A 131,924-nucleotide genomic window follows, 5' to 3' on the forward strand; every position below is an offset into this window, starting at 1 on the left:
ACCTTGAGCAAAATAAAAACAAGTAGATATTGTGTGTGAACCACGGATATGCATTTAAACCTCTTTGTTCACAGTATTGCTAAATAAAAAATGAGAAATCAGATTCTTGGTGCATATTGTTTGTAACTTTGTACCATGTAGGCGTGACAAAAGAAAAAAAAAACAAAAAAACAAAAGTTATCTTAAAGTGTAATTTTCAATAAAATTCTTCAATGTTTTTGATGCATTATGTTAGTGGTATATCCATTTTTTTTTCCTTTTAGGTTTGTCAAATTTTATTTTATCAAAGATTCATGATGAACTAAATATATATGATCGGACTCGGTGCATTTAGTCTAGCCTTAATCGGCAATTAAACCAATAATCTTGAATTCAATTTTATAGGAACCAACATTGACATCAATGGTGTCAATTAACCAAACCCACACAAACCAACTATATCGGGCTAGATTTGACAAAATCTAGCCAGTTTCATGCATCGTTGGTGTTATCAATTCTCATTAATTTAACGATGAATGACCTGAACGATTTTTAATTTTTTACTATCGGACCGTCTTTATTTATTATAATTCCTAAAGTTATAATTTTCATTAGCTATGATTGAAAATAATTTCCATTAGTCATGATTGAAAACAGCAAAGAGCCGTAAGCACGGTTCCATCATAAGATTCTTGTGATGATAATGTCACTATTGAGATGACTAAATTCAACCTAACTATTTCTTTGCTCATTTTGAACGAACTCCTCGCCTACACCTGCAACGTGGAGACATGAGAAGAAGAACAATCTCAACCTCCGATGACATGAGGCTAATGCAGAACTCATGATTCGGCAGCTCCATCATCATCAACCATCCGTTAATTTATATTAATATTCTCATGGTCAACCCATTTTTCATCCCTTCTATTTGTTTTCACGACTGGGTTTGTTCATAACTCCTTACGGCGCGTCGTGTTCTACTGATGAAAGTAGTAGTGCCGGCGTCGGACGACTCAAAGCATGAGCTCCTTTAAATAGTGTTTATAGTCACGAAATTAAACAAAACCAATAATTATCAAGGGTATGATTAGGAGAAAATTATAGAATTTTCTGAAGGGACGTGCTTGCTGCTTGCTGGTTTTTTTTTTTTGGGCAATTGCTGCTTGCTGCTTAGAGACAACTAAACAACACAAGGACTAGTGGATAAAGATCTGAGCTGAGGACGTCCCAAGAGTGGCAGATCAATGATTCTCTCTTTTTTGGAATGTAGAAGAGGGTTTACGTCTGCTTGCTTTTCTCAAGACCTAACAATTCAAATTGACTGATTACATGACATAAATACACAATCGATCCTAACCAGCATGGTTGTTAGTGACATATTCGTACTTTTTTTTTTTTTTTGATACAAAACGAGCACGCCAATTTATTCTTGTTACCTATGTGCTCCATATCATAGGATCGATTAGGGATGGCAATGGGGAGGGTAGGGTAAGGGGATTAAATTATCATCCCCATACCTGACTTCATTTACCATCTCCTTACCTGTCTCAATCCCCGTAATAAGATACTGGAGATTCCTCGTCCTCATTGGGGATTAGGTCCATGTACCCGCCCAAATCTCCGTTAACAATATTACTAATTTACTATATAAAAATGCATACAAGTAATACCTCGTAATCAACCGCCAAGAAGACTGCGTCCTCTTCAACACTGTGTCCAAAAGTACCAGACCACGTGTAAAGGATCGCTCGTCAGCGACTAGACACAAAAAGTAAACCAGAATTGAACCAAATAGTTCTCGTCCTTGGGGATGACACCATTTACATGGCATGGCACGTAGACCCAATCCTAACTCAAAAGAGTAGGAACCCAACCCTATCTCAAAAGAGTAGGGACTTATTGACACTAACCTAACCAAAAAAGAAACCCTACTAAAAACCAACATACCACCGTCACAAACCCTGTCCCGTCGCCGAAGAAACGATCCCGACCATTTGGAAATCCCCGTTGCCGGAATAGTGAGGTCGGTGACTACCTTCTCCCTCCCAAATCTAAACCTCAATGGGCCCTGAATAGCAAAACCACCGCATGGAGCCTCCCCCAACCCGAACTCGCCTCTACATATCCACCCTTGCTGGACGGAGACCCGCCCCCACCCATGAACATCTCTCCACCCCAAAACGCCAAACCACCCCCAGGCTCCCATGAAACCCACCGCAATCCCTCATAATCCACCATAGCCTAGATCTGGCACACAAAGACCACCCCATCGGGGCAAGTCACAAAACCAACTATCCGACCACCGAGAGCCCCTCCACCATTGATCAAAACCCGGCACAACCCAACTAGAGAAAGCTAGCCATGACTGCCGACCTAGCCGTAACAAGGCATGAAGCCAATCCAAAGAATCATCACTGCCACCCAGACGAAAGAGACACCGAATGCAACCACCCAAACTCCATACCACCGGGAAACAAACATAGCCCGTCTGGCAGCAACCACACCACACCAGCGCGGCCAAAGACCAGCGCTAGAATGAGGGCGCAGTCAGACGAGGACCGCCGAAAACCAGAAACTCAAGTTTTTTCCAAAGCGCGTGGGGCGCGTACCAACCCTAACCCTTTCTCCCCCTGTAAAATATGAAGTTAAAATCAAACATCAAAATAAAATAAATTTTTTATTTCAATCAAGGAAAATTGACATGTTGATAAAGATCTTTTATTAAAAGAATCTTCTTTTTTTTGAACATATTTATTAACAGAATTTAAATATTGACAAAAAGATGAAGTTTACAAAACTATTTATTTATAAATAATATCAACAAAATATATAATAAATAATATATATATATATATATATATATATATATATATATATATATACAGATCTTATCCAGAGCGGAGCTCCGCTTTGAAAATTTACGTGTGAAGTTCGAGTTTTTGGTCACTTTTCGGTCGCATATCCACATCTCGACCGTTCAGTTTTTAGGTACTAGTGTATAGATCGTCTCTACAAATTTTCAGCCAAAATGATGATCGTTAAGGCATTGATAACTGCCTTAAAGCCAGTACGGTTCAGGTTGACAGATTTAGTTCGTCCATTGGTTTACAAGAGTTAGATACCTTAACGATCATCATTTTGGCTGAAAATTTGCAGAGATAATCTATACACTAGTACCTAAAAACTGAACGGTCGAGATGTGGATATGCAACCGAAAAGCGACCCAAAACTCGAACTTCACACGTTAATTTCAAAGCGGAGCTCCGCTCTGGATAGGATCTGTATATATATATATATATATATATATATATATTTCAGATAATTCTTATTGGGCGGGTATGGAGATAGGGATTAAAATATCATCCCCACCTTGTACCCGATTTCAAAATTCGAATACTGAGAATCCCCATCCCCATTACCCGATTTCCCTTGAATTTCTCCCCGTTAGGGTCGAATACTCGATGGATACCCTACCTGATGGAGATTTTTGCCATTCCTAGGATCGATTTGGCTGGGACCAAAGCAGTTCGGCTTCTCGAGTTATGGATAAATAAAATGTGAGATAGGGACGTCCCATATATTATCTAGTGGCAAATCAATGGTTTTTTTTTTTCTTCTTAATACATGTAAGCTTATAACTAGAGATAACGGTGTGATCATTTGTGAACCAGACCACAATTTTCTCTTAGAATGTGAAACAGTGCACGTTAACTTATCATCCTCGTTAGTTAACTAGCTCCATGTCATAGGATGTTAGGAACGATTTGGGAGTTGCTAATTGACTCAGCTTCTCAACATTTGGAGCCTACGACCTACCTAGCTCACCAGCTTAACATCCAACTTGAATATTTTATTAAATATGTCATTGTTGAATTTGCATGTAGTTTCATTAAAATTATTTCCCCGATACATCATCCACACACACATATATATAATAAATATAGTATCACTTTAATTGTGATGACGATTTTGTTAAGCATGTCGTGGATTATCAAATCCTATCCTATCATAAACATACTTTAAACTATGATATATAAATCCACTTTAGCTTCCTTTTGATTTATCTTTCAAATCTTTATATGACCGACTAAGCATGCTTACCACATCTTTCTGTCCGATCGAGTATCGCACCATTGCTTCCAGTGTAAAAGCAAAACCTTTGCTTCTTCTTATTGCCGGGAATTTTGAACTTTCCCGCCGAAAGAGAGAGCACATAAAACTAATCAACAGGATCATTTTCACACCCTTGACTAATATGTCCTTATCATTGTTCTCTAGGTAGGGCTGAAAGCTTGAAACTTCCTTAGTCCATTAATTTGGACCAACCACCATAACCATGTGCATATGATCGAGCTTCAGACGTAGGCAGCCATGTGAGAAAACACGTACATCACCGATAAGAAAAGCACAGCTAACTAAGTACACCTAAATTAGGTAATTAAGTCTTGACTAGGAAGAAATGTTAGAAATAATCACATGCTCGCGCCGTTGTTCCATTTGGCTCTTAGCTTAAAACCGAAACCCTAAACTGTACTTGAATGCAATTAGCCAGTATTAGCCATAGCTGAAACCAAATAGTCATAGCCTTTTCAATGTCCAAAGAATTAAAAAAAAAAAAACGAAGGGTTTATATCGAATTGAAGGCGTGTGACAAATTAAGAATACAATATATGTATGAACAAGCATAAGAACAAAAATTACCGCTCACTTTTTTATATTCAAATGAGGACATGTCTCAGTACATGTTTAGTAGGGTTCATGTTCTTGCTTAGCAAATTGCGAGGAACGTGTCTATAAATTGTCTCGTGCTTTGTAATATACTTTGACTAAATAATTGGCATCTTCTCTAGTGGAATAGTGCCCAACTAGCCATATATCATTTTTGGATCATATTGTCTAGTTCATATTGCGTATGCATGTCTAATTGTCTATGTTTGTGTGCTTATATCTATCTTTTTTCTAAAGGTATGGGAGTGAATGATATCCTTAATTTCATGAAAATTCATATCTGAAATGGGTTTTATTCTAAAGTACTTTTTGCTATATGTATAGTGCGATGCCCCAAAACTAAATGATATATGGTACCATTAGTATCATAGTTTTATCGAATACAATCAATATCATCTTACACTACATTTTCCTTGTAACACGTAATGGGGACATTCCGTTTGCTTTCGACATGTGATGGCCCCATAGCTTTGAGGGTGTCCTAAGTTGAATTTAGGTTTTATTTTGGTGGTGCGGACCAAGTTGAAGAACAAAGATCACCATGGAACAATAATGTAGTAAACATGTTCACCACGCTTTGGTGGCGCCTGAAATTATTATGTTTGTGTTATTTATTCTTCTATTCTTTTTAAGAAAACTACAGAAAGTTTGTTTCATACTAACTGTGTGATCGGCTATTCAAATTAAACAGTAATAAAACATGGAGTATGTCATACCTGCTGTATATAATAGAAACTCTTATTTTGCTAATACATGAAAGAGACTTACTACTATTCTTTGGATTATGATATATTTTGAATATTTTTATTGACATTTTACAATATCCTATTTTTTTTTTTTTAAATAAAGAACCAGTAGAGATTAGAGATCTACATGTCATAACAAGCAAAAAAAAAAAAAAACGTAAGTAGTGTGGACTGTGATTGAAGCAGTGAGTGGAGTGTAGGTGGTGCATGTGTGGGTCTTAAGCTAAGGATGTAATCTTGAGAACGAAGGGATCCAAGTGTGAATATGTTACTCCAATCATATAGTTAGAGTTTGAGTGATCCTTAAGCATACTAGCACTGTACTATCATGTTCTCTTTCGCCATGCCAATAGCATTTTTCCATTTTATTTGCTTTTTGCCCTTACGTTTTCATCAACTCTTTCCCCCCATTCCTTATCCTTGTATTTTCCGACGGTGCATGGTCATGTAACAGTAGGTCAGGGATGAAGCTTCCATATCTAAATATCTTCATGCTCATAGCCTCCCAATTACTTGAAGTCCTCATTTCTTTTTTCTTGGTGTGGATCTTTCTCTCGTATCTCCTTTCACTTGGTGAAAAAATGCTCAAGTTCGAATTTTTTTTATCTCTGAAACTACCTCATTTGGTAAGAGTCGTCTATAAAATTTTAAGTTTAACTCTTCACATATTCATATGTTTGATGCTAATATAATGATGCATGTACGCACAAGAATCTATTTATCTCAAAAGTATATACATGCTGAAACAAAAGGCTAACAACTAAGTGAAGATATATACAAATTAAGTGTGCAAATTTCTGTTTTGATCAAACTTTGGTCAAAACGGTGGGTGTCTGTGGCTCATACTTCATTAATGTTCATCAACTGTACTTCATATAAATTGGACTATTGGAGTAGAGTTCGATCCAAGCATGAATAAGGCACCTCCCAATTACTTGTAAATTAAAATTGACTACTTTTTTTCTTTTGGTGAATCTTTCACCATTGTCTCTTGTCCTCTCTCTTTCCACTTTATGAAAGGAAAATGCTCTAGTTCGGACCTCTCATCTCTCTGTATCATTTGATAAACCGTCCAAGACATTTTAGGGTTTGACTCTTCAAGTGTTCATTTATTTGATGCTAATAAAATGATGCATGTACAAGAATATATTTATCTCAAAAAGACAAGCATGCTTAAACAAAGGGTAATAACTAAATGGAGGAACAAATTAAGCTCATCAAGTGAGCTAGTTTCTGTTTTGATCAACTTTGGTCAAAACGGTGGGTGGCTGTGGTTCATACGTACTTCATTAATGTTCATCGATCGACTGTACTTCAAACATGGGCAGTAGTAGACTAGTAGTTCGATCCAAGCATGGATACGCATCCTCCATCATCAATCTCATAATGAACAAAGATTGGATTTGGTAGGAAGCAATTAAAGAGAGGTCGAGAATCATCACAGAGATTGTTGCTACGTATATGCAAAAAGAATGACGTAGACTGCTTATTGCAGAATAACTATTACTACCACTCGATCGAGGAGAGTATTAAATCACACACATGATCGACCAATAAGTACAATGAATTCTTTTTGGTAAAGCGTAAAGCTATATCATTTCATAAATATATAAACCGATAGATCGAACTACCTCTATTTCAATTTTCACTATAAGTTTATCCTGATCGATCCGTACTAAATTGCCAGATTAGTATTCCTGAGAATCTGAGAGCTAGCTGTTCATCATGTGCAATATTGCTTAGGTTGACTAGTGTCGTATAGCAATGGCATGAAGAATGCTGAGCGAGTACCCACAAAGACATGGAGATGGGGGCGTCCTTAATTCAATATTAAACTCTCATTAATTAACTACTTATTAACACAGATTAAGGACTAATTGCTTCGTGTGGAAGTCCAGCTGTGTTTACGAAAGCATGCATGTAAAGTGTCAAGAATGTGCAAAAGTCTCGAAGAAGATGGAGGCGGGTGAGAGTGAGAGAGAATATCGAGGAACATGTCACCTTGATTAGCGCTCAAGGATGGGGTTTCTGTCTTAAACTTGTCGTTAGCCTTTTTGATTTGCATATTGTGTTTGTATGCGATCTGTGTCTCACTCTCTCTTAGCTCACTCAGTGAGTATAGAAGAGTTTGTGAGATTCTTCTTCCAATCAGTTTGACCATCTGTCTGTCTTCTGTCCTAGCAGCTATATATGTATCCATACCAGTTTGACCAATTAATAAACCCTAGATTATTTAAACCCCACCATTCCCTGCAGATCTGCATGCCATTGTCTCTCAGTGGAAACCAGACCACAACAATCTCAATCCTTAACTATAGTAAAAGCTAAATCTCATTCTAATTATCCCTTAACAAAATCATTCATGGTGGGTCGCATCCGGGGCTGTAGCAGTGTAGCTTGCTTTGTTACCAAACCTCAGTACAATCATTAGAATTCTTTTTGTTGGAAGCTAATAATTAGAAAATTGTAATAGGATTATGGCAAGCAGTTCATCGAGCTCCTTCCTCCTGTGAACAGTTTGGCTTTTAGAAATTACTATTTGCAATGCTTAAAAGTTGGATAGATTTATATTTGTATATATATTCCATTGTGTTTCTTTGACAATGGGGCTATATTTACGTTATATTTCAATATCACAAGTGACATTCACTTATCGGTTAATAGTAACTTGAAAGAAATATATAAACTTTTATCAAGTTTACAGTTTACACGACTATATTGGTTATCAATGATAATTTCGTATATTTTTAATTAGTTTCTTCAATTATCTTAAGCAAGAAAAATTCATTATACTTTAAGATACTTCATTCTTTTTTTTTTTTTAATAGAAGATACTTCATTCTTTTTTTTCATAATTTATGTGTGCTAATGGTCATCCTTTTTTTTTTTTTTTCTTTATAGAAGTACTCATGTAAATGCTATGACCACAACAATACATACAACATTATGAAAAAAAATAAAATAATTAAGTAGACAAATGAGACTGCATGTAACCGATAATCACAACTACCACAATCGTCTAAGCAACATGCTCAACACCACCATAGGTCTATTGAGGCACTCAAGAAGCAAGTAGAGAACATGCAGAAGGGAAAGCACAGCTCGCGGAGGCAGATGGGCTCAATCCCTCGTAGCAAGCGCACAGAATTCAAGTACAACCAAAATATCGATTAGCAGTATTGTTGACATGAACTGTATCAATTAACTTTATTATAATTTATTTTGTGTATCAATTAGCATTAGTGCTATAGTTGACTTAGGTTAGGATTGATTACTTTCATTTGTGTACATGGATGTAATACTATATAAACCTGTTTGAGAGATGAATAGAATTATCTCATATACTCTTTGATATGGTATCAAAGCAATACGCTCCTGAGACCTAAGTTTCTCATACCCAATTCCACTACCGAAATACCAATTCTTGTTTTTTGAAGTTCTTCATTTTACCCATACCAATACTAGTATCAATATCAATACTACACTCATTCCCGTACTTCATACCAGACCCATACGAATACCATACCATATAACCGTATCCTAATGCCCAGGATTGACTTGACTTTCAGAGAAAAGTCCTCGACACAGCCTTCTCTCTGAACCCAGACCCCATTTCCGGTAGAGATCGGACGTCACTTCGAAATTTGAACCAATCCAATCACCGGCTGCTCAGATCACCAGCGATCTCCGACCTCAGCTCATTCCCAGACCACTCCGACGTCGCAAGTCTGCAACCCAGCGCTCGCCGTCGACAACCGAGCCCAGAAGCAGCACTCTTTGCCGCCAACGAGCCTGACCAGAAGACCCGAATCAGAATAGCGAGTCCTCTGACGCCAACCTCTGGCACAGAGCAGACCCTCCGACGACGACCTACGACGAACATCGCCGGACCTCGAACCATTGCTTACCAGAGGCCCAGAGCCACTGTAGTGCAGCAGCATGTTTTTGACCTTGCAGCTCCTAATTGCGCAACAGAAGATCGACCCAGTGAGTTCGATCAAAGGCTGGCCTCGTCGACGATCCAGAAGGCCAGAATTTCAGCGATCTGAACGTGAAATTCCGGCTCTGACCCAACTGTTTCAGTTTGACCCGACCCGTACCACTCCGGCCCGACCAGGATCAATCTGACCCGACTCAAATCAGGCCAGCCCGACCCGGCTCTACCTGTTGCCAAAAAAAAAGAGTCCGTTGAGTTGAAAACCCGAAGGGCGGCTCAAGCAAAATTTAGGACACGGAAGAAAAGGGTTGGTTGAGTTGAAAACCCGAAAGGGCAGCTCAATTTAAAAAAAAAAAAAAAAAAGAAGAGAAGAGAAGATTTGTAAGAGATTATATTTTATCAATAATATGTCTCTCTCCAAGATGTCATCGATGATGAATGAGGTAAATCCAAGGACTAAAATATCAAAGATCGAGGATATATCGACAGTCTGGAAAATAGAAATTTCAATGGAAATATTGAGGAAATATCGATATCGGTAAATATTTGAGAAAAATTATGGAAATTTAAAGAAAAACTTGGAAATTTTGAATGAAACTTTTACATATGTTTATTTGATCAATTATCTACTTTATTTCAAACGAAAATGTTGAATAAACATTGTTATATATTGAGTTGTAATAATTTACGGTGAAGTAGTATATGCTGAGTCGTCTAACATTTGTGGATATTTAACTTAATACTCTCAATGTTTTTCAACTTTTATAGTAGATGAAATGGTGAATTATATTAATTAGACCAATACAATATTACAATACATTATATAAACCAAAACTTAGTAATTGTAAATAATTGTATACCTAGTAATATTAGTAATTTTTTATTACCGAAATAACAACATGAGAAAGGTATGAAGCATGAAGCTACGAAACTTGAATTGTGTAATAAATTAGATGACAATGTTTTTTTTTTTTTTTTTTTCAAAAGTAAAATATTTGAAATATTGGTACTTCAAATTGAGAATTGGTGGTAAAAAAAAATTAATCGTAAATTGGTTATTCATTACATATTTACTATAACCTTGTTCACTACTTATATTAAAAGATGTAACAAATACTTAAGTTGAAGTGTTGCAAGAATGGTTGAGTCACAAATGTTCTTCACGAGTGACCGAGGTTTGACTCTTGGTCTGGGCATCATTTTTATTTGCAGTTTCAAGTCTCATTGGGCACCTGGGCTTTCAGGTTGGTGGGGCCGCGTGATAAATGAAAAGTGGATCAGAATTTCGCGAGATATTCCCTAAATTTCGAATATTTCGCGAAAATTTCGAATATATCGCGAAATTCCCAAAATTTCGACCGAAATTCATTTGGTAACTAAAGAAAGTATTGGGGTCTCCCAAAAATGAAAATTTCGCCGAAAATTTCGATTTTTTAGTCCTTGGGTAAATCAATACTTCTGTCATGATCCTACATTTGCTTCCGCCTTCCAGGCTAACTCAGGTACACATGGCCACTCTTTAGAAAGTTCAAACTTTAAATGGAAAGATATGTGGATAATTGACTCAGGTGCAACTGATCATATGACTCATGATCCGAGTGTCATCCAAGACCCTACATTTGCTTCCGCCTTCCAGGCTAACTCAAGTACACATGGCCACTCTTTAGAAAGTTCAAACTTTAAATGGAAAGATATGTGGATAATTGACTTAGGTGCAACTAATCATATGACTCATGATCCGAGTGTCATCCAAGACCTAACCCCTGCGCGTATGTCAGTTGTCACTAATGCCAATGGTGACAAATATCCTATCACTAGTGCTGGATCTGTAGCTTTGACACCCTTTATAACCCTGGATACAGTTTTAGTTGTCCCCTTCTTGGCATATAATTTATTGTCTGTCCGTCAAATTACTAAACAATTATATTGTTGTGTAATTATTTACCCTTGGTGTTGTGTATTTCAGGACATCCTCACAGGAGAAATTATTAGCTGTGGTGTTGAGAAGGGGGGGGGGGGTTGTACTACATGGAAATGACACATGCTGGCTACCTCCGTGCTCGTGAAGTATACCATGTTCATAATGGTACTTCAACAGAAAAAGAGAGAGAAAAAATATGGCTGTGGCACCAGAGATTGGGGCATCCATCATTTAGCTACATGAGGAGTTTACTTCCTACCTTGTTCAAAACTTGCAAGGAGTCTGATTTTCAATGTGAGACATGCATCCAAGGAAAAAGCCGCTGTGCTAGCTATCCCCTCAGCAATTCTCGCAGTGTTATGCCATTTGACTTGATCCACTCAGATGTATGGGGGCCATGTCCAGCTACTCCTTCTGGTATGCAGTATTTTTTGTTATTTGCGGATGATTGTACAAGAATGTGTTGGGTTTACTTGTTGAAGCATAAAAGTGAAGTTTGTTCTGTGTTTCAGATCTTCCATACCATGATCCAAACCCAATTCCGAACTCCCATCAAAGTCTTCCGCTCAGATAATGGTGGTGAATATGTGAACCATGCCCTCCATCAATACCTAAACAGCCATGACATTATCCACCAGACCACATGCCCCCAGACTCCTCAACAAAATGGTGTGTCAGAACAAAAAAAATCAACATATTCTTCAAGTTGCCCCCTCCATGCTATTAGGAGCCCACATGCTCGAATACTTATAGGGTGATGCCATTCTTACAACCGTTTATCTCCTAAATCGCCTGCCCACAGTAGCCCTTAAAGCACCAAATGAGGATGCTCACATACGTCCAAAAACACCGCTTGAAGCTCTTGGCCAGTTCTTTTCCCTACCACCACTACATACCCTTCTACCCAAGATCTTTAGTTGTGTAGCTTATCGCCACATTCCTCGTAATCAGAGAACAAAGTTGGATGCTTGTGTTGAGAAGTGTGTTTTTGTGGGATATGGTTCTACCCAGAAAGGATATAAGCGTTACAATCCTTCTACCAGAAAGTTGTATGTTACCATGGATGTAACATTCTGTGAGCACCAACTCTTCTTTGCCCAGAAGACTTCTCTTCAGGGGGAGAGCACATCTAGAGAAGAGCAGTCTTCTTCTACATTGGAAGTACTTGAAACTGTTGTGGAGGAAAGAATTGTTGTACAAGAAAGAAATCAAATTGATCCAGAAGAACTAGCAATAGGAATTGATGATCAAACTCAATCAATCTTGCCACATTCAACTGAAGACCCCCCTACTCCTACCACGTCGGTCCCTATTTCTCATGAGGATGCTCCTGAGGTAAGTCTCAATCCTAAACTTGAGTAAGATATTGTTACAAATGATGTGCCTGTTCCTGGTCATGAGTCTAATGATATCATAGATAATGAGGCTAACCTTGAAGCAGGATCCAACACTGAAACAAATGTGTGCCCCAAATATCAGTTGCTAGATCGTACAACGAAAGGGAAGCCCAAAGTCCAGTATGAGCCAAATCCTAAAGCCAAAACCAAATACCCCATAAGTAATTATGTGTCAACTCATAGGTTGTCCGAGTCATATGCATCATTTGTGTTTCAATTATCTACTATTGTCATTCCAAATAAAGTGCAAGAAGCATTAGCAGATCCCAAATGGACTGAGGCAATGAAAGTTGAAATGGACGCTTTGGAGAAAAATTATACATGGGAGCTAGTACCAAAACCTCAAGGAAAGAAAACAGTGGGGTGTAGGTGGATCTATACCTTGAAGTATGCTGCTGCTGGGACATTGGATAGGTACAAAGCAAGGTTAGTTGCTAAAGGCTACACACAGACATATGGTATTGATTATCAGGAAACATTTGCACCAGTAGCCAAGATTATTACTATCCGGGTACTATTGTCTCTAGCTGCGAATTTAGATTGGCCCCTGAAGCAGTTCGATGTGAAGAATGCATTCTTGCATGAAGATTTGAAGGAGGAAGTATACATGGATCTACCCCCAGGGTTCATTGCATCTTCACATGAAGGAATGGTGTGTATGTTGAAGAAATCTCTATACGGACTCAAGCAATCTCGTAGAGCATGGTTTGGAAGGTTCAGACAGTCTATGAAGGCATTTGGCTACAAGCAGAGTAACTCAGATCACACTCTCTTCTTGAAGCGCAGAAAGGATAGGATGACTGCCTTAATTATATATGTGGATGATATGATTGTGACAAGAGATGATCAAGAAGAAGTGAAAAAGTTGGAAGCTTAGCTATCATCTGAATTTAAGATGAAAGATCGTGGTGGATTGAAGTACTTCCTAGGAATTGAGGTGGCCAGATCAGAGGAAGGCATTTTCCTATCTCAAAGGAAATATGTCTTAGACCTACTCACTGAAACAGGCATGCTTGCTTGAAAACCTACAGATACACCTATGGAGCAAAATCACAAGTTAGTAGAAGGATTAAATACTGCTTACTCCCTATACTTGTAGGATTTCGTCGTTTCAGTCCCTGACCTTCGAATTTCACCTAAAAAGTCCCTGAACTCTCAATTTCCTCCCATTTCGTCCTTGCCGTCAAGCTCCGTCCAAATTGTCCGTTAAATTGCTGACGTGACATTCCTCACGCGCTGAAATGTCTAATTTACCCTCACTTATTATTATTATTTTTTAAATTTATTTATTTTCTTCTCTCTCTCATTTTTGTTTTTCTTTTTTTCTTTTTACCTCTTCTTCTTCCATTTCTCTCCTCCTCTGTTTATTCGGGTCGCGTAGGTCTTTGAGGGGGAGGTGCAGAGGGCCGACTAAGGGTTTGGGAGTGTCAGAGGGTTTGGAGTGGAAGATTTCAAGGGTAAGGAAGGAGTCGTGGAGGGAGAAGGAGAGGGGGAGAGTGAAGCGCTCATTCCAGACGGGTCGAGTGGAGCCAGAGTCGTCGGATTTAGTGGCGAGGCGGAGGTCGGGGTCGACCCAAAAGACGGCGTAGGGCTTGAGGTCGTCGTTCTTCAAGTTGACGTTCTTCAGCTGCTTGGCGGAGACGATCATGAGGTCGAGATCGGGAGGCTTTGGCGGTAGAGGGCGAGAGGAGGCCATGGTAGTGGTGGTGGTTGTGGCGCTAACTTTCATGGGTGAAGCGCGTGAAGAGGATGGTGATGCCCGGTTTTAGAGAGCTGGAAGAAATGATATTTCAGATTCTCTCCTCCCCTTAATAGCTAAAATTTCAGTTGAAGAAGGAAGAGAACGAGCGAGAGAGAGCGAGTCAGAGAGGGAGAGATGACTCACTGAGTCAACTCGGAAGGAGAAGAAGAAAGATGTTCCAACCCAACAACAACAACAACAACCAGGTGAGTCGTCGCTCTCAAATTTCTCTTCACTCTGAGAAAATGCGAGAACATATTGATTAGGTTTATGTAATTCTCACTGTTTCTGTTCTTGAAGAATTTGAAAGAATCGTAGCATTGGGAACTTGATAATTCAAATGCATGTTGTTAATCTTGTCGCCATTGGTTTTTGGCGCGTTGAAATTCGTAGAAGATGAACTTGAATTGTTGTAATCGTTGCTGTAATCTGTAATTTTGTGAATTCTGAGTGGTTTTTTGTGACTGGGTTTTCGTGAATTTCTTCTTTTTGAGCTCTGGAATTTGATTTTTGAGTCGGTTTTTGTTTCGAAGGAAATTGTAGAAAGTTTGATTATTGAAAGATTGACATGCTGATTTTTATGTATTTGTCAGAATGTAAGGTTTGGAAATTGGACTAGGGTTTTGGGATGATGAAGTTATGCATTTTCACTCTTGGAAGATGTATTACGAATTTGGTGCAGTGAAATTTTTTGTCGAAGTTGTAATTGCCAGATTTAGGTTGTGCTTGGTTGACTCTGAATTTTTCGGTAGACACCGGCACACCGCCACTGTGATAGGAAAAAAACGGTTATAGATGAGTTGATACTTGACAGTTGATTGCTTTTGCGGTGAGTGGAGATTGTTTAGAACTTTGCTTGCTTTTCTGTTTGGTTTGAAACCACTTGTTACCCGCGACTCCGCGAGCAAAGATTTTTGAAAGTCCTTTTCTTTTGGAAACTTATCTGTACTTTTAGGGGCTTGTTAAACGATATATATAGTAGAATAGTCAAGAAGAAAAGCAAAGTTTATGTACATGCATCTGGGTTTTTATTTGTGTCATTTGGTCATCCTTTTGCAGCTTCCAATTGAGTCATTACTTATTCAAGATCCATCAGCACTGATGCAAGTGGATAAAAAAGAAAATAAATAAATTAAAAAAACCCAGAGGAGGATAGAGAGCTGGAAGAAGAAGAGGTAAAAAAAATAAAATAAAATAAAAAAGAAGAAAAAAACAAGAGAGAGAGAGAAGAAAATAAATAAATTAAAAAAAAACTAAGTGAGGGTAAATTAGACATTTCAGCGCGTGAGAAATGCCACGTCAGCAATTTAATGGACAATTTGGATGGAGCTTGACGGCAGGGACGAAATGGGAGGAAATTGAGAGTTCAGAGACCTTTTAGGTGAAATTCGAATGTCAGGGACTGAAACGATGAAACCCTATAAGTATAGGGAGTAAACAGTAATTAACTCTTAGTAGAATTTACTAATCAAGTGCCTACTAACTGAGGGAGATATCAAAGACTAGTTGGCAGACTCATTTGTCTCTCTCACACTCGTCCTGACATTGCGTATACTGTGAGTGTGGTCAGCTAGTTCATGCATGCTCCAAGCGAAGACCACATGAATGCAGTATATCATATTCTTAGTTATTTGAAGTCAGCTCCAGGCAAAGGGATCATGTTCTCTAAAAATAATCATTTGGAGGTGGCTGGATATACTGATGCAGATTGGGTTAGATGTATCACTGATAGAAGATCAACCTCAGGATACTTCACATTTGTGGGAGGTAACCTTGTTACTTGGAGGAGCAAGAAACATAAAGTAGTTGCGAGATCTAGTGCGGAGGCAGAGTACAGAGGACTGGCCCAAGGTGTTTGTGAAATGTTATGGCTACGTAACTTACTGAAGGACTTAGGGTTCAAGCCCAAACAGGCTATGAATCTGTTTTATGACAACAAGGCAGCCATAGACATTGTACATAATCCAGTTCAACATGACAGAACAAAACATGTTGAAGTGGATAGACACTTTATTAAGGAAAAGGTAGAATCAGAGATTATTGATGTACCCCATGTAAAGACTGGAGATCAACTTGCAGATATTCTGACAAAAGCTGTTTCTGTTAAGGTATTTCACAACTCACTTGACAAGTTGGGCATTCGAGATATCTATGCACCAACTTGAGGGGGAATGTTGACATGAGTTGTATCAATTAACTTTATTATGATTTATTTTGTGTATCAATTAGCATTAGTGTTATAGTTGACTTAGGTTATGATTGATTACTTTCCTTTGTGTACATGGATGTAATACTATATAAACCTCCTTGAGAGATGAATAGAATTATCAGATTATTCCCGCATACTCTTTGATAAGTATATGATTAGAAAGTTGTGCCACAGTCAATTTGGATAAATGTATTTGGCCACAAATAATACTTATGGGGATTCAATTGTGGTGAATATGATTTATGAGAATAACGAACACTTTGTTCTTCTAATTTGTGAATTGCATCTGGTATCGTTTTTGGATTAATTTATTGAAATGCTTGATTTTTGTAATCTCATTTGACTTCCCTTATATGTAGTATTTGAACTTTCACTGTATTTATATACTAAATAAGTGAACACAATTATCGTGTCTATGTCAAGGCTGCATGAATTTCGTGTTCTGCAAGGGAAGATTGGGAATAGTGGAGCTGGTGCTATTAGTATGACTCGGTGGGTAGCTCCCTCTGTGGGCTGTTTTAAAGTCAATGTAGATGGTTCTTTCTTTCAAGCTTCTGAAAAAGGGAGCACTGGTTTTGTTGTCAGGGATTGGCAGGGCTCATTTATAGCAGGAGGAGGTAAATCTCTTTCGGGTTTACTATCACCTGAACATGTGGAAGTTGTAGCCTACAAACAAGCCATTGAGTTTGTAGTTACAAATCATTATTTGCCAGCTATTGTGGAGACTGATTCGCAATTGGTGTATCGACAATTGCTTAGCCGAGAGGGGAGCAACTTGTCCATCTTGGGACGTGTTTATGATGATATGGAGTATATTTTGGATGCTTATGCAAATCTGTGCGTAGTCCATACAAAGAGAAGTGCAAATAGGGTGGCACATCTGATGGCTGCTCATACTAGGACTCTCCCTATGGAGACTTTTTATTTTTCTTCCCCTTCTTTTTTACAAGCTGCATTAGTAGCTGAAGTTGTGTAATTTTTAGACATCTTTCTTCAATAAAACCTGACCTCCTTTCCCTCAAAAAAAAAAAAAAAAAGTGAACACAATTGAGTTAGTTATTAGTTTCTTCCAATATCTTAAATGTAGTTGCAAGTATTAAGTGCTCAAAGAGTTGGTACTTTAAAATACTTCATTCAAATTTTCGTAATTTACGTGTGCTAATAGTCATTATACGTTCACCTATGTCATCCTCATATAGACGTGATGACCACAAGAATACAACATTAATTAGAAATGATCCGAATACAATGATAAAAAATAACTAGTCAAATATTTTTCAGACCACTAACCTAACTAAGCAATACGTCACGAGTACTATCACTTATGGATCTATCAATCTAATATTAACCAGATTATATAAATTTGGTTAAGCCAATCCCCTCCCATGTTGATCAATACGTTAAATCGATCATTTCATTTATTTGGTCAATTTGAGCATAGTATTTAGGAACTAAAGCATGAACATATTGGAGATGCCCAATAAATCAAACACTAATCATTAACTTGATCTGCTTCCTTCATAATTCAATCCTCTTCCTTTATCTTTCGTTTCATTGTCTTCCCAAAAGCTGTAGGCATACCCTCCAAAACGAAGTCTTCCAGAAGTAGCGGAGGCATCTCTACATTGGCCTCTTCCACCTTATGAGTTTTGGCTTTGGTGATTACCGGCTCGACTCCATAAACTCGTAGCGGCCTAGTCAACATTTCTTTTTCATGATCTGCAGAAGCATCACCATACTTCTGTAGAATCTTAGACATTCGATCATCATTCCCAAGTTGCTTAGTGTTCTCCAAGTCGGTTTCCGCAAGGTTCGGCAACTGAGGTCCAATAAAACGGTTGGTTGGTTTTCCCTCAGATGCAATACTTCGGCTTTCTCCTTGAGAAGCAACGCTGGTCTCTCCTTGAGATGCTGCAATGATTTCTCCTCGAGGAGAAGACTGATCAGTCTTCTTCTTCTTGTTTGATCTTCTCCCACGATGCTTGTTGTTGCCCATCCCAAAATGATTACTAAAACGTAATCCGTACCTTGTTTGAGAAGGTTTATAATCGACCAAAGATTGGAATAAGATATAAAGCCTATGCCAGTGGTTTTTTACAGAGCCTAAATCCTGAACCTATTAGCACTAGGAAATCTTAAACACGAAAGAAAAGCCAATACCAAGTGGACTCTGAAAGGCTTAAACTCTGACTCATGGGGTTGATGAGCAAAAGAGAAAATGAATTATGGGTTTGTTTTGGGCCTTTCGGGCCCTGGGGAATTATCTATTATCTAAAGGGCGTGGACTGTTCATTCGCGTCTCAACTGTTCATTCGAGCTCCAATTGAATGACGCTTTTGCCCTTCTCTTCTTCTTCTAATTACGGGTTGCCATTCTTCTATACGTTTCCAGACGTCTCTATATGAGGCCGGTTTCCAGAAGTCTCTATCTTGAGGCAATATAGAGAACCACAGTTGATCCTTATTAAACCAAGCGTTGCAACCGACCTCATACTTTTCCGGAAATCTCTATCAAAATCGAAATCCAATCTGATAATCCACCGACATCAGCGATTAAATATGATTCATCCTTTTCGGGCAGCCTCTATCCAAATCGAGCTTCATATTCAACCGACCTTGGCCGGGGAATTGAAATCAAGAACAGTAAGAATTGGGTAATATTTCATATACGATTTGCCATCTTGCCATCTTGAATTGTGGGTTTGATGTAGTATTTCGAATTTTGATCGCAAGTCGCTGGGATAGGAAGAAGAAGAAGAAGAGACGTCCAAGATTTTGGTCGACTTTCGGAGCAAAGTTTGGGTTTGTTTCAGAAAAGGTTGCTGCTAGAATTTTGATCGAGTTTGGGAGGAAGCTTTCAATAGGTATGTGTTTGATTTGGGTTCTTTTTCAGTTATCCAGAATTGTGGTCTTAAGTGAGTTTTTTGTAGTTGAATTTTGTGTATTTCTTCTGTTTTTCTACAGCCGTGTTCTTCGGGAAGCATCTGTTTACACCGACCTCCACTGTTACACCCAAATACCCAAATCGTTGATCCCAATCGTGACACTACCAATTCTTCGGTGTCGTCTACAGCCGTGTAAGCGATACTGACAGAGTTCAGTTCGTTGCTTTTGATCTATGAATTTGGATTTGATTTCTTTCTTTCTTTCTTTCTGCTCATTATCTCCTCTATTTTCAGGTGAGATGGTTGGATTCTATTCAATCTTGAGCATCAGAGCGCAAATCATCTATTCCATAAAAGGTAATCATGAATCATTTGTTCCTCCCTTTTCGCTGGGCAACTGTTTTATTTTTATTTTTGAGCATGGTGGTTGATCAAGAGCGTGAAAAATGTTATTTGGTGTGAGCTTGAGAAATTTGTGACTCTCTCTTTCTGTGTTATTAGAACCAGTGAGAGCTTAATTGTTTTTTGTAGCTTAATTGTTTTGTGTTATTAGAACCAGTGAGGCTAGAGATGTGATGCTTAGGAAGACAAAGGTGGATCAGCATTTTGATTCATTTGATAATCCTTCAGATTGTGAGTGGGTGTGCTCAAGCTCAATGGTAGAATAATACCCCCTTTATTAACGTTCACATAAAGCAAGCAATGGTCACCCATAAGTTAAAGATATTGAGAAATAGCGTTCCACCAGTCAATGTGCTGTAGGTTCAAATTTTGTTAAAAGCCAGATAGAGCATTTTTATATTGAAGTGTATGATATTGGACGCCCAAAAGGGTTGAAAGAAGGCTATTTGTGTTATGAGATTTTTGTACTTGCAATTCAATTTGAAAACATTTTCATATCAGAGAAAAGAAAAAAAAAAGATCGAAGCTTTCACATGACTGATGATTTGCCATTTTTTCATATATTTCATCTCCTATATTGACTGCACAAAAAGATTAAAGATAATGGATATAATATTAGAAACTGTTACAGATTCTATAAATTTGAAATAAATATACTAAGAATATACAAATGATAATTGTTATAACATCTCCTTATGGTCTTGATGCTGCTCTTATTTGTATGCAGGTCTGCTGTAGGAAATCATATTGTCAAGAAAAATTGTTTTTGTAGCCTGAAGTATGTTGTGGTGGTATTAGGAAGACTGAGGTGAAGATTGCGGATTCTGCAGATATTGAATCAAATTCACTGTTCACTGCAGGTAAAATTTTTCAGCAGTTCATTTTTCTATTTATGGGGCTGTGATGGTTCATGGTTGCTACATATTCCTTTACTTCTCGATCATTTGACTTTGGACTTGGTTTGGTTTATCGTTCTCTTTACAATGTTTGTTTTATTCATTGGCTTATATGTTTGTTCGTTTCTACATTTCCAATCTGTAACCCGAACTTCTGTCGGCTTTGAACAAAGATTACATATACAATGCATCTTAACCATGGTCCAACAATTAGCACTCATTCAAAGCTTAAGATTTTTTAAGTAATTGGTCGATAAAGTGAGAATTTTGAAATTACTTTTATATTGCAGATTTTTCAACATATGATAGTGTTTATAAAGCAGATTTCTATATGCAGCTGTACCGGTACATTCAAGAATCGGCAAGAATCATCAAGTTTTTCATCAAGATGAGGTGAACATTGTGCCTAATCAGATTCAAGTTTTAATGTAAGGGTAGATATGGTGTATGATGCCTGTCTAAATATACCCTAGATTGCTTATTAATCTTTTATAGTTACAAGTTGATCATGGAAATTCTTATGTACAGTTCTTATAGCAAATTAGTTTTGCAGTACATAGATATGATCACTGAACACTGTAATTTTATTAACATAATACAGGTTCTCTAGCTTGACGTCAAATGCATCTGTATGCTGAGAGTTGGAATGTTTTTGCAAGGTCTGATGGCTGAATTTGTTGGTTGTTAGAAATCAGAACAAGCTTCAGGTTTGTATAACATTAAATCCATAGGAGTTTCAATACGACCATAGTTTGAAAACACATTATCTAGATTGATTTGGCTTATCTTTCAATATAGTTAAACAGTAAATGAAGCTACTTCTTCATTTAGTAATTTGGTGTCCATATACATACGTAACTGTTAATGAGTATTTGACATGACCTTTGAAAACACATTGTTTAGATTTTTTCAACTTATTTTTCAAGAATCATCTATAGATATCTAGGTAAAAGAATTTAATAAATTCTGCTAGAGATCGAGGTGTTGCATTTTACTATAGTAAACTTATGCCAAACACTACAGGTAATGGATGTGAATGACATGTCATTGCCTCTATTTCACTTGCTTATTTTCTGGATGGAAATTGCTGGCATGCTGGTCTTTTTTTTAAGTATTGAAGAAAGTAGAAGAAAAATATAGAATGAATGCACTCATCCTCCAATTCCCAATTTTTCACAAATACTGAACTGGATCCATGAAGTGCAATAATCAATTTATTAATTGCTCACCAGGAAACAAAGGACCATTGACACTGACATTCTGTCAAAACACTGATCCAAATATTTGTATTCAAAACCCAACTGAGATCAGAAACTCTATTTTCAAATCATGCAATATGCGACGTCTCCAACTTTTTAAATCTTTAAAGTTACTTTAGATTTCTTAAAAGAAGAAGATAATAGATGCATAACTTTCCAAGCAAACTTAATTTCTTTATTTACTGGCACAGTGTTGGTAATACCATCACAAATCATAAAACTCTCTTCCATTGATTTTGCACATCTGCTTGAGAGAAGATAATTTTTAACAGTGTATTGCCAGTAAAATAAAGAAAGAAACGTACTGACTTCTCATGTTACTATTGCAGATCTGAATGTTGGTGACCCATCTACTGTGGAGGTGGCTACGAGTTGACCATAGTACGAGTGGTAAGGTATGAAATTTCAATATGTTCTAATCCTATAACTGAAAAGGTGAAAAATTTTAACAGACCCGTTTTCAATCTGCATCTCCTCTTTTAATTTGAATCTAATGTGATGCTTATTGGTCTAAAGTTTTGTCATCTAGGCAACAACCAAGGTAGAACTGAAAAATTGAGGGTTAAAGAAGCTGGTGAGTTGCAATGACCTGCGCCAAATGAGACAAAGCTCAGAAGTCAACAAGTAAGTACTGTTGTATTTAAAACTCAATGTCATTTAAATGAGTTAAGGTGATGAATGAGTGACTTAATTTGATTTAATGTTGTAGGGGCCAGGTAATGTGAAAGCTAATGCAGCGGATTATGAGAGTGTTGAAGCTGATCAACGGAACATGCTATATAAAGCTAATGAATTAAATCAACAAAATGTGCAATCTAAAACTGCAGTAGTTTTTTTTTTTTTGAAGTGCCCGCGAGCAAGAAATATATTCATAAGCCAGAATAGGCTGTTACATACCCTTCCGCTGCCATTTAGACAGACAAGAAGATAGTGGTAGTACCCACAGTGGTACATAGAAATAAACCTACTCATTGTACAATTAGATACGTAGAACATACTGGGAGCCCCCTTTGGTACTACGCCGGAGGCGCTAGAAGGATCCGGCCCTCCCAACCTAACTATTACCCAGTAATCTAGTCGCCTAGAGACCTCAATTGGTGTACAACTAGAGACACTGAGAATTAAGTCGACAAGACCAAAACCAATAGCTAAAACTAGATGCACATAAGTGCCTAGACTGTCCCTGAAAATAGGGAATTATTGACACAAACAAAGACTAAAGAAAACTAGATAAAAGGCAGGGCCCACCGACCCCAACCCAAACTTCAGCCCATAATAGGCCCACAGCCACTGCCAAAGCCCAGAGAAAGCAAAACCAGAAGATGGCCGTCCCCAACCCTTCCCGGCCCTAGACCAGCCTCGCCGCGCCGCCCCCCGTTGCCACCACTGATGTCGGACAGAAAGACGTCGTCACCGCCGGACCACCAGCGAGAAACACCACCAATCATCATCCCAATCCCACACCAGGCCGCACCCTGAACTCTGCGCCATAACCAAGCCGGCAACCCGATCACCGTCGACAACCAGTCGAGCCAAACACCCGATCCAATCCGTCGAAGTGGCCCTCCGAATTCCGACCGTCACCCGAAGCCGCTACTCCCCAGCAGAGCCCCGAGTCCACTCCGATCCAATCTGCAACCACAGCTCGACTACGCCATCCACCGAGAAAGAGAGGGTAGGACATCCCCGGATCTCCTCCTCCAAGCCTGAAGCACAACCTTAATTACCCGTCCGGCCGCACCCAACGTGCGTTGGCTAGGCCAGAGGCCGTCGCCATTGCAGGGGCGTAGCCGGACAGGCGCTAGCACAGTGTCGACGGCTAGGGTTTCTAGAGAGAGTTTTTTCGCTCTTTAAAAAAACCCGCTTAGTTTCTAAAACTGCAGTAGTTGAACACAAACAATAGGTAATTAGTTAGGGTTGCTTGATTTAAGGGGTTACTTGGTTTTGTTTTAATAGGAGGTCAATGAAGGGATTTAATGGTTATATGTCTACTTTTCTTTTAGTATTTGCTGGATTGAAAGTATGATTTCTTAGGGTTGCTTCGTTTGGCTCTTGATAAAGCTCATTTCAGTTGTTTAATGCTTATATATGGATGACCTTTAAAATGGTTCATTCATTATTTGATTAATTATTTGTTAGGTCTGCTTGGTTGTTTCTGAGATTAAGTATATAGTTTCAGCTGATGGATTTGGTCCCTTACTTGATTTTTCGTTGCAAGATGGAATATGAAATGCTAATACTACATATAGAATGACCTAAAAATATCCTCTGTTTCTCTTTCACATGGTTGACAAAATTGATTAGACTCCGGACTTTTCTATTTGATTCCCAATTAGAAATGGACTTTTTCTTGAGTTTTTTGCAGACATGAATTTTCTGTTACTATAGCTTATTGGATTTTGGTAATGAAAATAAAATCTTTGGGCAATTCCAATGGACATTGTATCTTTTCTGGATTCTTATATAAATATTAGCTCATGATTCAGGGAATGAAGTTATTTTTGAAAGAAGTTGAGGGAATACACAAACAAAAGAATTTCAAGAAGAGACTTTCTGGCTAATTATATTGTTTCATCTATCATACAGGGTGGAGTGGAGAAACTTGGCCAATGCTGCCTTGAAGATATCCGAGATTACAAGCATGGTGGAAAAAACAACTGAAATTAGGAGAATGAAGGAGGAATTGCAAAGATACACTTTAATTCAGTTTAGAAAAACCAAACCCCCGCAGCATGGAAGGATTTTCTAGTAAAGACATAAACTTTTTATGCTAGATTTTCCATACATGACATATGTGAGTTATATGTCTTCAAATTGTATTACTTTTACACACATGCTGATCACATGGATCGCACTCATACACAATTTAAGTAATACAAGTTTATTATTTATTTTCTTTTTCTTCATAATAATAAATATTATTTAATTGATTTAAGGGACCCAAAATTATTGGACGCACCAAAATATTGAACTGGCAATGCAGCAAACTTATCAAGGAAGAATTATATGAGTCATATGACAAGGACAAAGGAAAGTTCAAAGCAGATTCCTTTAATATCTCATCCGCTCAATTCTCCATCATTTATTTCCTTATGGGGTTTTGATTATCTCAATTTAATGGTTTTGGATTTCTAACTTGAAAAGGTAAATTTGGTTCACAGTTCAAACAAATCAAGCTCTCTTGTTCCTTCCTAGAAGTATCCGTCAACTTCTCAAAAGTTCCTCCTCCTAGAATCATAAAATAACCGACATTAGTTTGAATAGTTTAAACCTTAGTCTACTTTTGCACTCTAATCTGAGAGAAGAAGTGTATTAATGTTTTTTTTTTTTGACAATTTTTTTTTCTTGGGGACAAAATTAAAGAGTGGCTTCTCTTTCACATAGTGCAACTCAATTGATGTAGTTATTTTAAGGTATACAAAATTAAGCAAATTTGAAATCGTAATTGAAAGTTTCAAATACTAATTTTATCGTAACCCTAATCAATATTCTTCAATATGTAAATTAAATCTAATAAAAAATTACATACAACACAATTATAATTTTTTTTCGAAAACAAAATTATAAATTCTCTTTAAACAAAATGGTTTCTTTGGATGACCAATTGTAAGGTTTAGTCTATATTTCGGTTAAGGTGCTAGCGTTATTTAAGTAATTTCAATCACAAATTGCCACAATAAATCATAATATACCTATTTGGAATTGAAAAAAAAAAAAAACCAAATCCCACCGAAATATAAATAAGAAAATATCTAGTTGAACACATCTTTTCTGTTTTTGTTTTTTAGTTGAACACCCTAAACACCTAAACACCTTGCGTGGAAGAATGATTCAAGCACAATTTCTTTTACCGTTCATATTTTTGAAGGTGACCATCGAATGGTCTATGCTCTGTAACGGAAAAGTAAACCAGCACAGAAGCCCTTCTATCTATCTTCTTTATATTCTGCTTTTAACGTTCACAACCCCACACGCTCCACTTGTTTCTCTTTCTCTGACTAGCAACACCTTGTGTACCAGTTGAGCAAGAACAAGGACGCTGAGCAAACAGAGAGAGATCAAGATCAGAAACATGGTGAAGGATAGGAGGATTGGTGTGGCCATGGACTTCTCAAAGAGCAGCAAAAACGCTCTTCAATGGGCCGTAGACAACTTGGTCGACAAAGGTGACACCCTCTGCATCATCCACATCAACAGCAACAAACTCGACGAGTCTCGCAACGTCCTCTGGGCCAAATCTGGTTCTCGTAAGTTCTAAAGCCTAAAGCTTTTATTCTTTGTGTTATTAGGATGCTAATATCGCCTAATCCTCAATTTTATAGACCTCGAGGCTTGAAGGTTGTGTCTGATCTGGGTTTTATTGCAGCTCTTATTCCATTGTCCGAGTTTAGAGAGCCTGAGGTTATGAAAAAGTATGGGGTACAAACTGATATGGAAGTGCTTGATACACTCGACACTGCTTCTAGGCAGAAAGAGGTTTATTTTGTTTGATTCATCCTCTGTTTTCTCTTGTACCCTATCCAATCCAATCCGATCCGCCATCTGGGTTTTAATTACGAATTTCTTTTTATTTGGTTGTGATAGGTGAGCATTATTACAAAGCTGTACTGGGGAGATGCAAGGGAGAAGCTTCTTCAAGCAGTTGAGGATCTCAAATTAGACTCTTTGGTGATGGGAAGCAGAGGACTTGGTACCCTTAAAAGGTATGCAATGTTCTTTTACTATTTTGTGCTTTTAATTTTTCTGATTTAAGTTTCTTGTGATTGATCTAAGATTTATCTTTCATGTGATTGTTCAATATAGGGTTATACTTGGAAGTGTGAGCGACTATGTGATGACGAATGCTTCAATCCCTGTGACCATTGTCAAGGACCAAACTTAGATTTTGGGTTCTCATTGATCTAGCTATCATCAACAGACATGGGGGCATTGCTGAGCTTTTATGTTTTACTTGATCTTGGTTTCATGAAATCGCTCAAATTATGTTTTACCCAGACACTGTAGTCTGTTTTGAAGAATAATGCATTTATGACTTTTCAATTTTCATTACATTTCTTTATGACCCATGCCTCATTTTATTCTCTTACATAACAAGATCCATTTAAAAGTAGACCAAAGTTATTGGTAAATGAAATCAGGTTCATATGATCATATCAAAATCCGACATAAACCCACTATTTATCACAATATATACTTGTAGATTTTTCATGAAACATGAAAGCAAAGTAAGTTATCTATGACTGTGAACCGATCTACTTGGAAGTAGTAGTAATGCGTAGTAGTAATGCTCTCAAAGCAAGCACGGAAGGTAGCTACTAGTTCATGGAGGAAAAAACCTTTAAAGAAACAAACTACTTTGCCCTTCTTCTTTACTCTTTCAGCAAAATTCTAATCTATTTATTGGCCATGCATCTTGCCCGTATTTCGATCAATTTTCGTGTTTTTCTTCTTCAAAAGCAATTTATGACCGAGTATTTCCTGTCATTGATTTTTGAGAGTTAGATTTTCTTTTTGCTTCGAAGAACTATTTAGAGTTTGTCATTTTACATATCTGTTTAATCTATTTTTGGGCATTGATACTGAGCAATACCAATGACAATACTTAATCACAAATAATCCCTGGACTTTGACAAACTGCTGTGAGCTTCTCTGAACTTATTTGGCTCCTATGACTTGTGTCACCATCAACACGATAGATAGTGCTCTAATTAAGGTTGTGACAAAAACTGCCGGGGAGATGCAAGGGAAGAGTTTCTCCAAGCAGTATATATGTTCATTTTATATATGATTGTGCAAGACAGGATTCAGCTGGGGACTGTGAGCACCGATGATCACGAAATTTTAACACGATCTTTAATTTCAGCTGAAAACATATATTACATAGACATACATAAGAACCGAACTTATTATGATCGACAATCTAGATTTATTATTATCGACAATCTAGATTTATTTTTGTATATCACGAGACAAAAGATGCTTGTAAGTTATCTATGACTTTGAACCAAAGCGGGTGCGGAAGAAAGCAAATAGCTTATCTCTAGGAGGCAGACATTCCTTAATAACAGCGTGGTTGACAAACTCATCGCTCCATTCACATAGCTTGGGAAATTTCTCTTTTGTTAAGAGCTCCAATCCGACAATCTCTTGAATATCTCTAAGCCAGTAGCCTCCTATGAAGTCAGCAACAATGTCCACAAATCCAATGTCCTCTCCCCCAAAGAACTTCTTATCCTTGAGCTCATTTTCAAGTAGTTTCAGAGTCTCATGAGCTTCCTCCACAGCCTTTTTACGATCCTCCGCGACAGTGCAGTTGAATAGCGCAGGCATGCACTAAACACCAACAAACAAGTTGACAATTTGCAAAGTTAAGGTATTCGACAAATTGTCTCAAAAAAGTTTAGGCAAAAACAACTAGACATGATAGAAATTTTTTTTACATCCGACACTATATGCTTTTCTAATTAATGAAATATATATAAACCGACAATATATTGTTACCTTTTCCTCAACGAACCTAGCCCAAAACCGAGCTGTGGCTCTTTGATAAGGGTCTTTAGGCAATAGGGGAAAGCCCTTCCATGTCTCATCGATGTATTCAAGAATAACAGCAGACTCTGCTATTGGTTTTCCTTTGTGTAGGAGCACAGGGATCTTCTTGTGAACTGGGTTGTATTTGAGAAGCAGATCGCTCTTGTTTTGCAGGTCCTCTTCAAAGTATTCGTATTCGACACCTTTCAGCTTCAGAGCCATTTCCACTCTCCGACTGAAAGGGCTTCCCCAAACACCAAAAAGCTTCACTTCCTCACCCATGACGATACCAACTCCAGTCCTAGTCTTGATATGAGTGACTTTTCCTTCTAGGGGTTCTTATAGAGGTACCAAAGGCAGAGTTTACTTAGCCCCTACGAAGCCTCTCCACTTCGTTCAATAGTCAAGAATACTTAAATAGTTAAATGAAGATTTGTTGGAGGAAAGATCTAGACACAAAGCTTGTTTGACAATTTGTTCACTAGCCCCTCTTTCTTAAACCATTTTGTCACTGCTTTCGTCATCGAGGATTTTTTTTTAATTATTTTAGGATTTATCTTTTATTGCTACACGTGGTCTTAGCGGAGGAAGCCACAAAATAGTGTAGACGTGGAGGTGGAACTTCGCCCAAAAGAAAAAAAAAAAAAAAAAAGAAGACCTGGAGGTGGAAAGCTGGGAGAAGAAAACAGAGAGAACAAGATTTAGATTTTAGACGGTGATGAGGAACATGATGTTGCGACTAGTAACATGAATACTGGCCCGTGCAATCTCATAGTTGCTGGGATGGATAATTTGAAAGACGTCGTTTATCTAGCACACTAGTGCTATTGTAAGGATTTTTCTTTCAGCGGTTTTGCTCCATTCACCCTGACCATGCGTGAAGGAGAATTTTTGTGTTTGATTTTCTTGCTCAAGTTCATTTACATTGCTTAAAGATCCGGCCCAAGAGCTCAAGAATGAAATCCTTTAGCATTTTAAAGTGTATATAGGAAGATTTTTAAACGAGGATTTTTATTATTGTTATTTTTAGTTTATGAAAATGAATTTCATTAAATCAATTACTGATTACAATCACTTAGAATGACATATCTTATAAGTTTAGGAGCAACAACAAACCAAGCTTGACTCTCACTCGAGATCATGCCTTGGATTTGTAGGTACTTTATTCTATTTGCCTCACATGGAGTATGAAGCAATTTAAACTCTACATTTCTGCTCATAATTTCTTTCACTTCCTCTAAAAGTAGACCCCATATGGATTTTTTTTTTTGAGTAAAAGAGGTAATCCCATTATGTAATTCAGCAAGCAGTACAAAAACGATCCACCCCTATGGGGTCGACAGAAAGAACCGTTCCGTAGAAACTACTACAAATCCACCCTAACTAAAACTAAAAGAGCAAACAAACTAATAATCTCCTAGCACACCCACTTTTTAGGATTAAGCCCAAAACAAAGAAAAACAGAACCTCAAAGAAGATTAAAATATAGGGCTGGGTTCGGATCGGTCCGGTCCGAAAAAGTTGAAAACCGAGACCGAAACCGGCACTATCGGTTCGGTCCGGATCGGTCTTTTGAGCATGTTAAAACCGATGAGAAACCGACCCGAAAACAATCGGGCCGGTCTTTCGGTTTTTCGGGCCAAGAAACTTATTTTTCCAGATTTCACTCATTTCAGTCTTTAGGTAACTTGCTTCCAATTTTCATAATCCCAAATAAAAGCTATAAGCTAATGGAGCTGCACAAAACATCAGAAACTCTGCAAAACTGTGGTTACTGCAGAATTGCAGATTCACACAGACACACACTGCGTAGTGCAGATTGAAGCAATTTTGAATCTTCCATGAGTTGCAAATTTAATGCAAAATATGAAGTAGCAGTAGCAGACTATCCAAAGTTGCAAATAAAGCAGTAAAGCCATCCAATCCAAGTATGCAAACTTAGCCAGTTAAGTCATCCAAATATGCACTGAAACTAAAGCCAATAACTCAATAAGCCATAAACAGATAGACAGTCATAAACTCAAGTAACTAAACACGCTCAACTGAAACCATAAATAATACTACAACACAGTTCATTATTTCAATCAAAACCCCTTAAACAATCACTAGAATGCAGTTCAATAGTTCAATCAAAAACAACACTTATTAAAAGTTTAAAACTTCAAGGCTTCAAGCCATGTCTTGCTTGACTCTTGAACCCTTAACGACAAGGGCAGAAACCAGGAAGGCAGGAACTTCATGAATCATGAGAGTGATGACACCATTGATTCAACTCATAGGGCTCCACCCTGCATAAAAAAGGGGCAGTTCAACGCAAATAAAAAATATGCAGAAAAAATATTTGCATATCATCAGCTAACAGCTATATTCAAATGATGGTTCAAAACTTCAAATGTTCAATACTCGAAATCTCGAATGACTGAAATCCAATAATGCATAAATTCTTGGAAATTGACCAGCTATATATTCCACTTCATATAGTTCTTTATTTTTTTGGCCTCTTGGAAACTGTCTTTTTTGATGCTGCCGAAGCTCCTTGCTTGTTCATTGCTGGAACAACTTCTTGTTTTTTTGTTGATGGAGCTGCTCCTTTGATTCCTTTCCCTTTGGCAGCTTTGACTTGTGCACTATCTGCTGTGTCTTTAAGCACATGGTCTACGAAAGAACAATTCATATTATCACGAAAGTGCAAACTGTAAAGTCATTAAACACAAAACTGAAATATTCAAATTGTACCTCTCTCAACTTCTTCATAGAAGTACATATCCTCAACTGTTGGAACATATTCGATGCTTTGAATGCTTTCTGACCTCAACCAATTTTGGAAGCATATCAATGCTTCAACTGTTTTTGCAGATAGTGAACTTCTGAATGGATCGATTACTCTCCTCCTCGTGCTAAAACAGCTTTCACTAGCAACTGTGCTTACTTGAATTGCAAGCACATCCTTGGTGACTAATGCAAGATTGGGGTACTTAGAAACATTAAGCTTCCACCATTGCAGAAGCTTCCAATCTTCATGTTCTAGAGGGTCTTCAATAGGGTCCAGAAAGTATCTATCCACCTCGTGTGACACCACAGTCTGATCTGAGAATTCAAACTCTTGTTTCCAATAAGCTTGCATGGCAGCCATCTTCCCACTCATTTGGGTTCTTGAACTTTTTGTGCTAGAGTTGCCGGTACCACTTGTTGTAGCTTTCTCAGCCTCATTGCCACTTGGTCTCGTCTTTTTGGTGCCCAAAGATGATGAATACAAGTCTGTGAGGTTCACCAGCAATTCCTTCAGCTCGGCAGACCTATGCTTGATTGTTGCAGGATCAAGTTTAAGCCATATTCTACATACCCTCTCAAAATTGCGATGCTTGTATCGAGGATCTAAAACCAAAGCCACCAAAAGCAAGTGATTCATGTCATCGAGGCTTGCAAAATATTTTTAAAACTTGCTCCTCATCTTCACTGCCATCTCAAACAAGATCTGTTCTGTATTGCTTCCATTACACATCTCAGGCCGGTCGAAGAGGTCGTCAATCTCAGCTTTAATTGCCATGATATCATGGAATGCTTTCTGAGCTGTGGGACTGTTTGTGGCCGATATCCTCATTGTCACATCATAGAATACCTGCAAATGTACCATTATAAAAAACAGATTTATTAAAGTAGCATGAAACTGCAAAAAATAAAATAGAAATACAGAACTAAAAAGAGAAAACTGTAAAGCGTAAACTGTACACTGAAACAGAAAAGCAGCCACCATAAAACTGAAAACTGTAAACTGAAATGCAGAAAATGTAAACTGTAAATGCATGCAGAACTGTAAACTAAAAATCAGAAAATGCAGAACTCAAATTTATTAAAGAAACTGTAAAGTGTAAACTTAAATGCATAAACTTAAATGCAGAATTGAAAAGTGGCTGATTACCTTGAGGAAATTGACAAAAACAGTAGCTCTTTCCCAATCAGTTTCGACGGGTGGCCCTACCCTTTTCATCTTCTCTTTTGTTATGTTTGCAGCTTCTGTTTCTGCCCCTTCTAACCACTCATCATCCTCAACCTCTTCCTCATCAAAATAACCCTTGTATTTCGTGTCTTCCTCTTTTGCCATGCGATCAAACTCTTTCCGAAGCTCAAGGGCTACATCCAACATTAAGAAGGTGGAATTCCACCGAGTTGGCACATCCAATATGCACACCTTCTTGCAATCCAATTGTTCTATGGCAACACATCGCTTAAAAACATAAAGCCTTGCAGATGAACTCCTAACATAACGAACTGCATTTCTAATCGAAGCCACAGATTTATCCATCATTCTTAACCCTGATTTCACAATCAAGTTGAGAATGTGAGCTAAACACCTCACATGAAGCCACTTGCCTCCTAAAACAGGCTGTTTTTTCCAAGCCAACATCTTTTTCCTAATGTAATCGATAGCAACTGTGTTTGCGGATGCGTTATCCACCGAAATAGTCAACACTCTCTCGATGCCCCATTCAAGTAGGCATGTTTCCAGCAGCCTTCCTATGGTGTTCCCTTGATGATTAGGAATTACACAAAAGTTAAGAAATTTTTTGTGTAAATTCCAGCCACCATCTATGAAATGAGCCGTAACCACCATGTAATTTATGTTTTGCACTGATGTCCACGTATCGGTGGTTAAATTAACACAGTGGCTAGCTAGCTCCTGCCTAAGTTTCTTCTTCTCAACATCATACAACATCCAAAATGTGGTTACAACTAATCTCCTAGAAGGAGTCTTAAACCTAGGACATGCAACTTTACAAAACCTTTGAAACCCTTCCTTCTCCGATTGACTAAATGGCAGCTTGTCTATTACTATCATCTCAACACAAGCTCTTACGCAAGCATCTTGACTAAATGCGCTCATAGTTAAAGAAGATTCATTCAAGTTCCCACCAGCTACAAACACTTGTTGAAACTCTTCCAGATCTATCCTACCAGGGTATTTTTTACACACAACCTCTATATGCCTCTTTAAGCTGCTGGTGCCATTATCATATGGATTACAAGCAAGGTCTGTAGAACAATACCTGCATTTGGCCCGCTTGGTAGTCCCAACATGGACCTTCTTTCCATCTTTGAACTCATACAATGGCTTGTCAATCTTCTCATAGTGCTCCCATACCATCGAACTCTCCCTCGACCCTGTGGATGTACTCTTCCTCGGTCTCTTTTTGGGTTTTGGTGGTCGTGACGATGTCATCGTAGATGGAGTTCCAGCAGAAGATGGAGTACCAGTACTTGCAGTTGCAGCAACGACAGCATTCTCAGCAATTTCTGTGTCAGGATCAGACTTGGAATTGGAGTTTGCATTACTCGATTTCGAATTTGAATTGGGTTCGGAATGGCTTAAGGATTGGGATTGGGTTTGTGGTATGTTTGCAGTGGATAAATCCATGGGTGATTGATCGACACTCGAGAGTCGAGAGTGAAGAAGAACTGAAGAAGTAAAGAACAGAAGAAATGAAATTGGGTGATCGTTTTCTCGAACTGAAGAGGACGGCTTGGAATGGGGTCTTTAGGTCGAAGACTGGAAATGAAATTGGGTGATTGCCTGCAAGTGAGTTTAGGGTATCCTCTATAGACTCGGCTGATAACCAATTAAAATTGGACATGTAGACAAGTACGAAGAATCGGTCATAATCGGTCCCCCGAATATGGAAACCAAGCCCGACCCGAAGAACCCTTTAATCGGTTCGGTTTAGCCCGAACCGAGAAATTCAGCTATCAAACCCGACCCGAATGGTAGGTTTCTGACAGGACCCGCCCCAGATTTCACCCTGAAATCCGAAGTGGCCCTGCGGGGCCCATTTTAGAAGAGATTCTACCAAAAATTTGGCAGAACTTCCCCTAAAAGTAGACTACCCAAAACCTGTAGGAAAACATTTACACTTCTAAATCATCCATCCTTAATCTTCTAGAGCCATCTGCTCCCCAAATCACAACTCCAATTTCACAAATATCAGTCTCAACCCAAAAACAATATTAATCCCATAGGTTATCAGAGCAATACTAATCCACTAGGTAACAAAGAAAACAGAAATAGAATGAGTACGCGGAAGCAATGCTGTTGGCTATGCCTCGACTCCATGTACGCCCGACCTCAACTAATTTCGCCTGCAAACTGGGCATTTGAAACCGAAGGGCCCAGGGGAAAAGTATTGAAAAACACGTTAGCGTGAGTGGACAAAAATAAACAAATTAAAACCAAATGTATTTCATACTTTCCCACATTTATTTCTTTAAAAATCCCGATGCATGCAACAATTTAAAGAAACACAACTTTAGTTCAGCTCAAGAAAACCGACTAGCCCCGCTAGCCACAACCAAGCAAATAGGAAAGAACTCTGATACTCAAGAAAATAAGACCAGCCCCGCTGGTTAAGGGAATCGGACTAGACCCCGCTAGCCCAGCAATAATATAATGAGTAGGGGAAGATGATAGCCATAGGAATAAACCACTCAGGCTTGGGTGATAGCCTCCCAGGCTAAAGAACTCCCATAACTCCCGTAATATACCCTTACGCCACTAAGTGTAGCGATAGGATACTGGGCTACAGAATTACTGTCACAGAGACAGTAACCTGCGCCACAAAGGCGGAAGGGCTACGGTGATCCCATCACCGCGCCACAAAGGCGGAAAATCAATGCTAGCATGATAAAATCACCCCTCAGTATGGCACAGGGAAACATAACCGAAAATCCAGTAAATCCAAAAATACATAAGGCTTCCCCATCTCTCGCAAATGCATTTCCAACGACGTGTCCCACACGCCAAGAGTATCATCATGATTCGAAACAAAACCAATTCCAAAATCATCATCGAGGCATTCCCAATGCCAAAACCGAAAGTCGATAAACAAACAAGAAATAATTCCATCGAAATCCCATTTCGAAAATCTTTCGGAGATCTCAAATCGGTGAATGAAAAATAAATATGAAATTCCGGAAATCACCTCGGAAAAGAATTCATTGAAAATCACAATATCAGAATTTCAAATAATAATTATAATCAATTTCTGAAAATCAATTCATATTCTCAAAAACAACTCATAAATCCAAATCCGAGCATAATAAGTTCATATCCGAAACTCATGAAATATCAATGTCAAATTATAATCCAAGACAAAATATCATGTTCGATAAATAAAACGATAATTAAATAAACCAATAATTTCAAAATAAATGCATGCATCATTTACTTAAAAACAAAAGTCCACTCACAGTACTATTGGGCGACCACGCAAACGAATTCCTTCATTTAACCGTAGCTCGCGGCATTGCCCTGCACACAATTATATTTCCGTAAACGACAATCCGATAAAATAATTACGAACCTAAACGAAACCCGAAAATCCCTATCTCCATTACTTCTCAAATTCAACCCAAATCTCTTCCACAACGCCAATTCCTCAATTTATATATCCCACAACGAAAACGAAGGAAATCCGACGGCCGGATTTCCCACAATTCAATCACAAAACTTCAAACTTCGGAAATTCACAAATAATTCCAAACCCCTCCAAAATTCACCAAACTTCACATACAAGCTCTACAACAATTCTACAATTTAATGGGCTAAAAACTGAAATTAAAACACTGCCCTACACGCCTCCACGCGCCACCAACAGTGGAAGCGCGTGGGCCCCACGCGCCGGCAGCAACCACCTCCGATGGCCACCAAAATTTGGCAGCACCATCTACTCAACAAACCCAACCTCTTTCTCAACTACAACAAGTTCCAATTTTACCTGGAAGAGCTCCAATTTGGCCGGTGAAAATTTTCCAGAAATTCCAAGAACCCTAGAAATTGAAATTGTTAATTCGACCTCTACACTACAAATTGAAATGAAAGATGTTAGGGGAAATGATCTATGTCAAAAACCGAACCTTCGACGCCAATTTGGTGGGCGGAGACTGCCGGAATCGGAAAATATCGGCGTTGACTCAAAACTGCTACAGTGACCGTCCTCTTCTTCTCGTTGCTGCACCTTCCACAGTTCATATTAAGCTACGAAACGAACCCAGAAATGAAGAGAAGGAAGAGAGCTTTCCAACGACATCTTACACGTCAAAATCCGTCGCCGGATGGAGGAGTTATGGCCGGAAGAAGGTGAAGAGGTCGGAGAGGAAGAGAGAATCGGGGAGAGGCTCGGTAAGTTTCCGAAAATGGAAACTTACCACAGTAACTCGGCTACTTATAGAAACTTACTATGAACAGTAACTTTAGTATTTTGGCCATAACTTTCGTATACGAACTCCGATTTTTACATACCACATATGCACGCGCTCGGTTTAACGTCCTCTACAACTTCCATGAAGAACATTTTCTCAAATTTTGACCCAAACAAAAAGTCATATTTTATGGCCCCCTAAAAGTACTGAAACGACAGTAAAAGTGATAGTAAATGTCGTTTACCGTCCGAATGATTAGTAAACCGGTAAATTAAGATACGGGATGTTACAGTTTCGGTCCAGATCAAACTGGTTTCTCGGTCTCTCGGGTGAAAACGCCCAACCCTATTAAAATATCCCAATGAGGACAACGAGGTCTCTCTTTTCTTTGAGATTTCTCTCGCTCAATGCAAGAAAATAATAGGTCCATCATCTTTTTGAACAAAAAGAGAAAGGTCCAAAATTAAATTAAAAAATTAAACCCTAGAGCCCATATGGACCCAATTCATCCCAGGCCAAACTAAGCCCAAAACATGAGCCCAACAACCCAAATCCTCTGAAACTCTAGCAAACAGCTGCTCCACAACATAGCCGCTACCAAGCTGCATGTCGCCGTCGCCGGAAAAGAGGTCACCGCCCTTACTAACTTCCTTCAAGCCATCACCAGCATAGCCTAAATAGCCACCACGTTGAGCATCACCATCCCCAGATTGATCACCAGCCCAAGTAGTAGAGTCGTCGCCCTGGAAACCTTCATCCCCATTGTCGACAAGCGAGGAGAAACACCCAGTACGTGGCTGCACAAGATCTGAAACCAAACACCGCACCGCCACTGCCACCGAATCTCCACTACCGTCAGAGGGCCAGAAGCATAGCCCCTGTGCAACACCATCGACGCCATCAACAGAAGAATTAAGAAGGGGAGGTCGGCAACACCACCCAACCTTCACTGCAATCCTCTTATCGAATAAAAACCAAGTCAGATCCAGTTTCCTCCACTGAGAAACAGGAACCGTACACGGCACCAACCTGCCGCTCCCTTCCCCTATAGCCATCACCGGGATCGATCCTCCAAAGAACCTGTATAGATCCAAAACCAAATCTTTCACACCGCAGCCATCGCTGAAAACGGCACACACACAAATGATTAACAAACGAAAGTCTGCCATGGTCTCCATTGACAAACGGAGAAGGTACAAGAGATTCACACAGTAATGGAGAGCCTCTCTCAAACCCTAGCAGAGCGCTAGGTCAGAGCAAATCCCAACCATTACCGAAGACTTGTTTGTTGGCAATAGTCTCCAGAGTTTATGTAGACCCAAGATAGATAAATCAGCAACGTCTTGAGCCAAAACTTGGACCAACAATAAATAGTCTCTTTCAAAAACAACCTTAGTGCCTTAGCCAATTTCATACGTACCCTCCATCAAAGCAATTAGTTATGCATAAAAAGGAGGGGTTAATTGCCTAAAGGGCTTACCTAGCTACTCCAGCCTAAAACTGCCCGTGATCCTCTGGTATCACAGCACCACTATCAGCCTTTTTGTGGCAGCAACAAAGGCACCGTTGCAATTACACTTGAGCCAACTCGTCTCCGGCTTCTGCCAGCGCTGCACCTGCCGCGTTGCCCTACTACTTTCGATCCCATTAGCCTTCTTAAACCTAAACTGAGTATAGCTACCTCAACCAATCTCAGTTGCATGTTGTGAATTATGATTTTTCCAAATGGACCAAATCACCATATAAGTGCTTGCGCAAACTGTTATTTAGACATGCTGTCAGCCAAGGATAGCAAGACATCCTTGAAACTAAGTATACAGGTGAGAGAGAAGCCGCATTCCAGACCCCCTGAGCATAAGAGCAATGTACAAACAAGTGCATAGCATCTTCATAATTATGGTTACACATCAAGCAACTCATATCACCTAATAGCCTTTTCTACTCAAAACCATCCCTTGTGGGTAAAATATATGCACAAGTAAAATATTTGCACAACATCTCCAAGCATGAAGAGCCACATTTTCAGGTACTTAGCTCCCTAAAGTGTTTTCCATGGAGCCCGGTATGGATCACACAGGTGGTGGAGGTGCAAGAACCACTCCAAGAGCAATATTTTAGCAACAAAATAAGCACTATTTGTAGTAAAAGTATCTTTTTTGGTAAAATGCCAAACAAGACGATCAACAGACTCTCTTCTACCCCCTAAGGGAATAGAGAGTATTAGCTCCAGATCTGCAGGTGAAAATAACTCCTCCAATCTAGCTAGCTTTATCCCAACACCTGAGTATCAGATCGATTAACTTTGTAACATATTTAGGGACCCCAAAATTCGGGGGAGAAGAAAGGCAGCGAGGGTAACTATCCGGCAATGGCGGATCCAGGATTGAAATCTTGGGCGGGCTTGGATTTCTTAAACAAAAAAAATAAAATTATATATATATATATATATATATATATATATATATATATATATATATAATATGATGTTAGCTATCTATGAATCTCCACCAAAACTTAAACCTCCAAAAATACACATAACAAAGAGACAAAGATAAAAACAGGTTTGTACTGCAGAAAGATTATCCCACAGGCAAGCATCTTAGATGCCAAGATGCTAGTACCATCCATGAAAACAAACACTAAAGCTCAACAGAAGCCCCATAAAAAAAAAAGAGTGAATCAAATTGCAATTTCTGGTGCATCTATGAAATGGGCGCACATCAATTAAACCCACTTACCCACATCAATTAAACATTTAAACCCACATCAGTGCATCACATTTAACCCACATCAAGTCATCAATTAAACAATAAATTGCAGATTTGCAGAACAAGGAGACGGAGAGAATGCTGCAATCTGCATACCAGATTTCCAGAGCAAGAGAATTTGAGATTTGACTGCAACCTTCAGTCTTCAATCCATGAAATCTTCAATCCAATACAACCTACGAAATTGAATTTCACATCAATCCTTAATCCTATAAATTGCCCCAAATTGGATTGATTCAATTAAACAAAATTGAACTTACATTGAATTCATTGCCCCAAATTGAAGAGGGAGAGTAAGAGAAGTAGATACGACTTGATCTCTGAGAGAAGTGGAGAAGGGAGAGCCGCAGGCGGCGAGAGGAGGAGGAGGAGAGAGTGAGACTGTGAGAGACGATTCTCCAGTTCGAAACTCCGAATAGGCCGTAGTCGATGAGTGGAGTTACTTCCGAAGGGCTACTGGGCTTCTGGAGTCTGGAGTCTGGACAATACCCAATTAAAAAAATATATATATACATCTAATTTTTTTTTAAAGTCCAAAAATCTCGGACGGGTTTGAGCCCGCCCCAGTCTGTACATAGATCCGCCAGTGCTATCCGGTATCCATTTATTCTTCCAAATCTCAATTTTCTCACCATTCCCTACTCTCCACCGTGAACCCTGCAACAAAACATTTTTGGCCTCCATTATACCGCGCTAGGAAAAGGAAGGGGCCGTACCCAACTGAGCATTAGTAATTTCAGAGATGTCGTCTATCTAGCACTAAGGATCTTTTCACCCTGTTTGCTCCGTCCACCCAAACCATGTGTGAAAGTGAGTTTTTACATTCAATTTTCATGTTTCAAGAAATTCCTTTGCTATTTCAAAAATTAAAAAATAGAAATCTATGGGGCTGGGAAATCTTGACCAATAATCGTTGCTAAAGTTATTTCCACAAAAATTTTACTTTTAATTCAACTTTACAAATTAGAAAAAACAAATTATCCTGGTGCTCCAATAAGATTGTAATATCAGCATCATATTCAAAAATTAATTGACAATGAATGTAGATAGAAGCTCGATCAATTTCTTGTAAACTCTAAGCCAAGGATGTCTTATTTTTCCAATGTAAATGTGGGGTTCACACTTTTAACCGAAACATGAGAACATCTGGTCACGATCAAAATAATCTGTTTTTGATTTTACCAACTTTTTTTGAAATTAATGTAGAGAACCTTGAGGTGATTTTAAATCACGTACAAAGTTACTTGGATGCAACAATTTCAAAGTGAGCACGGAGTGAAGCAAGTAGCTTATCACTTGGAGGTAGACATCCCTTAATAACAGCATGGCTGACAAACTCATCACTCCATTCACAAAGCTTGGGAAGTTTCTCTTTGGTTAACAGCTCTACTCCCGCAACTTGTTGAAAAGCTTTGAGCCAGCAGCTCATGACACTAGCGACAATATCCACCAGTCCAATAGTCTCTCCCCTAAAGAACTTGTTGTCTTTGAGCTCATTTTCGAGTATTTTTAGAAGCTCGCATGCTTCGTCCACAGCCTTCTCACGGTCTACACTCCTCAAGCAAGCTTCCTCTATCGCAGGCAGGCACTAAATACACAAAATTCACAGACAGTTTGAGAATTAATTAACTAAGTTATGATCGACAGTTATCATTTAAGGAGAGAGTATATACATAACAATCCTTAAAGGCTTGTTTGGCATAGGGAGCGCTTTTGTTAGAAGCTAGCATATAAAAATTTCGACAAACTACAGAATTACACTCGAAAGTGGTTCCTTGTGAAGCATCCAGGAACTACGTGACATGTACTTTTTCATGAAGCACTTTTAACTATTTCTACTAAACAAGTTAACATTTCTAAAAACACTGTCGAACAAACGAGCCCCCCAAATGCAAAACATTGTATTTTTTTACCTTTTCATCAAGGAACCTAGCCCAGAAGCATGCATGTGATCTTTGACAAGGGTCTTTAGGCAATATGGGGAATCCTTCCTTCCAGGTCTCGTCAATGTATTCAAGAATGACAAGGGACTCTACAATCGGGTTTTTCGTTGTGGACGAGCACATGAATCTTCTTGTGAACTGGGTTATATTTGAGAAGCAGATGGCTCTTGTTGATCAAATCCTCTTCATAGTATTTGAAGTCGACACCTTTGAGCTTCAGAGCTATTTCCACTCTGCGGCTAAAAGGGCTTCTCCAAGTGCCAAACAGCTTCACTGCTTCTTCCTCAGCCATACTGCTAATTAGTATTCCCAGAGCTAATACTAATTTGTGTTGTATATATAGTTGTTCCCTTCTAAATTTCTCACTAATGTGAGGGAACAAATTTGCTGCCCACCCTTGCGAATTTCTTTCTTTAGTACTACAGAATCACCTACTGCACCACAACCGACACAAACAAACACAGAATAATTAACGAATATCGATCATACGTAGATGTATTTTAATGAGGGTGGTCGGTTGTGTACGTCTACTAGGTAAGACAATAAATACTACAAAACTCAGTTGCTAATTGTTAATCTTTAAGTACTCATCGATCCGTTAATTCATGAAAGCTAGAGAGCAAGTGCCACTAGCCTTGGCAGTTGAGTCGTTCACATTTAATTTCTATAATATCACTAGTCAAGACCAAATATATCACATATTATATAATCACTCGTAATAAGATAGCAACGTTTATTAAAATGACATCTTAACAAAGATGCGTAGATAAGTACATTGAGAAGGAGTTTTTGGTGACTGTTCTTAGTGCGTTTCTCAGCATCTTGTTGTGTAGATTGGTAAATTTTGCCCGATTTGAGGTTTTGGGTGACCGTTGAGCAGCATATCAACCTTGGTTCTTGTCGACTACCTTGGTGGTGGGCAAAGGCTGAGCCCAGCGGTGATGGGTTGGAAGTATTGGCCGCCGGAGACTGCGGCGGGGGCTCGTCGGCAAGAGGTGCAGAGTCATCGTCCTCTTGGGCCTTTGGGCTTGATCTCAGGTTTGGGCTGTTAGGGTCTATAGTTTTTTTATTTGCTATTTAGTTTCGGTCTATGCTAGTTTAAAGTGTTTTTAGGAGCCTTTGTAGAAGTACTTGATTTCATCTTATCATAATGGTGTGCTCGGTGTATGAAGTTAGGTAGAATAGATTGACTACGAGGCGAGGTATTTTGTTGGCATAGATTACTCTGAGCTGCCATTGTCTAAATAGAGTAGTTTTCTTTGTACTATTCTTTGCCCATGATTCAGAGTCATATAATTGATATGTACTCTTTTATTAAAAAAAAAAGTGTAGATAAGTACATTACATACATACCACATAAAGATATAATATTGCAGAGACTCACTTAACAATGCTAATGTAGAGATTTAAATTTAAGTTCTCTTCATCAAGTATCTCTGTGAAAGAATCACTCAAAACTACAACCCTTTTGACAATTTAATCATCAATTCATCATTATAGCTAGAAAGCTATTATTCTCTAATGACAATTAAACGATCAATGAATTGAGATCGTACTGAAACTATACAAAGATAATTTGAAGGAAACTAAACACAATAAGCGTTTAATTTTTATTTTTAAAATACCAATGCATATGGAGCTGTTCTCCAATGTGATGCCATTTTTTTTCTTAATTAAAAGAAGCATAGCATAACCTTGACTTTAATTTATTTATATACAATCCATATTCATTCGATCTGATAATACTTCATGATCCATGAGATGCTTATGAGGGGCATCTATGAACCATTTACTTAGAAGTAGTAGCGCTTCCATAGTGAGAATGGAACGAAGCGAGAAGCTTGTCTTTAGGAGGCAGACATTCCTTAACAGCATGGTGGCAGACAAAGTTCTCACTCCATTCGCATAGCTTGGGAAATTTCTTTATGGTTAACAGCTCCACTCCCACAACGTCTTGAAGAACTTTAAGCCAATGGCTTATGAAGTTGGCAACAATGTCCACCAGTCCAATACAATCTCCTCCAAAGTACTTCTTATGCTTGAGCTCATTTTCAAGTAGTTGTAGAAGCTCACATGCTTCTTCCACGGCCTTGTCACGCTCCTCAGCCATACTCGCGAGAGCTTTCTTTAGCGCAGGAAGACACTAAATACACAAACAATATAGCAATTGTCAAACAATCTAGTATATCATGTCATCGAAATATTTATCGATCTTTACGTTAAATTCACTATCTTCCAATGTAAAAATCAGATATAGGGCAAGGCAACATTATGTTTAGGAAAGAAAATGGATCGAGAATTAATACTAATACCTTTTCATCGATGTAGCCCAGAAGCGTGCCTTGGCCTTTTCACAAGGATCTTTAGGCAGTATGTCATAGCCCTTCCACGTCTCGTCAATGTACTCGAGAATGACATGGGACTCTGAAATTACTTTCTCACCATGAACTAGCACAGGGATCTTCTTGTGAACCGGGTTGTACTTGAGGAGCGAAGGGCTCTTGTTGGTCAGGTCTTCTTCATAGTACTTGTGTTGGACACCTTTGAGTTTCAGAGCTATTTCAACCCTGCGACTATATGGGCTCCTCCAAGTTCCATACAGCTTCACGTCCTCCCCAGCCATATTTGATAACAGTAGTAATTAGTCTCGAACTACTCTTTGCTTATGTGGTTAATTGGCTTTGTCCTTCATGCATGGGTTGTTTGAGCTCTATATATAGAGGTGAGAGGACGGAGTTTCCTTGGGCTGTAAGCTTGCTCAATAGTCAACAATCATTCTATAATGTGCAGTTGGTGGAGTTTGAGTAACTTCTCTTACAATCGTATCCATAGTTTACAATATCCATTACAAGTTCTGAATTCATATATAGTTGCGTAACCCTGAACAGAAAATTTGAGGAACACTGAAGGTTTTATCTGTGGAACAATCAGCTTCCAACTTGTACATACTTTGCATATATTCTATATATACCCTGAGGTAACATGTATGAGATATTTAACTAAAATGAGAGAGGCCGGCCAAGTGGGAATACGAAACAAGTTTGGAATGAGTCGTTAACTTTTTAGTGGGATAATCCCTCTGTTTAAAAGAAAAGAAAACAAGAGACCGCGTAAAACCCCATCAAAACTTATCTGTAGTTCTTGTTCAATCGAGAAGCAAGTTCTGTTAAGAGTATAGGTCAAAGTCAAGGTCAACATCAAGTTAGTATAAATAGGGACTTATCCTTTACTGTTAGTGAGTCATCTTTGTAAACAAATTACCACCACAAGTCAATCAATATCAGTTTTCCCTTTCTCTCTCTCTGTTCTTCTTCTTCTTCCTTTGTTCTTTAGCTTAGGGCTTAATTTTCACCATGATCAGAATTTCCAACAAGTTCCACTAGCTAGTAGCTAGCTAGACTTTTGCCATTGAGTCGACCTTGACATGTTACTTGGATTCTATATTTGGATTTTGCATATTACGAGAATCATGATCCTAGCTGTGTTTATGTATTTAATTTTGGATTGTGACCAAAGAACAAATTAAATTTTAGCATAATATGTATGTATGAGATCACAATTCTGAATTTATAATCTTTAAATTTGTAATACACAAACATGATTGATTCAAGTTAATCCTAATTCAAAAATACACATATTCAAATGGAGAATTCAAGACTAAGTAGTGCACACTTGCTATTCTTTTTATCATCTATATTAGGAGAGCATAGCTCATCAATCATGAAATGTCAACTGTATCTAGATTCTAGACTTTCATTTTCCTCGTTATGATTCATGAATGTTCCATGTGTTTGATTAAGGCCTAGCAACTAGGTCCTGAATTAAAATGAAAGGTTGGTACGTGGTCTAATTGGGCCTGGAAACTTGGTTTATATGTGCGTATCAACATGGTAGACTGGGCCTCACGATGAAGAGTTTGCCAGGAAACCCAAAATTGGATGTATAGAGTATAGACATGGCAAGCTCCGGTTTGCCATTACCATCCCGGCACCTCCAATTAAATGTAGGACGCCTTCATCTTCACGTACACCGACCCTCAATAATTTTGAAAATTAAGAATAATAACTCTGATATAAATCTAAATTTCATAACTTCATACTCTAAAAAGTTGTAATTCTCTTTGCATGATGTTTCGAATGGTGGTAGAATAATTCACTAATTATATTTTATTTGGACTAAATTCAGTTTAATCTCTCAAATTTTGAGGTAAATATCAGTCTGGTTTCTGATATTTTTTTTAATCACGATGATCCCTGCATTTTCAATTTGCATCACTCGCGTTTAAATTTTAAAATTGGCTCCTATCATAACGTCACAAGCTGATTTGGCACCGACAACATGACCCCACAAGAATGGCAAAACAGACATTTTCACAATAAAAAGATTTAAATTAAAAAAAAAAAAAAAAAAAAACTCGACAACGTCCAGATCATCTCCCAGATTAGACCCAATCCAACCCCCATCCTTTGAATTCGAATTAAACCCTCCACCTCTGACCGGACCACCACCACCACCACCACCGTCGCCGCCTCCCTTAACCAAATTCGACCCCGGCCTGCCAGAATCACAATCCCGTCACCCAGGTTGCCGGAAAGCGACACCTCCCTTAACTACTACGTACTGTTCAATGTCTGCCCCCAACTCCTCTAACTACTACTCCGGCCATCTCTCTGGCCACCCATGTTGCCGGAAAACGACATCGGCTTGAATGCAGTGAAGTAGTAGGGAGTGTTGACGAACAAGTCGTCGCCTTCGGTGTGGTGAGAATTGGCGACGACGCGACCCGTGTGCATGACTGCATGTAATTGAAGTAGTTGAATTGGGAGACGGTAGACGACATGGTGTCGCGGCAGGGTTTGGACCTGAGCGCCGCAGCGGCCATTGTTGGGTTTCCCGGCGGAGAAAAAACAAAGGTTATCGGAGATTTATGGGTTCCTACAAAAGGTCCGACCCCACTGCCAGATCATGCACCTAGCATTCCCGCTTCGAATGAATTCAGCTTCAATTTCTTCATATTCTGATAGCGGCGTAGTCCATCTCGGTGAACTTGAAAGGCAATCCGTAAGCACCCGAATAGCGGCGAGACGAGAGAGCAGGCTTGAAAGAACGACATCACCTCCACTTGGGCAATCTGCTAATTCACAGCCGCCTCCAGCTCCTTGAACGCTTCTGCAATTTTCCCCACCGGCTTCTCATTCGCCATATCGCTGCGATAACATGGAGGAGGTTTTGGAAGAAGTAGAATTCTCCGAACCTGTATATGATGAGGCGGATGAAAAGTCAATTGGGACAGAGGCGAGATTGGGGAGGAGTGTTGGAATTTTGAGTGCTGAAAATTGGCTGTAGTTCTGGGATTGAGCCACCACAGATACATATTTTGTTGAGACGTCAGATTTTGCCGGTAGGGGTTTTGTTGTCGATGGAATTGAAATTCGGCCAGAGTCTTTTTTCCGATGATTGAACATTGATTAATGGATCTGTAGCCCGAAACGGAGAGGATCTCGGTGAAGAGGGGAGAGGATCAGGCGTTGTCGAGTTTTTTTTTTTTTTTTTTAATGTTTTTATTATAAAAATGTCTGTTTTGCCCTTCTTGTAGGCCATGCTGTCGGTGCCAAGTCAGCTTGTGACGTTATGATTGGAGCTAATTTTGAAATTTAGACGCAGGTGATGGAAATTTAAAGTACATGGACCATCATGATTAAAAAAAAAAAAAGATCAGAGATCGAACTGATGTTTACCCAAAGTTTGATAGGGCAAACTAAATTTAGTCATTTTTATTTTTTGTTTGATCAAAGTGATCAGAGATAGTCAAACTTAGTACTAAGACTTTGTTTGAGAGATATGTCTTGTCACCAGACAAAATGCTAGTTGGTGTTTTATTATTTGCAACCATTGAATCTGCCAATTGAAATATGGTAGATCAAATTTAGAACCTATGTACATTCGAGTTCTTTTTGGAACAAACTGAGAAGGAAGCAGAGAGCTGAGGCACAGAAATACTAACACAAACTTTAACCCGGAGTCATACATCAACATTTTAAAAAGCTAAAAAGTTTTGCTTCACAGATTTCATTCACTCCATCACACTTCTTTACGGTCATTTCTCTTCAGTCCATCTAATGAAGCAACTTCATACTCAAGTTTTAGTCTTTCCCTCTTCGTTTATTCAAATTAGGAGTCAGTCGCAAGCAATATAGGAGTGATGACCTTCACTATAACTTTATAATTCTTAGGAATCAAGTCAACAACAAAGATATAGCTAGATTACCCTTTGTTTTGATTATTCTCATCTACAGAACCAACACCATTAATTGGAGGCAACCATGTGCTTCGACCGTATCCTCTCTATTCAACTTCAATATATATGAGCTTATAATTTAATGAGCTTATAAAATTTAAAACTTGTATAATGAGCTTATAATTTAATGAGCTTATAAAATTTAAAACTTGCATCACTATAAAATTTAATGAGCTTATAATTTAAAACTTGTATGGTATAACAACAACTAATTAAGAAAATTAATTGGATTGTACCCATAGTTAGCTGAAACTTGCATGAAGATATTAAACTAAAATTGGAGTAGCCAAGTGGGTGTGTCGTTGGAAAATCAAAACCCATCAAATCTGGAATGAGTCGCCAGCTACTTGATTTCCAATATAGGATAATCTCTTTGTTTAACATTGAGAACCTAATTAGATGCAAGCCGGCCTGCAATCAATTCATATTTCCTTTTGGCGCCATTAGCCAATTTCCCTTCGAGTAGTTGATGTATGCTTCTATTAGTTTTGTTCTTATTATATTTGTTAGGTTTTTATCATTAATTATTATTAGTGCAACTCCGGCCAATTAACTTATATTATATGTACGTATACTTAACTCCAAACTATATGTTCCATATGATCATAGCTAGTTAATTAGCAATTCACAAAGCTATTGGTGCATGCATGGATATATCTACAAGCCTAGAAACTGGTTTTCATCTACACTCGTCTAGAAGTACTAGTTCTCTCCACAACTTCGATGACGTGAGTCCCCTCATACAAAAACAGTACTAGCTAAAGTTGACGTTTACATTCTAGGCCTCGCTCGAAAACCTTAAATCTTTCCAGTGTATTACAGATGTTTGATTCGGGGTATTACTTATGCCATTGGTGCCAATTAGTATCTCTCCTTGTGCCACTTCGATTATGAATTTTGAAAGCGGGAACTTGGGGCTACTTTGCATGCTTCATTCCCATTATTCACACTCGTAGAAATAGAATCTTTTAAGTAGGAATCACAAGCTAAGCTTTAATAGGAACACAAGCTTTAACAAGGATCCATAAATCAATTCAACAATTTAAAGCAGAAAAAAGCGATGCATCATAGGCTTGTAGATCTATTCTCTTCTTTCAGATATCTTTTGAGTCTATAGGAAGAAGCTTGTAATTGAAGCTTTAGTCTTTCCCTCTACGTTTTTTCAAATTATCTGTCAATATCAAACAAGGTGCAAAATGCAAGGTGGTTGAGAGGAGCCTTTCTTTGTAAACATTTCCGATCAGTTTGAACAACAGGCACCACCATCATAATGAGTTCATATATAGGATGTTGGTCATTAGAATTATTGCGTAATTATGGATCCCAACTCTTTGCAAACAAATTTGGTCATTTTCATGAAAATGCTTTAAATTCTTGTTCTGTATAGATGGCTACACACAAATATAAGTTAATGCTCTAAGATCTGTCATCATTATAATGAAAGGCACGTACTGTAATAAAAGTTCCTTGTTTAAGTACATTTTGGAGTTCCCAAAGTAAAGAAGGAAATAGTAAAAAGGATTAAGTAGAAATGACACTCAAATCCCTAATCAGTTCACAAATATGTGAGTTTTTTAAAATTAAAATAACATAATCGACACTTTCGTAACACTTTGGCAATTACATGCAATTTACAATTTGATTACAAAAGTATAAAAGAAATGTCACTTCTTTTATTTTATTAGATGGACTTGTGATTTAGTACTACTAGTTTTAGTAAATATCATTCTTAACTATCATAGCACTCATAACTTCAACTCACTTCAACTCTAGAATTAGTTTGCATAAAATAATACCATATGAAAAACCTTGTCTACCATATGACCATATGTTTGTTTTGTATTTCCAAAGTGTTTAACCCCTAATCTGAATTCTTTATTGATTTGTCTGCTTCCAAACTCTAAACTAGGCTGATTTTACTAGAATGCCCCGGACCACATCTCAATGTTAAAAAGACAAATTAACATATAAACTCTTCATACCATGCTTCTATTTTACTTTTTCTAATAATTAACAGTGACATTCTTTGCTCTATATGAGCATTGGATCCTGAAATTAATTAAGCAAAAAAAATTAAAGGTCCTTTAATGGTGATCAATGAACAGGATCAGTAAATTTAGGAAGAGAAGGGTAAAGCAGTCACTTAACACCAAAACCAACACTGTCCTCAAAACTTAGAACCCAAAAACAACATAATCAAGGATAAACTGGTAGAGACATCATTGAGTTAGATCCGTTGATTACACGACTCCCATAACTTTTTTTTTTTAATCATATAATTCAAACCCAACTTAGAATTATTAATCCCATCATCATTTTTGAAATCTTGTTTAAGCAAAGCAGACTAACAGAGAGAGAGAGAGAGACAGAGTCACTCAAAGTTTACTGTTTGATTAAATACTTTGGAAAGGACAAAAATACGCTCTTCAAAGTTCAAATATGGGTCTCTCTCTCGCTGTTCATGTGTTTGAGCAAGTTTGAGTAATCATGACCAGCTCCTAGCTTCACATTTTTGGTTCATATAAATAAAGCAACGATCTTTTCCAGATTTTCTTCATATATCCACCAGCTACATTTCACTATCAGAAATGGTTGAGGCCTCATGGAAGGACCTTTCACTCACCAAGAGGAAAGAGAAGGAGCCCATCTACAAAACCAGTACCAACAGCTCAAGCTTTGTCTGCCATTGGTGAGGTTCAGAGGACCCAATATCCAGAACCCAGTTTCCATATTTGGGTTTTGCCTGTCCAAGTACATAAGAAGCCTCTATTCCAGAGCTCGAATCTCTAACTCTTGTTGCTTGGGGAGGCTGACTTACAATGGTATGGTAGTGATGAACAACTCTGCATTTTGTGATTCAACTGAAGAAGGAATAGCTGCAATGGAAAGTGAGGGGCTTGATGAAATTGTGGGTAAAGGTGAGACCTTTGGGGAGTTGATTGAGATTGAGGAGAAGGGTCGTGAGAGCTGTTCAAGTTCAGATTTTTTGACATCTGAGACTACAGTGCATGAGGAGCAGAGTCACAGTAGCTCTGAGGAGTCATCTTCTCCACCCTCATTGGGTTGGCCTGTTAAGAAATCTGAGGCACCAGATTGTACCAGTGAGAATGGGGCTAAAGCTCATTTGGATGATAGGAAATTACAGAAACAAGGGTCTACAATCTCAGGTATTGTCTCTATTTCTGAAGGCACTGAAATTACATGTTGTTTGGTTGGTTTTGATGTTGAGCTTGATTTTGGTTTATGGGATTGTAGAGACTGAGTTGATGAAGGAGAGGTTTTCGAAATTGCTGCTTGGAGAAGATATGTCAGGTTGTGGAAATGGGGTTTGTACAGCATTGGCTATATCGAATGCGATTACTAATCTTTGTGGTATGGAGTTTTAATGTACTATCTCAATGTCTCGAAAAGCTAGCTTGTATTAGTGTTGATTTAGTTTTCATATTGTTTGTTCAATTCTATAGCAACCCTATTTGGGCAACTTTGGAGGCTAGAACCTCTACCGCGGGAGAAGAAATTGATGTGGCGAAGAGAGATGGAATGGCTTCTTTGTGTGAGTGATCACATTGTTGAGTTGAAACCTTCTTGGCAGACATTTCCAGACGGAAGCAAATTGGAGGTACAACCTGATTCCAGCATGAATTATTAGAACAGTTTAATTTCTCAGCTTCTGCATCCCATCTTCTAATATGCATAAAATGTAGGCACGAAATGTATATAATCTTTAATTTTGCTACATAGTAACTGGTAGTTTTGGAATGATAATGCATGCGTATACTCTGGTCTTTATGCTCATAACTGATGTGATAATACTATGATTTGCAACTATTAAAGTGTCCAACAACAAATATATTGGTTAAGGGCTACTAAATTCCTTGGAGTTTTTTTGACGTGTTTACAACTCAATTCAGGTCATGAGTTGCAGACCCCGCTCGGATCTTTATGTTAATCTCCCAGCCCTTCGCAAATTGGATAACATGCTTCTCGTAAGCTTCTCAAATACTTGTCTTTTTCTGTAAAGATCCAGTTTCATGTGATCCATTCTGAATTTAGCCAATCCTTGCAGGAAATATTAGATGGTTTTGACGAGACAGAGTTCTGGTATGTTGACCAAGGAATTCTGGCTCCAGATGCTGATGGGTCAACCTCCTTCCGAAGAGCATTTCAGCGCCAAGAAGAGAAGTGGTGGCTTCCTGTGCCCCGAGTTCCTCCTGGTGGACTCCATGAAAGTACAAGAAAGCAAGTGCAGCACAAGCGTGATTGCACAAATCAAATACTTAAAGCTGCAATGGCAATCAATAGTATCACTTTAGCTGATATCGAAGTCCCTGAATTATATCTGGAAGCTCTTCCAAAGGTTCAAAAATTCTCAAGATTCCAGTTACATGTGCTTAATTTTTTTTTTTTTTGGCAAATATATGAGCTTACTTAGACATGGTTTTCATGTTTTTGCTTTAACTTGGTTTCAGAATGGAAGAGCAAGCTTAGGGGATGTTATTTATCGATATATTTCATCAGATCAATTCTCCCCTGAATGTCTGCTTGATTGCCTCGATCTGTCCTCTGAACATCAAGCTATAGAGATCGCCAACAGAGTTGAGTCCTCAATCTACTTGTGGCGCCAAAAGACAAACTCAAAACCTAAAAATAACAATACCAGAAATAGTTCAAAGTCATCATGGGAAATGGTCAAGGACATGATGGTGGTTGATGCAGATAAAAGGGAATTACTTGCAGAAAGAGCAGAAAGTCTCTTAATTTGTTTGAAGCAACGCTTCCCCGGTCTTCCACAGACATCTCTCGATATGAGCAAGATTCAGTACAATAAGGTTCCCCACTTTGTCCCAATCAAAATTTTCTTCTGATTTAGTCCTTCAATTATTCTTTTCTTCTTAATTAATTGATCAACTTTAATCTGTGTAGGATGTTGGGAAATCCATCTTGGAGAGCTATTCAAGGGTTCTTGAGAGCCTGGCATTCAACATTGTGGCACGCATTGATGATCTGCTTTATGTAGATGACTTGACCAGGCATTCAGATCAGTTCCCATCAAGGCACTCCGATCAGTTCCCATCAATCTCCAAAGTTAGTGTGATTTCACACAAGGCAACTCCTATTCCGTATTCATCAGTGCCCATCTCAAGCACTCCATATAAAACAGCTTATGCCACACCAAGCTTTTCACCCGCACAGCGAGCTAGCCCTCTCCGGGTAGAACGATCACCATTCACGACCAATGCCAAGATTTCTCCTCAGCGCGGATTGGGCGTAAAGAAAGTTCTGACCGATTATCTTAGCATTGATGCAAAAGGAAAGAATTACAGCAACTCGACTGAGACACCAGATTCAGTCTCAGACACAATGCAAACAACTCTTGCATCTCAAATGGGACTAGGTTATTTTGAGTCTTCAAATGCATCAAGCAGCCCAGCAACTCAGGACTCAGACACACAAGAAAGCACCCACGTTTGAGAGAGTGAAACGTTTCATTTAGGCTGTCTGAGTCTTGTTAGAAGGAGATGTTTGTAATGGTGATGAGTTGAGAGGTTCATGTTTGTAATGTGCATCCTGTGTTTACCAGTTTTCAGTTTGTTCCCGAGTCACTGTTTGGCATGGGTCGAGCAGTGATTGTAAAGAGAGAACTAATTCCTACACTACTACTTTGGATAGAATATATGAAGTTTTGTTGATTTCTCGTGTAGCAATAAATATAATAAAATTCAATGCATATTACCAGACAGACAAAGTATTTCAACTTTCAATAGGGGGGGTGGGGGGACGCATAACAGACACAATCACTTTCAAAGTACATTAAAGATAAATAAAGTCTTGTTATATTCAAAATGCCTAGGTTACTCTCTCTCAGAGAGAGGTGTTGGCTGTTGCCTTCTGGCAGGGGTTCTGCAAATTCGGTTTGAGGGAATGTTTTCCCTTTTCCTCTGGCCAAAAGGAGGGTGGTGGTGGTGGCTCTTTGTCTCGGCGGAACCTTATTGTTCTTTTTTCTCTATCTGCTTGGCTTAATAAATCCCATTTTCCAACATTTCTTGTACAATTTTTTCCAATCTCAGATTTTTTGAAAATGAGAATACATGTAAGGCCTGACATTGATGGCTGTTGTGTTTGGCAGTAACTCAAATACTCAATCCTGTGATCTTGGTCTCTTGCTGGAGGTAAAGTTGTTGGTGGTTAAAAGACCTCAGCATATTGTTGCAGCAATTTTTGAATATCAGGGTCCCTTTTCACTTAATGCGGAAACTGGACTTAATTGAACCATCGATCACTGTTTCTTTCTCTTTCTTCAGCAACCTAGTCATGGACTTACAACTGATCACAGAAGCTTGAAATTCAGTCTAACCTTACAATATAATATGTACTTAACTTACCACTGTGAAATTGCATCTTCATAGTTTCAAAATTTCAAGTTATGTCACCTAAGGTCCCGAGCCAAGAAGCTCCTAGTACCACCGCACAACCTGAAACTCGTAGAATGTAAATGTCAACTGAAAATATGAACTGTTGCAATTGCATTTCCACTCTTACATGTCCTTTGGTTTGCATTAGGGCCTCACTGGCTAGTATGACCTTCAAAGGCTTGATGTCTATGACTTTGGCTTTGAGGTTTTTAAGTAATGATGGATGTATAAAATTGTGTGAAGCTCCCGGGTCAATTAAAACATGTACCCTCTTTTTGTTGAACACCCCTTTTAACTGAATGGTATCTGTATTGTTCTGCTCTCCCATCACCTGCAATTTTATTTTACCTTCCTGACCTTCTTCCTCATTTTGAACTTCGTCTACAACCACATTGATTAATGATTATATGTCCAGGCCACTCCACCTCCTCTTGAACGTACAACCTCATCAAATAACCATGAGTTATCCTTTTCTGCAGATGTGGCCAGGCATGAATATTTCATCACAAAAGAAACACTGGTAAGTCTCCTACTACCATTTCCTGTATTGTTCAGGTTGGCTGCTGGAGGATTGGCAACATTTGTAGTCCTGGCTTGAATTGTTTGAATCCTCAAAGGCTCATCACCATTGTCCATTGATTGGATAATATGGCTAGTAAGGATGTTAATATTAGCAGATCTGAGGCATGGAATTACTAGATTGACATCCTTACTAGCCATATTATCCAAAACATGCAGTAGAACCACAAATCATAGCACTAGTAGTTTGCACAACATCAGAAGCATATATCCATCATTTCAGAATAAGCTTCACTAGCAAAACCTAATATCACATCACTGTCACCAAGATTTAGAGGGAAACCATAGGAATTAGGTTTAGAAATGCTACCCCTCCCATACAGATTGAAACGACGCAGATGTAGCCATAGTAGGTGAGGCAGATGACACCGTAGGACCTAAAATTGAAGAACCAGCTGGGATTCACGGTGACCCAAAATTAAGCTGAGGTGATCCATGTTGTATATGTAGGTTTTTGGCCTCCGATCTTATCAGACGCATCTCCTCTAAGATCTCTGAGCGTAAAACAGCTACAAAATCTTGCACAGCACCGATCTTAGCCGTTGTTTCATCTTTGTGGACTAGAAGATCAAATTCCAAGCTAGTGAGCTCACCGGAAGTGTGTGACTGAGCTCCGGAGCCCCCACCCCCCTTAAGCTTCATCAGAATCAAGGGCTCTGATACCAAATTGTTGGGGTCTTAACCCCAACTACTGGAATTCTCAGAGAAAGAGCAGAAAATTAGTGGAAAAATATCTATTTCAAGCTTGAAGGAAAAACATTACAAGGGAGTTAGATCATGGTCATGGAGAACACGTGTCAAACTGACACTGGCTACAACTATCACGTAAAACAGCTGCAATATTCCTTAACGAGGCAGCCCAAAACGATGCGTTTAAACTAAATGAAACGGTGCGTCTAAACCAATACGAGAATTAAAATAGGACCTGAAATATTCCTAGTTAACACAGGACACTAAAGTATGACTTTCATAACAGGCGTCGGGTCGATGGCGGGTTGCAGGTGTCGGTTGAGGCTGGCGGTTGGCCGTCGACTATTGGAATGGCACTTGATCTCGCCCTGGGTGGCTTGGCTACATGATCAAGCGTCGCGATTTTGTTCGAACTTGGCTTTTACATCGATGACAGCGTGGCTGTGGACGCCTGGTGCTGCCGGGGTGCCGATGCTGACAACATGAGAGGGGGTGATACGCGGCTGTTGGAACTGCTGGTGATAGCTTTGGAGCGGTGGCGTCCTGGTGCTGTGTTGCAATCTAGGGTTTCTGCTGCTTCATTGGGTTGGATTTTCCTATTGTTGGGCTTGGGCTAATTTGTTTGGGCCTGGGAGAAATTAGTTTGAGGATATGACGCCGGGTGTTCAATTTAGACCTGTAAATGGATCGGATTTAAAACGGCTCGACCAAAATCTGAAGCAACAGAGTAATAAAAATTTTCAACTCGACCCAATCCGATAACCCAGTGAATCGTTGATAGCTTAATCCAAACCTGTATCAAGCTGATTAACGGATACTTGATCCGCTAATCCGATCCGTTTTATAATAACAAATAATTTTAAATTTTTATCATGATACTTCATGAAACACTAATAAAATATTAAAACAAAGAGTATCGCCAAAAATTGAATTACATAACCAAAAAATTCCTTAGAACGGTAAACTAAGATAACTAAAATACTAAATTTCCAAAGCAATACTTCATTGATGTTTTTAAATAAGAGAACAAAATGAACATGGGCATCAATAAGCTTCATCTTCATATTCCCATATTCTGAGGGAGATTGAGGGGAGAGAGAAAGAGAAAGGTGCGAGCGACTAGCACTCTGGTGGCGACTGATTCTAAAGGAGAGACTGAGAGAGAGCGATAACAGAGATTGATATATATATATATATATATATATATATATATATATATATATATATATATATATATATGTTTCTGGTGGCTTTCCCGGGGTACCTCACACAGAATGCTATATCTCGAGAGATACCGATTCAGCTCCTCGATCCTGTATCAAGAGCACAATGTTAGAGGGATAAACCGTACCGGACGGTTTATGCCCCTCCGATGCCTGAGTAAGATACCAATATACACAATGAACTATATAAATAGTGGGTGAAGGAGTTATTACCCGTAAAAGGTGGTTGTGCTAATGCCTTTATACTCGAGCATAGGAAAGTAGCCTCCCCTATCTTCGATGTGGGACACAGGTTGTTCTTTTGATGCCACATCAGCCCTCTTGTTGTGCACTTAGATGGGCTGTGCTGGCCTTGCCCCGGGCCCTGGGTGCCTGGGGTGGCATCCCATATGAGCCCCGCCATGGTGGGTCGTGAACCCGGCCCATGGCATAGTACCTGGGAGTACCGATGGGCCCCAGCCGATAGTGCCAAACCTAGTGAAGACTCCCATAGTATGTACAAGTCCCCTAAGTTCCCGTTCAAGATGTTTCTTGGGTGGGGACTTATATTTTAGTCACAGGGTTTGGCACTGGTGTGCCTGTAGGGAGTCCCCCAAGTTCCAGTGCAAGAGATGTCTTGAGCAGGTTACGCTGTAGGTAGCTAATCTATAATGCCCCCAATTTAATCCATAAGGTTAAAGAAAAACCTCTGGGTACCGCTGGAGGTCATGAGCCTCCGGTACCCGGAAGGGTAGAGTGAGGACTTGAGCCTCTGGTACCCGATGGGGTAGAATGAGGACTAAAGCCTCTAGTACCCGGAAGGGTAGAGTGAGGACTTGAGCCTCTGGTACCCGATGGGGTAGAATGAGGACTAGAGCCTCTGGTACCCGATGGGGTAGAATGAGGACTGGAGCCTCTGGTACCCGGAAGGGTAGAGTGAGGACTTGAGCCTTGTGTACCCAATGGGGTAGAACGAGGGCGTGGCCTCCGGTACCCGGAAGGGTAGAGTGAGGACTTGAGCCTCTGGTACCCGATGGGTTGGTGGTGCATGTCAGCCACGTGGGGCAAAGTGGGTTGTGCAATAAATGCCCGTCCCCTCAACTGCCGGTTTCGAGGCGTGGGGAGATGTGTGGGACACTTGTAGTGATCCTACGGTTGAAGGCCTTTCGTCTTCAACGGCTGTGATGCTTTGAAGATTGAATTTAAGAGGGAAACAGACTGTTTCCCTTCACTTTCGCGAAAACCCTCAGAGAGAAAAGAGAGAGAGAAAGACTGTGGATTTGCAGCGGCGAGGCGAGGAAGAGGGAGCTAGCGAGGAAGTGGTGTTCTTGCCTCTTGGTCGATCGATTGCTTGCTGAAGAAAAGGTCAGAGCCCCCTCACCTTATTTGAGCGATTTTTGTTCTTCTTCTTCCTCTGGTTCTGCCATTAATGTGTTCAGTTGTGGATTTGTGTGTAATGAAGAAGGAATAGGAATAATGCTAGTGTAGTTTGCATGTAGGTAGCATCTGGAGACAACATTGGGTTTCTCCTAGGATTTCGAGTATGATGGGTTTCGCATATTTCTGTGGTTTTCTGGGTTTTGCTTGATTTTCTGGGTTTTGCTTGAAGTGGGGAGTGATCCGCGCTTTAACCTAGTTTTAGATCTGGTTAGGCTAACCCTTGTGTTTCTGATTCCAGATAGCGAATTGAGACTCAGGTTGACATTAGGATGGAATCAGAAACTAAGGCTGGGGATGCAGGATCGTCTTATCAATCTTCCGCGAGACAAGCGGAAGAAAATATTGACAGGGACCTGGCTCGAAGTAGTACTCGATCGGAGTTAGCAGAGAACACCGGATCATCAACTGGGGTGTTCTCAGAAAGTAGCGAGGATACCGATGAGGTTGAGAGCGAGGGCGTTCCCGGGGAGGAGCAAGTAGTCAAGGTGGCTATTCCCGGGGGCATCCCAAAACCTAGGTATACGTTAGTGGACGGGACCATGTGCGACGAACCCGGGAGAAGTATGACAGTGAAGGAAATCATTGCCATGAGGCTGAAGTGGGGAATACCGGACGAGGTAGAACTAAGGCCTCTTAAGGATGGGGAGCTGGCAGCGAATCCTCTCCCGGGATGGGTGGCTCTGCATGAGAATCAGTTCAACCAAGGACTATCGTTACCCCTGCCCCGGTGCCTATAAATGAATTCTGAGCGGTGTACAGGGTTCTCCACTCGAGGAAACATGCTTGTCAGGGTACCGTGACGTTTGCTTCTCGGGACTACGAGCCCCTGGTGACCGATATGCCCACTTCTCAAAGCAAAAGGTGGAGGAATAAAGTATTTCTTGCTGTAGGGCGGTGGCAGATTAAAAATAAGAAGTGGCACCTGACGGGTACCTTTCAAGCTATCGGGGACCAGTCCTATTCATTGTCTGAGGTGGAAAGAAAAAGAATAGCCAGGGTATACGCTGTATGGAGTGAAGAGGAGAGGAGCTCCTATAGGTTCATCCGATACTCGATACTAGATAGGCTAGGCCTAGGGAGACTTCCTGGTGAGGGTGACCTTTCTGTTGATACCCGCATATAAATATATTGTGCTTGATGATTAACTTGTCAAATTGTTTGCAATGAAAGCGCCGAAGAGGAAACCCTGGAAAGGTAAGGAGGACGACCGGATGGATGACAACCAGTTGATGGAAATGCTGATGAGCCAGGGAGAAGACGCCCTTCACATTGACGTTGACTTGGCGTCGAAGGTTACGAGCCACTCCGTTGAAGAAGCTCTACTGGAGATTGCTGATGGAGGGTACGGGGAGCCTGACCTTGAAGCTCCCGTAACCCAGGTCAAGCAGCCTGTTGCCGGCAACGTGGTCACCATTGCTGATACAGGAAGAGGGAAGGCGCCGGTAACTGGCTCTATCTCTTCCCGGTCCATCGGGTCAGCTGGAAGCGAGGATGTCTTGCTTCCCGGTGAGAAGAAAAGGTCCCACAGGCACTACCATCGAAGCGGGGATAAACATGAAGTTACCTATACCGGCCGGGATGTTAAAGGGTCGGAATCGAAGAGGCATAAGCATAGCCATCCGGGACAGGAACTGTCGCAGTCTCTTGGGCTCTTGTCTCCAGCAATACCGATACTCCCCAAGAAGCCCATTAAGCAACTGTTGAACGAGTACGGGGTTGCGGGCGAGAAGTTCGTGCGTTCAATGCTCGGCGACCTGAAAGACATTGATCTTGACCGGGTTCGGGCAATGGACAATTCTCCCCAGTAAAATCGGCGTCTCGCCCGGGAATCCATGATGCGGGTACTGGACTTTTTATTTAAGTCATTCGATTACTTGGCCGCACTAGTAATGTGTTCTAACGGTTTGTTTTTTTTTTTTGTCTAGGCCTTGTTCAATGTGTACGCGATCGACGCTAGTGAGGAAGATACTCACTTGAAGGAAGAGGTTTGCAATCTCTCCAGGCAAGTGACCTATCTTCATGGGGAGAAGGCGAAGCTGGAGAAGGAACGGGATTCTTTGAAAAAGAAGATAGAATCCCTAACTCCCAAGGTAGCCAAGCTGGAAGTGGCTGAGAAGAGGATCGCGGAGCTTGAGGGTGAACTTGCTGGGGCCAGGGACGAGCTAGGGAGTGCCCGGGACTCCGAGAAAGAAGCTGCAGAATCTGCCACATCGTGGAAGGCGAGGGCAGATCATTTGGATGAGCGCCTTCCTGTGGAAAGGCATGAGGCTGTGGCTGAGTACAAAGGCTCCCAAGAGCTCCTTGATATGCTGGTTTCCGCCCAAGATAAAGCCGTGATCCTGAAGTTTAAAGAGTGGGTGGCAGCCGGGTACCTGGATGAAGCAGAATTCAAGCGGGGACTTCTTGAGAAGAAAAGGAAAGAGCAGGAGGCTGCAGCCAAAGCGGGTGCCGGTGGATCCCAGAGTACCGCTCGTGAGCAGTAGTGTTTAGGGAATAGATATTTATATAATCATCACTTTTTTTTTAGTAGAAATTATCCTTGCCTTGAACAATGGCTTAATTCCTTTGCCTGGTAGTCCAGGTTTTTTGTGAATGGAAATTTTTTGAACTTGAATGGGAATTGGAAAGGAATTAAAATTTCTAGGATTTTATACCTCGTTTTAAGCGTTTACTTGCATCACTTATTACCAGAATAGAGTAACTGACAATAGCTATGTCCGGGAATGCCCGGTGTAGGTAAAAAAAAATGCTAGAAATGGTCTGAATAATTCATTTTTCCATTCAAGTACCACACGGTGGTTGATACAGAATGAGTACCCGATGGGTAGCTTGCCATAACTGTATGGTCAAAAAGCAAAAGCGCCCGCTCTTTTTTTCATATAGCCAATTTTTTCCCTTAAATACATTTTTTCCCCACCAAAACTTGCAATGATGAAATAATTAGATCATCGCTAAATGTATAAAGGGTGAGGAAATCATTCGTCACTGGAATGAGACTTTTAGCGAGGAATGCTCACATTTGTCGCTATTAAATTTGGCGGGTCTTATACAATTTTGCGCCAAACTAATAATGACAAAATCGTTATTTTCTCGCTAATTTTTTTATTTTTTACAAGAAAATGGTTTCTCGCAGAACAAGAACTCTTAACGAGGAAACTGTAGTTTTGTCGCCATTGAATTTGGCGGGTCTGACACAATTTTCCGCCAAACTAATAATGAGGAAAGTGTAATTTCCTCGCTAATGGCTTCTTTTAACGAGAAAATTATTCCTCGCAAAACACTGACTTTTAGCGAGGAAACCATAGTTTCATCGTCGTTGGATTTGGCGCGTTTTACATAATTTTCCGCCAAACAAATAATGACGAAATCTTTATTTTCTCGTTAATTGCTTCTTTTGATGAGGAAATAATTCATCGTAAAACATGGACTTTTAGCGAGGAAACCATAGTTTCATCATTGTTGAATTTGGCGGGTTTTACATAATTTTCCGCCAAACAAATAATGACGAAATCTTTATTTTCTCGCTAATTGCTTCTTTTGACGAGGAAATAGTTCATCGTAAAAAACATGGACTTTTAGCGAAGAAACCATAATTTCGTCATCGTTGAATTTGGCGGGTTTTACATAATTTTCTGCCAAACAAATAACGATGAAAGTGTATTTCCCTCGCTAAATGCTTCTTTTGACGAGGAAATAGTTCCTCGCAAAACATGGACTGTTAGCGAGGAAATCATAGTTTTGTCGTTGTTGAATTTGGCGGGTTTTACATAATTTTCCGCCAAACTAATAACGACAAAATTGTTAATTTCTCGTTGAATGTCTTTTTCGCAATGAAAAAATTCCTCATTGAAGTCTCTTATTTCCTCGGTAATAACATGATGATTTAGGAGACCAATTTATGGTCACCTTTAGTGATGAACTGAAATATTCGTTGTAAAAAGAGGTGTATAGTGAGGAAAATATGTTTCCCGCAGAAAACCTAATGACATTTAGTGAGGAATCAACATATTCCTCGTAAAAAGTGACATTTACTGAGGAAAATAAATTCCTCGCAAAAAACTTGGTCGCTAAAAAGACTTTCTGTTGTAGTGAGCTAGGACAAGATGCTCCGGGAGCTACTCGTAATAGTACCGTAGGCGCTGGGTATTCCATGGATGCCGGGAAACTACTCCGTCCATGTCCCGGATCTAAAAGGTTGCGAGGCCTACCTCTTCGATGATCTCGTAAGGGCCTGTCCAGGATGGATCCAGCCCACGGGGCTCTGGGTAGACCTGCTTCATGACCCAGTCCCCCAACTTCAGTGTCCGGGATTGTACCTTGGCATCGTAATAACGAGCTATCCTCCGCTTGTTTGCCAAGTTATGCATGTGTGCCACATCCCTTCGTTCCTCGAGTAAATCAGCATCGAGTTGTAGGCCTTCTGAGTTTGTACCCGCGTCGAAGTATTCGATCCTGGGGCTCTGGATTTGTGTTTCAATGGGGAGAACCGCCTCATATCCAAAAGCCATGCAGAAAGGGGTCTCTCCGGTAGCCTCAGTCGCGGTGGTCCTGATAGCCCACAGAACCTCCGGGAGCTTAGAAGCCCAAAGACCCTTGGTTTTATCAAGCTTCTTCTTCAGTATCTTCTTGATTATCTTGTTGATAGCCTCGACTTGACCGTTGGTCTGGGGGTGAGCCGGGGATGCATAGAGGATTCTAGTGCCTAGGTTCTCGGTGTAAGCCCTTAGTTCATCATTGTCAAACTGGGTGCCATTGTCCGTGACTATGGTGTCCGGGACTCCAAACCTGCAGTAGATGTTTTTCCATAGGAAGTTTTTGACTTTCTCCGTGGTGATAGAGACAAGAGGTTCTGCTTCTACCCATTTTGTTTGGTAGTCAACGGCTACAATGGCGTACTTGAATTGTCCTACTGCTGTGGGAAGCTTACCAATTAGGTCCAGGCCCCATTGGCAAAATGGCCAAGGTGCCAGGAGTATGGAGAGAGCGATGGGCGGTGCCCTTGGGATGTTGGCATACATTTGGCATTTGTGGCAAGAACTCGATATTGTTTGGGCTAGGGCTGACATGGTTGGCCAGAAGTATCCTGCCCTTAGGGTCTTGTGTGCAAGAGACCGGGCCCCTGCATGGTTACCGCATACACCCGTGTGTATGTCCTTCATTATTTTATGGTCGTCCTCTGGTGTCACACACTTCAGATTAGGGAAGCAGTGACCTCTCCTGTATAACTTTCCATTCATGATCGTGTATCGAGCTGACCTTAGTTGGAGTCGCCTGGCTTCGACCTTATCGTCCAGGGCTAGACCGTCGACCATGTATTTCAGGATTGGGTCCATCCAGGAGGCGATGTGGTCCACCGTGAAGATTTCTGATACCGTTTTAGAAGTCCTTGGCTTTTCTAGTATTTCGACTTTGGTAGCCTCGTAGGTAGGACTTGGAGAAGTTGCCGCGATCTTAGCAAGGACGTCTGCCTTGTCATTCTCTGCTCTCGGTATTTGGGTGAAAATGTAAGAGGTAAATCTCTGAACCAGTGCCCGAGCTAGGGCCTGGTAAGAAGACATGTGGGGCTCCTTCGCCTCGAAGTTACCGCTGACCTGGTTCACAACTAACTGAGAATCGCTAAAGATACTAAGGTGCTGGACGCCTAGTTCCCGGGCGATCTGTAGACCTGCTATGAGTGCCTCGTATTCTGCGGCATTGTTCGATGCCTTGAAGGCGAACTTGAGGGCGTACTTGTAGACTTGGTCGTCCGGGCTAATTAGCAGGATACCGGTGCCACTTGTCTTTTTGTTAGATGCGCCATCAACATACAAACGCCAAGTGCTTGGTTGGGGTGGGTCCGGGGCTGGCGGTTCAGGTGATCCCGGGGATGGATCCTTATAGGGGATCAACTCAGATATAAAATATGCCGATGCTTGGCCCTTAATAGTTGTCCGGGGTTGGTACTTGATGTCGAACTCCCCCAATTCGATGGCCCATTTAATTAATCTCCCCGATGTCTCTGGCTTCTGCAAAACCTGCCACAATTGGTGATTAGTGAAAACAGTAATTGAGTGTGCCTGAAAGTAGTGCCTTAGCTTCCGGGCCGACACTAGGAGGGCCAATGCTATCCTTTCAATGTCCGGGTACCTGGATTCAGCACCAGTGTAACCTTTTCCTGCGTAGTACACCGGGTACTCACACTCGGAGTCCCGCCTGACCAGAGCGGAGCTTACGGCGGTCGAGGATGCCGCTAGGTATATGTATAGCATTTCTCCGAGTATGGGTTTGTATAGCAGAGGTACCGCTGCCAAGTATGCCTTGAGGCTGAGAAAAGCAGCCTCGTGCTCTGCGGACTAAGCTATTACCTCAACGTGTTGGGTATTCAGTAACTTGAAGAAATGAGTGCACTTGTCCGTGAGTCTTGAAATGAATCTTTACAGGGCGGCCACCTTACCTGTAAGGGACTGGACATCGTTCCGGTAAGTGGGAGATACCATGTCTAATATGGCCTGCACCTTTTCCGGGTTCGCCTCAATTCCTCTGTGGCTGATGATGTACCTAGGGAACTTCCCGACTTCGACACCGAAAATGCACTTCTGTGGGTTAAGCCGCATACCGTTGCGTAATATGATTGCGAAAACAATTGATAAGTTGGTTACGTGGTCCTCTGAGGTTAAGCTTTTAACCAACATATCGTCCACGTATACCTCCATGATGGTCCCAATGACATCTACAAACATGGAGTTGACAAGTCGCTGATAAGTAGCACCTGCATTCTTTAATCTGAAGGGCATGACCTGGTAGCAATAAAGACCCTTGTCTGTGGTAAAAGCGGTGTGCTTCTCATCGTCCGGGTTCATTCGGATTTGGTTGTACCCACTGAACGCATCCATGAAACTGAGTAACCGGTACCTAGCAGTAGAATCGATTAGTTGGTCAATTCGTGGGAGCGGGAAGCTATCCTTGGGACATGCCCGGTTGAGATTTGTATAGTCATACGGGATCGTGGTGCATGTGCCGAGTAAGGAACAATGCTCAAGTTGTGCATGGCTATGTCAGTTGGTATACCGGGCATGTCTTTGTATGACCAGGCGAAAGCAGATGCATTGGAGCGGAGGAACGAGATTAGGTCTTCTCTGATAGCCGGAGCCAACTTGGTGCCTATCTTGACAATTCTGTCCGGGAACTCCTCAGATAGTACAATCTCTTTGATTTCCTCCACGGCACCGGGCCTTTCGTCGTCCGAGTCTGTATCATCTCTGGGATCTTCGTACCGGTCTGTGAGAGGGTTGGTGACCACGGGCAACATTTCTGACTTGCCCTTGCCCCGAGATACCGTCAAAGAATAACACTGCCTTGCCGCAGTCTGATCACCCAGAATGGTCGCTATTCCCACCGGAGTTGGCACTTTCATCATGAGCATGTGTCCTGCGATGAATGTCTTCAAACGCCAGAGTGCCGGTCGCCCCAAGATAGCGTTATAGGACGAGGCGCAGTCGACGACAATGAACTCTGCTTTGATGGTTGAACAGTTTGGACATTCTCCTATCGTGATCGATAGGTAATCTGACCCGAGTGGCTGGACGATATCTCCTGAAAAGCTAATGAGGGGCTCATTATCTTGTGACAGCTTGGCCCTTCCTCTGTTCAAAGCTTTGTATGCATCGCGGAATAATACGCTAACCGAGGCTCCGGTGTCCACAAGTACCCGGGACATTATGTAGTGGTCCATTTGGAGCGTGATCAGGAACGGATCATCATGAGGCATCTTCAGATCGGCTTCTTCCTCCTGCAGGAACGTGATGGATCTCCACCTAGTGTCGCCGTCTTGTTGTGGGGCCTTGTGAAAATTGAAATTGAACACTTCCAGGTGGCCGAAACTGGAATTTCGCTTCTTCCTCCGGGGAGGTAAATCCTTTGGGCCTCCACCGTGGATCGTGAATATCTGGCCGTATACGTCGATAGCTCCTATTTCTTTAGCGGGTAGGTACCGCTGAAGTTTGCCCCTCTGAATTAGTGATTCGATCGTATTCTTTAAAGCCATGCAGAGGTTAGTATTATGCCCGGCGTCTTCATGGTACGTACAGAACCTTCCGGTATCCTGCTGGGTAAGTTTACTCTTCGGGAACTTCCTTGGTTGTGGTCCAGGTATCTCATCTCTGTTCTCGTTCCATATAGTTTCGTACGAAGCGTTGAGGACAGTAAATACCTCATACCGGGGTGGTGGTGGTGTTCGCTGATTTTGCTGTGATCTTTCTTCCCGGCGAGGCTGTGGGGTCATATAACTGCTAGACCTGGATGATGACTCCTTGCTTATCTTGTTGAGTTGTGGGGTGATCGGTCCTGATTATGTACCCACTCCCTTTTTCGTGGCTCATCCCTGACCACCGGGGCCGGGGTGGAGACCCTTAGCTCTGGTCTGACGTTATCCCCGTACGTTTCTAATTCGGCTTGAGCGTGCTTGATGGCCGTAGCCATCAGCTCATCATAGCTAGCCGGGGGGGTGATGGTTAATTCCGTAGAGAAACTCTCCGCGCCTTAGGCCCCTCCTGAAAGCCAGCTCAGCCAGTTCCTTGTTAAGGTCCCGGCACTTAGCGGTAGCCGCCTGCCATCGGTTAATGAAGGACTTCAAAGTTTCATTCTCCTCCTGTTGAATCTTTAGCAGCCCCTTTGGGGTATGCATCCTATCGGTACGTAAGATAAATCGGGCTACGAACTTGTCCGTGAGCTCCTTGAAGTTCCCTACAGAACCGGCCGGCAGTTCGTAGAACCAACTCAAATCTTCCCCTGACAATGTTTCCTGGAACATATTACAACACACCTCATCCGTGTATCCCTTGGCGCTGGTTTGTGAGCGGAAAGCCTGTAGGTGCTGGTACGGATCCCCAACTCCCGTATAGTCAATCTTTAGTGGCTTTGATATGTTTGCTCGAATGGCGCCTCTGACCTGTTGAGTGAAAGGGCCTGGACGGTCCTCGTAAGTGGTCAGGGGCCGCCAGGTGTCCCTATTCTTTGCTGCCTCTACCCTTGCATGCCCTGCATGCAAGGAGTTGCTCACTTGTTAGAGTAACGCCGTGTTTGGATCGGTTACCGGTGGCTCACTTTGAACTGGCTGTGGTAATGGTAGTGGTGGCAGATGCATCAGGTTTTCCGAGAACAAGTCTACCGGTACTCGGATCACTCGGCGACCGCTTCCCGTAGGAGGGGATGAAGCAAGGCTGGTGCCTCCCATTACTGGGGTAGCGTTTACATCTGTTGCTACCTGGGATGCCCTAGCTAGGGCCTGGGTGAGTGCCTCATTATGCTGGTGCCTTCGGTCCAGTGCTCGGGCCAGTGCGGTGTTTTCATCTTCCAACTCCTGCAATCTCTGCTGCGAAAGGAGGTTCGTTTCCCTATCGGTTCTTTGTTTTTCCCGATCGATCCTGGCTTGTTCCCGGAAGGCTGCGATCTCTGCTCGCATAGACTCCAGCTCTGATACCGGGGTCACTTGGTCTTCGATGACCGGTGGGTCCTCTGTGTTCTGCGGGTCCAAGGATCCAAGACCATGCACATCTCCGATACCCGGTGTCACTGCTGATGATGTACCAGGAGAGAATATTAGTGCTCGGGTGACACTTCTACCATCACCTGCCGCTTCTTCCGGCTTGGTCATGATTCTAGACCCCTATCTGGCGCGCCAATGTTTCTGGTGGTTTTCCCGGGGTACCTCACACATAATGCTACATCTCGAGAGATACCGATTCAGCTCCTCGATCCTGTATCAAGAGCACAGCGTTAGAGGGATAAACCGTACCGGACGGTTTATGCCCTTCTGATGCCTGAGTAAGATACCAATATACACAATGAACTATATAAATAGTGGGTGAATGAGTTATTACCCGTAAAAGGTGGTTGTGCTAATGCCTTTATACTCGAGCATAGGAAAGTAGTCTCCCCTATCTTCGATGTGGGACACAGGTTGTTCTTCTGATGCCACATCAGCCCTCTTGTTGTGCACTTAGATGAGCTGTGCTGGCCTTGCCCCGGGCCCTGGGTGCCCGGGGTGGCATCCCATATGAGCCCCGCCATGGTGGGTCGTGAACCCGGCCCATGACATAGTACCTGGGAGTACCGATGGGTCCCAGCCGATAGTGCCAAATCTAGTGAAGACTCCCATAGTATGTACAATATATATAGAGGGCCTTTCCACTAAGGGATCCCTTTTTTTGGTCTTTTCTAGGGATAGAGCATTAGACCAACTTTTCGATCACATTTCGGCATCTCAACCGTTTAGTTTTTAGGTCCTAATGTGCTGATCATTTCTGCAAATTTTCAGCCAAATTGGTGATCGTTAAGGTATCAAACTAGATTAAATCAATGGACAAACCAAATCTATCAAACTTGAACCGTTCATACTTATAATCTTAAATCGTCATTTTGAATGCCTTAACGATAATCAATTTAGCTGAAAATTTGCAGAAGTGATCTACACATTAGGACCTAAAAACTGAACAGTTGAGATGCCAAAATATGATCGAAAAGTTGGTCTAATACCCTATCCCTAGAAAACATTAAAAAATGGATCCCTTACTAGAAGGGCCCTGTATATATATATACAGATCCTATCCAGAGCGGAGCTCCGCTTTGAAAATTTACGTGTGAAGTTCGAGTTTTGGGTCACTTTTCGGTCTCATATCCACATCTTGACCATTCAGTTTTTAGGTACTAGTGTATAGATCGTCTCTACAAATTTTCAGCAAAAATAATGATCGTTAAGGCATTGATAATTGCCTTAAAGCTAGTACGGTTCAGGTTGACAGATTCAGTCCGTCCATTGGTTTAAGCGAGTTAGATACCTTAACGATCATCAATTTGGCTGAAAATTTGCAGAGAGAATCTATACACTAGTACCTAAAAACTGAACGGTCGAGATGTGGATATGCAACCGAAAAGTGACCCAAAACTCAAACTTCACACGTTAATTTCAAAGCGGAGCTCCGCTCTGGATAGGATATGTATGTATATATATATATAAGGATTAAATTAAGTTTAGTCCCTCGAACTTTAGGCCTAAAATCACTTTGGTCCCTGACTTTTTTTTTTAATCAAGATGGTCCCTGCGCTTCCAATTTCCATCAGCCTAGTCCAAAATTTGACTTTGACTCTAATCGTGACGTCATACGCTGAGTTGTCACCGACAAGCATGGCCCACTATTCAGTTTTTGACTCTCAATTTGGACGAAATGTCCAAACTACCCCTTAATACTCTTTTGTTCATCTCTCTTCCTGAAACCCGAGAGCTCCTCCTCCTCTCTCTCTCTCTCTCTCCCCCTTTCCCTCCCTCCTCCACCACGTCCTCTTCAGCCTTAGATCACAACACAATAACTCCAACCCATGTCCTCTTCCAGAAGCATGTCTCCGTCGACTACGATAGCGGCACTCACCACCTCTCCACTCATATCAGCGGCTTCAGGAAGCGAGACATCCCCAAACACCACCGCTTGTCTTCAAGTAGGTAGGCGCAGCATCGACGACGCCCAGAAGATGCACCGGGAAGCGGGAGAATGCTCAGAAGAGAACAGATTGTGAAGCAAATTTTGCTGGGTTTCTGTATGAGAGAGAGTTCGAGGAAAGAGAAAGTAAATCTAGAATTCTCTCTCCTCCACCGCTGGTCTCTAAGCACCACAATGCTCACCTCCACCACAACCATGCTCCGCGGTCTCCGACGAGTCAAACCCAGCCTCCACGTCGTCTGGCGATGCCTAGAAGCCTCTATCTCTCTCTCTCTCCCCCTCACCCTTTGCGATCCCAAAACCCTTTTTTTTTTTTCGATTTTCGGCAAAACAAGCTCCAATTTGGTGCTAATTCTCACTGCATCTTGTGATTTGAGCTGGGTTGCTTTTGATTATAGAGGTTCACTCATTCATGATTTGATTTGATTTTGAATTTTATTAGTATGGTTGGTGAGTTTTGTGATTTTTTTTTTTTTGCTCATAAAATTCAGGTATGGTTTTTTGTTTTCTTATTTCATGTGATAATCTTGATGGGTTTTTGATAATCTGAGTTGGGTCTGTTGAAAGCTTGGAAATTTTTGATGGGTTTTTGGTAATCTGAGATGGATGTGTGTTTGATTTGTGAATTGACGGGTTTAAGAAGTGACAAGGGGGAGGGTGTTTGTGATGAGGCGGAGATGCCTGCAGAGGTTGCTGTCGTGGCCGTCCACCGTTTCGAAGAACTGCAGAAATTTCAATCACAGGGTCGTCGGATTTGATGTGAATTTCTGGTTTTTTTTTTTTTTTCTTCTGGTGTGGATTTCTGGTTTCTGCTGCTGGATTTTGCAGTGATTTGAAGCTGGCTCATCTGGGTTTTATCACAAGGTCGGGTTGGATTGGATGCTTTTTATGATTTTGATTTTGGGTGACGAAGATGAAGTGAAATATGGTTTTGATGGTTTGGGTGGTGGTGGGAATGCCTCTGGAGAGTACAGAGATGGTGGGTTTGGGGAGATTGGAAGATGAGGGAGAACAGAGAGAAAGAGAGAGTGTAGTCGGAGACTGGTTTTGATGGTGAAGAGGATTGAGAGCAGGAAGTGAGGTAGGAGAGGAGGATTGGGTTGCGCTCATGGTGGCGGTTGAGCGGAGCTGCAAAGAGATCTGGGTTTTTAGGATTAGAGAGAGGGTTGTGGGATTTAGGAGAAGAGGGTAGTTTGGACATTTCGTCCAAACTAAGAGTCAAAAACTGAACAGTGGGCCATGCTTGTCGGTGCCAACTCAGCGTATGACGTCACGATTAGAGTCAAAGTCAAATTTTGGACTAGGCTGATGGAAATTGGCAGTGCAGGGACCATCTTGATTAAAAAAAAAAGTCAGGGACCAAAGTGATTTTAGGCCTAAAGTTCGAGGGACTAAACTGAATTTAATCCTATATATAACCGAACCCGCCGAGCACCGCCCAAGCTCCTAATCGTCCGCCTAGGCCGCTGCCTAAATCCCCACCGCCCACCTCCACCGATTTGGTATTAATCGCGGCGGAGACCCGCCGCCCAGTGCCTAGGCGGTCTGGGCGGCCGCGTATTAGAACACTGCTTTTGGATGAGGTTTAGTGTTTCTTAAAAAGGTAGAGTTGTTTAAGTAACGATTTTTTTGTCGGCCCTATTGGGGTAAATCATTATGTATGATTTTATTGATCAATAAAAGAGTTGTTGTATTTCCTAAAAATAAAAAATAAAATAAAAACATTCCATATTACCAGACACTATCTTCTTCTGAAAAGTGAAAACCAACTTGATATTAGAACTCAGTGCTCAAGATCCAAAAGAAAGAATAGACATTGCTATGAAAAATATTTATATAATAGTACAATTTTTTTTTTTGGAAAAATAAACAAAAAGTATACTAAAACAAAACATTGGAAGATTTTTTTTTTTTTTTGCAATATTTTGTTTTAGCATACTTTCTAGTTTCTACAACATTTTTGGAGGAAATAACGTTCACGACTTTGCATGATGTATAGGAGCCAAGCAATGCCCTATACCAAATGATTGTCACAGATCTGAAAGTTTGACATGTTTTACTCGTTGTGATTAACATATTTTCACTTCCTATTGTCCTGTTTTTTTTTTTAGAATAGAAGATACTTTTATTAATCAATCACTAGATAGTAATACAATAACCAGAATGACCGGTTGTGGTACTAATGCCACGACACACATTCCTGACATCATTACTAGTTACGGATTTATCATCATCGATGATATGCATGAGCCAAAGAGGCCCAACCCCCAACCAAACTAAACACCCATTTTTCAGGGCTACAAATTGAGCAATAGCATGAGCAACCGAATTTTGCTCTCTGGGGACATAACAGATGCCTGGAACTTGCAGCAAGGCCGTCAGCCCCTGTATCGCTGCAACCAAATGACCCTCTGCTGCATAACAATCTGACACCTCCCTGCTTAACATATGAACCGCAAGCAAGCAGTCTGTCTCTACCATTACCCCCTCCATCCCTTCTCTTGCATCAATTCAAGGCCTAATTTAATAGCTGACAACTCCGTAGCTAGAGGAGAAAGTCGCTGAGTAATTCTTTGACCACATGCTCCCACTAGATCACCTCTTTCATTCCTTATAATAGCTCCAGCCCCCACATTCAATCTATCCCCACTGACAGCTCTATCACAATTTAATTTCCAAATACCATATGGAGGAGGTTGGCATCGTAATGCTCTTCTACCTTGAGCTAACCCACCCTCCACTCTATTTGATCTCTGGACCGCCAACAACCCTTCCCATATAGAGCAGCAATTATAAAAAATAGCCTCGGGTGTCTTCTCTAACTCACCATGCACAACAGCATTACGTTCCTTCCAATTGCCCCATAATAAAATTACCAACAACTTCATTTCATCAACAGTCAAACTATTAAGAGCAAATTCAATAAACGACGAAAAAGATGTAAAATGTCCAGCCATCAATTTTGAATAAAAACCCACCCTCTCCATCACCACAACCGATTTTGCACAACCCCAGGTTGCGTGCAAGGGTGTTTCTGCATGTACTTGACATCTTGGAAAAATTGATGTATCCGCAATTCGTCGTCTGAATAAACTAGCCATGCATGGAATAAACTCCGAAGCATCTCCACAGAGAGTGAAGAAACTTCCTATTCTAAAACGGGGAAAGTTAGGAAAATGAGGCACATTCAACCGTCAAAGTGGAGACTTGGAAGTCAGGGTAAACCCATATTTAAGAGGTGAAGCATGTCGTGATGAACAGAAAAGTATAATGTTCCTCTTTTCATACGTAGTGATCTTGAACTTGTTCACAGGGTTTTACTGTCAATCAAGCACCTATAATGGTTATATATAGAGGGCCTCTAGTGTCTTGGTCACCAAGACAAGATTCCTTCTAAAACCAGGCTCCCTGAAACCATAATGGCACACCAAACTGTTGTTTCATCTTCAAAATTGACTTGTTTTTTTATGTTTGTATTTTCCCTCTGTTTTGCAACCGCAAATACCCTGAACAGAGGCTCTTCGCTTTTGGTGAAAAATGCTCATTCAGACTTGCTAACTTCCCCAGACAAATCATTTACGTGTGGATTCTATGGGGTACCGGGTAGAAATGCCTATTGGTTCTCCATATGGTTCACAAATTCCAAAGATAAAACCGTTGTTTGGATGGCTATCAGAGACAGACCCGTTGGCCTGGAATCCAGAGTTTCGTTGCGTCGAGATGGCTCCATGGTCTTGATTAATCATGTGGATTTCAGTCATTTCACAACCATAATCTGGGAGACCAGCACCGGCTCCACTGGTGTTGACAGAGCGGAGCTTCTGAATTCTGGCAGCCTTGTTCTGAAAGACCCAAATGGTACAATTCTGTGGCAAAGCTTTGATTTTCCCACTGATACTCTCCTCCCAAACCAACCATTTACAAAAAGCAGCACTCTGGTATCGAATTTAGGAAGAGGGAATTTTGGTGCTGGATATTTCAATTTCTATTTTGATAATGATAATGTTTTGAAGTTGATGTATGATGGTCCTGACATTTCAAGCTTGTATTGGCCCGACCCTGGTTATAGTGTGTCTGAGAATGGTAGATATTCTGTCAATAGTAGTAGAATTGCTGTTTTAGATGAACTTGGTAGTTTTTCTTCTAGTGATGAACTGCAGTTCAGTGCTATCGACATGGGTTCGAGAGTGAAAAGGCGGTTGACAATGGATTATGATGGAAATCTAAGACTTTATAGTCTTAATAGCTCAACGGGATTGTGGGTGATCACATGGCAAGCTATGGCGAAGCCTTGTAAGGTTCATGGAATTTGTGGGAGAAATGGGATTTGCATTTATACTCCAGCACCCAAGTGTTCATGTCCTCCTGGCTATGAAGCAGTCGATGCAAGTAACTTGAACTTGGGCTGCAAGCCTAAATTCAAGCGTACATGCTCGAAGTCCCAAGAGGAGAAATTCGTGCAGATTCCGCAAGTAAATTTCTATGGATCTGATCTCAATTTTAGTGAAGCAGTTTCAATTGATGATTGCAGACAGCTCTGCTTGGGGGATTGCCGGTGTGAGGCATTTAGCTATTGGCTAAATGGGGAAGGGAGGTGTTACACCAAAAGTGTTCTTTTCAATGGCTACAAGTCTCCGGATTTTTGGGACACTATATACTTGAGAATGCCTGTGAGTTTCAGTGTGAATACATCAAAACCCCAATATTCCAATGCCTCTATTCCATGCAAGACCAATGGTCCTGCAATGTATGGCACTACCGGTAAAAGGGTGAGATGGGTATATCTGTATAGTTTTGCTTTTGCAGTTGGTGCTGTTGAGTTTCTTTTTATAGTATCAGGTAGGTGGCTACTTTTCAGAAGACATGGTAGTGCTGTAACTCCTGTGGAAGTCGGATATCGTGTGATTTCAAGTCAATTTAGAAGGTTTCGCTTCAATGAGCTCAAGAATGCAACCAAAAACTTCCAGGAAGAGCTGGGAAGAGGGGCTTCAGGGTCTGTCTATAAGGGTGTTCTGGAGGATGAAAGAGTAGTGGCTGTCAAGAAATTGGCAGATATTCATCAAGGGGAAGATGTGTTTTGGGCAGAAGTAAGCACAATTGGCAAAATCAATCACATGAATCTAGTGAGAATTTGGGGATTTTGCTCGGAAGATAAGCAGAGACTACTGGTTTCTGAGTTTGTTGAAAATGGGTCTTTGGACAAGCACTTGTTCACCTCAAATTTACTTGGATGGAAAGAGAGGTATAAAGTTGCACTAGGGATAGCAAAGGGTTTAGCCTATCTTCACCATGAATGTCTGGAATGGGTTATACATTGTGACGTGAAGCCTGAAAATATACTCCTAGACAGTGATTTTGAGCCAAAGATTGCAGATTTTGGGCTAGCAAAGCTAACTCAGAGAGATAGGCTCATTTCAATGTTCTCTCAGATCCGAGGAACAAAAGGTTATATGGCCCCGGAGTGGGCTATGAACCTTCGAATTACTGCAAAGGTTGATGTTTACAGTTATGGGGTGGTCATCCTGGAGATAGTGAAGGGCATTCGACTTACAAGTTGGGTGCTGGAGGATATTGAAGAGGAGCAAGAAGCAGAGCTTACTAAGTTTGTGAGGGAAGCCAAAAGGAAAATTCAACAAGGGGAAGAGTTGTTGATAGAGGATGTTGCTGATCCAAGACTAGAAGGGCAGTTCAGCAGGAACCAAGCAGCAAAGATGGTTGAAATTGGCATTGCCTGTGTGGAGGAAGATAGGAGCAAAAGACCAACAATGGATTCAGTGGTAAAAAGTTTGCTAGAATGTGAAGATGAATCTTACATTCATTCTTCACATTAGAAGTCATTATCATTTACGCTACATGTTCTTTCTTTGTTTGTTTTAGCTATATTGTGTGAAGAATAAATCTCGTATGTGTTTTTACATAACTCATGCTAAAATTATTTATGCTCCGCAGTTCGTGATACATGCAAGTATGCAACATGGTTCATAAAATGCACATTCAAATGTGTTTTACTTTGAAAAGAAGTGAAAAAAAAAAAAAATTGTGTTCACCTTTATGGGGCATTGGGAGTAGGACAGCTTCTAGTTATCAAGTTAGTGAACAAAAATTTAAGTCGAAGCTTGGTCTTCTGCAAAATCAGCCTGTCCTGCATCCTGGTCCTTATTGGTTCTACGGGATCATAGTTAAATGGTTGGGGCATGTGAAACACTAGCAATGTGATAAACTGATAACCATCTCCTGAGACATCCAAAGAAGTAACTTTCGCTTCATGTCTGGAGACAGCATCAGAAACTCCAGCCTTAGAGAAAGCTATCTCAGCAATTAGCCTTTTAGCGGACGAGTGTCCTCACAGCCTTAAATTCTCGGGCTGACCATATCTTTGCTGTAGTAACATACGAACCAGTTACCAAGAAGTGTCCATCTTGAGGCTCAAACTTGACCTGTGATATGGGCTTGAAGTGTCCAACAATGTATATGGAATTCCTTATTCTTAAATCCCATATCTTACGAGTGTTGCCTTCGCCTCCGGTGGCCAAGTCACCCAAGTGATAAGCATTGCTGAAAATCAAAGTGCCAGAACTTTTTGTGATCGCCACTGTTGAGATGCTGAATATTATGTGGTCTATTGGGCCTGACCTAAGCCCATTACTAATGTTGGATATTTCTCTCTTCCTATCTGATAAGGTTGTAGGTGGACACTAGTGTGTGTTTCAAAATGGTAGAAATACTTGTCAAAGCTATAGTAGTACCCAAGTCTTTCTCCGAGGGATGGAAGGCATTATGGGCAAGGCGGAAGCGGTTGCTAAGAGGTTGTTAATCTGTTATACATAGGAGAAAATGTATCGTCGGTTAAGCGGTCTGTGCATGTGTCCCTCTAAGGTGGCAACCTTGGTTACTTGAGGCACACTTCACAACTTGGCAACTAGACTTAAAACACAAGTGGCAAGCAAATTCCTATAAACTAGAAAGTGACCTATGATCCCCAATCTCACTGCATTCAAGTGTCAAATTTGATGTATGCTCTAAACATTTCATCTCTGTATCTATATCCTTATTTGGATCATCCTCCTCACTTCCACATTTTCATGACGCGTGACTCACACATAATGGAGTAGTTTAAGATATGATTTTATCTAGCATACAAGAAAGCTCTAGATCCTTTAGTGTAATGAACTAATGATATTGGAATGTTTATCATACATTTATTTTGTAATTAAATTAAAAAAATAATTATTTTGAACCACAGCATTGTCATTAGTAGGGACAGCCGGACGGCTATGGTAGAAGCGTGGCGTTTCGACAACAGTTGTTGCATTGCTCTCTCCCGGCTCTGGTAGATATCTCATATTCTTGTAGTCTCTTCATAATTATCAAGTGCAAAAAAATACACAATAACTTGAGGAAAATACTTGCATCCGAACCAGTATGTATGTGAGCATCCAAACTCTCTCTTATTTACATACAGTCTACAATCTAAATCCATATTTTAACCGTTCAAAAGTTGCATCAATCATTAAAGATCATCTCTGCAAAAATTCATTCTAAACAAAAATCGTTTACTCATTCGACTGTTAACTTTCACCGTAATTGTTCATTTGTTTGATGCAATCAAATAAGTAAATGATTTTTGTTAACAATGTATTTTTGCAAAGATGATATTTAAATGTTGATTTAACTTTTGAACAGTTAAAGTAGGGGAGTGAAATTTACACTCCCTATTTTACAATCTACACTCCATTTTTCTCTTTTTAGTAACTTAAATTTTGTCTTTAATAACTTAAATTTTGTATCTTTATAGAATTACAACAAAAAATTGAAAGAAATAGTGTGAACGGTAAAATGGTGAGTGGATTTCTGCGGTTTGTGTAAGAACTGCAACTTTGATTTGCAGATTATTGTAGCTGGGTCGAGGATATTTGGGACGAGCAAGTTTCATAGTATTGAAATTACAAGCAACTTATATATTTCTTACTACTTTCTGTTCCTGTAGTAATTAAATGAAGCTAATTTCTTTGGTTTTGTAAATGTTGCTCTTTTAATGCTGATCACCACAATCTCTTTGGAAAGCACCGGCATCAGTTGACCGCCTCACAAGGACTTTGCATAATCTGGGTGGATAAAACTAAAAGGAAAAAAAAATTGAAATGGGGCATTCCGAGAATTGAACTCGGGACCTCTCGCACCCTAAGCGAGAATCATACCACTAGACCAAATGCCCGTATTTGCCATCTGTGTCAAAAAATATAGTGAAATATAGAAGTTACGGAGTTTCATAAGATCTTACTTTGTTACTTCTTTCTCCTGCATATTACTACATAGCAAGAGGCTTCAATATCAATAGAAACCACATGACTATCTACAACTAATCGTTTCCAGTTAATGGAAGTTGTACTGCAGGAAGCACCTCTTGCAAATTGTATCGTCTTGAGATTAATTACAAGAACAGAGTTTTCTGGTTTAGTGGATCAAAGATGGTTTTGTCTAGAAGATCATTCTAGTGTGCAAGTTGGTTACACGTTTTAACAAGGAAGAGGTCCTCCCATGGTTGGTAAAAGATTTTTGGGCAATTGGGGTGAGGTGTCTCAATAATATAAGAGTTTCCAGGTTCTTCACTGTCACTAATGGCTACACCTCAATGATGTCTATATAGAAGATGCCAACCCAAATTTGAGTATAGTGAAACACATAACCCTCGCACCAATTTCTGCACCCAAAAGTGCTAATTAAAAACAAGCTGCTTGCTTCTAGTGCTAGCTCCATTAGTACTCAGTGGGTGATTGGAGAAGCCACATTCTGTGCTCCTATTCAACTATAAAAACCCAGTCTCATTGAAACATAACAACATTGTGAGATCATACAGAGTATTAGAAATTGAGCATTCTGAAAAATGGAGACTCCAATGAAGTTCATTTGCATTCTGGGATTGCTTGCAGTGGCTATCAGCTTCAATGGGGTTGATGGGGCGAGCCCATGTGGAAAATCGACTCCAGATGAGGAGGCAATGAACCTTGCCCCTTGTGCAACTGCTGCACAAGATGCAAAAGCTGCTGTATCTGATGGTTGTTGCAAGCAAGTGAAGAGAATAGGGGCAAACCCTAGCTGTCTCTGCTCTGTTCTGCTCTCCGACACTGCCAAGAGCTCCGGCGTCAAGCCTGAAATCGCCATTACCATTCCTAAACGCTGCAACTTTGCCAACCGCCCAGTCGGTTACAAGTGTGGAGGTAACTACCTCATCCTTATGATATCGTGACATGTGATGTTATCATACTGTCTATTTCAAACTCAAAATTACTGAACCCTACTAACACAATGCTAATGTTGCAGGTTATACACTTCCATGATGGGATCTAAAGAAAGGTTGTGTAGGAGGCCATGTATTGGAGCTGTTGGCTACTAGTGTAAACAAGTAGAGAGTACTGCTTGTAATTTGGCAAATAAAGCTAGCAGCTTGTATCATATGAAAGATATAACAAAATATGGAGTTTCGGTATGAGAACTCTCAATGTGCTTGAATAACTTTTTTTTTTGGTCAATGCTTGAATAATGGTTTTCTCCTATTTTTGATACCTACCTCATTTGCTCTTGATCTTGTACTCTAAAACCCAAAATTAAAAGGTGTTCTCTACTCTAATGCTTTGGAGTATTGAGACATTGGTAACATAAGGTAGATTAATCGAATAATTTATAACAGTTTACATTGGTGATGCACACCGCAAACAGTGACTAATCGAATAATTTACAACAGTTTACATTTTGATGCTACAGTAAAAGAAAAACCCTAGGAGAGATTTTCTCTCTCACCCTAGCTCTCTACGGCGCCCTTGCCTCCTCTTCTCCTAGCTTTCTTCTCTACGTCTCTCACCCTCAACCCTCACTCAGCCACATGCTCTCCATTGATGCTATCACCGCTAGTTGTGCTGCCTCCCTTGTGCTTGCAGAGGGAGGTAGTGCTCCTGATCTTGGGAGAATTGGTGGCGGCCCTGTTCGTCGGTCTTCCAAATCTTTTCTGATTAGGAAGCCTCTGACTTGTCGACCGGTCATCCCTACGGCCTTCAAGGCTCACCTCCTTTGTACTTGGATGGATGTCACTCTGGTGATGTTGAAGAAGAAGTCGGGCAAGCTACTTGGGAGTAGGAACAAGAATCATCGCCCTAGCAAGAAGCCGAATGTCGCTGTTTTACGACTCTCTTACCCTGCAGTTACTGGCATGGTATTGATCCCAGCCCTAGCGACAAGGGCAAGGGAAAGCTTTAGGCTTTTCCAGGTTTCCTTGCCTAATACTAGAAGTTGAGTCTTCTACTACTTTCATCTTAGTTTCTCTAGTTGTACACCAATTGAGGTCTCTAGGCGGCTAGGTTATTACTTCATGGGAAGTTGGTAGGGTGGGTTTTCTTTCTTGTGGTTAGGCTCAATAAGTGAGCGAATGTGTTAACAGTGAGGTCACATGTCCTTTGTCTGGTAGCTTATACCATTTATGATTTTGGTGTAAGACAACATTTGATGTACGTGCCTTCTGGCCATGAATAAATGAATGAAGTTATCTATTTTCTCAAAAAACAGTTTACATTTTGAACGCTTTAATACTCTGGAGAATATTAGCTTGGAATTGCAAAGCCATAGATTGACAACAAGAACCATTACAGACAAAGATTCATAGCAACATCAGAATCAGACCCACCTTTGAATCTTATGCTCCTCAAATGACACACCTACATTGCTTCTTTTAACGACCAAACTAAACTACCACAGAAAGCAATATCCCACCAGACATGGGATAAGGACTGGTTTCAACCATAGGTCATATTTGGATAGGGGAATAACCTCAACTGACAATCTTAAGCTCGGATAAGAAAATTGAAAGGACAGTTTGGAGGTCATGCACCTTGACAGGTTGCCAAGATAATTTTAGATTCTGGGCCACACCGACTTTGAAGAGTGATTTGGTAGTTAGTAGTGCGTGGCACTTCAAAATTTGGGATGTCAGGATTGAGGTCAAGAAGAAGAAACTGTAGGGATAAGCAGTAGTGCCACTGTGCCAGACTAACGTCCTACAGGACCTCTCAATTAGGAAAATTAAGCTTAGATGCGGCGGCTGTGCCGAGAGTTTCTCGTTGCGCATCAGAACTGGAAAAACTGAAATGGAAGTGTGCAATGGAAGAGAGCCGAAAAACCATTCATCCAAGCCTTGACATTAAAAGTTCAACCATACAGAGATGAGCATAACTGTAGTGACTACATATCCAAATCTCCAACTACATTACATGATAGCAGTTGATGAGAAATGGAGGATACTAAACGGAACATTTTACATGTAGAGAGAGAAGGAGATAGAGAGAGGAGAGAGAGTACTACATCTTTCTTTACAGTGAACCTAAAGAAGATGCATACACATTTAACTGTGGTTTCATATGGATCGCTGTTTGACCGGAGGAAAAGAAAAGAAACCAGCTTCCACAACGATCTGCTACTGCTACTACTCGATCTATTTCCTATTATGCCTGCAAGGAATATTTGCAAACAAGAAAACTATTTCGTTACATCAACTTCAAACTACGAAAGACACCAAAACATGGAATAATATTCTATTAGCAGGAGTAAATGAATTTATTCAAGACAGAATCCATTATGCTACTTAAGCATCTTTCCTTCAAATCAAAATTCATGTGTTTAGGTAAAGGAGTGCATCACGGAGTTTAACCACCAAAGGTAATCAATAATTTTTTGTAAAGCAATTCGTTCAGCAGGAAAGATAGAATTTAACTTTATACTTCAAAGAACGACAGAATTAGAACTAATAACTTTTCAGTTGATTAAGAAATAAGCATGCCAAACCAGAGACTGAGATTCTATAAAGAATGACCAAACTTGTAGTTCAGGAAGTAAATGCCAAAGAAGAGGAAATCTCCATCTAGTGTTCCTAGTAAATGTTGAAAATTTACCTGGATGAGGATGGCAAGAGACTCAATAATAGAGAGACCCTACAAATGTAGAAAGTTGGCAGAAAAAGCAATGTCAGAATAATACAGCTTGATTCCGAAAAGCCCTATCAATGAACCTCTACAATAAACAATTTCAGTTTCTTACCTTGCCACCAGTTTCCTCTGCAAGCAGTGCCATCGTCGTCAGTCCCATCTTTCTTGAACTGAAACAAATATGAAATAAATCATCATCTTAAATGCAATGGAATTTCCGTAGTATTAATGAATGAGAATTTTCTTTATTTGCATTACACTATAGTCGAGTACTGTTTCCGGGGGGGGGGTGGAAAAAAAAACTCACCGTAGAGTTAATTCCAGTGCTCTGGCTATTCTGGGGATAATTATAGATGTCTTGCCCACCATAATAGATTGATGAACTGAGATGACATGGTGATTGCACTCTCTGATCCTCATAGTAGGAACTCATGTCCTCTTTCCGTGTGCTCTGACCCTCACCTTCTTTGCCACTATAGTAAGTACCTGCACAAACAGAAAGTTACAGTTTTCAGAGACAAATAAAGCCGAGAATTACTGAATCTACATCTGAACAAACAGGACCGGGTAGCTATTTGACAAAAACCAGAACTAAATGGATACTCTTCTATAATCAAAACAATGGAAGCGAGACAGGCCTAGGAAAAAAATTATATTTCCGAATTCTGATTTGTAACAATAAGCTAGAAAAGCCATGCAAACCTGGCTCTGCCGAGTGGAAGTTCAACGGCTGATCAGTGATCTTTTTCCTAGTGAGTTCAGAACGCAGAGATTCCCTGCTTAGCACCTAAATCAACGCCAAAACAAGCCTTTCTCAGAATCTAGTACAACATAAAATAAACAAATGTATACGATTCACACAAAAATGGTAAAAACAACATACATGCACCCCCATTGCATTAAATAATTCAAAACCCTCCGCTAATAAAACCCGATGTAAGCCCTCATTGCAAATCTTGTGTTAATCATTAAAACCCAATTCAGATAAAAAGTAAAAAGGGAAAAATGACTCGTATATCATGATTGAGAACCTCGACCAGATTTGGGAGAAAACATTGATAAACCCCATGAAGATTTTAGAATAACAAAACAAATACGATTCAACAGAGGCGATGGCTTTCAGCTATATTCAATCCGAAACAGGCATAATATTCAAACCCCATTAACAAAACAGAACAGAAAATACCTACAATCCTCAAATGCAGGGGATAACAATCACACGACCAAATTGAATTAGAATCAAACATTACAATCAAATATGCACCAAAAATATAAAACCAATTCCGGAATATAAAGCAATACCTTTGGGGAGTTCAAGGGAGGCGCGAAAATGGCCCCGAAAATCCCAGATGAAGAGGACGATGAGTCTTTGGACCCAAGCAGCTCAGAAGTGGAGGAAGAAGACGACGACCCGGCTGGCTTTCTTCCCTCCATTTTTGTCTCTCTGATAATTCTCACAATCCCAAAAACCTCTCTCTCTCTCTCTCTCTCTCTCTCTCTCTCTCTCTGTGTTTTGTGCCCTGAACAGAGTTTTTTGGTGGGTTTATATAGAGGCACAGATTCCAGAAGCACCGTCACGAGAAGAAGCTTAATAAATAAGAAACGGACCCTGGAAATGGTTTCGCTGAAAAACAAAAACAAAACGAAACGGCGACACACAGAAACACAGAGAGAGAGAGAGCAAATAGAAAAACAAAGAAAAGGGGGAAGGACACGTGAAAAATCAAAGGGTATCGAGTAAAAACGAAACCGTCGCTCCCACCCAATTTATAAGCCAAAAACGACGCCTACCCAATTCAAAATTTTCCACCTTATTATTTTCTCTTATTTTTTGTTATTTTTTATTTCTCATCAAACTTGAAAATCTCGTACTGTGATTCTCTTTTCTCTCGTGTCAGACTCACTCTATTTTATGATTTATAAGGGCCTCTGCTTTCTTCCTTTTACGTCTCTGTTTCTGGTTCTTCAACCTGTCGACTGTCGAGAGTGTTACAGAATGCCGCCACGTGGAGACGTGGGTCCTCTGTACACGCTCCAATATATTACTGCCACGAGTAACCAAGTGGATAATAACCACCCTACCCTACTTGACCTTATTTTTCTGACTTTTCCCTTTGGTACTAGTCTATTGGGACACCCCATTGAAGTACATGGTCATAGGGGGAGGGAGTAGAGAGAGCCAAGCCTTTGTAAACCTTATCTTTTTATCCTGTCGGACCAAAATAGAGATGGGTCTTCTCCCACCCCCTTTACTTCCTATAATTTCGCATTTGAAAGTATTTTTATCAAATGAGGTGATTCATACAAAAGATGTTATAAGCGGCATGAACAATATAAATAGGATAGCGCAATGAAATGTTAAGATAGACTAGTTTCATATATTATTGTATTTGATTTGATTTGATTTAATTTTTTTGTATAATATATTGTTATCGTTTTGTTAATTAGGATAATTATTAAATGAGATGACTTTTATCCCGTAAAGTTGTATGATTAGATTGACACGTTACGCTGTCTGCCAACTGATTTCTTGACCGATGAAGTTTGTTATACGCTGACAAGTAATGTTTTGACATGCATGTTATGTTAACCGACAAGTCACACGTGTTATTTTGTTTTATTCGTTTGTCATTTCATATGACAAATCAAGGTAACCATTTAATAAAAAGCAATTTTATTCTGTTAAACCGTTAGATAATACAGTTTACCATATAAATTTAATGCATTGTGTTGTGTTGTCTAGTTAATGATTTCGTGTCAGATGCTTTAATTTAGTAAGTTGACATGTGTTCATATACGTTATCGACTTAATCAAAAAAGTTTCAGTTGTTACTATGTTTGATCAGTTGACATAGTAACATTGTGTCAGAAAATAATTATGAATTACGAGAATCATTGATAAATGCTAGTTTGACCTTGTACACAATCTAATTCACACCACGTGCTACCTAGATGATCAGCTTATGCGGTGTGACGGTGAGACGGTGTGTCGTCTAATAATTATTTATTCTCTTACGGTTTAGATTGTATTTTACTGGAATCACACGTCATACTATGTCGTGACAAAATCATATTACATATCGATGCAATCATTCAATAAAGAGGTAAATATTTGATAAAGTAAATTTTTTACGTTAATCACCTACATTCAGTAAAGTTGATATTTTGTAAATGATTTCTCATTGGATGCTTCAAATTAGTTGAGAAGTTATATATGTTCTTACATAGTTACATACGTGTTGTATTACCTAAAGTAGTTTTACTTGTTCTTTGTCAGATTCGGTTAACACGTTAAACATTGTGTCGGCCTCTACAGTTTGATAACAAACCAAGACAAATTACCTAAAAAAATGGAAGTTTGACATTGTTAAAAATTCTTATAAATCATTTCATAGATTGATTTGATGCGTTATATTTTCAACAAATTATGTTCAATACTTTCACGTGTCCGAACTTTCTATCCGAAATTTTCACCCAAAATATCAAAACTAAATGCTTTAATCATGACTTCTCTAATCCAGAAAACTTTTATGCTCGAAATATCATCTTAACAAACAACATCGTTGAAACAATATTCCATTATGATTCAATCAATGTTTTGGATAAGAGAGTTTGAAGCTCAAATACAGTGAGTCAATTTTCTTTGAATCCAAATTTGTTTGTTGGTGTAAAGGACAAGGTTTTCAATGGTTTGAATTTCTAATCAAACTAGATGATGATGAAATCAAGGGGCCACCGAGTCATTCATGGGAGATGGGACAATAGACATAGCAGGTATTTAGTACCACTGAGGATCGCCGCATGGTGTAGATGGTTCAATTTTATGCCACGTGGGATGATCCACACCCTACAGATCTTTTCGCCTGTAATTATTTTTGTTTTTATGATAGAATAAAGAATTAAGTGATTTTAATTTTTAACAAAAACTTACTGATTTTTTTTTTAATAGGGTTGATTTTATTAATAATCAACCATGAAACATGCCAGAGTCTAATAGAACTTACATTAGGTTCCGGGACAAACCGAATAAACCTATCTAAGCCACGGCTAAACTTATTAAGGTTTAAAGGGACGCTCACTGAACAAACAAGCCTAAGACTACGCAAGAATAATCTCGCCCTCTAAGGAAAAAACATATTCATCTAGTCTAAGAGCATATTTAGCAGACTCTCTATTTTGGCTTCTTAGCTATTTTGGAGAGCATGTTTAGCTTTTTATCTATTTTAGCAGCTGCACCAGACTCCTAAGTGGCTCTCTATTATAACTTTTAGCTATCTCGCTCCTAAATATAGAGAGCGGGATGAGGCTCTCTATAATAAAGTTATTTTATGTAATTTATAAATACATTTAAACTATTTAAGCTTCATTTAAAAAATAATATAAATTCAAAACTAGCTAAAATAAAGAGCATTGATGCAGATGTAATTCTAAAGTGGCTAGCTAAAATAACTTTTTAGCTACTTTAGCTCAAATTTGACTCAAAAATGGCTAGCATTGCTAAAGATGCTCTAATTTACCAAACACGCAATTGTGGTACAAATATCAACTAGAAACGTCTTAGAAAAACATATAGAAATTACCCCTACTGCAAAAGCTTGAGTCCAGAATGTCTTGTTTTGATTGAACCCTAAACAAGTACTTCCTCTGTCCCCTTAGGGTCGGAAATAGTACCTGCATTAGAGTCTATAGCATCTAACAACCTCGGCCTCAGGTTGGTATTCCTACTATCCAATTCTCCATCATGACCCTTGGGCTTGTTCTTGCGACCCTTCTTCTTCGGAGTCTTCCCAATAGTAACTGTGACATCCACAAGTTCACCAAGATGAAATTCAGGAGGTATCACCGCCAAGCTAGGCTTTAGCCGCTTCTCCAAGCTCCACTCACCTTGGCGCCATTTGCGCACACCCAAAGCAGTGCTTGCTGCTGCAGCAGGCCCAATAGCAAGAAAACTTACTGATTCTGGTCACTAACCAAGAAAAATAAATACGACTGATCGAAACAAGAGAGATAGATATGGGTAACAATAAAAAACTAGTCATCAAGCTTATAAATTAAGAAAATGTTGAAATGTTTTGTTTCAAAAGTAGATCTATAAATCAAACTAGATTTAGATGCAGGACATCAAGTTCAGTTCATGCTAGAAGGGAGGCTAATAAAGCTGCACATACGTTGGCAGCGTTTGCTGCTGAGTTTGACCAAGTGTTCTTTTGGTCTAATACTCCATCCTTTATTCAAGATGTAATTGATTCTGAAAAATGTACTCCTTAATTTTTTTATCAGTTATCAATAAAGTCTAAAACCATTCAACTCCAAAAAAAAAAAAAAAATTGAATAAACAAATCATCGTAGTAATATTTAACAAATATTGTTCAGAGTTCTATTTTGTTTACTTGGATTTTCAGTCCAATGTGATGCTAGTAGGAAGTAGGAATTATCCCGTAAGAATGAGTGCTCTGATTTGATCATTTGAAAGAGTTTATGAATTTTATTTGACCATGCATTATGAAAACATAAATAATTATTTAGGATTAAAAAGTAAAGACTATAATACTATACATAAACTTCCAGTGTCACTCTGCATTTCCATAAGGAAATCAATCTAGACGAATAAGGTAATATGATAAAATCTAATCAAATATGGAATTATTATTAACCCCTGATATTACTTGTTCTAGGTCTCACCCACTTCCCATAAACAAAAATTCTCACCCGAACTTACGAGATAATGAGATATCGACATCCCCTACATCTCATCATCTCACGAGATAATGAGGTGGTGACCAAAACCACATACTAAAATAAATAAATTCTTCTCAAATACGTTTTTAATGAAAAAAACATAATATATTTATTCATCGAATCCTCGTGTTGGAATTGATAATTAAAGTTCATAGATTTCCAGTCTTCTGGTTAGGCAGGTTTTATGAAATGCCTATTTGTGGCTTAAATGTGCCAAGGAGGTAAAAAAAGTCACATCTTAGTTCATGTTTGCACTTAAGTCTATTCTTAAAAACACAATTTTACTGGAAATTCAGTTTTATTTTATTTTCTTCCGTTTTTGCCTTTTGGTTTCTTACTTGTCCAAGTAGAACACTCTCTGTGGATACAACCATTTCCACTTATTCGTCATTGAGCTCGGATTTTCTTTTTTTAACTCGATGAAATTGGAAAAAGGAAAAAAAAAAAAAAAAAAAACTCTTAAATTACCATTTTCTCGTGCTGCCTGTTGCATCTTAAAAATCTTTCTAGCTACTCAGAGGCATTGTATTACAGACAGATTTTCTCTATTTTTCTAAGGAACAAAAGCAACAATCAAGAGAACAATGATGAAATTTCTATAAAAAAACAAATGAGATTTGTAGGAAAATTTATTAATGTATCGACTTAATATAATTTTGTAAATATCTCATCTCATGTTTAAATTATGAAAACACAAAACCATTATCAACACATATGTACATTATCAAGTAAACTCAAGTGCTTGTAGATTCTATAAAAGTATAAATTAAACATTTGAGTTTACCACTCCTCTATTAAAAAAGTTCTTACACCTATTCATATAAATTATAGCCCTAACATATATTCCATTTATCCATATAGGTGATAGCCTTAACATATATTTCATACCGGCCGATCGACTATAACCCATAGAGGAATTCTTTTCCTACCATGTGGCTTTAGGCAAGCCAATCAGAAAAAAGAAACTTTTCTTCATTTTCTAAAACGGTCCCTACTTTTTAAAAGTGCAATACTCAAAATACACTCATGTTAATGTCTGATTGGTTATCTAACGTACGTAAGACTCTCTCTAACCCATATATAATAGACGGATAGTACTTAAGCTGGTTTATCATAAACGTGAGGGCATTTAAAATCACAAGTCTCGCTTATTTCCATCGCAAAATATTGAAAATAGAACTGCCCTGTGCATTTCGATTAAAATCTAATCAAGAAAGGGTCCCTCAGTCCTCGAATTTAGTCAAAAAGGCAGAAAGGCTCAGTGCTTTTCATAAACTAATTAGGGATAAGAGATGTGGATCAGATCTTAACAACACCCAACTTATGATTAATATACTGACCAGAAATAAGAAGAAGAAGAAGAACAACTCTGAGGAGGAGAACAATCGCAAAACGCATGCCCTTTCTCTGAACCTATCAGTTTTGGATGCCAAGGATAAGAACAGAAGGGCAGAGAAAAAGTGCAAGAGTCCAAAAGACCCACGTTAACAACATGAAGACGATCGATGCATGATATCACCTTGCGCGAAGCCCTAGCGAGGCTCGCGTGTGCTTTTTCGGTAACCTCCAATTTTGGGATTTGGCTCCACTATGTAATTAGTTTCAGTGCATTGGTTTTGCGTTAAATTTTGTTCCTTTGGAAAGTGTGTTGTTTCAAGAGAAGATGGAAAAAACGTGAACTTCCTAGCAGAGCAGAGAGGCTGTGGAGTTTGGGAACTCGGATGCTCTATTATGGACATAAATCGTGAAGCAAAGATATATGGTAACAAGCTTAGTGATAGACCTGACGCAATTCAGTATGGCTTAACTATTTCTCTAGACAAGTTCATTGTTTATTTGTTTTGATACTTACGGTTACTAAACCCAAAAGGTAATGCTTTATAATTTTTTTTTTCAAAAATACTATTAAAAAGAAAAATTTAACACATACATAGATGCTTGTCTTCTAGGCTGAAAAGTCTCTACTGATAGGATAGGAGCGGCCTCCCTAACACCACAATAACAAATAAAGAAGAAGAACAGTGTTAGTGCACATGATTGATGATCCTTGCGTTTATTAACATTCTGGAGTGCGTACTAACTCATTTATCAGTTATCACACTCCTTGACAGTGTTGATATTGATTTTCATTTTGTCACAAGTCTTTCCAATTCTGCAGGTACCCTGTATGGCTGTATATGTCTCTCATGCACCTCCAATTTCTTGTATAAATCGTTTTTTACAATAATTTGTCTACTAGTCCAAAATAAGAGTGAAAAGATGGCTCTACCAATTTCATTACAACTAATCTTTTTGTTTGTTAAATTTTTATAGTAGGAGTCATCTTATTCCAAGGGATCATTGTGTTTCATTTCAAACAGTAAACAATGTATTTTTAACATCATGAAGTGCATACTAAATTCAGCTACCACACTCTTTGGCGGTGACGACATGAAATTTTAATTTATCAGAATAACTCATTTTTCACATACCGCAAAATCTGTCTTGTTCATTTGCCTTGATACTTATGGTTACTAGACCAAAGAGTGCTAGTTTATAATTTTTTTTTTCAAATTAAAAAAAGACGTACTATAGAAAATAAAAAGCTTAATACATACCTAGATGCTTTTATTCTTTGCTGAAAAGTCGACTTTTAGCTGAGGAGCAACCTCCCATACACCACAATAACAAACAAAGAAGAAGAAGAACGTTAGTCCGCATGATTCTTGCGTTAATTAACATTCTTGAGTGCATACTAAACTCAATCATCACACTCTTGACAGTATTGATATTGATTTCCAATTTGTAACAAGTCTCTTCTCTTCCGCGTACTATGTAGTTGTTCTCCTCCAATTTCTTCTGTGAAGGTTTATAAGTCGTTTTTTTACAATCACTTGTTTACTAGTCCAATAAGAGTGAAAACATGGCTGTATTTGTTCAATTTCATTACTAGTCCAATAAGAGTGGAAAGATGGCTAAAAAAATCATAATATGAGTCATCTTATTCCAAGTGATCACTCTGTTTCAGTTCAAAAAGTAACCAATGTATTTTTTTTTAACATATTCAAGTACATACCAAAATCAGCAATCACACTTCTTGATGGTGCGGACACAAATTTTTAATTTATCAAACACTCATTTTTCACGTATTGCAAATCAGTCTCCTCTCAAATTTATTTTCTTTCCAATCCCATCCCTCCGCTCATGCTTAAGTACATTTAATTGATCTATTGCTAATTTTCAATATAGCATCAATGCATCATGACAAGCTATTCAAAACTAGATTTCTATCTTTTATACTTTAACCCGTAATTTCTAAAGCAAAACTTTCATAGAATAACACAATCACATTTTTAAAGCACAGACGACTAAATTTCATAAGAAAAGCAAGAGCTACTCTCAAACGTCTTGCTCATCATCACATTGTACAGGTTCATAGAACTTGAAGCATGTCACCCTTCAATTATGAGCATTTGTATCAAAACATATTTATCATCAGTCATAACTTTGTGAACTCATGACTCAATTCCAAGTCATTCTGTTTCCTACCTAGATAATGACAGGCCATGCTTTTGGTATTCTTTTGTTTTTTGTACACAGAGACAGGGAATGGTTTGATATTGTGCTTTTCATTATGTTGTGCTAGTTTGCTACGAACAGAAAGGAAGAGGGAAAAAAGAAAGAAAATAGAGAGGGGAATGGGGGAAAAGGAAAGAAAAAAAGAGAGCAAATTCTCAAACTTCATAGTTGGGCCTAGTTTTGATTTCAGCATGTTTCTTAAGGCTTTATTGTTATACTCCAAAAAAAAAAAAAAAGGAAAAAAATTGAGCTTCAAATTATTATTATTTTTGTGTCGCAAATGATCTTTTCCAAACATTTCTTAGAGTTGTGGTCGATTCGTCGAAACTCTTCAAAGCGTCTTATGCAAGTTGATGATGGATTTGTCTAAAGTTAGATATCAATCAGCATAAAGTAAGAATGATTTTAGCTCGATCGTTTATTTCTCACGACTCTAAATCTTCTTTTAACCGTCAATTTTTCCTTTTATTATGGAAACATGGATCCTATATTTTTTTTTTTTTCGCTTGGAAGTATCCAAAGCGAAACATCGGTAGAATAACATCAAATCTAGAAAAGCAACGGTGCCTCTGAAATGTCTTGCTTATCACACTGTACAAGTTCATAGCACTTGAAGGTGTCACACTTATGAACATTCGCATCAACGGTTTAGTCATCAGTCATCAGTTTGTGCATTCATGACTCAACTCCAGGTCACTTTGTTTCCTACCAAAGCCACTGTTTTCAATTTTAGCACAAATTAAGATAGGCAGTGATCGAGATTGTTTTCATTATGTTTTGCTAAGAATAGAAAAGATAGATTACTCGAAATACTGGAGGTCGAACAGCCCCTCAAACATTACTTTGAACTTGGGCCTAGTTCAGACCAAAAAACTTAAATGCTTCGGCCTAGTTAGTAGTGGGGTATTTGAAATGGCTCCCAGTCATTACAGATTGTATTATTCTCTTTTGCAATGAACTCACGGTGCCTGAAGCCATCAAGGGATCAAGGGGTCTAGTCTATTACAAAAACATGGCCCGGTTGCGATGGCCCCCTTTCTTTCGAGATTGTGGGTGGGTGCCGGTCACCCCATATCGGCTGTCGCAGAGGAACTAATATCGCCTAATCCTCTATTTAATTGATAAAAAAAAAAAAAAAAAGTCTATTACAAAAACATTTTGGGCGTCTAAGGTCTAAAACTTGGAGTGCATTTGAAACTTTGTTCTAGACCATAAGTAGAGTGGAGAAAGGGTTAATGTGAGGAATCAATAAACAAGCTCGATGAATAATATTATTTGGATGGGCAAGCCTATAATTTAGATCCGAAATATTGGAGACGAGTAAATTATAAACCTTAATGTTAGAATTCATATTACTTTGTAAAGGTTTAAAGTTTATTGCATAGGATATTTTAGACCATCACGATTCACAAACCAAGAGTCTAGTTTTATGAACCTCCTCGTTTCAAAAATGTTTTGATTCATGTGTAAAAGAAAAAATGAAGGGCCTATTTAGCACCATGTGTAGAGCTCTCTACACTGACCAAGAAAGTGCTTATGAACAAAGCCTTCTAAAATTATCTTTTTTTGTTTGGGCTATGGAAAATGAACTCTTTAACAGATATTTGTTCAGTGAAACATTACCAAGTATATATGAGTCTGAATAAAGTTCAGTTTAGCAAAGTTTATACTTTGTAAAAAATATTTGATAAAATTTAGTTTTTACATACAGTTTATTTTATGATTGAAATCAAGTTATATCAAACTTGACCTAACTGGTATGAAGTCTATCGAAATATCAGAATTGTAATCAGAATTCTTAGGACAATTATTTGTTCAATTGAGTGGAGGTCCTGCTTTTATGTGTGTGGTAAGTGTTAACCCACTCTATGCGTTCATAGAATTATAGCACATGGCAACTTATGATAAGGAGTCTGTAAGGTCAAGTTTCATTCAAAGAGGAGGAGACCAACTACCAAGTCATCCCACTTAAGAAACTTTAGCCTCGACATTTTCAGTTTTGCATTCTCTCTCAATGTGAAAACCCATATATTCAATCTTGGCTTCTGTAGATGGATTCAACACTGGGAACAAGGCTTGATGATAAGAGAACATATTAGCTCATCTTTTCATCCTGACCAGTATCAATTTATCTAGGAATCTAGGATATAGTTCAGAAAAGCTTGAAGCTTAAATAACTCAACCAGACAATCATGAAACATTCCTGTTCCATCAGCATCAGAATTTCAACTTATTATAGTTACTCAACCTTCATTAATAATAACCAATAACACAGGATATGTAAACCCCAGGAAGGGAAAAAACATTAAGAAGGCAAAAACTCTATATAACATATATCTGCATATAGGTATTTACAAAGTTAAGAGAAGAAGAGAAAGCAAAAGACCAAAGAAAATGACTTGTGCTTAATTCAGTTTCAAATTATGTTGCTTCCAAGGAAGACATTTGAGGCTACTGCAAGAACCAGTCCACCTACTTTTGCATTCACCTCCAACTCCATCACAACACTCACAAGCTATCCCAAGGGTTCCAAATACCTTTGAATATCCTACAACACAGAACATAGTCTTAATTAGTTCTACAAATCAATTTTGGGTTGCTTAATTTTGTGCCGTAGTTCTTACCTTGTTGTGAAAAGAGGGAAAGTGGCCTAGCTTCAACAGCTAAAGACTTCTCTGATGCACAAGCAACTAGAAGAATCACCAAAGCTAGCAAAGAGCTACTGGAATTGGAGACACCCATATCTGATCTCTATCTGGGTTACTTAGGTAGTAGTGGTTGATTTAGAACTATATAAATATCAGACCATACTCACCATAGAAATATATATACAAGATAAACAATGATGGTTTTCCTTTATTATATAAGCAATAGTTACAGGTCTTTGTCAATCTAGAAGGAGGGTTGGCATTCTTCTGTTTATATTGGTTAAGCTGGATTAAATTGATTAAAAAGTATGGTGGAAATGATGGGCTTCTAGAGTAGAGGCTGGGCACTCATGATGTAGTCATGTATACACCACACGCTTCTCAAGTTTCTTACGTCTCCACGGGGTGAGATTATCTGGAATTGCATAGAAGCTTCTCTCTCAATAAGTCTTCGAGGCGGTGAGTCAAATTGGGACCCTCCTATTTTAACCCTCTAGAATACAAGTCCATGACAATTTTTGGATCTTTGTGTGTTTCATTACTGTTCATATTTGCATTATTATCATGTCCTTGTTTAGAAAGTGAAAGGAAGTGGCATTATTGTGTGAGTTGTTGCACCCTTCGCAATGAAAGTTTCCAGGAAATTGCACAAGGATTTAACTATACAGAATGAAACTAACAGAGCTTATAGCTTTTAAGTGTTGAGAGACTACAATATTAATTTACTAGAAAGAAATTGAGACAACCTTTGCCAAAAGAGTGTGCTTTTTATAAATCAACTAGGTATTGGCAATCATTTTCCGGTATGCTTTGCGTGATAGAAAGGGTTGAACATGAAAAATGTGAGCAATTGCTACTTAATAGTCAAGGAAACTAAACTATAATAATTTATGAAATAGAGCCCAGATAGAAAGTACTGATCATAACTTGAAAACTGAAATCCTACAGATCAAATGAAGCGCCTGATGAGCCAAAAAGCTTTACATGAGTTGAACACACCATTTACATCACGAACCAGAACCCATATGTTTGTTGAAATCTAACTGATTCTTACGTCAACAACAAAAGAGCTCACACAAAAAGAGATTAAGCTAAACATATTACTACACTTCTTAAGTTCTCTCAGATAGCGTCAGGCCGTCAGTAGCTTCTAGATATAGTCCGAACCACTCCCGGGTTGCTCCAAGTCAGGGTGGATCCTGCTTCCTGGCCCCTGTGGGCGCCTGTAACAAATAGATACGGTAAAAATATTATTATATGCTTGGTCAAGTCTGAAACCTGATATATATTTTGGCGTGGAAACCAGAAAAGGTTGAACCCATTTACAACTCCATCAGTTTTGCTAAAAAAGGTGAAATGGGATTCAATGAACTACCAAACGGATTGACTAGTGATGTCCGTAAAGAAATTTTCTATTTTATATACCTTGCAAAATCTGGATCAAAATCAGGAAGCCCAGGCGGCCCATATGGATCAAAGCGAGCACCTGGAGGAACACCACTGTTCCAAAATAGATTCAACCAAACTTAGAACAGTATTACAAGTATAACACATGCACGATATGAGAAGAGAGTATAAAACTACTCACTCTGGTCTTTCAGCACCAAACCGAGGATCACGAATACCCCTGTTCCAAAAACACCCAAAGTTAGAACAGTAAAATCAACTATACATATCATGTGTGAGAGATAGGGGTCCAAAAAACTCACGGTAGTCCTCCAGGAAACCCCGGAAACCCAGGTTGTCCAACGTCCCCAAATCTACGATCATTGGGTCCTATTTTCACATGACAATAAACTTAGTCCCAACAACTTAACAAAATTGTTTTCCATCACATTGAAAGTTAAGAAGATCACATACCAACAAACATGCTTCCATCGTCAAAAGCACCCCTGAAAGATAAACATAACAAATATGTATTCAATATGGAACAGTTCAAATGGGAATAAATTTTAAGGACCAGCCACACAATGATTTTGCAAGTAAAATACCTAGAAGGCATTCCAGCACCAGGTCCAGGATAAAGATCGCTACCACCCACTGGATACCTAGGATACATTCCAGCGCCAGCCCCAGGATAAAGATCATCACCACCACCTGGATACCTTCCAGCACCAGGCCCAGGTCGATATCCAACTCTGCAAAGCAAGCCAGGATCTAGAGTAAACCACATTATGGAATTTTTGCGCATGATACATAAAGCAAGTTATTCCAAAACAAAATCGTGAACAGAAACTTTTTTATGAGTACACAACAAACAAAAATCTTAAGCATCATGCTACTACACCTCATACAAACAAACATCTCAGAGCAGAATTAAACTATTTATGAAAATACTTTAACAACTGCAGTTCCTCATAATTTTCACATGATTGATGGGGTGGCATTTTTTAATACTATACTATAGTACAATACCAAATTAGTGTGTGAATGTGCATGTGGATGTGTGGGAGAGAGAGCAAGAGAGATACCCTGGAGATCCAGCACCATGCCCAGGCTCATTTGCTGATATATTAGTCAAGTCTGAACTGCCAGTTTCCCTAACAAAAACAATTAAACAGATAAAAAGCAGCACGTTCAGCGCATTCAGCAATCAAAAACTTTGGTATGCAAATTTGTGTATCTCAAGATAACTGTTCTAACTCAGTCTTACTAGCAGTCTAGCTCATCAAATCCATATTGAAACCAACATGTTTAGCATTCCATGATTTAAAACGCAACAACTCCATAACAGAACCAAAATAAGATACAAGATGGGCCCGAATTTACCTTGTTGGCTTGGGTGTGGAAGACCCCTCCAATTTCGACAAAACTTGAGCGTTGAGATTCTTCACTAGGGTGTCCAAGTTCTTAAACTGTGATGAGTAATTACTGCCCTCATTTTCTTGCACATAATCACCAACACTGCAAAATTTATTCCCAAAACCCAATTAACAACCAAGAATTCAAAGACTACCCAATTCCAAAACAAACACAGAATCAAAGCAAAAACCTACTTAAATTCACAGTGAACGTTCTGAGAAGCCCCATCAGCCAGAGCATCTACACTCAATGTTCCATCAATCACAAGACACTTCACCAGAACCTTCTTCGAACCCTTTTCCGGGTTCAAATACACGAACGCGTACTCGTTCTCCAGCTCGTTCCATTTCTCAATACCCACTTCCTCTACAAAAAAAAAAACCCCAAATACACAAAATTTATTTAGGGTTTAGGGTTTTTAGGACAGAGCAGGGTTTAGTACAATTCAAAAGGGTGAGTGACGTACCAGTTGCGGAAGAGGAGAGGGCGTTTTCGGAAAAAGCAGGGCGGCCGGCGGCGATTAACTCGTAGCCGGAGGCGGCGAAGGAAGCGTGAACGGCAAAGGCGACCTTGTCGTTTTGGTTGCGGAAAGATGGGCGCGCGGCTCGGATGACGGCCATGACCGACTTGTCGTTCGCCATTGCTTCTGCTTGGGATTGATAAATTGATTGATTGATCTCGGTGGGTTTTGTATCTTTCTTGCGAGGGAGGAAATTAGAGACTTCGGGAATTTCGCAATTCAGATATATATAGTTACTGATAGGCGATGCTGGCCCACTAACCGACCCAAATGGGACTTCTTTTCGGACCAGGATCCGAATTGAATAGTACAAAGCTACCGACTAGGCCCAATCTGTGAAGTCAAGATAAAAACGTAGGATGAGAAAACTAAACAAGTAATAAAATAAAAAAGTAGGGTGAGATGAACAATTGGTAAAGTGGTGGTAATCTCACCCGTATTTATCAGGGTTTGTGATGATGCTACGTACACTTTGTAGTGGAAGGTTCTAAGTTTGCATTTTTTTTTTCTTTTTCTTAACATCGTTTTGAGACGTATTATAGAGATGATTTGGTTTTGAGACGATAATCTGGAAATGTATTCCGAAAGTTTGTTTTGGATTACAATTTACACGTCCATTATTTTTGTTCATTGCATTGCTTAATTAATGCAAAGAAACATGTTCTGAAATCTATTACCATGTTTTCAAAACTTACTTTTCCTCCTTCGTAGTTATAAATTTTTGAATGGTTCTAAGCGCTCTCATATTTTAGAGTTTGTATATATATTTACGAGAATATTGAGTTAAGATAATAAGTCTCTTGTAAGCAAAGGTTTAATTTAGAAACTCGGTACTTTGAGGTGTTGCAAAATGATTAAAGGAAATTGCAACAAGAAACAACCACTTATTATGATAAAAAATGAAATTACCACTATAGTGAAGAGAAAAGATACTTTTTTTTTGTGTGGTTCTTTGCCCCAAAACGTACTTTATTATTATCAGAAACAAAGTTCTTTCATTTTCTGCAAGACTGCAACTGTGGTAATTGGTATCAATCTCATAGATCCATAAGATTATATCTTTTTTGTTTCATTTTTCTTTAAATTCGAATCATCAAAGGCACTAATAATGTACGTGGCTTCAGAATCATATTCTACGATTTATCATTCTCTTTACAGTAACATTACCTCAAATCGATCAACACCCATTTACATACAAGTAACAAAACTAGCTAATAACTTGGGGACTACCAATCTCTGGCTTTTTATGTCTTGCAGCAGTGGCTCTTATGTAACAGAAAACTGCCACCAAGAAAGTGGTGGCAAGCCCTCCGAGAATCACACCGCCTCCGGCGACTGACCTGTCCGCATGGTGGTGCTTCTTGAGGTGGATCTGCTGCTCTAGTATACTCACACTGTCTCCGCTCTCTGGTGCTTCTGCTTCTTTTGGAGATTGCTCATTGCTTGGGCTTAAAGCTGGTGCATTCTGGTGCTTGCCCATTTTCCTAATCATAGGTGCTTGTGCACTGTACGGACTTGGAGCCGAAGCCATTGTTAAACTCACACAAGCACTTGCTAAGATGAAGCAAAGGAGAAGAAACTGAGCCATTTTGAGGAGATGGGATTGTTGAGGGATGAAGATGAGCTTGTGTTTCTGAAGCAATGGGGTTATGAGGATGATGAAGATGGTGCCTTTGGGAACTATATATATAAGGGCTTGAAATTTTGAACAGGAAGATGGTGCTGTAGATCCTATATTTGTGTGCCTCGATCAGAAATTTCCCTAGTGTCGGATTCTAGGAATAATATAATCACTCTGCGTACTTTGAATTAACGGGGTTGTCTGTGAACGGGGGAGATGAAGGGAGATTACACGTGTAAGCATTAGAATATTAGGAATACAACTAAGAAGGGAACAAGATCACCAACATGTTTATATGTCAAGTTGTAATATGAGATTAAGTTGGATTAGTATAAGTAATGTCAGATTAAAATTAACTATGGCCAGCTCCAGTTCCTATAAATCTCAGGAATAGAAGATGGTCAGAAGGTGCTCCCAATTTTTTGTTGGGGATTACAATATTAATCCTCATTGCTTGGGGTGGCAAAATCATTAATCTTCAATCCCCAATTCCCCATTATCACAAGGGGAGTGATCAAACATTGTTTTAGTAGGTCTAGCCTTCTAGGTAGCTATACCATCTAGGTGACTTCATCATTGTCTCCTAGATGTTTCTTTGAAAGCAAGAGTTATAAGAAAATTATAGAAATTAATTGGTAAAACAAAATTAAGAAAACAACCTAGACTCTTTCTTCAGTAACCATTTTTCTTTTCTTTGTTAGATATGTAATATATTCTCTTGTTGTTGACTAACTAGCTCCTATATGGATTTAGTGTCAACCTAAAGATTAACAGAAGGTGCATGATGTCTTCTGTGAACATTTTAAGAACATCATAAGTACTCTTACTAGACATTATGTTGAGAATGCTTGCACAGAACATGCTAGCTAAAGATATATGCTTGCTATTTCCTGAAATCATACATTCATGTATTGGCTTTGCATACTGATCGAAATTGTCAACGTATCATATTGATCATGGGATATGTATATAGATCGACCACTAATTCTGAAAAAATGTTGTATGACATCTTGATTTGTAAATGAATATTCCCCATGTGTTTGCAAATCTACTAAATACGTCAAGTGGTGTCACTCGGTCCCATGAATTTCTAGCAATTTCATATGTACAAAGTAGCTTGACGGTGTTAAATTAGTGTCATCTCAGGCGAGTGAGATGCAACCTGCGTACATGCTTGATAAAATATTAGCTATTTTTGTGACATCGCGACATGAAGTGAAATTTAGTTATTCATAGTTTCCTTCTAACCTTAACATCCTACTTGCTTTTCTTTTGATCGTCTTGCCATTGCTTTGATAGTTGGATCTATATAGAACTTCCTTTTTCTTGTGTTTCTGTGATATGGAATGTACGCATTTCCAAGTTGTTCAGGTCTCGAACTTCGAACACTGAAATTATGAACGCAACAAAAGGGCAAGTTTTATATCAGTTTTGAATCAATCAATGAACCAATTGTCTAGTGGAGTGCATATGTGGGGGTGGATGAGGACTTAACCAAACTACCAAAGACATATAATTGTTGTACAAGCTTTAAGCTTGACAACATTTTCGCTCATGCATACAAATATATATACGATGAGCATAGATATCATATAAGATCATCATTCTTGCTATAAAACCCAAATATATACAAATATCTCAGTTAAATCATAAAAATGCAAAAGACGTATGTGAGATTTTGGAGAAAATCAAACTCATACAACACCATTAGGTTTATGAAGAAGTTCCAACCGTAAAGTATGTTATTTGATTGATGAGGTAACAATGTAACAATCTAATTTTAGTATTTTAACAGAAGAAAATAATATTTCAATTGTGGATATACAGCTATAGTTTCACACTAAATGTGTTTATGAAGAAGTTCCAAGCGTAAAGTATGTTATTTGATTGATGAGGTAACAATGTAACAATCTAGTTTTAGTATTTTAACAGAAGAAAATAATACTTCGATTGTGGATATACAGCTATAGTTTCACTCTAAATGCCTACATGAATTTAATTTGTCTAGTCTGTAATGATAAAAACCCCATGTAGTTTTGTCATACACGAACATTAATCAAACACTTCAAACTAAATTACAAGACTATGGTTGTACAGGTATAACATAAACCTTGAGTCATCAAAGTCGGCAATCAAAGTCGCAATGACCGCTAACGAGGGACATATATCGCATAATCCTCTGTTAATTGAAATTAAAAAAAAAAAAAAGTCGGCAATCAAGAACACAGTTACATGATGAATTCAAATCCATTTTTTTCTCGGGTGCAAGAGTTGCGTCAGTTTAAGAATAAATGATCCCTCGGTCCTAAAATTCCCGTCCGCAATCATGGTCTAAATATGTATTCATCGGCCTTAATAAATGTTGAGCTTGAATGAAATCTGAAATTATGAATGTAACAAAAGAGGAGATTAGAACATAATGGAGCTATTTTCATAGAGCTAAAGCATACTTTTAATTTAAGTTTTGGATCTATCAATGACTTATCAAATGAGATATAATTATTGTACAGACAGACAGACTTCATACCATTGTTGCTCATGCACTTTGATCCATATAGAGCAAGTTTCGTATGCATATATCACTACAAGAAAAAACATGTTTAACAACATGCAATTAGCGTTGTCAATCACTTTTGACAACGTTTGGCGCATGTTGTAGATGCCAGAGTCATTAAAAGTCCTCGAGTCCTTAACATCGCGCTTTGCATGTTGTCAAAAAGAGGTGAAGCACGTTGTTGTAATTATTCAACAATGAGCTCTGCACGTTGTCATAAATTTTCAACAACGTTTCAAGTGCATGTTGTAAGTTTTAACAACACTCTCAGCATGTTGTCTTTAGTTTTCGACAGCATACATGGTATGTTGTCATATTACATACGTTGTTACAACGTTTCAGCATATACTATTGCACCCAATTTGTTGGGCTATGCTTTCCTGTACCTCTATAAACATTCACCATTACTTAAACACATTCACATGCCAATATTAGTACACGTACACTAACCATGTATGAAAAATATACATTTCATTAGGAGTGCCACATTCTCTTATACATATGTTCTTTACAAAACATGCATGACAAAGTACTGGATTCTTTGTTCACCAGCATTGACAAAACATGCATGGTACTTCCTGACCTACATAAATTCTCTAGTAAAGCAAAATGTACCTGCTACTTCAACTACTAAGGAAGCATTTCAATGGAGCTTTTGGGCCATGCAAGAGTGCTTCCTATAGCTTCACCAAGTTGTTTGGCATCCATGGTTAATCTGTACACTTCCATAGTCTGATACTCATCAAACACCACATCAACCCAAACCTTCCAACAATTTCGTCCAAGAGGCACACAATGAACTTTTGTACTTGGATTTGTTGAAGAGATCATTCCTTCAGCTACCACTTCATCTTCTTCATAATTGTTCCAATTCAAAAGTGCACATCTGCTATTTTCAAGATCATTGCTTGGAGCATTGATTGGTCCACTTCCTCCTCTTCTTTTTCCCCTTCTTTTTCTGTTCTTCATCACCTCTTTTCCTCTTCTTTGTCTGTTCCTTTTCTCTATCAAATTGCAGCCATTGTTTCTCCATCTTGACAGAAACTGTACCTCAAACTAGAAGGCACGAAATCATATATAGCATAGGCACATTAGTCCTTCTGAACTTAGAACTTAGAACTTAGAACCACTACTACAGTACCACTCAATTGCTATTCCTTCTAATCTAATTAACACTTTGACAAGGACAAGTATTAACTACACAGATACAGAAGCACAAGTTACAGTCATCACAAATAATAATACATGCATTCTAATTGAAATAATCTGTAGAATAAGTTTCAGTGCAACAACCAAGATACATGAATCGATGGTAGTTTTTCTGTAAAACAAGGTACAAGAAGACTAATGAAAAGGAAATTATGTGGACATTATATGAATGATAAGAACTTTCTAAAGATTATCAAGGAAAAGGAAATTCAATAAATAGTTGTAAATTTCATTATGCAACATGATACCAGTGACTGAGAATGGCTGACTTATTGCATTCCTGTTCTGTAGAGTCTCTTAATGAAAAACTACACACAGCAGGAAAGCCAGAATAATGAAACATCATATATTTTTGAGGAGTAATAAAGATTTTGACAGCAATAAAAGACTTTATAAGCTGAGGAGTAGTCAAGAAGTAGCTATTTGTTTGTCTCATGGGGTTGGAATTTGGCCCAGAAAGGAAACCCCCCAATCCCTTTTAGACAAAAAGCATATAACTCAAGGATCAATATGTACAGAAGAATCCATTCAAGTAGTTTAATATCTACTTGGTTTTTAAAATGATAACTCAAGGAGATTAAATAAAAATTTATTTGATCACAAGGTTAAGGGTGTATAGATTCAGAGTATGCTTGCCCAAACACATAGAGATAAGAAGTTGGAAACAATGTGATCCAAACAAAGAACCAGGAGGGAAATGGTGAACAGAAAAAGACTTGGAAAAGAAACAATGAATTTACAGCAAGGGTTCTGAATCAATGCAATAGATGACAGACACATAGACACACAGTGCACGTTATAGGTTTGATAGCTTAAATCCTAGTTTGTTTTAGGAATCAGGAAACTAGCCTTGGTTTAGGGTATGAATTTTCCCTCGGTTATATTAGCGGATCAATCATACAAATTTGAGTCTTGGATGCTATCACTTTGGCAGTTTAGTAGGTGCCACTGATTTGAAGTTGTGACATTGCTGAAAACTATAATTAATTCCTTCTCTGGCAATGACCTCAGAAGCAATAAAACCAACTACTTTGTCTTTGTGGTGGCATAATCTGTTTTGATAATATAATTAATGTAGGGTTTGGTGTGTCTATGGCTTTCAGATCACATCCCCTGCTGCATTCTTTTCTCATGTCAATATTTAAAAAAAGTATGAAAATAGCACTTGCTAACCACCAAGGCTTTATGTTTCTGTTAACACTCAAACAACATTATAGTAATGTATATAGTGCCATCACTTTTTCAGACCAAAAAATTGGTAAAGAGGTCTATGGTTAGGTATAACGAATTAACTATTTCTGAAATCTACTAACCAAATAGCAGTGGAACATGTATGAGATACCCAGGTTCTCATCTTCTTTTTCTGAGATACCCACAAAATCCTACTAAGTACCTTATTTAGGATATGTTTTACAAATTCTCACAACTAATTCAAATATAAACCACTTTTGATCGACCTTAAGACATCATATAAGTGTTGTTCATACTAATTCTAAAATCAACACCACATTTGCTGAAAACAGTAGTGAGTAGTGACACAATTGTAGATCCCTATTTAGCAATGCTCTTACAACATATTTTACTTGGTGACCTTCCATGCTAGACATATTGTTCTCTTTTCTCACCATTTCTCAACAACCAAGAAACCAATAAACCCTTATACATTATGCAAATCTAATCCTCCCAAGAAGAAACACAAAACATATTTTATCACTGAGAAAGTCGCAATATTGGCTATAAATCATTACAATTTAGTGATACTATCGAATTTTTACATAAAACTCACTATCTAGCATGAATCATCTTTATTTTCAATGCACACCAAGTGTTCGACAAAATGCCAAATCAGGAAGAACAAGCAAAACATGAACAAGCGAATGAATAACAGTGTTTTGCATCTGCGAGACTAAAACCTGAGTTCATCAAACAATTTTCAAACAAGAACATGATGATTAGAATGAAATAGGAACCTAGCTAGATGATGAAATTAAAGGTGCGAAACGGTGGAACAGGTAATATGAAGAAAGAAAGAAGTACCTTCGTAGCCGTAACGCCGGAAATGCATTAGAGATTGACAACCGAGGTCGGCGGAGTCAGTGGCGCGGTCGACGGAGCCGAGGCAGAGGATGAACTAGTAAGGACGTAGCCGACGCTGGGCGGCGCTTGGGAGGTATGGGACTACGGGAGGGATTGGAGGAGCTCAGCCAAAGGCAAACTCGACCCTGCCGTCGGCTAAGCAGGACGTGCTCGACGGCGGCGACGCCGGACAAGCAGTCTTGCTCCATAGTGAAGTCGTCGATCCAATTGAGAGTGACGACGGAGGGAAGCGATCGTTTCGGGCGGTTTAGGGTTTGAGAAGTGAGAGCTTCAGAGCTCAATTCTTCAAGCCCAGGATTTTATATGTTTTGGGTCTATGATGGATTTAGAGAGCTGATGCTTCTTTTTTTTACTGACTTTAGTCAACAGGCCCTTTTGTTTTTTTTTTTTTTAATCTTTTATCTCAAAGTTTCGACCGCGTTAGCTGCACGTTGTTGTTTTGAAAATATTTAACAACATGCACTCCTACTTGTTGATACATTAATTGACAACAAGTAGACAACAACGTGCAAACTGAGTTATCGATAACGAAATTAACAACATGCAAATGACGCATGTAGTGGTAAATAATTTAATACAACACTCTTTCTGCGCATGTTGTAGAATATTAGAGATGACAACGAGCATTTACAGCATGTTGTAAATATGATGTTGTCATAGACTATTTTTCTTGTAGTGTATCTATCGCATGACCCTATTATTATTCTTGCCATAAAAATCATAGAGGTCGTAGTTCTATAATATAAAATTGTGTTCAAGAGGAAATTAGTTGTATGTAAGATATTGAACGAAACTAATCACACACAAAAAAAACACTAAATTTCATCTGAGAATGAATGTGACGCGACGTACGTGATATTACCTCATAATTATATGTTACAGTAAAATTGTTATAACATATAAATATAGTATCGAAAATCAAGATGAGGATATCAATGTTTCTATATATTAGGCCTTAATCATTTCATTAGTTGATCGATTTGCTCATGAACTTCGAATTGTTTTGATCATTTCTGTTAGTTTTCTCCTAATGTTAACATATTAATTATTGTAATTTCCTTCGTGTTAATTCGATGCCTTGCACCATGCATATGAAACACAAGTCCAAGTACGTATTCATATATCAATTAATTTACTCACATCACTTATGGAATGTATTCTCAATTAAATTGTTGACAATCTAAATCAAATCATGACCCATCTTAATTACATCTCGATCTATCAACATGGCCGTTGTTGTCCACCTACAAATTAAGCAGAAGATACCTCATGTCTATGAATATGTGACAAAACATCTCAAAAATTTTGAGAGACACTGCATGTGTTGTGAGTGGTTGCATAGAACATAACCACATGCTAAAAATGTGGTTGCTGTGTTTAAACATTCGCCTATGGAGCTCCGAAATCTGAATACTGAAACTACGAAGGTAACAAAATGACAAGGTTAGATCATATATATGCGAGTTTGCATATATATCATGATCCTCGAATATATATATATATAGTTGACATATCATCTTATATGGGATCTTTCCAGGGAGTTGGTCATGACCATTGACAACAACCTAGAATCTATAACCTATGCATTAGGGGAGTGTTTGGGAAATCAGAGACATGGGCCACATGGCACAGGTTCACCATATTTTAAGGGCAATTGTTTAGTGAAATAGAATAGAGGGAGATATAGGGAGAGATGCCGATCATGCAGGAAACAATAATAGGTAGTTTTGGACACTTCGAGAGAGAAGAGACCAGAGCATTAGCACGGTGTACGTCAATTACTGTCTTTATATGCATATCATGTATGTATGGGTTTGTGATTGCATTCAATGGGTTGCTGCTTTAATTTTTTTATAAGCAGGAATTGTTTTCAAGAATTGGCTGGAGATACTGTGCCAGCAAACCGATCGATAGTTAAACCCAGTAGGGAAGAATAGATTAGCAGATTGCACATGCGCAGAGGCTCTTTCCTCACTGTCAAGAACACCCTCCCAACCTCCCAGCAGTGAACCGGTCTAAAATTTCTTAGTCTCACGATTATATCTCCGGAGATATCTCCTGACCCTAAGCCAGACACTGTTGTTTGTCTTAGTTAGCTGCTGCTTCTTCTGCCACAAGCTACTTCTGGTTCAACTTTCTGTTTGAATCTGCAGCCTCTTGGTTTCTATATATAAAGCACTGAACTTTTACTGTAGATACTAGATGTCTATAAATATACAATTCCTAGCTTTTACTTTTAGCTAAAAAGAGTGAGCTACTGTTTCAATTTTTGGTGTTGAGAGAATGATTTAAAGTTCATCAAATGTAGTGGTGGTGATCATTGAAACATCATGAAATCTATAACCTATAACTTATGGTAGTGTTTGGGAAATCAGAGACATGGGGCACCTGGCACAGTGTTCAGCATATTTTAGCTCACAGTCTAATACCTACGTCTATGCTTTTATCTGTTGAGTTTGAACAGTACTGAAACTGTGCATGTAAACAAAATGGCAGATTACATAAGGAAGCTACATAACGCGTAATTTATGTTTTTGAGTTTTTCATAGAGCTAAAGTAAAAGTTAATTTGGATTTCATATCAATCAATGAGTCACGCATGTATGGATGAAGGCTTATCCAAAAGACGTACAATCGCTGAGCAAGCTTCACACCATTGTTACTGATGCACACTAGCTAATAAATATATCCTTCTGAAGTAAGTTTTATATGCATAGGTATCACATGAAACTCTCATGATTCTTGGTATGAAGACTATAGAGTGTTATCTGATATAAAATATGGGAATATATTATTGGTAATGGGAATAGCATTAGTTTACACCAAAAAAAAAAATGGGAATAGAATTAGTGGAGTATGATAATCTTCCATTATACATTGTTTTTGAGATGTTGGAGAAAACTAATGGCATAAGGATAATATGTTGCATATTACTAGTAAGAACCAATTAATCATAGTCCTAAACAAAATTAGCTAGTAAAAAATATCAAAACTAACCACAAGAAGTTGAATTGGATCGAAATCACTTTGTTGTTGTCCGAGCTAGGTTTTTTTTAACACAGATTGGAAGGTGATCGAATCTCTATGAAAGAATAATGTATTGTAAAATGAATTGTAAATAAGTGAGTTGTTCTTATTTGATAAGGATTTTGCACTTAAACATGAACTTAAATTTTTAATTTGATTTGTCCGCTCTATTAAAAATAGGGAGAATTTTTCAAACAGTACATGAACTAAAGGTCACTGTGAATTAAGGTGCCTAACTTTACACTAACTACACTTTGGTACCTGAATTAATAAAACCCAACACACTTTTGGTACACGCCGTCAATAACTCCGTTAGTTGGCATGCCACCTGACACATTTTCAAGGGTAAAGCTGTCTCTTCAGATTTTTACTCAAGGCACCCATCTCTCTCTCCGACTGTTTGCTGTCTTCTTCATCTATTCTTTTTTTTTTTTTTTTTTTCAGCTCTCTCTCTCCCCGACTGTTCTCTGTCTCTTCAGATTTTCAAGGGTGAGATTCAACATACAACATCCACTAGATATTCAAGAAACATAACAATGACTTCAATCTTTAGCACAAACCATCCCCCTCAATCTGTATTATCTTTCTACCTATAATGCATATCATGGACTTTGCTTCAATCCAATCATAATAAACCAAAGAAAACCCAAAACTTAACCAAATGCCATCAAAATCACTACTTGAACAGCAATAATCAAACAACCCAAGACAATCATTGACCCCAAATTCAATCACACTAACATAAATTCAAGAATTGGAGCTCAATAAAACCACAAAACACAAATCTTTATACCAAAATTCAACTCACCACTGCTATCAGAGAGCTCGTAGGCCATCACAGCCTCTCAAGACTCAACCTTTCACTAATTTCAAACCAAACCCACGTCGAATTCACTCAGACTCCTCCGAAATTCGATCAATTTCGTCGAGAACTCGAACTGGTACCCAGCGGTACCGTAGAAACCATGCCAATTCGTCAAAATTGAACCCAAATTTACGACCAGTAGGGTTCCGTGAGCTCGGAGAAGTTAAATTATCGGCTCGGCGAGTGGTGGAGAAGGCGATCGATTAGGGTTGATGGGGATTTGGAATACTTGTTCTAGATTTGGGGCGGAATTACAAGCTTCAAAAGTTTAGGGGTGGAAAAAAAGAGAGTGTGGATTTGGAGATTGGAGGGGTCCGAAGGGAAGTCGCGGACTTCAAACCAGTTCTTCTGGCGCCCTCAGGTTTTTTTAATCACATATTATTCAATCAACCGACTGTTCTCTGTCTCGCCGATCTCTGCTACATCACTGCTGCCGCCTTGGAAGGTGGATTCAGAGGACGCAGCTTTGTTCTCGAGGTCTTGCGACGGTTTGAGTTTGGAGCCAGTCTTGGCGTGATGGTGATGGCGATTGAGGAGGGAGGTACAGACTGAATATATGCTGGGAAATTTTGTTAGCAGAGGACTGAGTTGAATCGGCTGCAGCAGGTTTGGCCTCGGCTTTTCCCATCTTGGATGTGGAGATGGAGTTGAGGGAGAGAGAGTAAAAATACCAGACTACCCTTTAAAAAATGAATAATAACATAAGGTTAACGGTGTTATTGACGGCGTATACCAAAAGTGTGTCGAGTTTTATTAATTCAGGTACCAAAGTGTAGTTAGTGTAAAGTTAGGCACCTTAATTCACAGTGACCTTTAGTTCAGGTACTGTTTGAAAAATTCTCCCTTAAAAATAAGGGAGAGAAGTTATATTTCAGATAATGTCACCAAATCCCTATATTAAGGTTGAATAGTTTCTTATCCCAAGAGGTTAAACACCAAATTAAGTTCCTCTTCGATTATAGTTACTATAAAAAATCAACACTAATTACACTTATGCGACTTAAATTGTGTTTTCAATGTGGGGATGAATAACAAGTTGGAAAATTCTACAATGTGTTAACGTATGACATGCATACAATTGCCTTAAAAGTGGTAAAATGAGTCCTCAAAATAGTAATATTAGACCTCAAAGTGGTAACATGAGTTCTTAAAGTAGTAAATTTTCTTAGTTACCACATGAGTCCTCAAAATAGTAATATTAGTCCTCAAAGTGGTAACATGAGTCCTTAAAGTGATAAATTTTCTTAGTTTACCATATGAGTCCTCAAAATAGTAATATTAGTCCTCAAAGTGGTAACATGAGTTGTCACGCCCCGAATTTTGAATAACCAATTCAAATCCGAAACATGAATAAACAATTAATACAAATAACGTTCTGAATTTTTTTCTCAGAAACAAACACACCACTCGCCACTCAACACAAAACTCGAAAACCTCGAGTTAATTATTACAATTCACTCTTACAAAGTAAAATTGTAAAGCTCTAAATGAGCATAACAAACCTCACAATATAATGCTGTAATTCACATAACACTACTCTAAGCTGCCCGATCACCGTCCTGGTTCTCCTGACCTGCAGGGTTATCCGCTACACCGTTTGAATAGTGTACCGGGATTGCAACAACACAAAACCCGGTAAGCTTTTGACAGCCCGTATGAGTAAAAAGAAAGAACTGTTGATTTATTAAATTTCAGTTCAAGTAAAATTCAACAGTATTACGTCTGCAAAGAGACATCAAACCACTCATGTAAAACCACAAGGAATACATTTTCACAATCCTCAAATCACAATACACCACACTGGTCCTGCAAAAACCCAACCCACATAACACCACTTTGGTCCATCCCAACAGCACGTTAGAGCTCTAACCACATCGCTACCAGTCACCTTGGCCTAGGTGCAAGTAATGCGACATACTTCGGTTAATAATAAACCGTCGCGCTTTGGACATCCCCGTCCTCAGCACCATATACTTCGGTTAATAATAAACCGTCGCGCTTTGGACATCCCCGTCCTCAGCACACAACTTCGGTTAATAATAAACCGTCGCACCTTGGACATCCCCGTCCTCAGCACACAAACACTCCGGTTATCCTTAACCGTCGAACTTCGGACACCTCATCCTCAGAACCCTACATTCTCTAACTCTATACATCCTCCAATGTAAATCATGAATATTAACAAGAACTCATCAATCATGTTCATCACATATAAATATGGTAAGTCACATGTCAATTCATAATAATTTAATCATCCCAATTCCACACTCTTCAATGTCACACCATTCACATATAATCACGTAAATATATATATACGTAATTATCCGCTCAGGAATAATCACTAATACCAACTATAGTTCACATGCAATAAAACCGAGAAATTCATTTGTATAGTAAAAATCATTTTTACTTACCCATGGACCGTAGTTGATCAAGTCCATATGATTTTAAAACAAATATTTATTCCATAATATTTTCACGCAATTACGACAAAATAAGGTAATTAAATTTATTCGGTTCGTAATATGAACCACGTGAGGTTTACTCACCTCTAAATTCCCGCTGCGTCTTCTTAACAGCTCAAAATACAATTTCACGAATCGTCCGCCAAATCCAACCGTCGATCACCTAATCAAACATGACCTTAACTTAGCCAATAACTCAAAGACAAAATCAAACGACAATCCAACGGTCGGATCGAAATTAAATGATGATCCAACGGTCGGATCGAAATCAAATGATGATCCAACGGTCGGATCCTCACAGATCGCCTTTAGGATCATCCTCCAAAAATCATTACGAAGATCCAACGGTCGGATCTTCCTGAATCGTCCTTACTAACATCTCCGCTAATTTATACGAAAATCCAACGGACGGATTCTCACGAATCGCCTCCCTAATCACTGTTTAGCAATTATACGAAGATCCAACGGTCGGATCTTCGCCCATGACCACACAAAGCCTCTGGGGCAGTCATACGATCATCATATCAAAATTATAGGTTCATCTGACGGTCCTAATTCCACAGATCATAAATCTAACGATCGAAATCGATCGAAATCTCAAAATTCATAACTAATTCATACGATAACCGAAAAATGCGTATAATACGCCAAAATGATCGTATCGAAACATAGAATCATAAAATGGACAGAAACTAAATTTTTGACCTCCGGAGGTGGCCGGAAAGGGCCGCCGGAGTTAGGGACAGAGCCACCGCCGACCACCACAATTGGTATCGGGGCTGTGCTTGTCCCCTTCGTTTTCTCATTCTGGACACTTTTCATAACTAGCACAAGACCAAAAATGACAGGAAGGGATCGAAATGTACCAAAAACCAGTCGGTGGCCGGAATTTTTCCAGAAACCGGCGAGCTCCAAAATCGACGTGAAAATTACAACCTCACGCCTCGATCCCTTCTGGAGAATTGTTCAGAACTTCCTTATGAACTCAACAAGCCAAGAATCACAAGAAACGATCGTGTATAGCTCGAGATATCTTGATCCGAAGGTTGGTTGTTCGATCCGCACGGGTCGAGCTCCGACGAACGTGAAAACGTTCGATCCAGTTCCGATCCTTCTTGGTGCTTGTATAGGAAGATGAGGCGAGCTCAATGAGCCAAGAATCAAGTGAAATGGTGCTCTGTAGCTCGAGATATCGAGTTTGGAACGAAAACGAGCTAAACCGGACTCGGGGTCGCCGCCGTCGCTGCCGGCCGTGCCGCCGCGCAAGGTTACCTCCGGTAGCTGCGCAAGGTCGAGGCGAAGCCGTGGAAGGTGGTCTGAGGTTGTTTGGTGGTCTGTGGTGGACGGTGCAGCACGATGAACAAAGCTCTGTTTTGTTTCTTCGACTGTGACGAGAGGAAACGAGAGAGAGAACGAGAGAGAAATAGAGAGGAAAGGAATTAAGTTTCTGCTGTCGGTCGATCGAGTGTCGGCAACAATTCATAGTGCTCTAATCGACAATCATCATGAAAGGTAAAGAATGAAATGATCATGTTCCTTGCTTTTGATTAATTATAAAAAATCCGGTTATTACATGAGTCCCTAAAGTGGTAAAAATAGTTGATGTATGAGAAATGTTAACATACCATAGCTTTACCCTAACAAGTTAACAACAATAATATATTTCTGATAAGATGTTTCATTAAGAAACTATGCACAGGGTAGCAAAACTAGTTTCAGATGTAACAACCATTTGATTTGTTTGTATTAGTACAGTTTGCAAAATTTGATCGAAATTCATCCTTCCACACACAAGTTATTAGTAAATCAACTGACCGGCCAATAATATCAGATTTTAAAAAATGGCTTGTGTCCATGACCATTTCAGAAAACAACTCAAAAATCTAACTAAAACTTTGTTAAGATCGAACACTTCCATGTATAGAGCATAAACGACTTGGATCATATATAGGAATTTACATAACATTATCCTAGAATATATGTATGTGCATGAGTATGTCTGAATAAAGTATATAGCCCAGTTTGATTTGTAAAAGGTATATCCTTCCATGGAGTTGGTGACCTTTGACAAATCTATAACCCATACCTTATGGTACTGTTTTGGAAATCAGAGACAAGGGCCACATAACCGATTTTAGGCTAATTAACAAGCAACTCCTCCTGCATGCATTATTGTGTAGATTCTGCTGCAATCTTTTATTTCTTCTTTGGAATACAGAGCAATATATTGTTTAGTGGAATAGAATAGATGAAAATATAGAGATGCCCTATTATGTAGCTAGGAGAGAATAGGTGTTTTGGAGTCGTAGAGAAAGAAGAGATCGACCAGAGCATGAGCAGGGTGTCTCATTTGGATTACAAATTAAGGTTTCTCTGTCAGTTACTGTCCCTAGCTAGGCATATGCATCATATATGGGTTTAGGATTTCATTCATTGGGTTGCTGCTTCATTTTATAAGCAGGGATTGTTAATTCAGAAGAATTAGCTGGAGATACTGTGCCAGCAAATTGGTTAATAGTCAAACCCAGCGAGGAAAATAGATTAGCAGTTTGCACGTACGTGCAGAGAGGCTCCTCGCTCACTGTAAGTAACACCCCAGCAAGCACGAGACCAGACCAGCGCCAGCCAGCAGTGGCAGATCTAAAATTTCGTATTGAAATTAAATGATGGTAATTTCTGTATTGATGATTCAACATGGATGAGAAACCGACTACATATAGTGGAAGACAAGAAACATGTAGCATAAAGTCCTCCTTAAAACAAGGACCCCTAAAGTGCTCCTTAAAACATGGAACTCCTAAAACTAGGAAGAGAAAGGCAAAAAACAACCCGTAGGCCCTATAATTCAGCATCTTCTAATATTTCGGCTATGTCAGAAGTAATTCATCAAACAACCTCAGTCTCTTTCAGCGGCTTCACTCATTTGTATCAGGTTGCAAAGCTCTGATGTTCAATCAAAGAAAAAACTTACCACAATTTGTAGCACATATTCGTTTATTTCTTTTTCGTGACGTTGATAATTCTTTTGTTGTACATATTACCAGAATTAATTTTGTGCATTTTATTCGGCTATAGCTATCATTGAAAATTCTAATAACTTCTGACATGAATTTGCAGGCTACGTTGTCTTTCACTAGCTAGAATAATAATAGCACTCTCCAAAATCAAGCATGTGTGAAGAAAACAGAAGGAAAAAAAAAAAAGAATGCACCAGCCGGGAATCGAACCCGGGTCTGTACCGTGGCAGGGTACTATTCTACCACTAGACCACTGGTGCTTATTGATGTAGTATTTAAGATTTTTCTTATTAGTAAAGGCACTATGTTTTTTTTAATAGTCGAGATCACACAATTTCTGAAAGTCTTGTTATTAATCCGTGCGGCGATCATGTTAAAACGTTTCCTCCTTTCATATTGAGATTTAACTCCAATCAATCAGCGTTGCCAGTATTTGAATCCGCCGAATATGAAAATTTTACATCTGGAGACTCTTACCAACTCGTGGCAGGTAAAACTGTAAAACTAAATTAAACCCCATCTAAGCTAAGAAGCTAACAGCCTCAAAACTCAGAAAATCCAGACCTGGGCCTTAAACCCCAATTCCCTTCCATTCAGTTTGTTCAAGATTTCTCAGTCACATTGAAGGCTTGAACTGAATCTTCCTTTCAAAAATGTCAATCCTCCACACCTCTCTCACACACCAACACCAATCCCTCTCCTTCTCCAAATCCCTAACCTCCCCAACCCCTCTCTTCCTCTCCCTCTCCCTCTCCCTTAAACCCTTAACCCCAAAGCCCACATTCATCCGAATGGGCGGCGGGCCCAGAACCTTCCCCGGCGGCGTATCCAAGTGGCAGTGGAAGCGCATGCAGGCCAAGAAAGCCAAGCAGCTCCTCAAGGCCCGCCTCTGCCGCGAGCGCCAAATCTACGAGATGCGAAAGCGGGCCGAGCTCAAGGCCGCCGTGTCGGAGCTCGAGCGCCCCTGGGAGGCCGTCGAGAAGCCTCCCAATTTGTTCTCCGTCAGCGCCGATGAGCAGGTTAAGGTCTTGGCCGATAGGTTCCAGAGGCCGGGAGGGTTTGACCTTTGGACCGAGAGGGATGGGCCGGAGCTGTTTCGGGCCATGGAGGACCTGCCGTCGGCGAGGTTTTTCCCGAAGGGGGTTGTGCATAGTGTGAGGCCGTATAGGAGGATTGGGGCTGAGGAGGAAGATGAGGGTTTTGGAGGAGTCAAGAGGTTGGTTGAATTGGGTGCAGAGAAGGGTTTGAATTCGAAAAGTTCTAGGATGTATAATGGTAAACTGAGGAGGAAGGGGAAGGGGAATAGGGGAAATGCTCAAGCTTCAAGTGATGTTGATAGGAAACAGAGAGGACAGAGTTCTGTAATGCGCAGTGGCGAAAATGGGAATTATAGGAGAAATGGTGGATTGAAGTTGAATGGTTTGGAGGATGATAGGAGGTCTTCGAGTGGGTATAATTCGAGAGAAGGTGGTGTTGATAGGAGACAGAGAGGACAGGGTCGCATAATCCGCAGTGGGGAAAATACGTGTGATAGAAGAAAAGGTGCATTGAAATCGAAAGGTTCAGAGTCTGAAGTTTTCGATATGAGGTTGCGACAAGATGGGAGTTATGAATTTCAATAGTTCAGTGGCGAGACATGAAGTGTATGATCCTCTTAGAACTAGGATAATGGCATGCTCAATGAACAATGAACAATGCCAAGTGGATGATCCTGAGAACTCAGAATGACAATGAAGAGCCAAGCTTAGTAATGCTCAGCTCAGAACAATTAGCCACATGACTCAGGAAAAGGTCAGGCAAAGAGCTATCATTCTCCCAAATTGTATGTAAATATTTATATTTTGTAGTTATTATATGCTGAAATAGTTGAATGAAAAATATTATTCCAATCAAAGTATATCTAACAATAATTTTATGGACTAATTGATGATTCTGTGATATATATACATCTGTCGCATGAATATTGTAGCATGTTCTGCGTGTGCTACATTTGAGTACTGATATGCAAAACACTTGACTTCAAACCCCAAAGCAAAACCGGACACTTATTCCAGAATCACTCTATCCTATAGGACACCACAGTAGAGATTAAAGATGATGTTTAATATGTACTTCATGAGTTGATGTGGGTACTCCATTCACATACTTGGCAAATCCACCAACCGCACACATGCACACGCATATACTTACCAACTATAGAAGCTAAATGAGCAGCTTACTTAAAACTGCAGTTCAAATGTCAGATTTTAAGAAAAATTAACCATTTTGCTGTGCTGTTTAGAAAAGCAAAATTAGTAACAATTTAAGTATGAGGTTTGATAAACCACAGATGCAATAGATGTTAGCAGTTCCTTTTCTTGCTTTTTATTGAATCTGTAGCAAGCATACATCTTCACCATAGATTGAAACATTTACACACACACACACACACACAAAGTGAAAGGGAAGAAGTGTATACCAAAATGGAGTATAACCCTGAACCAGTCAATTTCAATCCACCATTTAGCTAAATAGAGTATCACTTTTGCAGTTGCTATCCATTTCTTAAGTAGCTAAAGTTAGTGCAAGAGCAAAAGTGAAGTGCCAGAACTAGTCCCCTAAACTAAACCTAAACTCACTTGTATCTTACACAATGAATTTCTAATCAGAGAAGATAGATTATGTTTAACATGTACTTTAAGGGTTGGTGTGATACTCCATTTACATACTTGGCAAATGTATTAACCACACACCCACACGCGTATACTTAAACTCACTGTGCAGCTTAATTGTAACTACAGTTCAAATGTTAGATTTTTAGAATATTAAACCTTTGATGTGCTCATGAGGAAAAAAGTTAAAAGCTCGAGTGGATAACGATTGATGAGCCATAGAATTTGTAGATATTAGCAGGGAATTCCTTCTTTTCATGGTCTGAAGCAACCCAGCTTGGATCATTTACATTACCAAAAAAAAATTAAAATAAAAAATCTGCATCAGTTCAACCAAAATGAAAATGTTATTTGTTGGTATGCAATTCATGGTATTGCACACTAAGGTGTTTCAATAAGCACTGACACCTTGATGATCTTACTGTAAAGTATTCTTTTTGAGCTGCATTGCTGGAAAGTAGTGATTTTATGCGCACCTGTTCACTTCAGTCGGGGGCAGGAAAAGATTTCAGGTGGATTTTAATAGGCGTCTCATGCTTTAGGGCCATCTCATTTCCTTTTGACTAATGTTGTTTGCTTACCGACTGACTTTGAGAAATGTAGTGGATAAATGTTGATTTGATCAATTACTTTAGATGATAGAGCCATTTTGGACTTGATTATCTGCAGGGAGCTGATGTTGGTTCTTTAGTGGAACTGAGTTGGTCCTGGTGGGTAGTACAGGTAGGTATTTCATAAATGATGTAGAAATTGCTGACTCACTCTTTTTCTCCATTTGCTGAAACACTTTGCATATTAGCCACCTTATGACTGGATTTATTTGATGTCACATGTGATATATATGGTAGTTGACTAAAGTATTTGTCCTTTTTTAGCCAAATAGATCTGTATGTAAATGTAGTTGTATAGATGCATAGATCCTGTTCTTGGCTGAACCGCACACCTCATACTTCAATTATTAGGAAGACCATCCTTATCCATCTTGATCTCTACATTCTGCATCTGTTGCAAGGCCTATTTTTGTGGAATTTTAGGCTTTTCTCCACTCTAAATATGATGCTTTCTTATCTCTTCTGAAGATTTGAGATCTTTTTTATCATCCAGGCCCCCAATCATGTCCAGAAGCACTATAAGCTCTTTAGGACAGTCCCACTATTAGTCTATTTGACCGTGAAAGTTTGTAAAGTCTATCACCTCCACACAATTGTAAATTGTAAAGCACAATATTAGGTTTAGTGGGGTGTTGCAGTCATTCTTCATACCACTCATTGATTTGATTTTAGTGGATTCTATCTTTAGTTCTGAATTTTCTCTAATGAATTGAGGCTAGCTCGCTGACTTGTGATGTGTAGTTTGTACTTTAGTAGATAAGACATTGATTTGACTGAGATTAAGTACTGATTACGTGTGCTCTTGTCCTTTGACCACAACTTTCCACCAGACATTTTGTTCGGATGAATTCCAAACGAAATTGACATGTTCATGTAGGATATATTGAAATGCTTGTTTTACTATAGGAATATGAGCATAGCCCCATTGATTGATGATTGTTTAGGGCTTTTTTCCAGCATTTCCCATATGTTTGGTATCAGATTATAATAATACATGAAATGGTATCGCACATCAGATAGTGTGGATTGGATGGTCAGGTTTTTCGGTTTTAAAAATTCCCAACTAAGATGGTTCTGTAAATTTCACGTCAGTGTTGGATAGTTGGTGCTGTTGGAAGTTTAATGAGGATTAAGAAGTGAGAAAAGGTGTGAAAAAGTTCTTGTTATCGACACGCCATTTGTGTATCGAAACATTATGCTTGAAGCATTCCCAGAAATTTGAAGTGGAAGGCGATTATGACCGATTGACCAATTGCTTTACCATTCTACAGGCGCGTTTAGATTAAACGATACTAAATTTGGGTGATTATAGCGAAATGCAGAAAGAAGCATTCACATATCTTATAGTAATGGCCTGCTAAAATATGCCGATGGTGCTACTGATATTTTTAGCTTTGTCCGTTTTCATTGTGCCTCAACTAAACTATACTTTTGGTTTTAGCTTAGATGCTCTTAGGTTTCAATTGTTTTATGACATTCCCCCTCACAGTTGCAGATGTTTACTAATTTTCGCCTTTTGGGGGGTGCAAGTGGTAGAATACATGGCAAAGTGGGGGTGCCAAAAATCCAACATCATCACTTTAATTTGTACATTATAATCATTGGTGGACTTGAGTTGGAGAAAAAATTTGTACATTATAATCATTGGTGGACTTGAGTTGGAGAAAAAAGTATGTGGAGAAGACCTCGAGTTAAAGTAGATGTGGATCACGGCAAGGTAGCAAGTTGAAAGACGATAATACAGCTTCAACTGAAGTCGGAAATACTTGACGATATGAGGAAAACTGGAAAGCGGTGACAGTAAAGCACCTGATAATCCTACTTGTACTCGAAGACTCGTCTCTATCATTCTTCAGGCCACCAAATGTGAACGTGTAAATGTGCTAAAGTCATAAAGCACCTGATAATCCATGTAAAATGTGTGGTACAGTTCACAGAGGGAGCATATTTACCTGTACATCAGTTGGGAAAAGAACAGGGAACCTCACAAACAAATCTAACAATAAGTTTCAAGACATTATAGTGCATATGATTCATGTGCTAACATTTTGATTTTGTAAGGACCATCGAATATTCGAATATATCCCTGGAAAGTTTACACATTACTTAATTCCTCAAGTCCCTTTAGCAGAAACATGTAAAACAAGCACAAACAATGACGGTATCTTAAAACAACGGCTCCGACTAAATGATGTTCATCTCTTCGTTGAAATATTTTCGGCTGAATGAATGTCTGATGGAGAATAGTGGAGGGTAACATGCATGATAAAGGCCTTATACGAAGGCAGCTAAATGAGCCAAATTCTCAGAAGCCTCAAATTTACACACTTTTTTTGGTAACGTACATGAAAGGTCCAGGAGGAATATATTTTTAGGGTTCATCTCAAGCTCCGGAAATCTCAAATACTGCCCCACTGACAAATTGAGCAATGTTCATTTGACAGCTGCGGAAAAAAAGAAATTAAAGATATGGAGTACAGAAACAAATAAAGAAACACATGGTGCATTGAATTTTTTTTATTTTTTTTTTATCAAATAATTGTATTCATACGGAGGAAATTACAATCGGTATGAATACTACGATCAAGGTCACTAATGGACCACTTATATCAAGGTCAAATCAAAAGGCTTGAACACCACTTCCAAATAGAGCTACTAGATCTCCGGTAAACCATGAGGCAAGGAAAATGGTCATACCGACCAAGGAGACTCAAAATCCGATGAAGTGCCAACATCGTTGGTAGGGAAGTGTCGGCATACCAACTGGGTAGTGGCTCTGAACCTATGAAGGAATAACAAATGCTCGAGTCAACTCTGCCTCCTGAGTAGTGAATACTCGTGATAAATGCAGGTGAACAACATCATCACTCGATATGGTGCGTTGAACTTGAAACAAAGTAGTACTTACCATCATGAAAGTTCTTAATGCAAGTAATTGTCTCCCACTAATCTGCACAAAGATAAATATTACTATATAGCATTGCTGCAACCACCACAGGTGGTCGAGTTGGTAAGAGCCTCCAGGTGTGGGGGTTGTTCGAATCCCGCCGACGCGTATTGGAGTTAAATCCCCAATATATTCTTGGTGGTCAGGGGGGAGGAAGCGTTCTAACAAGATCCCCCGAGCACAGATTAGTCTCTGGGCCTAGGAAGCCTTTGAAGACACCGTGTGATTGCCAAATCAAAAAAAAAAAAAAACATTGATGCATTGGTTTGTGCCAAAATGAACCTACATATTAAAACTAGACATTCATCATATAAACTAGGTTTATTGTTTAATTCTGGTGTGTAAAACAATAATGAAATGGAAGCTGGCCACCATTTGAGTTTTGAATTAATCCCATCTGATTACTAGAATAATGTACTAGTTGCCGTTGACTTCAACCACAAACGAATTAAATCGCTTTACTTAATCACATTGTGGTTTGAGTCTGATTAAAGATTTAATGATTGTTTGAATGCTAAACATCGACCACTCCTTTCAAATCAGTAGAACGTGGGAAGGCAAGTTTCACACCACAATTTCATTAGTCAGTACTTCAACCACACCTCCAGTTTCTTTTTATTACATTTCATGAGTGAGAAAAAATGTGATTAATTATTAGTTTTTTTTTTTTGAAAGAAAATTCCGAGCTTTTATTAATCAATTATGATGATTACAATTGTACATAATGGCATCCAATATTAACTCTGGAGCTTGAGCGAACCACTCAAAAAAAACCTTCATTTTCAAAGGCATGACTAGCTAATCTATGAACAACACAATTTGCAGAACGAGGAGCATGAACAAAAGATATATCCTGAAACACCCTTGCACCTACTTTGATATGATTAACTATTAGTGTGACATGTTTTGCATATGATATACTAATTCGATGATCTCCCAAATCTTTCATAAAGTAATCTTCTTCTTTACTTTTATTTTTCCAAAGAGATGAATTCATTTTATGAAAGTAGGTTAAGACTTCCAAGCGCAAATAGTAGCCTAGTTAAAACCTTACACAAGGAAACTAAGAGGAGGAAACTAAAATGGGAAAGGGTGTCCTTCGCTCACAATCTCCATTACAATTCAGGAAAATCAGCAGTAACCGGTTCTGGGCTTCTGGCAGCCAACCAGAAAAGTAATTAAGTAGTTGAGATATCTTTAGTATAGAATGATGTTTCCATTAATTCCACATATACACATAAGATATATCTTTCTGATCTGGATAAGAAGGCTTAGTTATGTAGATGGACTCTTATACCAATTGGACAGATTAGAAAAACTCGCATATTTCTGTTAACCAATTACTGGAGCATTTCCAGAAATAAATTGACTCTTGCAGTCTTGCTGTATCACAAATAGTATGTCGAAATCAATAAATTCTTTCATTGACAATAATGTTAACCTAACTGAGAAGATTATGAGATGCTAGTTAATTGTGTGATGAATATTGATGGTCAAATTTATTATGTGATGAATATTTAAAGCTAGAAAATTCGAATTCATAACTTCGTTCAATCATACATTATTTAGTACAAACTCACTATTTAAGTAGATGTGGTTTAGCTTAATCCGGAAATGCTACCCCTTCTACACAGTACATACAACCGATGGGAGCATTTCACTTTCACAAAAAAGATTCTTACTGGATAGTCACTACTTGATACTTACATCAGGTACAATGAAGGGGCCAAATTAAATTGAGTTCATGCATTATGCTTGAGACTTTTCCAAAGTTGTGATGTGAAGAGGTTCAAAGTCACGCAGCAATATATCGATGACCACATGTCATTTCTCCCTCAAGGTGGCATAAGCTATCTATCCACCTATATGATCGATCAATATTGAATCGTATTGCCACGAATATTTATGTTCAGCAATACATGCATGCGGGTCTTAATTACTACTAAATATGTTATACTATTTTAATCTTATTCTCATCCACATATAGTTACATGCTCGAATTTAATCTATTTCCTCACTGATGCATATTCAACTCTTTTTGGTTATCCACATATCAGTTTTCAGAATTTTGTTTCATAAGTAATACAAATCATATTAGACCTACTTCTGACAAATAAAAAATAAATTTCCAGGCTCTCTTAGTTCAAATGAGCTCAGAGATGTACCAGTAAAAACTGTGCGGTAAGGTCAGGGCGAGCCTTGAAAAATTCAAGAATTTAAGATGAAATAATGCATAGTGCTCCAAACCTTCTAGTACATTGAAAAACTCAATCGTAGAATATCCAAATTCACAAGATATATTAAACACTAAATCATGTATGAATAAACTTTAAAGTTCAATGTTAATTAAGAAAGAAGAGAAAAAAATTGAAGAAGTCGTTTGATTTCAACCATCACACTACGAGTAGGCATGTGTGCTGCTTTGTTGGGTAAGTTTAAGTATATATGCAAAGGGTAAAGCTATGATATGTTAACATTTCTCATACATCAACTATTTTTACCCCTTTAAGAACTCATGTTACCACTTTGAGAACTAATATTACTATTTTGAGGACTCATATGGTAAACTAAGAAAATTTACCACTTTAAGGACTCATGTTACCACTTTGAGGACTAATATTACTATTTTGAGGACTCATGTGGTAACTAAGAAAATTTACCACTTTAAGGACTCATGTTACTACTTTAAGGACTAATATTACTATTTTGAGGACTCATTTTACCACTTTTAAGGCAATTGTATGCATGTCATACGTTAACACATTGTAGAATTTTCCATATGCAAATACGGAAATACCAGAGTACTGTTCATACAGTCTCTATGGCCAAAACATGTCCTTAAATTTAATATCAATAATTGCGATTAAAAAAAAATGAATTTTAAGTGTTTTAATTTTAATTATAGAAATTAAATCTAAGAGTGAATGACTACAAAATTTTTGATCACCAAATGACCGTGTAATCATCTCCTATCAAAGACCATTACCCAATTCTTTTTTGTTTTCTTTTAACAATTAGATTGCTAATACCATTATCCTTGATCCCTGGATGGCTTGTACGTAAGAGACAAATTAAGATACTTAGCTACAATAACTTATTAAGCTGTTATCACGATTAGAAAATTCAATGAATGGGGATTGAAATCCAGCAACTCCTCTATTTGTTTTAAAAGGTGTAATCACGAGGCTAATTCCAATTGGTTCATTAATAGGGTATATTTAGACTAGTTAAATAATGGAAAGTGGTCCATTAACCCTTCTCTTGTCATGATTTCAGCTTTCTGATGAAATCCATTAGATTTGAATAATGGCTTGATTAAATTAACAATGTGGATCAATATTTATAGTCGATCCCCCTAAACTTATCCTGTGCTTACCCTAGCTAGTCGTAGCCCATATAATGTGGAAATGACCTCATCATGACGTTATATTCAGAATGGGTTACAAACCATGTTTTCAGAATGGGTTACCTCATATGCATGTATGTTAGAACTTAGAAACCATCTTAATCTAAAACCATTTTACCCTCTTCAAAAATGACCAATTTGGACAATAATTTTTAGAAAAGTACAATAGTGAAATAGGGAAAAGCCTGACATGATTTCAATAAAGTTTATAATTGATATTCCCAATTTCACTTCATCAAAAGTTTGGAACAAGTGAACAAGACAGACTAGTGCAATTTCTGTAACATTATCCTATTCCGATAACTAGATTTTTATTCTTCTTCTTCTAAGTGCAGCTCTAATTGATCCAGCCAGGGTTTATTATATTTTTAGGGCTATTATATTTTAATGTTTATTTAATCTCCTACATACTATTCTTATTTTTAACATATTACAACAAACTGTTCCAAAATTTTAACAATTTGTATCTCCATGACTCCTAGAGTTTGGCTTTCCGAAACCAATAGACATGAAATTTGTACTCACAAAAAATAACATGAGTACATTTTGAGTCGTTGTAGACTCTAAAAGAAAAGATATTATAGATGACTAAAGTAACTTTGATTTCACAATCTAAATAATAAAATTATATATTAGATTTTATCACAATTATAATTATTGAAATGGGCATCCCCAACAAGAACTAACTAACCTTACTCTTAAAATTAGTATAGATAACAAGTGATAATAAGAACAAAAAAAAACTTGAATGCTATCTGTCAACAATTTTTTGGTCGGTAAATAAATGAAGTTTTGTAATTAGTAAGCAACATATGCGGTATGCTAAAAGACCACTTTTTTGACTATGGAACTTTGGTCCCATAATTCATGTAGATGCCATTCCTATATATGGGACTAATAAACGTAGCGATCAAGTCCTAGTTGGAATGGATTGGAATATTGGATGAACATTTTTCTCTTTCAAAATTTGGATCGCTAAATTTTTTTTTTTTTTCCTTTCTTTCACAGTATTGTTCGTAGAGGCTGACACTTCTCTAGATCTCGGCCCTACCTTGGAAGGTTTCAACAGCGAATCTGAAAAAAGTGACCTGCAAATTTGAACATCCTCGAATATATCCTCTCTATATAAAGACCACCGAAGTAAAAGCTTTTCTCACCTCCAAGTCTCCAACCCACTTCTCTGATATATTCTGTCTTACAGGAAAATCACTAGCTGGCAAAGCTTTTCTCACCCTGCAATATCCGTCCACTTTTGTGATCAATATTCTCTCTCACTAGCATTGCTTCCGAGTGATCGATCGAAAATGGAAGAGAGAAAGGGATCAGCAAAATCGAACAAGGTGGCAGCTGAAAATCAGGAGAAATGGGTTTATGATTCTTCTGTGGATCATAAAGGAAATGTTCCTCTCCGAGCTTCAACTGGTGTTTGGAAAGCCTCTCTCTTTATTGTTGGTAAGGACTAAGGAGTAAAAACAATCTGGTTATGTCCTCGTGCTCCTTTTGGTTGCTGAGAAAGCTAGCTAAATAATTTCATGCTGCTCTTCTTGAGCCTATATAGTCATGCAGTTGAAGCATACATATTATTGGAGGGTGGAGTTGTTCATTATGTTCATGCAGCATTCATTTCCTCATCAACTATACCTCGTGGATTAGATGAACTCTAACTATATGCATGCAAGCTCTTATCATCTTTCTCAGTATGTATGCATGAGATTGATATATATATATATATAGTTCTAAATAGTACATATCATGGGGAAAGAATCAGTGGCTCCTTTGTAAGCAGGTTCACATGGGAGGGTCCTCTCCAGCACTAATTAGCATATGAGATGTTGCTTTATGTCGATCAATGCTATATTCTGGCCACCCCAAACCCCATTAACAGAACCAACAAAGCTCACTCTACCTAGTGCTATATATTGTTCATGCTCACTATAATATGTGTGTGTGTGTGTTTATGTTGGATAATATTCATTGTTCTTAGGACTGTGGATCCAATACTTGTAAAATGATAACATAATATGTAAAATTATTTGAATAAAGTTAAGTGCCCCACCTCCATTTTAGGTGGATAAGAGGCATTTACTGTTGTATATATATCAAACGGAAGAAAGAATGCTTGGGTCAACTAAAGGGACTTGAGCTGTGTTTTTATTTTCTTCTTTTCTGGAAACCATGCATGTATGAAATTTGGTGGGGGAAGCAGATCAGACAGGACGATTGTTGAAGGGCCATGATTTAGACCAAGCGAGCTAGGTCATATAATTGATTCCTAATTTTGTAATGGCTAGTTCTGTGACATCAGTTTTCATAGTTGTACTTTACGGTATGCGATTCCGAAGTAATTTTAATCGTTGCAGTACAAAACATGATAGTGATCGATCATATATTATGTACAACTATCACAGGTAAAGCACAATTAATATGCACTATCTTTCTTCATTACCAGCTGTGTTTCATTGGTTGGATTTATGCAGCCGAAAAGATTGAATGACATGCCCACCTGGTTTTGCCTTTTAAATTATATAGTACTGATCTTCAACAGTTTTTAACTTTAACTGATCTTTGATCTTATAATTTGTGCAGCAATTGAGTTCAGTGAGAGGCTGAGTTACTTTGGAATAGCAACCAGTTTAATTATTTACCTGACCAAAGTAATTCATGAAGACCTCAAGAGTGCAGCAAAGAGTGTCAACTATTGGTCTGGTGTTACCACATTGATTCCATTCTTTGGAGGCTTCATAGCTGATGCTTATTTGGGTCGCTTCTCAACTGTTCTGGTCTCATCCATCATTTACCTTCTGGTAATAACTAAATTCATTTTCCATTTTAAGACAAATGAACATGCATCTAGGGCATTACTTATTTCACGAAGAGAATTAAAATCTCAAGCTGGGCAATTTATGGAATTATATGTGCGAACTTTATACAAAGCGTCTTTCTAGTGTTCCGCACTATTCACTTCATATACAATTGTTTCTATAAAGAACAAAACGAGATAAGAATTTGAAGTTATCAACTTGAGCTCAAACAAATATGTTAACACTTGTAAGGATTAAATAAATACTAGAATATCATTATTATGATCGGTTATTGATCTCTTATGAAATACAGGGTTTGATTCTTCTATCCATGTCCTGGTTTGTACCAACCCTAAAGCCTTGTGACACACATCCATGTCTTGAACCAAGAAAAATCCATGAAGTGGTGTTCTTCCTAGCCATATACATGATCTCCATAGGAACTGGAGGCCATAAACCCTCTTTGGAGAGCTTTGGAGCTGACCAATTTGATGATGATCACACTGAAGAAAGAAAGCAAAAGATGTCCTACTTCAATTGGTGGAACTTTGGGCTTTGCTGTGGTCTTTTGTTTGGGGTGACTGTGGTTGTCTATGTACAAGACCATGTAAGTTGGGGTGCCGCAGATATAGTTCTCATGGCAGTCATGGGTACCTCGCTGGTTATCTTCATTGTTGGGAGGCCGTTTTACCGCTATCGAAGACCTACAGGGAGCCCCCTGACACCAATGCTGCAGGTTCTTGTAGCAGCCATTGCGAAGAGAAAGCTGCCATATCCTTCTGATCCTGCTCAATTGTATGAAATTTCCCAGTCGGAGAAGGTCCGTGGGAGGCTTTTGTGCCACACCAACAAGCTCAAGTAAGTGAAATGTCTTTCTTACAAGGTTGTTCCCCCTAAATCACAACCTATTACTTATCTCAGCTATAAGATACTCTAAAAAATCTGAATATTGAACTTTTATCAAACATTTTTGTTGTACGGATAAATTACTTAGTAAGCATCTTTTCATATAAGTTAAGCTGTGTCAAATTGACTGTAAATAAAAAATGATTTTTTACAGCCTAATAACCATCGTCTGGTTTTAAAGATGAATGGTTTTTTTTTTTTAATCAAGGCAGAAGCCAATATATTGATCATAAACCAGAATAACCATTACATACCCTCCTGCTACCAATTAGGGAATTTAGGGGTAGGCAAGAAGTTGTGCTAGTACCCATAGTGGTACGTAGAAACTAGAGCACTCATTTGACATTAAAGATGAATGGCTGTATTGAATACCAATAGTGTTTTAATATAAATGTAAGTGAAAGCTGATTTTAAGAAAGTTTTTTGTAACTTCTAAATTGGGTCTTATTTTACATTGAATCCGCAACTCTAATTCGATTCATAGAAATAATAGCTTGACACATTATTTTCATATTATTCGGTTAGAGAACTTTTTTTTTTATATATATATAACGAGAGTAGTTTGATTATTAACTTTCTCTAATGTTATGTGAATTAGATTTCTTGACAAGGCAGCCATCATAAGCACAGAAAATTCAGCTGAGAAGCAAAATCCTTGGACTCTTGCAACAGTGACAAAGGTCGAGGAGATGAAACTAGTCCTCAACATTATCCCCATTTGGCTAGCCACCCTACCATTTGGAATGTGTGTAGCACAAGCCTCTACATTCTTCATCAAACAAGGTGTCTCCATGAACCGAAGCATCGCCAACGGTTTCGAGATCCCCCCTGCCTCAATCTACTCTCTCGCAGCCATCGGAATGATCATATCCGTCACGGTCTACGAGAAAATCCTAGTCCCCGTCATGCGAAGAACAACTGGAAACGAGAGGGGAATCAACATCCTCCAGAGAATCGGAATTGGAATGCTCTTCTTAATCGGCACAATGGTAGCAGCTGCCTTGGTGGAGAAGAAAAGACTAGGGATTGTTGAGAAAGACCCTTTAAAGAGCTCACATTCCATGAGTGTGTTCTGGTTAGCACCCCAGTTTGTGATAATTGGATTTGGAGATGGGTTTACTCTTGTAGGTCTGCAGGAGTATTTCTACGACCAAGTCCCGGACTCCATGAGGAGCTTGGGAATTGCGTTTTACCTTGGTGTAATTGGAGCTGGAAATTTTCTCAGTAGCCTCTTGATCACGGCCATTGATCACATCACAGAGAAAAGGGGGAAGAGTTGGTTTGGTAAGGATTTGAATAGTAGTCGTTTGGACAAGTTTTACTGGCTATTGGCTTGTATGGCTGCAGCAAATTTGTGTGTTTATGTGTTTTTGGCTCGGCGTTACTCTTACAAGAATGTGCAGAAGGTAGCTGTGGTCGACTGCTATGAAGGTGAACAGGAAAAGGGAGGTTCATTGGCATAATTAGCTATAAACTTATAATGTAGGGATGATATATGTAATGTGTCTAAAGAATAATGCAACTGTTCAATTTGAGTTAAGAAGAATCCAATTTCTTAATGAATGCAATATAATGCACCTTACTGACCTATAACAGTTTCAAATATCGAAATCGTTATACAATCTAAACTTCTTCTTGATATTTTATTTTTTTCAACTCTTTTTACATAAATAAATTTTATATAGATCTCATAAATACCATTACATGATCAATTATATCGAGTTGGTTGATTCTAAAGTCATTTACCTTGATTTTAGTTTTAGTTTATATAACACAGTTATACTCCTATGGGACTTCCCAAATTGACTATAGTCCGATAGTGATCCCATTTTCTTTTGCTTTGTCTTCTTACTATTTCATGAAGGGTCCGATACCAAGTTGTTAATTAGGTAAATTCTAAAGCGACAACATCATCATACAACAAGTCCATAAATAATGTATAGCATTAGAGTGACAAAATTTGATGTCTTCTGATTGAATATAGAACTCGATGCTCTCTCTACGAGAGCAACAAATGAATTTGAAAGCACTATGAAAAGTGTTCTTCCCCACTTAATCTTTGAATTCTATATTGATTAAACCCAGTCAAGAATAAATCGACCAAAACAAATTTTGAGGCTCGAATTGGGTCTATTTCCTCGTTCTCTCTTTCAAAAGCTACATTCTATGATAAAGCCTACGTTCTGTTTAGACTTGATGTCTTGATCGTTGCTACTTAGACATGAAATGAGTGCAACAAACGCACAAAACAATTATCATCTATCACCACCATTTCAATTTCATATTCCATATCCACAAATTCTTTTCTAAATTTTCAAAGAAATTAGTGAATATATATATCTACAAATTCCTCATGACACCAAATGTATCCAACGAGCGACACTTGGCACGCCTTGATTGACCGCAAAAGCCATGTAATAGCCCGGCGGAGCCACCATTCCATTCGGTGGCGCCACACAACTAATTCTGTATCGGGCGCCGCCGTCTGGGACTGAAGGCGTAACGGCCAATTTGACCAGACGTTGACCCTGCGAAAACGAATGCGTGGCAAAAGGTGCGCTACCCAAATTAACCTCCACAATTCCCACCACAGATAGAGGCACCGACACCAGCACCTCAAAACGCTCGCCGTAACGTACCGTTTCCGGAACTCCCTCGATCACGGGTCGGAGATTGGCCCGGTCCGGACCCAAATACTCGGGCGAAAACGCTTCGATTCGCAACTCGGTGGGAAATTCAGCCTTGAATTTGTAGAAGTAATGCGGATTACTTCCCGCAATCAACACCCGCCCGTCCGGTAACAAGTTCGCGGTGGAGTGGTACAATCTCGGCACTGTTCCCGGGTTCAACGTCATGAACCGCAACCCGACTGGCTGCTCGGGTCGGTAAAGAAGCGGGTACAAACACGGGTTTGAAGCCATTTCAAACCCCTGGGTCCCAGCTTGAGCTCCGTTGATCACCAAAACCTCGCCGGTAGGAAGCATGACCATGTCCCCCATGATCCGCCCGAACGGCATGTCCTCCATTTCCCAAACCGGGTCGGGCGAAGTCGCCACGATCCGGCCGCAGCTGCCGTGCGCGGGAGTGTCGGTGCTCTTCTGGATAAACGCGCCGTACTGGGCCCCACCGCAGACGACGATGACGGCGGTGGAGTAGTCACCTTCGAGTGCCAGCATTGCGGACGACCCGGCTGAGGGGTAGTTACGCGGCCCGCCATCCAACGGTGGATATTCTCTGGCGACTTTGTCGGTCTGGTGATCGTACAGCACCGCCTTGTTGTTGGCGAAGATGAAGAGGTGGCCGTCAGGGAGGAGATGCAGGTAAGGGTACAAGTTGTCCATCTGAGTATCCTTCACATCAGCGAGAAACTTCAGCTCGACGGCGCCGTTTCGCGGCGGGTAATACTCCACCGTGTTGGCGGCACTGCCTCCGACTATAATCACCGACCCGTCGGGGAGAATCTGGTTGGTGGCGTACCACCTGCCGTCGGTCAACTCCACGTCATCAAGCTCGAACCAGTCGCACGACCCGGCGGCCTCGCACGGTTCGAACTTGCGGATTTTTCTGTGGCCGTCAAGGTCGCCGCCGGTTTGGAGCAGAGTGCCGTCCGGGAGGAACTGGCCGGACGAGCACCACGTGTCGGTGAGGATCATGAGGGGGCGGATTTGGTTGGTCTGGGGGTCGAATTGGACGGAGTGAGCGTAGCAGTCGTGCTTCAGAAAGGTGTCGCTGGGGTCGTTACGGCAGTGGCCCCTGCGGAGCATTTTGCGGGAGGGGCCGATGTTGGTGCGGTCGAGGAGGACGACGGTGTTGAAGCGGGTGACGGCGGTGTGCATGGAGGCGATGCCGGCGTTGGCGACGAGGAGCTCCCACGTACCGGGGAGGTTGGCACGTGTAAAGATAGCTGCACAGTTGAGCAGAGCAAGTGCGAATATGGAGAATGCAAGGCAAGCCATGGTGGAGGACAGTGAGAAAGTGAGAGAGAGTGTTAGCTAATAGCTAGTTACTGTGGGAGAGTGAGTGAGGTCGAAGCTTCTACTTAAAGCAATTGAAGAAGGGATGGATCATTTACTAAAGGAAGCAGGTCCAAACGTACTCCAGAAGAAGACGAGTTAACAAGGTCCGTTAATGCGATCATTTTGATCTGGGTAACTCCTACAAATGGACAATTGTAACTGTAGGAAAACGCGGGTCCTCCGAAACTTATTATTATTAGTTTTGTAGTTCCGTGCGGTATTATTGTAACTTCGGAATCATTTTTGTTTTTTATGACAACTTCGAAATAGTTATTCACGTTATAAACTGATTGATTCAACCACTCCTATTATAAAGTTTTAATTAATTGGGTAATTATAGCCTGATGGGGTCTCATTTTGGCATCAATACTAAATGTTATGTCATGTAAGTAAATATAAATTTTTATTAGAATTCTACATAATATATCTTGTCAAATTATAATCTTGCAACGCTAATTTTCCCCTTTTATATTTTCTTTTAGATTTTAGAGGTAAATCAATGACATTAATTTAGTGAAAATAACTTGTTATTAGATCAACTCTTAACTCTTTCTTACCATATTTTTCCATCATTCATTAACAGAGTTTAATATTACTTCAAATACCAGATTTTATGGGTTAAAATTAAGATTTTAATACATTATCGTTCTATTTTTGTGGATCTAATTTAATTTTTATTTTTTGTTGTAGAGAAACTGAATTTGGGAGGAATTTGCTATGTATACTCATTGATAATAGGGGCCTCTTTATATAGAGAATTACAATGCATAGAATCTCAATCATACAAGGAAAGTAATTCTACATTGATTAGGATTCTAGATCCTTCTAATTAAATCCTATTACCACTAGGTCAAGTAACCTAGAGTTTGGGC

The 131,924-nt window shown here is 39.1% G+C and overlaps 14 protein-coding genes, 3 long non-coding RNA genes, 2 other non-coding genes and 2 pseudogenes across 29 annotated transcripts; 8 read left to right on the forward strand and 13 right to left on the reverse strand.

Annotated features, from left to right (window-relative positions):
- Positions 1 to 17,073: 17,073 nt before the first annotated feature.
- Positions 17,074 to 17,634, forward strand: LOC133722798 (uncharacterized). The gene has a single exon (XM_062149665.1). The coding sequence runs from the start codon at positions 17,074 to 17,076 to the stop codon at positions 17,632 to 17,634; it is 561 nt and encodes a 186-aa protein (XP_062005649.1).
- Positions 17,635 to 19,034: 1,400 nt separating this feature from the next.
- On the forward strand, positions 19,035 to 22,908 carry LOC133722177 (uncharacterized). 10 transcript variants are annotated; one of them, XR_009852527.1, is made up of 10 exons: positions 19,035 to 19,300; positions 19,391 to 19,521; positions 19,622 to 19,752; positions 19,837 to 19,899; positions 20,672 to 20,804; positions 21,178 to 21,233; positions 21,442 to 21,547; positions 22,429 to 22,494; positions 22,616 to 22,723; positions 22,809 to 22,908. It is a non-coding gene; the product is annotated as an uncharacterized LOC133722177 (long non-coding RNA). The 10 variants fall into 10 exon arrangements; XR_009852524.1 differs by having other exon boundaries at positions 19,622 to 19,734; positions 21,131 to 21,233; XR_009852522.1 differs by having other exon boundaries at positions 19,622 to 19,734; positions 21,178 to 21,268.
- Positions 22,909 to 25,967: 3,059 nt separating this feature from the next.
- On the forward strand, positions 25,968 to 27,145 carry LOC133721283 (universal stress protein PHOS32). Its single transcript, XM_062147854.1, has 4 exons — positions 25,968 to 26,346; positions 26,466 to 26,575; positions 26,684 to 26,802; positions 26,903 to 27,145. The coding sequence occupies exons 1-4, from the start codon at positions 26,172 to 26,174 to the stop codon at positions 26,979 to 26,981; spliced, it is 483 nt and encodes a 160-aa protein (XP_062003838.1). The 5' UTR covers positions 25,968 to 26,171; the 3' UTR covers positions 26,982 to 27,145.
- Positions 27,146 to 27,927: 782 nt separating this feature from the next.
- Positions 27,928 to 29,018, reverse strand: LOC133721282 (probable glutathione S-transferase). Its single transcript, XM_062147853.1, has 2 exons — positions 28,601 to 29,018; positions 27,928 to 28,432 (listed from the first exon to the last, which is right to left on the reverse strand). The coding sequence occupies exons 1-2, from the start codon at positions 28,910 to 28,912 to the stop codon at positions 28,091 to 28,093; spliced, it is 654 nt and encodes a 217-aa protein (XP_062003837.1). The 5' UTR covers positions 28,913 to 29,018; the 3' UTR covers positions 27,928 to 28,090.
- Positions 29,019 to 39,466: 10,448 nt separating this feature from the next.
- LOC133720198 (uncharacterized) lies at positions 39,467 to 40,022 on the reverse strand. The gene is made up of 2 exons (XR_009851735.1): positions 39,849 to 40,022; positions 39,467 to 39,764 (listed from the first exon to the last, which is right to left on the reverse strand). It is a non-coding gene; the product is annotated as an uncharacterized LOC133720198 (long non-coding RNA).
- An 806-nt stretch (positions 40,023 to 40,828) lies between these two features.
- LOC133722799 (probable glutathione S-transferase) lies at positions 40,829 to 41,875 on the reverse strand (annotated as a pseudogene).
- Positions 41,876 to 43,165: 1,290 nt separating this feature from the next.
- Positions 43,166 to 44,189, reverse strand: LOC133723726 (probable glutathione S-transferase; annotated as a pseudogene).
- Positions 44,190 to 50,252: 6,063 nt separating this feature from the next.
- On the forward strand, positions 50,253 to 53,557 carry LOC133720927 (rop guanine nucleotide exchange factor 7-like). Its single transcript, XM_062147417.1, has 7 exons — positions 50,253 to 50,996; positions 51,085 to 51,201; positions 51,294 to 51,448; positions 51,741 to 51,815; positions 51,896 to 52,186; positions 52,299 to 52,658; positions 52,753 to 53,557. Exons 1-7 carry the CDS (start codon positions 50,432 to 50,434, stop codon positions 53,299 to 53,301), a joined length of 2,112 nt encoding a protein of 703 aa, XP_062003401.1. The 5' UTR covers positions 50,253 to 50,431; the 3' UTR covers positions 53,302 to 53,557.
- Positions 53,558 to 62,036: 8,479 nt separating this feature from the next.
- On the reverse strand, positions 62,037 to 64,992 carry LOC133722800 (uncharacterized). Its single transcript, XM_062149666.1, has 4 exons — positions 64,627 to 64,992; positions 63,410 to 64,167; positions 62,641 to 62,938; positions 62,037 to 62,072 (listed from the first exon to the last, which is right to left on the reverse strand). Exons 1-4 carry the CDS (start codon positions 64,990 to 64,992, stop codon positions 62,037 to 62,039), a joined length of 1,458 nt encoding a protein of 485 aa, XP_062005650.1.
- A 68-nt stretch (positions 64,993 to 65,060) lies between these two features.
- LOC133722801 (uncharacterized) lies at positions 65,061 to 66,413 on the reverse strand. Its single transcript, XM_062149667.1, has one exon. It carries the CDS (start codon positions 66,411 to 66,413, stop codon positions 65,061 to 65,063), a length of 1,353 nt encoding a protein of 450 aa, XP_062005651.1.
- A 6,567-nt stretch (positions 66,414 to 72,980) lies between these two features.
- Positions 72,981 to 75,610, forward strand: LOC133721786 (putative receptor protein kinase ZmPK1). Its single transcript, XM_062148511.1, has one exon. The coding sequence runs from the start codon at positions 73,044 to 73,046 to the stop codon at positions 75,453 to 75,455; it is 2,412 nt and encodes an 803-aa protein (XP_062004495.1). The 5' UTR covers positions 72,981 to 73,043; the 3' UTR covers positions 75,456 to 75,610.
- Positions 75,611 to 77,767: 2,157 nt separating this feature from the next.
- Positions 77,768 to 77,839, reverse strand: TRNAP-AGG (transfer RNA proline (anticodon AGG)). Its single transcript has one exon. It is a non-coding gene; the product is annotated as a tRNA-Pro (tRNA).
- Positions 77,840 to 78,454: 615 nt separating this feature from the next.
- LOC133721233 (uncharacterized) lies at positions 78,455 to 79,111 on the forward strand. Its single transcript, XM_062147787.1, has 2 exons — positions 78,455 to 78,842; positions 78,946 to 79,111. The coding sequence occupies exons 1-2, from the start codon at positions 78,509 to 78,511 to the stop codon at positions 78,960 to 78,962; spliced, it is 351 nt and encodes a 116-aa protein (XP_062003771.1). The 5' UTR covers positions 78,455 to 78,508; the 3' UTR covers positions 78,963 to 79,111.
- Positions 79,112 to 80,780: 1,669 nt separating this feature from the next.
- LOC133721232 (uncharacterized) lies at positions 80,781 to 83,465 on the reverse strand. Its single transcript, XM_062147786.1, has 6 exons — positions 82,896 to 83,465; positions 82,296 to 82,380; positions 81,901 to 82,079; positions 81,706 to 81,763; positions 81,561 to 81,599; positions 80,781 to 81,119 (listed from the first exon to the last, which is right to left on the reverse strand). Exons 1-5 carry the CDS (start codon positions 83,025 to 83,027, stop codon positions 81,583 to 81,585), a joined length of 471 nt encoding a protein of 156 aa, XP_062003770.1. The 5' UTR covers positions 83,028 to 83,465; the 3' UTR covers positions 80,781 to 81,119; positions 81,561 to 81,582.
- Positions 83,466 to 94,434: 10,969 nt separating this feature from the next.
- On the reverse strand, positions 94,435 to 97,061 carry LOC133721189 (probable proteasome inhibitor). Its single transcript, XM_062147732.1, has 10 exons — positions 96,807 to 97,061; positions 96,535 to 96,706; positions 96,308 to 96,442; positions 96,010 to 96,078; positions 95,530 to 95,676; positions 95,399 to 95,430; positions 95,248 to 95,314; positions 95,127 to 95,165; positions 94,964 to 95,038; positions 94,435 to 94,761 (listed from the first exon to the last, which is right to left on the reverse strand). The coding sequence occupies exons 1-10, from the start codon at positions 96,979 to 96,981 to the stop codon at positions 94,689 to 94,691; spliced, it is 984 nt and encodes a 327-aa protein (XP_062003716.1). The 5' UTR covers positions 96,982 to 97,061; the 3' UTR covers positions 94,435 to 94,688.
- Positions 97,062 to 98,067: 1,006 nt separating this feature from the next.
- On the reverse strand, positions 98,068 to 98,391 carry LOC133722802 (uncharacterized). Its single transcript, XM_062149668.1, has one exon. The coding sequence runs from the start codon at positions 98,389 to 98,391 to the stop codon at positions 98,068 to 98,070; it is 324 nt and encodes a 107-aa protein (XP_062005652.1).
- Positions 98,392 to 101,489: 3,098 nt separating this feature from the next.
- LOC133720117 (uncharacterized) lies at positions 101,490 to 105,005 on the reverse strand. The gene is made up of 2 exons (XR_009851694.1): positions 104,282 to 105,005; positions 101,490 to 102,091 (listed from the first exon to the last, which is right to left on the reverse strand). It is a non-coding gene; the product is annotated as an uncharacterized LOC133720117 (long non-coding RNA).
- An 8,898-nt stretch (positions 105,006 to 113,903) lies between these two features.
- Positions 113,904 to 113,974, reverse strand: TRNAG-GCC (transfer RNA glycine (anticodon GCC)). Its single transcript has one exon. It is a non-coding gene; the product is annotated as a tRNA-Gly (tRNA).
- Positions 113,975 to 114,251: 277 nt separating this feature from the next.
- On the forward strand, positions 114,252 to 115,608 carry LOC133721155 (uncharacterized). The gene has a single exon (XM_062147687.1). The coding sequence runs from the start codon at positions 114,368 to 114,370 to the stop codon at positions 115,334 to 115,336; it is 969 nt and encodes a 322-aa protein (XP_062003671.1). The 5' UTR covers positions 114,252 to 114,367; the 3' UTR covers positions 115,337 to 115,608.
- Positions 115,609 to 124,477: 8,869 nt separating this feature from the next.
- LOC133721831 (protein NRT1/ PTR FAMILY 5.6-like) lies at positions 124,478 to 128,629 on the forward strand. Of its 2 annotated transcripts, none has more exons than XM_062148571.1 (4): positions 124,478 to 124,781; positions 125,916 to 126,133; positions 126,444 to 126,988; positions 127,635 to 128,629. In XM_062148571.1, the coding sequence occupies exons 1-4, from the start codon at positions 124,634 to 124,636 to the stop codon at positions 128,497 to 128,499; spliced, it is 1,776 nt and encodes a 591-aa protein (XP_062004555.1). In that variant the 5' UTR covers positions 124,478 to 124,633; the 3' UTR covers positions 128,500 to 128,629. The 2 variants fall into 2 exon arrangements, with proteins under 2 accessions (XP_062004555.1, XP_062004556.1); XM_062148572.1 differs by lacking the exon at positions 124,478 to 124,781 and adding an exon at positions 124,802 to 125,737.
- Positions 128,630 to 129,296: 667 nt separating this feature from the next.
- On the reverse strand, positions 129,297 to 131,204 carry LOC133722121 (aldehyde oxidase GLOX). Its single transcript, XM_062148937.1, has one exon. It carries the CDS (start codon positions 130,990 to 130,992, stop codon positions 129,388 to 129,390), a length of 1,605 nt encoding a protein of 534 aa, XP_062004921.1. The 5' UTR covers positions 130,993 to 131,204; the 3' UTR covers positions 129,297 to 129,387.
- Positions 131,205 to 131,924: the final 720 nt, after the last annotated feature.

This window comes from Rosa rugosa, chromosome 7 (genome assembly GCF_958449725.1).
Source record: "Rosa rugosa chromosome 7, drRosRugo1.1, whole genome shotgun sequence".
NCBI classification, from domain to species: Eukaryota; Viridiplantae; Streptophyta; class Magnoliopsida; order Rosales; family Rosaceae; genus Rosa; species Rosa rugosa.

Excerpts from the sequence above, each read along its gene's own strand:
- LOC133721786 (XM_062148511.1), top strand. The coding sequence starts at position 73,044 with ATGGCACACCAAACTGTTGTTTCATCTTCAAAATTGACTTGTTTTTTT.
- LOC133721155 (XM_062147687.1), top strand. The coding sequence starts at position 114,368 with ATGTCAATCCTCCACACCTCTCTCACACACCAACACCAATCCCTCTCC.
- LOC133722801 (XM_062149667.1), bottom strand. The coding sequence starts at position 66,413 with ATGACCCCACAGCCTCGCCGGGAAGAAAGATCACAGCAAAATCAGCGA.
- LOC133721233 (XM_062147787.1), top strand. The coding sequence starts at position 78,509 with ATGGAGACTCCAATGAAGTTCATTTGCATTCTGGGATTGCTTGCAGTG.
- LOC133722802 (XM_062149668.1), bottom strand. The coding sequence starts at position 98,391 with ATGGCTTCGGCTCCAAGTCCGTACAGTGCACAAGCACCTATGATTAGG.
- LOC133721283 (XM_062147854.1), top strand. The coding sequence starts at position 26,172 with ATGGTGAAGGATAGGAGGATTGGTGTGGCCATGGACTTCTCAAAGAGC. Across the intron at positions 26,347-26,465 it reads CTGGGCCAAATCTGGTTCTC|CTCTTATTCCATTGTCCGAG; the intron begins GTAAGTTCTAAA and ends GTTTTATTGCAG. Across the intron at positions 26,576-26,683 it reads CTGCTTCTAGGCAGAAAGAG|GTGAGCATTATTACAAAGCT; the intron begins GTTTATTTTGTT and ends TGGTTGTGATAG.
- LOC133721282 (XM_062147853.1), bottom strand. The coding sequence starts at position 28,912 with ATGGGTGAGGAAGTGAAGCTTTTTGGTGTTTGGGGAAGCCCTTTCAGT. Across the intron at positions 28,433-28,600 it reads CTAGGTTCGTTGAGGAAAAG|TGCATGCCTGCGCTATTCAA; the intron begins GTAACAATATAT and ends GTTGGTGTTTAG.
- LOC133722800 (XM_062149666.1), bottom strand. The coding sequence starts at position 64,992 with ATGAACCCGGACGATGAGAAGCACACCGCTTTTACCACAGACAAGGGT. Across the intron at positions 64,168-64,626 it reads TGCAGGCCATATTAGACATG|GTTTTGCAGAAGCCAGAGAC; the intron begins GTATCTCCCACT and ends CAATTGTGGCAG. Across the intron at positions 62,073-62,640 it reads TGGCTTTTGGATATGAGGCG|TTCATCACTAAAGGTGACCA; the intron begins GTTCTCCCCATT and ends CGAATATTTCAG.
- LOC133722798 (XM_062149665.1), top strand. The coding sequence starts at position 17,074 with ATGTCAAGGCTGCATGAATTTCGTGTTCTGCAAGGGAAGATTGGGAAT.
- LOC133721189 (XM_062147732.1), bottom strand. The coding sequence starts at position 96,981 with ATGGCGAACGACAAGTCGGTCATGGCCGTCATCCGAGCCGCGCGCCCA. Across the intron at positions 95,166-95,247 it reads GGGTTTCCTGGAGGACTACC|GGGTATTCGTGATCCTCGGT; the intron begins GTGAGTTTTTTG and ends TTTTTGGAACAG. Across the intron at positions 94,762-94,963 it reads TTTGATCCAGATTTTGCAAG|GCGCCCACAGGGGCCAGGAA; the intron begins GTATATAAAATA and ends TATTTGTTACAG.
- LOC133722121 (XM_062148937.1), bottom strand. The coding sequence starts at position 130,992 with ATGGCTTGCCTTGCATTCTCCATATTCGCACTTGCTCTGCTCAACTGT.
- LOC133721831 (XM_062148571.1), top strand. The coding sequence starts at position 124,634 with ATGGAAGAGAGAAAGGGATCAGCAAAATCGAACAAGGTGGCAGCTGAA. Across the intron at positions 124,782-125,915 it reads AGCCTCTCTCTTTATTGTTG|CAATTGAGTTCAGTGAGAGG; the intron begins GTAAGGACTAAG and ends TAATTTGTGCAG. Across the intron at positions 126,134-126,443 it reads CATCCATCATTTACCTTCTG|GGTTTGATTCTTCTATCCAT; the intron begins GTAATAACTAAA and ends TATGAAATACAG.
- LOC133720927 (XM_062147417.1), top strand. The coding sequence starts at position 50,432 with ATGGAAGGACCTTTCACTCACCAAGAGGAAAGAGAAGGAGCCCATCTA. Across the intron at positions 51,449-51,740 it reads CAGACGGAAGCAAATTGGAG|GTCATGAGTTGCAGACCCCG; the intron begins GTACAACCTGAT and ends AACTCAATTCAG. Across the intron at positions 52,659-52,752 it reads GCAAGATTCAGTACAATAAG|GATGTTGGGAAATCCATCTT; the intron begins GTTCCCCACTTT and ends TAATCTGTGTAG.
- LOC133721232 (XM_062147786.1), bottom strand. The coding sequence starts at position 83,027 with ATGGAGGGAAGAAAGCCAGCCGGGTCGTCGTCTTCTTCCTCCACTTCT. Across the intron at positions 82,381-82,895 it reads CTCCCTTGAACTCCCCAAAG|GTGCTAAGCAGGGAATCTCT; the intron begins GTATTGCTTTAT and ends GCGTTGATTTAG. Across the intron at positions 81,764-81,900 it reads GCACTGGAATTAACTCTACG|TTCAAGAAAGATGGGACTGA; the intron begins GTGAGTTTTTTT and ends TATTTGTTTCAG.